The sequence below is a fragment of the Myiozetetes cayanensis genome, unplaced genomic scaffold, assembly GCF_022539395.1.
Source record: "Myiozetetes cayanensis isolate MyiCay16 unplaced genomic scaffold, myiCay2020 scf53, whole genome shotgun sequence".
NCBI lineage: Eukaryota > Metazoa > Chordata > Aves > Passeriformes > Tyrannidae > Myiozetetes > Myiozetetes cayanensis.
The window spans coordinates 1-121,808 of record NW_026087776.1 but is presented as its reverse complement, the minus strand read 5'-3'; the positions used below and the strand labels follow the sequence as shown (position 1 = coordinate 121,808).

The following is a 121,808-nucleotide window of genomic DNA, read 5'->3' as shown; positions in this document are numbered from 1 at the left end:
GGAATCAAACCCCAGGCCAGGCAGAATAACCCCAGATCCCACCTGGCCCCTGGTCCCAGATCATCCCTGCCCCAGGCACAGCCAGGATTCTCCCAGGCCATGAGCTGTGCCAGTCCCTGGCACTTGGGTGACCTTCAGGACTGATTTTTGCAAACACACCTGTGGCAATGAGGAGTGGGGACCACGCTCCAGGGCTGCCCACAGACCTACTGCCACCACCTCCAGAGCAATGTCAGAGGGCAGGCTTTCCAGGGTCCCTGTTCTCGTGGATTCATGGAATTGTTTGGGTTGGAAGGGACCTTAAAGATCATCTTGTTCCAGGCCCCCTGCCATGGGCAGGGACACTTTGCCTTGGCCACCACAGCACGGGGCACACAGCCTGAGCATCCCCCAGCACACTTGGCTGGGCAAAATCCAGCTCTGGAGGGTATGGAAAATTCCTGGAACACGGGCCATTTGAGTTATAAATCTTCCTTATCCCAGTTGAATCAATATGTCCTGGAATATGGGGGGAGGGGGGAATCCAAAGTACAATAAATGCACACTCCAAAATAACATCTTACCACTCTGGAGCTGCCCCAGGAGCTGGGCTGGGCTGGGCAGTTGTGCCCCAGATCAAGGGCACAGGAGGAATTTAAAATTTGTGCAGACAAAGCTGGTCCTTTCTCAGAGGGCAGGGAAATATCAACGCCAGCAGCGCTGCAGAGGGAAATCTGCTGAAGGCAGGGGATGAGTTTGCTGCCTGACCCCTGTCCCAGCTCCCAGGGGACACTGAGAGGGAACCTTCCCAGTTCATTGGGCCAGGCTGTGCAGGGGGGATGAGAGAGGGTGGGCTTAGATGAGATATTGGGAAGGAATTCCTCCCTGTGAGGGTGGGCAGGCCCTGGCACAGGTTGCCCAGAGAAGCTGTGGCTGCCCCTGGATCCCTGGAAGTGTCCAAGGCCAGGTTGGACGGGGCTTGGAGCAACCTGGGCTGGTGGAAGGTGTCCCTGCCCATGGCAGGAGGTGGCACTGGATGAGTTTTAAGGTCCCTCCCAAATCCAACCATTCCATTTTGCTATGAATGTAACCCAGGGCAGTCCATCCCACTTGGACACCGCTCCACATCAGCCTGGAACAGCCTCACTTTTCCTGCCACCTGAGCAGGGGTGGGACTGCCCTTTGCCAGGACCCCACTTTAGGGTAAGAAAGAGCCTCTGGGAGTTTGTCCTCTCCTGCTTGCACCGTTTTCCAACCTCACACACAGGTCTGAATAAAGCAGCAGAACCACACTCCATGTGCACTCATGGAAGTTGATGATCCTGGGGTGTTTTCCAAGTCCAGCCCTCGTGTCCCTGTGGCACAGGACACTCCCTGGCACCGCGGGCTGAGCCCAGCCTGAATCAGCTCCTCTGATGGAAAGGCACTACAGAAACCAACACAGAACAACCCTGTTTGCAGGCTGCACCAGCCTGAGTTTGACTGGCCAAGCAAAGCTGGGAAAAACCACAAAACTGAAGCACCCAGAGTGTCCAAAGGCTGATCCAGTCCCTGCTGCTCCTGCACAGCATCACCAGCAGCTCCACTCGTGCTGCAAACCGGTGCAGTTCCACAAGAAACTGCTAATTGAGACAACATCCCCCTTTTTCCATGGGCTGAAAATCCTCTGAACTCCCTCCAGCAGCCTCCTCCATCTTCCCTGGAGCAAGGCAAGCATTTCTGAGATCCATCAGTATTTCTGCATTACAAACTGCAGCTCTTTGGACTCAGCACACAGAACATTTCCCCCACCCCCAGCTCCAAACCCTTCCGAGGGCCAGTGTGGGAATGGCTTCGGGCTCAGCTCATCCCTTCCACGGCTTTTCTGCTGCTGAGAGGGGGGGGAAGGGAAAAAACCCAACCCCAACCCAACATCCTGAGGCTCCAGTGCAGTGATTTATCCTCGAGCTGGCTGCAGACACACAGACAGACACACAGACAGACACACAGACAGACACACAGACAGACACACAGACAGACATCCCCAGTGCTCGGGATCTCCTGCCTCGCTGTCTCCCCACGGAGATTAAATCATATCCCAGCAACGGCAGGGAGGGAGGAAAAAAGCAGTCAGGAATTTTTGGAGAGGAAATAGATGAGAAGAGGAGGGGAAAGGATTGAACAGGAGTGGCACATGGGTGGAGTGTGAGGGACCCCTTTGCTGCCCTGGGGCACAGCTCCTGTCCTCCTGCAGGGCAGGGGCTCGTTCCCATCAGAGCTGGGCATCCCATTCCAGACTCCCCTCTCGGGGTCTGTGCAAGCTGAGCTGAGCTGAGCTAAGCCCAGAAGGAGGTGGCACCAATTGAATCCAAAGGCTCGTCCCCCAGAGCAAGGCAGGAGCTCAGGACAAAGGAGCATCCTCACAGAATTCCCTGCAGCCTTCCCCTGGCAGGCACACGGACACACCACCCTCCTGCACCAGCCCAAATGAACCTAAACCCATTCTCTGCTGGTTTCATTTTTTTTTTTTTTTTTAAGCTCAGAATTACTTAAAAGAGAATTGCACTGAAATTTATTTAGCTCCTGAAGGGGTTTATCTGCAGCAGGGATGGACCAAGGGCCAGGACCGCTCGTGGAGGGGGCAGGAGGAGCCCAGCACTGCAGGACACGCAATTGTCCCCAGCTGCCACTGGCAGGAATGGGGAGGAACCACTCAGAGGAACCCTCCCACAGCCCCCAGCCACCAGCAGCCAGCAGATGAGGCTTCCAGAGAAGGGCTCCATCAGGCTGTGTGTGTGTCAGCTGGGCTCTGCCAAGCCTGGCACCTTCCAGACGTCTGCATTAGAGCAGAAGGTAACCTAAGGAATAGGTGAAACCTTGAGTCAGCCTCCAGATAAAAGAAGGGGAAAAAAAGGGAGAAAAAAAATATTATGGTTTATTTTTCAGCCTTGGCCACACCACAGTTTTTAAGATAAATAATTTGCTGTTGCTGTTTTCACACAAATACAACAAATTAAGCTCCCCTGTTAAAGCCCAAATCTGAATTAGTTTTTAGGGAAAGCATTTCCCCCCCTTCCTCCAAATACTGCAGCAAGCACGGGGAGGTGAAGGTGTCCAAGGAGAAGCTCCTGTCTGTGTGCAGGGAGCTCTGCCCTGCACAGCACCAGAGGTTCTGCAGCCCCTCCTCGAGCAGGGTCCCAGCTCCCCACCCATCTTCAGAGCCCCAGGGCAGGTTTGCTTCCCCCTTGCCAGTCCCACGCAGTGATTCCTGTGATCTCCCCTGTTCCAAACTGAGCTGGGGGAGCTCAGAGGTGTTGGAATTGCAATGCTCTGGTTCCTCCCCTAACTCCAGCTTTAGGTTTATTATGATCTGTTTATTGTGTTCCGTGACCTTTGCCTGCTAAAATCAAAGATTCCATAAGCTGACACGATCCCTCACTACCCTGCCAGTCAAGACCTGTGTCTATCCCACAAATCAATGGATTCTCTGGCTGCTTTCCAGCAGTTTGTGCCTTCTTTTTTCTTTTTTTTTTTTTTTTTTTTTTTTTTTTTTTTTTTTTTTTTTTTTATTGCTCCCATTCGGGTCTGTTTCTTGTCGATTTAATTCTGTGTGGTGGGAATGTCACAGTGTGCCACAGTGGATGAGGCCGCTGGCCTGGGTGGTCCCACACTTGGCCTCAGCTGCTGCCTGAGGCAGCCAAGCCCTGTCAGTGAGAAATGCTTTGGAAGGGGTGTGAAGTGAAGGCCAAGTGCTCAGCCCCCCTTCCAGCACACATCCTGCAGCCAGGGAGGGGCAGGACCCCCCAGCACCTCCAGCCCCCTCCACACACAGCCCCTGCTGTCCCTCAGCTCCCTGCAGGGTGCACTGTCAGCCTGCATCCATGAACTGCATCCATGAACTGCATCCATGAACTGCATCCATGAACTGGATCCATGACCCTGAATCTATGACACTGGATCCATGAAGTGGATCTATGACACTGGATCCATGGCCCTGGATCCATGGCACTGGATCTATGGCACTGGATCTATGACATTGGATCCACAGCACTGGATCCATGAACTGGATCCATGGCACTGGATCTATGGCACTGGATCTGTGACCCTGGATCCATGGCACTGGATCCATGGCACTGGATCTATGACATTGGATCCATGAACTGGATCCATGAACTGGATCCATGGCTCTAGATCTATGACACTGGATCTATGACACTGGATCCATGGCACTGGATCCATGAAACTGGATCTGTGACCCTGGATCCATGGCACTGGATCTATGACACTGGATCCATGGCACTGGATCCATGGCACTGGATCTATGACACTGGATCTATGGCACTGGATCCATGACACTGGATCCATGACACTGGATCCATGGCACTGGATCTATGACACTGGATCCATGGCACTGGATCCATGGCACTGGATCCATGGCACTGGATCCATGACACTGGATCTATGAACTGGATCCATGGCACTGGATCTGTGACCCTGGATCCATGGCACTGGATCCATGCCTGAGTTCACACCATGGCCCAGGCTCTTTGTGGGTCACAGAGGACCCTCAGATCACAGGATCCAGTTACTGTTCCCTTTCCCAAGATGCTTCCCAGGAATGCCTGAAAAGCTTTTGGCTTGGGGAGGAAAAGCCAAGCCCTCACTCCCCTCTAACATTTGCCTTTCGCTCTTCCCCAGGTCAGACAGAGCAGCCCTTTGTGTGAGGGCCCCTGTGTGGGAGCAGGGTGGGCTGGGGTGCTGGTGGGATCCAGGCAGGATCCCCATCTGATGGCTCCCATTTCCAAAGGGCACTCAAACCTTTGCCAGTTTGGCCTCAGAGGAGCAGACAGAGTTACCCCCACACTTGCAGCATTACCTAAACTTTCCCCTGCTGCTGTAGGGAACGTTTGGGTGCTCAGGGAACCAGAAATCTGTTTAAAGGAACTAATCCTGGGTTTCCTTGTCAAAAAGCCCCAGCCCTTTGCAGTCGTGCAGGCCCAGAGAGAACAGCAAGGGAAACGAGATGGAGCTCCAGGGGATGGCACGAGCCAGGATCAGGGGCAAAGGCAGTGCCAGAGCTGGGGACAGAAGCACAGACCCTTTTCAGGAGGACATGGTTCCAGTCATCATCCATAAATCCCAAAGGAAGGTGTGTTCCAGCTGGGAACACCTGCTGAGGCAGCACTTGGCCAGGTTTTAACTGTTAAGAAGACAAAACTTCCATAAAATGTGGTGTTCCAGTACCTGAGCTCCAGTTTTGCTTCTGAAGCAAGAAGTGCCACCAACAACTCTGCTGCAGGAGCTTCCTCCTTTTCTCCTCCAAACCTGGCTGTTCCCGAGCCCAGGGATGCTCCAATCCACGTGGGATTGCTGCTGTCTGGGAAATGGGTCCAGTCAATGGATATGAAGAGTTTCTGCTGCTGTGGAGGCACCTCCAGACTGGTTTGCACTCTCAGGAGCAGCAGCCTCATTTCATCCTCTTGCTGAGCTCAGCCAGGGAACCCCACAGCTCTGGAAAACCAGAGGAACCAGGGATGGAGTCAGCAAGGACTTTTCCTGGGTTTGTTGAGACTGACTGTGCCCTGTGTGAAGCCAGAGGGACTGGGGACAAAATCACCGAGGACTTTGCCTGGGTTTTTCTGCCTCTGAAGGTGGGTGGTGCCAAGTGCACCCTCAGTTCACCCACTGTCACAGCCAGGAATCAGCACTGCATTTCTCTGCCTTATTTGGGTCAATGCAAATTACTCAGTCTCCTAAAAAAAGCAACTTATAAGATTCTCCTACAGCTGCAAAGGAGACAACAATGGTTTGCTGTCACGCCTGGAGGACAGGCTGTTGTCACAGGAGTGCCTGGCATGCAAATAACAGCTCTACCAACAACTCCCTCTTTCACCCTTCACAGGTTATTTGCCTCCACATCCTTCTCTAACAGAACAAAAAAATAACAAAAAACCCCAAAAAACAAACCTGCAACTTCCTTTATTTTGCAAGGAAATTATTTTCACCAGATTGCCTCAGGCTGGGGGAGCAGCCTGGCCTGTCCCCTTCCCTGCCCAGACAGGAACAGGCAGAGGCAGACAAGTGAGAATGACTTCAGAATTTGACCTTCTGAGCTGGACTGTTTGAAAAAACAAACAGAAACCCGTCTGATGCTGCTGCCGTTGTTTCAATACATTTTTAACCACTGGAAATCTCTGCAGTTTCCATGACAGGCCGTGGAGCAGGAGGCTGTGATCACTGTCACATCATCACACACCGACCTTACCCCAGGAAAGTGAACGGCTGTCAAACAACTCCCATCAAAACAGAAATCCCCGACTTCTGCCCCGTGGGATCCCTTCTGGCAGTCCATGGAATGCTGCCCACCTTGGCTCCCTTGCATCAGACACAGCTAAAAATACCTCCCATTCATTCCCAGTGGTTTTTTTTTTTTCCACATCTGCCGTTGCCGTGGTTACGGGGTCCGTGCCATTGGAGCAGGAGGGGGAGGGCATTTCAAGGCATTTCGTCCTGGCATCCTTTCACTGAAGGTATTTAAGGGCTCACCAGCACCCCAATACCTTCAATAAAATAGCATTTATTTATTTATTTATTTATTTACTTATATATTTATTTATTTATTTATTTAATCACAAGCTCACAAGTGCCCTCATACCTTAAATAAAATAACAAAAAAATTATATTTATATATAAACATTTATCTATTTATATATAATATCTATTTTTATATAATATCTATTTATATAAAATAGGTATTTATATTTATATTTATATATGGAATTAATATAAATATCTACAAATAGATATTAAATAAACCTTGGGAACCAATCCCAGCCTTCTCCTCAGCCACTTCAGTCCAGCCGGGCAGTGTACAGAAGTTTTCATTGTGTCTGAGCTCAGGCACTGCAGAGCCAAGATCAGGGGGAAAAAAATATTAAAATCTCACTTTCCCAGAGGATTTTTTTTCCCAGCTTGTCTCTAAAGCAGCTCCAGGTTTGCCCCACGGGTCACAACATGGGCAGGATGGGATGTTATATGGGAACAAACCTTCCCGAGGCCAAAGGGGCTCCCGTTTCTCATGTCCCCCGTGCCCAGGAACAGACTGAAGGAATGCAGACATCCCCTGCTCCTGCCTGCCTTTGACTTTCCCAGAGAATTTCCAGTCCCTGGGAACACCCTCGAGGAAGGATCCTGGCACCCCAGTGTCCCCAGTGAGCCCTGGGCTGCAAACAGGCGAGGAGAGGGGAGCACAGAGCATCTTGTGGAGGCAGCTGCAGACACAACCCCCAAGGAGGTGCCAGGAAGGATTTGAACCGGGAATGGAACGTGGAATCTCGAAATCCCGGCTCTCTGGCGAGCTCCAGTGACCTCACTGCTCAGCTCGGTTTTCCACTCTGTGGTATTTTTGCACGCTGTGGTTTCTCCATCCCCATCAACCCCTCCAGCTCTGGAAAAGGCCCCACAGTTCAATGTGTGGAGAGCCAGAAAAATCCCTGTTCGGGCTGCACAGCCACCGTGAGGGGAGAGGGGACAGTCCTTCAGCACCGGGGACACCCCTCCTTGGGGACATCTGCACCCACCTTGGGGCACAGCAAAACACCTTCCCTGGTGCTCTGGGCCTTTCCAAGGGATTTTTCCCTTCCCCCATTAGCAGGAGGGACCCTTCCAAGCATTCAATTATTAAAAAATATTTAAATAATCCCAAGTTTGCTCTGGCAGCGTGCTGCGGACTGTCACTGTCTGTGTCACACGGGACACACTGTCTGCCTCCAGCATCGTTTATTTTGTAGTTTGTGCTATTTTTACAAGTTGTTTTATAGCTGTTTCTTCAAAAAAGAGCACACAGACACAGAGCCCCCCATTCCCCCCACGAGTCCAGATTGGGAGCCCAGACTGGGAGCCTGGCCCTGCTCCCAGGAGGGCTCATTGTGGGGCAGGTCATGAGAGAGAGCCCAGACTGGGGTGAATGAGCCCAAAGTGGGGTGAGTGAGCCCAAATTGGTGTGCATGAGCTCAAACTGGTATGAATGAGCCCAGACTGGTATGAATGAGCCACAGACTGGTGTGAATGACCCAGGCTGGGAGGTGTTCAGGGCTACAGCCCAGCCATGTCCCCCTTTGCTCTGGGACAACTCCACCCCAGAACAATGTTCTGTCTGGGGAAATTTGCCCAGGTTTTTGCCCAGTGATGCAGCCTGGGCTGGGGGCAGCTCAGAGGGGCTCCCTGGGATGGGCCCAGGGTGTTGTGGGGCAGTTGATGGAGAGGCAAACCAGCCTCCCTGGGTCCCCCTGCCCTCCTGCTTGTTTGTCCTCCACGCAGTGATGGCATTTTATTCAGCCAGTTTTGTGGGATTACACGCCCTGACGCACCCAGGGCTGCCATCGAGGTGGGTTTTTTTGCAGTCTCTTCTGAGCTCAGGCTTAACTTTCCCTGTGGTTTTCTTCACCTGTCCCCTCTAAGCAAAGCAACTGATTTTGTTTGAGTCTCGGCCTAAAAAGCACCTTTTGTCCGAGTGAGAGCAGGACCTGCTGAGCACTGGGACTTCCCTCTCTGCATTTTCAAGTTTGGCTTAAATAAAGCACAGCGAGAAAAACGCAGGCTGAGCCCGGACTTTGCCAGGTTGGACGTGCTGAGGGAAGGGCCAGCTCACCTTTCCAGAGGAAGGTAAAAAGCCTGGGCTTGTGTGCTTGGCTGAAAGGGGGCAGGTGCTGAGGCTGAACTTCTTCACGCTCAGTTCATCTCCTTTGTGGAATAAACTCTTCCAACCGCAGCAAAATCCAGATGAGTTGGTAGGAGCTAAGGTTGGTTATTTCTGGTGGCTGTGCTCTGTTCAAGGTGCCTCTGGTTAGGGCTCATGTGTGCAATGGGAGTTTGGGAGGCTCTGGGGACCAGGGGAGGAGGAGGTGACAGTTTGGGCAGCGTCACATCCCAGGGAAAACAGCCTTTGTGTCAGGCAGAAGTGCTCTGGGAAGAAAATCACCAAGCTTGAGCTCCCCAGGATAACAAACAGCCAGTTTTTGAGAAAACCTGCTGCCCAGGATTCTCCTGCTTCGTTTGCTTTCCCTCGGCAAGGAACTGCACAGAGCCCAGCACAGATTGTGTAGTTCTTTAATAGTAACATCAAGGTCAGCAAGAGTAATGACTGGATTTAACACATGACACATGCAACAAACAGAGGGAGTAAAACATCACTGGCTGAACTGACAACATGAAATTCAACAGCACAACAGGGGCCGGTTCTGCTTCTTCCCTGCATCAGCACCACACACAAGGCAACATCCCCTGACTGCTTACCCCAAATCTTGCCAGAGCCCTCAGAAGCCAGCCATCCCCCCTTCCCCAAAATAAACAGTGCCAGAAGATGCCTTCGCACACCAAGGAGCGGGGAGGGAATTGGGGCGACCGCAAAGTCCACGTGGGCGAGCACTTCAAAGCACAGCAACAATCTGCAACACTCTGGCAATCAAAACAAAACACGACCTGCCTCTTTGCCCAACACAGCTGCTCAGCCCTTTGAGGCTGCGAGACTCTGACAGAAAGTTTTGAAATAATGAGAAACACTGACCTGTTTAGAGCAAACGAAACCACCGGTGGGTTGGTTGGTTTGTGCCACCAGACATCTGCTTGCTGCTGCTCAGACCAGCCCAGACTGGGGCAACCGGCAACCAGTGGGACCTGCTGGGGTCTCTGAGCTGGCAGAGCGGCTGTGGGGTCACTGCTCTGGCTCTGGGGAGATGGCTGGTGTGGGCTGAGCACCTGCACAGCGTGTTCCAGGGGAGGTCGATAGACACAGAGTACACAGGGCACCACCCAGCAGGGCACGGTGCTCCAGCTCATCCACCCTCATTTACACAGCATTAATTGCCAGGGGGAGATGAGTTCGTTTTGGGGCCAAGTTTTCCCTCTTGATGGCCTTTAACATTAAGTTCCCAAGTCAGTCTTTAGGGTCTGGCACAAAGGGAGTGCGGAGTTTAAAGGCACCTGCAGAGCTTTTGGGAGCCATTTCTGCAGCCAGATGTAGGGTGATCCTAAATCACAGAATCACAGGATGCTTTGGGTTGGAAGGACTGTAAAGCCTGTCCAGTGCCACCCCTGCCAGGGGCAGGGACACCTCCCACTCTCCCAGGTTGCTCCAACCTGGCCTTGGACACTTCCAGGGATGGGGCAGCCCCAGCTGCTCTGGGAATTCCATCCCAACCCCTCCCCACCCTCACAGGGTGAGTTCTTTCCTAAATACAAACCAGGTACAAAATCCACCAGCAAACATGCTCTCATTTTTTTCTGGGAACGTTGGGAAGTGCCACCAAAGCCGATTCCACTGCAGGTTGGCAGTGCTTGGCTTTGTCCCTCCACCCGTTCTGGAGCTCCCACCGTGCTCCAGTGGGATCCCCCCCTGGATCAACCCCTTTACCAACAGGTCAAGGAGCTGCAGTGCCTCAATTAATGCCATGTAAAACAGGTGTTCGTCACTACAGGAAATATTTGTACATTTATAACAAAAAAAAAAAAAAAGCAATACAACCGTACAGGAAAATAAAAATACAACAAGCACAGCTTGATACGATAACATGCCATGAAATGTCATTGGCTTTAGAATAATTTACTACAACTTGAAAAATGTTCTTTTATCCACAAAGGATAGGAAATGCTTCCATCTAACATATGGTAAGCATGCAGCAACAATATGTACAACAAAAAATTTGGAGCTTGCTTTTTACTCACGAACTGGATGATTGCACGGGGGGGATGTGAAAATCAGGGTTTTTCTAGCCTAGGCTTCATCTAGGCTTTGTTTTGCTTCTTTAAATCTGCAGGGTTTTTTTTTCCCTTAGTTTGGGGAGAATGAATATTTCTATATACATCTGCAAGATTTCGTGGAGAATACACTGCTTTTATTTTTCCCCCAGCTGTAGGTTTATTGGTTAATTAACCAATTAACTAATTTATTGGTTAATGGACACTTAGAAACCAAAATTCCCAATGCCATATTGAAAATCCATTTCCTTTCCACACTTTTTGAAACACTGAGGATCTGTTAGGGCCGTATCTACTGATCCTGTGTTACACAGTTCCCAGTTTTTACACCTTCCATCAGGAAACCAACCCAAACTTTTCCTAACCAGATCCCTTCCATCCCACGAGGGAGTCCAACCAAACTCGTGTCAGGGGTGTTAAAGCTTCTCCCTCCCACCTGCCAACCACAAAGTCGTCCTGTGGAGCCAACCATGGCCTGTAGCTGATACATCTGAAGGGGTGAGCAGCAAAACGGGTGGTTCTGCTGCCAGCTGGGCACTGCTCCGTGCTGCCTGCAGCCAGAACAGCGTGGGGGAGGCAAAGAGCCTTTGGGCAGGACAGCCAGCCCTGCCTGGGGACTGAATCCTTGCATCCATCGTGACAGGTGTGTTTGTCTCACCCAAGACCTGGCCCTGACCCAGGGGAGGGTACAGCTGGTGTGTGACAGCGACCCAGAGCTGAGCGCTCCCTCTGTCCCCACCCAAAGGGGCCCAGGGCAAGTCTCCACTGAGTCTCTTCCCTCTCTTCCCTTTTCCTCCTTGAGCAATTTTTTTTTCTTTTTTTCCTTTTTTTTTTTTTCCCTTGTTTTGCTAGAAAAAGCTAGAATTAATATTTCCAGCAGCACTGAAGGAAGGACTTGGCAAAGCATTTCTTTCTCCGGTAAAAAAACCCAAAAACGAGGTGACAACCCTTTGCTGTCGATAGAACTGCAGCTACAAAGCTGCTCCATCTCTTGGGGCTTTGCCATTTGCAGAGGCAGAGCCTTGTGAGAACTGATCCCACCAGGGAGCCAGAGCTGTGGCTGCAACGCTGAGGGCTCTCCCTTGTCCCTGGCTCTGGCTTGCAAAGGCAGGTGCTCAGGTTTGCTGCAGGACACAGGAGTGCATGAGTGATGTGGAGGGATGTGGTGGGGGGTCCCGTGGAGGGGAGGAGAAAGCAGGAGAAATGCAGCCAGTGCATTCCTTGGCAGACTGATTCCCATCTGGGGAGTCCCGTGGGCTGAGTTTTGCCTCAGTCAACAACTGCTAGTGGGAGTGATGCTGTGGAGAGCTGACACGAGTGAGTAAGCAACACTGGCTCTTCTGCACTCCGAGTTTGGGAGGCATCTGCTACTTATTTAGGAAAGGAAAGGAAAACAAAACATAAAAATCCACATGAAAAACATTTCCAGGGCACAAGAACGGGATTTACAGAAACAGGAAGGCATCAGCGGTGACCATTTCAAACTGTCGGGAACAAGGAGCCCAAGCAGACTGGATTTGGAGACCTCCATCCACCAAACCTCTGGTTTGGACTCAGAATCTTCCCCTTTGAAGTGGAAACACTAAATTACACCTCAGAACTGCGGGGTGATCGACGGGATGCACGTAATTGTCCACACTGAAAGCAAAGTTTTTCCTGCCAACCTTACCTTTCCCAGATTCCTCAATGCTCACCACCTCCTCTGTCCCACTGGCAGCACTGAAGGCTGACCTGCCCCCAGCTATTCCATGTCCTCAGGGATGGGGTCACGGCTTTGTGACACCCTGACCGCTTTATTTTCCCCGCGTAATTCATTTCTCCTTGTTCCGCTCCATTTCCATCCACCTGCACTTCCACATACCAACATCCTCGGATCCACACCCCAGAGACCTACCCCTTCTCCTCTCCAGACCCTCTGAGATGGCAATACTTTCCCGTCTCCTCCAGTCCATGGAACAGCTGCCTGCCAGTGATCCCCCCACTCTGGGAGGGTTCCTGTGCTCAGAGCTGCTGCTGTCACCACTCCCTTGGCAGCTGGCACAGGAGCAGGAGGTGGTGGTTGGTGTCCTGCCACACATCCAGCCTTGTCCCAGGACGTTTGTGCAGCTGTCTCCAGGTCGCTGGCTGGGATGTCTGCACTTGGAGGAGTCTTTTGCAGTCCTCCCCCGGGGACAATCTCCTCTCTAAAGAGTTCACTCCTGGTTATCCACTCCTTTTTTTCCAGAATGTGTCCTGGAATCACCATGGTAAAGGCCCAGGGGGGACCAAGAGCGGGGAGAGGCTCGCTGGGATGGAGCTCAGGGCTGTTTGTCCCCCCTCCTGCAGTCTCTCGGCCCGTCTTGCTGCGATAGTTTGGTGGCACCGATGCACAGGGGAGTCACAAAACAAAAGAAAACGAAAGGACAAAGACGACTACGAAGTGGTTGGTTCTGCTGTCACCCATTCCAAGGACGCTCCGGCTTCCTCTGCCCCCTTCCCCCCAGGGTGGATGTGATACAGTACTGCTGAAAGAGCCTCTGGGACACTCGTGGAAGAGAGGGGAGCAAGGCAGACCCCCCCCCTTAGACTGTGGGGCGAGGGGGGCCGGGAGGAGGGGGGCCCGGTTTGGGGGCCTGGGGCGGGGGGCAGCGGGGGAGCGTGGAGGATGGGGAGGGGGTGGGGGTGGGGAGCTGGGAGGAGGGGGGTGTAGATGGGGGCTGGGGGCGGGGGTGTAGATGGGGGCTGGGGGAGCTGAGGGGGGTACGAGTTGTTGAGGGGGTACTTGGGGGGAGACTCGGTGTTCTTCACTCTGGTGAAGTTGATGCAGCGGCCCTGAAACGAAAGGACAGGGGAAGCAGAGTTACCAACCCAGGGGACACAGCCCAGCTCAGCCACCTCCAGGCTGTGCCCAAACCTGCCCCCAGAGCTCCGGGCACAGCCCCTGCCCCTCAGTCCCTCACAGGGGGAGGATGAAACCTCCCCCGCTGCTCTGCAGCTCCAGGACCTTCCCAGCAGAGCACTGGGCACTCCAGGTCCTGCTGACGCTGCAAGAGCCTTTACCACAGAATCAGGGAATGGTCTGAATTGGAAGGACCTTAAACCCCACCCTGTCCCACCCTCTGCCATGGGCAGGGACACCTTCCACTGTCCCAGGTTGCTCCAACCTGGCCTTGGACACTTCCAGGGCTGGGGCAGCCACAGCTTCTCTGGGCAAGCTGTGCCAGGGCCTGCCCATCCACTGAGTAAAGAAGTTTGCCTTAATATCCTGTATAAACCTGCCCTCCACCAGCTTAAGGCCATCCCCCCTCGTCCTTGTCCCCACTCCTGTGTTTCAGAGCTGGCACTGGAGCCTGCACAGCCCATGGTCTGTCCCTGCATCCACAGATGCCTCTTCCAACAGAACAAAATCTGGGCTTTGCCCCTTTGGAGCCTCTCTCTCCTCCAGACACTTGGCTTTGGTGTCCCTTTCTACCATTTACCAGCCAGAAAAAAGGGAAGGTTCATTTAACAAAGACAGTTTCTTGCTCAGAATTTTTCCTGAAATGCATCCATCCCTCCTCGGGATGTCTTGATACTCAAGTGCTTGTGAGAAGCCAATAAACTGCTTTTCTCACTCTTCGCTGCTAAGCTACAGTTTGTTGTACATTTTTAAACAAAACCTTTGCCCTCTGAGCTGTTCTTTTTTTTTTCTTTTTTCCTTTTTTTTTTTTTCCCTCCAAAGTTCCACCTGCAAAAGATCCAACTGTAAATACTCGAATGTCAGAATCAGCACTATTGTATTATGGATTCATTCCTTTAGATATGAAATCATCCTAAAAGGCACCAGAGGATTTCTGAGTCCATTCTTTATTTTTTGGACTTGCGAACACGGGCTTATTTTCTCTGTTTTCCTCTTTCCTCTCCCAAAGTAAATGTTTTTGCTGGTGGAAAAAATGCCAAATGGAGCACTGAGCCCCTGCAGGCTGCAGTAGATTTGTTGGGGTAACGACATCAATCATTTAAATCCTCTCCAGCCCTTGCACAGGACAAAATGCCAACGCCAAACGAAGTGACAGAGGGAGCAGGAACCCTCCACACCCCCTCCATCTGCAGTGCTGCCCAAGGCAGGGCAGGGCACAGCCTGCAATGAGCACTCCCTGCCCCATCCCAGAGCACCCCCGGCCCCATCTGCTCTCTCCCTGGGCTCCTGTCTCTGCTTTAACATTTGTTTTAATGCACTTTGCTGAGATTTTAAGTAAATACTGTGGGACAGGCCTGCTGAGTGAGGCAAACTCTGAACCCGACATTAACCAGTTCTACTCAGAAAAAAACCCCAAAAATCATGAGAATGTTTTCCTTGTTCCAGTGCCACATCTCCTGCCACGCAACTTTAGTCGTTTCAGAACATTTTTTGCACTAGTTTTGTTTTCTTTATTTATGATGAGACTAAAATAAACCCGAACAAAAAGCAGCACAAGTCAGAAACTGTGGCCAGAGAGCAAAAAGCTGCAGTTGTTTTTTGTGTGGAGAGATGCTCTGTCTGCATGGTCTGGCAGTGAGGTTATGGAGCTGCAGGTCCAAGTGGGACTGAGCACCGCCCTGAGAGCATTCAGGAGGATGATGAGAGGCTCAGAAACCTTTGGGTTTGGGGTTGGGGCAGGGCCTGAGGACTACAAGCCATCTTGTGCTCAGGGCACGGTTCAGAAGGGTAAAGGAGCATCCTGGGCACTGGCAAAGATTTGACTTGTTACTGGTTGCAGTCAGCTATGACCCAGTGAGCCCCTGTTCCCCAGCTGCTCTGATATCCACGACCAGAGATGACCCTTTCTGCAGGAACAGGGTTGCTTTGCAGTGACAGAGTTCTCTTTTCAAATGGGATTGATTCTCCCCTGTCCTTGCCAACCTCTCAAACAGGGGCCTGTGCACGTGCTGGGCTGGGCGAGCAGCTGGGCTGGAGTCTGAGCACAGGCTGCTCACATGCACAGCAGAGACAGCACAGGGCTACAGACAGCAGAGCCAGACCTGACCCACTTGTCTCAGGTCCAGATTTGCCTCACCCAGCAGGCCTGTCCCAAAGCATTTACTGATAATCTCAGCACGGAGCATCACCTCCTTGTGCCCCACTGCCCCGTGCTTGATGCTGGTCTCACTCCAGAGTTCAAACCATTCCCTAACACAGGATGGATGTGCTTTTCCCCTCAGCTCCCACGTGCCAATCCCTGTCTCCTCCCATTTCCTTTGCTCCCAGCTCAGCTGTGCTGCCCTGAACTGACAGTGACCTGTCTGGTTCTCCTCCTGTGCAGTGGGATCTGCAGGGCACCCAGCACGTGTGGGGGGCAGGGACACAGTGCAGGCTCCCCCCTCCCTTCACGAGATCTGCCAGACCCAGGGAGCTCTGGGCTTTCATCTCTTGACTTTCCTCTCACCCAGATGGGGAGAAGCCAGAGAGAGCTCCTCAGCCCAGATGGACTGAGATGGACTCTGGCAGCTCCGCTGCCTCAGAGGAGATGGGGAGGCCAAGAGCTCCTCTGGGAGAGCTGTCAGACTGAATGACAAGGGGATGTCCAGGAAACAAATCACTGTGCCCTTGCATGGGGGGCAGGAAAAGTTTTGCTGGTGCCCTGGGTACAAATGCAAAGCAGATCCCGGAGGGAGAGAGCTCCTTTCACCAAGGAGGTGGATGTTAACCCCCTTGTATGTAGCAATATGATAACAGAGGTCGTGCCAGCAGAGTGTGAGACAAACAGTTTAACCCTCAAGCTCTCAAGGACTGAAACGTGTGTCAGACATGTCTTCCCACCTGCACTCACCCAAAGGGGGGCCTGACTCACAGCTGGGCTTTGTACGTGAATTGCAGGAGGAAAATAAACCATCAGCACCCCTGACCTGCTCCAGCCAGAGCTGTTTGATCTGGAGAATGGTCTGGATGAAGAGCAGGTTGGGTGGCTCATCACCCACCCACCCAAGGTTTTCCAGGGCTCCCCATTGCCAGCACAGTTCTGTCCATCCCACAGATAGTAGAATTTGATGTGGCACTGACAGATCCTCTAAATAAAGGGGCCCAAATGCCTTGGTCAGCCTTGTGGTCTGGATGCAAAACCAGTGGGAGTGTCTGAGGCACTACAGGAAGAGAATCTCTCTACAATCAGTGGGACAGGGACCACAGGGATCACAGGGACCTTCCCAGAGCTGGGATTTTATGAGGGTCTCAATGACCACCAGTCAGCAGCCCCTCTTGGCTCCCCACCAAGGCTCATCACCTCCTTTAGGTGTCCAAATTTAGATGGGGTGGATGTGGAAGACGGTGTCAGAATACCCAGGAGGCAGGAAATGAACCCATTTCCACTCAGTGCTACCTTGCATCCTTCAACAGAAAGTCACCTTTAATCCCAGGAGAAAAAACTCCTTAACCAGGTTGTACCAGAGCTTTGAGAATGAGGAGCCAGTTCTGAATCTTTCTAGCAGGGAGACAGAAGCTGGAGATCCAGGATGTACGAACGTAGGGACAGGCTGGATATTAAAAGGCTGCTGTGTCCAATGCCCTGGCCGAGCTTTATTTCCCTCTGAGCAGCCACAACCCTTCAGGGGGATGGAGAGTCCCAGCTGTGCCTCAGAAGAGACAACTGAAGCAACATGGAGACGCTATTCGATCCGAAATTTAGTGGGATCAGCAAAATCAGCACGGGCAGCTCACGCCTCACATTTTTGGTTGTTTTTTCTGGAGAGCAGCTGTGTGTGCCCATGGACACTGCTGTGTGTGCCCATGGACACAGGACCATGGGGGCTGTTTCTCCTCTGTCTCCTGTGTCCCGTCCCTCTGCCCGTGGTGTCTCCTCTGACCACGGCCCCTGTCCTGTGATGCTCTAGGGTTGCACACTTGGTCCAGGCTTTTCCTTCTGTCCTTCCCATCTGGCTGACTGAGGAGCCCTGCCAGGGCTGGGAGGGCAGGCTGGGATGTGGGGGTTTGGGACATGAGCCTGCAGAAGCTGTGGCTCAGGGTGGGGGCTGCTGTCCAGGAGTGTTTGTGCCTGACAGGGATGTGGGGGCAGAGGTGCTGGGAGCAGCAGATGCCTCAGCCAAGCTGTGGCATTTCCTAGGGGCTCCACAGCCTCGTCCAAGCCACTTCCCACCCCCTCCTGCCTCTCCTTCTGCCTTGGACTGAGTCTGCAAACTATCAGGGGGATGGACTGTCACTTAGAGCACCACACTGGGACCTGCACAGACACTGCCTGGGATCCAGGGTGCCCCACCCAGCCTCGGGAAGGATGGACCCTCCCCCTGGGATGCTGCAGGATTTCTTCTCTCCCTGACCAGCCAGCCCTCTGGCCCCCATCCCAGCAGGGCTCAAACCAGGGCAAAGCTTTTTCCTTTGTTCCATCCCAGCCCTGCTCTCCGTGGTTCCAGCTGGTGAGGAACAGGCTCACACATGGCACAGCAAAGAGGGGATTTAGCAAAGGGCAGTGGGTCCCAGAGCAGGGATGTGCCCTCCACGGGACTCAGGAGATCTCTCTTTAGCAAAGACATTTTTTCTGAAGCAAAGATGAAAAATGTTTCTGGTTGGTTTTTTTTTTTTTTGGTTTTTTTTTTGTTTGTTTGTTTTTTTGTTTTTGTTTGTTTTTTTTTCTGGTTTCCTATCAAGCTGGAATTAATACCTGGAAAAATATCATTTAAATATCATTTAAAGACCATAAAACACTGGGACTGGCTTCTTTTGCCTGGTTTAAAGAGAGGCCCTGGAAAAGATATGATCCTTAATGTTGTTTTGTATGGGTCATTGGTAATTCAGGCTTTCCATAAACAATATCCTGGTTTACCCTGTTGTTATGAAAAAGAGGAGAGAGAAATAAAAAGAAATACAGCAAAAAAAGAGAAGAGAAAGAGAAGAAGGAAAAGAGAGAGAAATGAAATTTAATAATTAGCCTGTGATTTGAAACCTGATTCTGACTCGAGCATGCACGAAAACTTGAGGACATACTGGGCAATTAAGTAACAGGCAACCATTAAATATATTAAATAAATATGAGAGTTACACTGGTGCCTGCAAAGACAGGATCTGCCAAACTGCAGCTACTACAAGGGCAAAGCACATCCATGAGGTGAGAAACCAACACAGTTTTTGGAGGCAGATCCCCCTCCCAGGGATCCCAGGGATGGTTTGAACCCGGTCCAGGCATGAAACTCCCCCAGATGCGTGAGGTGATGAGTGGGGAGAGGAGGAGGAACGGAGTGGGGAGTCACAGAGGGTCTGAGAGCAGCTCTGAGCCCACGGGGAGGGGAGGCAGGGACTGTCTGTCTGTCTGTCTGTCTGCAGAGCCAACCAGCACAGGTAGCTCTCGCTCCTCTCCTGTGGCTCCAGGTGAAAAGACTGCCCAGAGCCAACGTGGAGTGGATCCTCTCCTGGGAAAGCAGTCCTTGCACAGGGCACTTTGCAAACCTCTCGCCCAAGATGCGTCCCTTTGTGCCCGGACAAAGGTGCTACAAGACCGGGGTGAGAATGGCCCTGAATTTAATCCCCATCTGCCTCCCCCCGGCGTTCTGCCCCTCGGGATCAGCACTGCGGGGGCAGCTCGGGGGTCTCCAGGTGGTTTTGCTGCTCCAAAGCCCTGCCAAGCTCACCCCAGGTTCCCAGGCAGCTTCTATGACACGGTAGGATTGTGTGAGCTCGAAAGAAACCCGAGCTGGCAGCCTGCTGCCTTTTAAATCACTCGAGGCGGGGCTGGAAGACAGTTTTAGGAAACTGTTAACTCGCTCCTGGGCTTTGTCAGGCAGCCCCGTGTGAGCTCAGCCTGTGTGGAGTGTGCCTGGCACTGCCAGCAATTGCTGCCTCCCGCAGCAAGAGGCTCATTCCCCGGCTACCTTCGGGTCTCTGAGTCACCAACCAACCATTCGAACTGCCTCATTCCGTGATAAAACATCACTGCAACCAACCCAGGCCCATCTGCAGCTCGTTACTAAAGCCAGAGCTCAGAGCTCAGCCTTGCTCGTAAACCTGCCTTCCCAAGGTACTCCTGCCACCTCGGCCACTCCATAAACAATAAACTGCAGACTTGAGCTCTTGTCTCCCAGATTAAGAGGAAGATTTATAGGTCATCACCCCAGAGGGGTTCTAATAACCTGGTCTCTTATTGCAGAGGCAGCACTGAAAGCTGTGGGTGTTCTGGTTTATCTTAAAAGAGCCAGTGAAAAGGACTGCAGTGTGAGAACATTTGGAGCAGGATCCCCAGTTTTCTCTTGGGTCCCAGTACCAGAAAAGCAGAGTTTTCTGTTGGGTGTAGCCATGCTGGATTTGAATTTTTACACCCAGCAATAGAGAGGTACAAAGTGGTGTTTTGTGCTGAAGCCAGTGAGGAGGTTTGGGGATTTACCCCAAATGAGAAAGATAAACTTACCAAAAGTAGTGGCAAGTAACTAATTACACATGGCCACTGAACTCCAGTTGTACCAGAGGCACTTTCCCACACTGCAGACAAGCACCCTGCCTGAATTCAGCAGGGGAAACCCACTTTCCTTGATGCCTTGTTATGGTTTGATCTATCCAGATGTTAAAGCAACATTTGTGTTTGTATGATCCTGTTCTGTTCAAGCAACCCAAAAGCTGCACTTGTTGAAGAACACAGGAACCCATTAAAGAATTAGAAATAATGAAGAGCTTATTTAGGGCACCAGTTCAGTCACACTGGCTTGTGACCAAAGCCCCCCATGTCCACACCTGTGGACATCCCCTGTGCATCTGAGGGCCCACAGAGGTTCTGCCACTTCAACCTCCCATTCAAACCCTGCTCCTGAGCTGACTCATCACTTCCCATCTGTGCCCAGCCCTCCAGACCTGCCACAGCCCTGAAAACACCCACTGCTCTGCCAGCTGGGGCTGGAGATCTCTGACCACACTGTGCAGGACTGGAGCAGCTGGGGAACCAAGTGGAAAGGGAACAATCAGAGCAAACTCCTCCAAAAAAAAAGTGAAACAAGACGATGCAGCCAAATCCGAGCGTGGGAATGAGCTGAATAGTCTCCATCTCTGGCCCCTGCCAGAGTTCAGGAGGAGTGGGCATGTGCATATCAGCAACAGGCCTGATTGCTTCTGCAGGAGCTGGGTTTGGCTCATCTGTGCTGTGGGATGGGTGTCATTTCCAGGAAGATCTGCTCATTCTTCCCGCTGTCTTTCTGGAAGGAGGGAGCTGGTGTTGGACAGAGCCTGGGTGACACATCAAAGGCACACCTCACACCAGGCTCTGACCTTTCTGCTGGGGGTTGAATAACAAAACCTACTGGGTATGAGGAAAAGAGAGAAAAACTCAAATGAAAAAGGAAACACAGTCTTTTGGCAGCAATAACTGGAACAACTCATCGAGGGCAGTGGTAAACATCCCTCTGGAGAGGCAGAGAGAGCCTTGCAGCCTCCAGAAATCAGTGATCTGAGGAGGATCCTTCTGGCTGCAATTTATCTTTGGGCAAAGAAGGCAGGGCATGACTCAGGACAGGATCTTCCACGATGTGAACGTGAGATGAACACAACTTGATGGCTGTTTTCACATTACATGACTCAGGACAATGACCCTGTGCAGTGCTAATGAAAATGGGAATTAATTGTCCACTGAACATTGTCCTGCCAGGGCTTAGTGAGAAATAATTCCCATCTCTGCAACCCCTGTTTGCTGGATTTGCCTTGGATCCTGACATCAGTCCTAAAGGCACAACTTTGTGATTCTGTCTGGGATGAGTTTTGCCCCGGATCAAGGTTTGACTGGGATTCTCTCCCTTTAGGATCTGGGTTCTCCCTGTCTCACCAAGAGGCTGCCCAGCTCAAGGGCCAGCTTGGCTTTGTTCTCCCAGCCCCGAGCAGCCTGGTGAGCAGATCTCCAGGCTTTTGGCTTTGGAGCTGCCAGTTCCAGGAAAAAGAGCTGATGTTTAGGTTAACTTTTCCATGGCTGCTAGTGGAAAACCACGCTGCAGCAGTGTGTGTGTGGAAAGGGTTCCCAGGCTCCTCCTCACCACAAAGCCCGAGCTGGGGCTCAACGATGGGTTAAACAGCAGCTCCCTGTCGGTGCCTGTGTGGCTTCCAGTCTGCAGGGGGAGAGGAACCCTCAGGCAAGCAGTGACATGGGGTGTGGGGTGACTCGGGGGTCTGCACGGCTGGTTTTGCTCTCAGTCTGGTGTTCAAGGGAGGGGGGTTTGAAACTGGATCTCCTGTGGTTTCTGTGCTTTGTTTCAGGGGGAGGTTTCTATTCCTGACACTGAAATCAGACAATTACTTTCTATCTGAATTTCCTCACCTCGAAAAGGGGCTCCTAACTGAAAACAAGGGAGGACCCAGGGGAGTTTCCAGGATGGCAGATTTTGCTGGGGTGCCCTGTGATGTTCCCTGTTAATCAATAATACCTGTGGCCATCCCCACATCACCCCTCAGCGGGGCTACTCTCTAATAAAACACATTCCATGCCTTTCACTGAACTCACTGGAGGTTTGTGGGGCAGAATTTGCTCCTCAGTATCCAGTTATGAACAAACAGCCACAGCTGTTTTCACACTTGGTGCAGGGTATTTGCCCAGGGTCCTGCAGGTACTTCTTGCTTTCACACCCAGGTTGGGGGTCTGACTGGAGAAATCCATGGATTGAACTGGGCTCTAGTTTAAGTCTTGGATTACAGGTAAAGCATCTGCTGGTCTGGTACCTTGCTTTGGGGGTGGGTTTGTGTGCCTGGCAAGCCCTTGGTTGCTGATGTAAGACCCAGGGTTCCCCTCACAACTTCTCAGAGCAGATGGACCCAGGCACAGTCCAAGTTTTTTCAGCTGGGGCTGCTGCTTATTTTCAGGAATTCATTGCAATCCCACAGGAAACAATGACCTGGCTTTCCCATAAGGATCAGGAGAGCAAGTCCAGCCCACTGCTGGAAGCTGCAGGAGGGAAGCACAACACAAATGCAAGCATCAACATTCCCTCAGCAACAAACAGGCATGGGAGGGATGGGTTTCCTGGACATTCTCTCTGCAACTCTCTGAATTCTAAGAGAACCAAACCACCTACTGCAGTGTTTTCTGTGAGAATTCACACACCTGGACACTCTTCTGCATCTGGTCTCCTGGGTCCTGCAATTCCACCCCCACAGCACAGAACTACCTCCAGGAAGGGTTTAACTCCAACACTTATTTCATTTACCCACAGCTGCAGAACTACTCACTCCACGCAGAGGAAAGTCTGAACTGGGGTGTTCCACTGGCTTGTTTTGCTCTTTAAAACAAAGGAGGAACCCCTCTCCTTTCTCAGCTCGTTACACCAAAGGCTGCCCTTTCCATGAGCCCCACACAGGAACATCCCCTGAGCAGAGCCTGCCCAGCCCTCACTGCTCTGGAAACCTCAAGTCAACATTACCCAGGCTGAGTTCTTGTCTCGGTCCAAATCATCCTTTGCAGTAAAAGCTCAGCTTGTAAAACCCCTTGTGATGGCTTCAGTGCTGCACTAAAACCTGGACAAACCCTGTTTTATGCAGATTCTCAGAGGAGCAAAGAGCCTGGGGCTAAGGAGGGTGGGAGGGGAAGAGGAACCAGAGTGGAAACACAAGCACCTGCCTTTGTATGAGGAGGGGAGGTGGCACTGAGTCAGCTGGAGAAACACCCCCTAATCTGTGTGCTTGCACCAAGACACCTGTCCTGTGGCAAACAGAAATATATCCTGCAAGTTTTGCCCAGTTAGATGGTCCTGAAGGTCCCCTGGTCCAGGGGAGCACTGCTCTGACCCTGCAAGGCTTTGGCACTCCCCCTCCTGCAGCCCAACCTCCAGAGGCAGTGCCTGCTGGGGGCTCTAACTCACATAAACACACACACAGTGCAGTTTTGGCTGGAATTCCACGCTGCTGCTTCTTGGAGCCATGGAATGGGCTGGCTTGGAAGGAACTTTAAAGCCCAGCCAGTGCCAGCCCCTGCCATGGCAGGGACACCTTCCACCAGCCCAGGTTGCTCCAACCTGGTCTTGGACACTCCCAGGGATCCAGGGGCAGCCACAGCTTCTCTGGGAATTCCATCCCAGCCCCTCCCCACCCTCACAGGGAGGAAATTCTTCCTAATTTCTTCTTTGGAAGGCGCATGGAAACTGTGCTGAGGGAGAATGAACCAGCAAGAAAAGCTGTTCCTTGTGGTTAAAGGAGGATTTGAACTACATTAACAGAACATTCCAGCTGGTCTGGTAGATCCCCTGTTTAGTGCTCATGAGAATCAGCACCAGCACATTGTCCCAGTGTTTCTCACTGCAATTCCCTGTATTTGCTCCTGCCCCTTTCCTCGGACGAGGCCAAGGTTTTAGTTTGATTTTACACCCTGGCTCGCTGGATTTGGTGGAAGCTGAGGCCTGGAGCACAAGATCACACCACTACAACCACCAAGAGAGGCCCCAGGCTATGTGGCAGCACTGTCCCACTCCTCTCAGCCTGGATTTCACCTCCTTCCATTTCAGCACCGTGTGGGAAGTGAGAGACAGCGAGTTATTCCCAGTGAGTTATTCCCCAGTGAGTTATTCCCCAGTGAGTTATTCCCCAGTGAGTTATTCCCAGTGAGTTATTCCCCAGCTCGGTCTCTGCAAGCACACAGCACTCTGCACCAGACAGGGAAAGGAGATTTGGGTTTCTGGGAGTTTGAACTTTGCCAGAAATAAAGAATCATTCCCATTCCTCAGATGGTGCAGCAGCCAGTGCTGATCTCCCCTGTGAAACTCCCAGTTGAAGCAGATTGAAGGTTATTAAAAGACGTAAGAAGGGACAGAGAAGAAGGGAATTTTACTGTCACGTGGCAATGATTCAGGCTGGGTTTTACTGCCCTCTGAGTATTTTAGGCACAATAGTGGTCACCCACTCAGCTGGGGAAAGGACAGGAAAGCCTCTGGGAAATGGAAGGTGATTTAAGTGGCTTGGTCAAGGTCACCCTGTGTGACAGTGGCAGAGACATCTCCAGGCTTTGACTCCCAGTTTAGCACCCAAAGCTGCCCACAAACCTGCAGCTCTTTTGGGCATCTCAGATCTGGAATTACAATAGCAGGATGCAATTAACAGGGCTATCCATCTCCACAGTGCTCTTCTGCAGTGAAGGGTCACACAGTTTAGCTGTAAATGGGTCTTATTTCATACTCTGACCGTTCTGTTTATATTAAGACCAATTTTTATGTCAGCACATGCACACACATATTCTTCCTTTCCCAGTAAAAGAGCAACTGTGATTACTTTAATGGGCACATTTTCATGTGTTTTGTGGCCTTGCCCTCTCACCACAATTCACCCCAATCTGTACCAGAGACCTGTCACTGAGATCCAACACAGTATCAGTTTTATGTGATTCCAACCATGCTGGTTCTGGAAAAAGCCCCTCTCCCTGCACCTTCATTAATTTAGGTAGGATACATCTTTGCACATAATTACACATGGGCTTGTTGTACTTTTTCTCCACCTTTATGCCCTTCTGTATCTATATTTATCTATACAGACACAAAACAAAAATGCAATTAATGCAATAATAAATAAAATACAATTTGCTCCCTGATTGAGGGGTTCCTGGCCAAGTCTGAGCTTGAAACACATTTCAACAATCCCATAAATTCCTGACAGAACAATGTTTAAGAAGGAAATGCAACTGATACACCAAAGAGACAAGAGTTGTCTGGGTCCTGTGAGCAATTTGCACAAATAAGCGTTCCTGTGCTCCACTGTAAAAATGCTAAATTCTCTAAAAAATGTATATATATTTTTACATCACCCCATCCGATGATGTTTCCAACACAAAAATAACCTCATTAATGCCGACAAGAACGCAAACCTCGTCTCTCGAAAATGTGAGAAGCCCACAGGAATCCCGTGTGACTCTCACTGCCTCGCCTTATTGGAACCATCTGTGTCTGTTGGTAACCCCAGACCATCTGCCCCCAGGTCTGTCTCCAAAAAACCCACAATGTCACCACCTTTTCGTGCACCTCAGCGCTTCTGGGATCGAAGGTGCCTTGTTAAAACCCTTCTGCAGGGCAGACCAAGGGTTGCTCCACATCTGCTCCTGCCAGGCACCCCCAGGGGTTGCTGTGTGATGATGGGCTCTCCAGCTGCTGGAGCTTTCCAGGAGCTGTGGCTCAGGCTGCTGCCATGCTCTGGACAGGGATCCCTTCCCTTCTGGCAGTTTTTGGAGAGGTCTCAGCTCTGTCTCCACCACCATCCAGCCCTGCTCCACCACTCCCTGCTCAGTGATCCCATAACTGAGGGATCCTTCTCCTGTTGCAGTGAGGGAACAGCCCCACAGTGCCTCCACCTTCATTCACAGGTTCAGGGCACAAACAGCCAAGAGGCAAAGACAAGGGACTGTCTGAGGCCACAGGGAGGAGGAGGAGGACTGGAATCTTCAGCCCCCCCACTATCCACTGCAATGAATATAAACTGCAAATGTTTAGTCCCTGCCCTTGCAGCACTGCCTGGTTACAGACTGATGGGACCCCCAGGGCAGGGGACACCTTTCCTGGCAAATCAATGGATCCCTGGAAGTCGTGTGGGCTGCAGCAGATAAGCAGCAACAATTACTCAGTGTGGGGTTTGAGGTGGAATCCGTGTGTCATTCTGTGCAAGGAATCTTCGGAGCAGCTCAGCTCATGTGCTGGCAGGGGACACAGCCACTGATTATAGCAAGGGATTGCTTATATATGAAAATGATGTAACCCTGGGATTCAGTCCAGCTCCTTTCCAGGCTCCAAAGCAAACAGAGATGCCTTTCAGTTATTTTTTCATCTGGCTTCACTTTTTTTATCTTGATCGGTGGGTGAATTAAGGAGCCCATTCGACAACACTAAGTCTGAAATCTGCTTCCCTTTGTTCAGGAAAGAGAAGAGAAGGAAGGAGGTACAAACTGCCATCAAAACAGTTCCTCCTTGTAGCTTTTAGGAATATCACATGGTCAAAGGCCCCTGTCTGCAAATTTCAAGCTCCTCTTCACTAGCCATAAAGTTTGCCTGCGAGGGTTTGGATATTTATCCAACCTGAGGATGCTCCGTGTGGTGGGCGTTCGATCCGGTGGCTCTGTTTGAGGCTGCTGGTTCCTGGGGGATGCTTCCCTAATCCCTGTCTCTCTCATTCCCAGGGCATGCCCACAGCTGGCAGTGTGGGCTGCTGGTTTGAGCTGAGTGAGTCTGAGGTGTTTGCTCAGCTTGTGCCGTGGATTCCCCTGGAGCGGCCGCACGGTCTGACCGAGACGGGGCTGGTTAGTCTGGAACTGCCCTGGGACACAAACCAGAGCATTGCTGAGGGGAGCTGGGATGGCAGTGATGGGGGACCTGGGCCCTGCAGCACCCTGAGAGAGGAGAGGAGAGCAGACAGAAAAAGCTGGAAAACTGGAGCTGCCCTGCCCAGTGCAGCAAGTCCTGCAGCTTTGTACCCTCTGAGACCAGCAGGGCTGGGTCTGCTCTGGGCACCAGGGCTGGAGTTCCAAACCATCTGTGCCTCCACTTTAAAACACACCACTGGCTGGGAGTTCACAACCAGCTTTGGGGGCCCCTTTGCTGCCAGGCTGGGGAGAGCATTCCTTTAGCTGTGCTTCCCAGCAGAACAGGATCAAATCCAAACCTGCCAGTGGGCACCTCTGAGAGCCCACAGACACTGCTGAAGGTTTGGCAGCCTGGGGAGGGCCAAGCCTGTCCTTGTTGTGCCCCTGATCCAACAGAGCTGCATGGAATCTCATGGACAGGACAGAGGAATTTCTGTCTGGGCTCACCACTTCCAAAATGGCTTTTACAGCTCTACCCCTGCACCAGGAGCAGCAGGATGAGCATCCAGGAGCCTGTGTGTGCATGTGCAGGGCTGCCTGGGTGTGACTGTCCTCCACACGCTGTCCCTCAGCATCCCCTGCACCAGGAACATCTGAACCTGTTGGAAACATCCTGTCTGCAGGTCAGGCCAGGCAGGTGTCGTGCCCGACCTCAGAGCCCTGTGCCAGAACACACCTCCCCCAGTTCCTGTCAGCCATCCCACACACCACCATTGGCTGCATCCCTGGGACCTGACCAGCCCTGTAAATAGATGTTCCTGCCAAGGAACCCAGTGCCTAGGCCATACAACCACCACAAAAGTGGTCCTGACTTTGGAGAGCGAAGCAAAGCTGTTCCCAGCCGGAGAGGTTCCCAGAACCATGTCCTGGGTTGGAGGAAGGAAATGATGGACACAGCACTAAACTTACATTATCAGACATCCACTGTGTGTTTATGTGCAATCCAGAGACCCTCTCACTGTGATTCTGGTGGAAGTCTCCCAGCTGATGGCAGGGATTGGATCCAAGCCCACCCACCCCAGCCCTGACTTCCCGGGCAGGGAATTCTGGCCACGTTTGCACGGGTGGAAATTTCCCATCATTTCAGTGCAACATTTGCTCCTTTTCTTTCTCAGCACTGTCCTACAGACACAGGTTTCATTTCAGGAAGGATTTTCTGTGGAATTGCTCCTTTCCCATGGTATCTTTGCCTTGCTAGGAAGGCAGACTGCTCTTTCTGCCCCAGGACTCTGCTCTGAGGGCACTGGCAGTCACTGGCAGATGTTTCCACGCTGCCATTCCCATCAGTCCAACACTGCCCTTCCCCCTGGATTTCCAGTCACACCAGAGCAGTGATGTGTTTTATGAGATAATATTTGATGTTTGCTGACCTGGGAGAAGCCACAAGCCTTGGAGCAGCCTGAATCCTGCAGCTTTTGTATCCTAAGATTGGACAGGCATTTCAATTTCTCTTAGAAGAGCAGTGGCACAGAGGAGAACAGAAGGGTTTTGGCAGGGATCCAGTAGGGCTGAGAGTGTCCTCATTCTGCAAGCTGCAGATTTTGCAACTATTTTTGCAGCCTTTTGCTTTTCTTTTTTTTTTTGACTAATTTGGCTCCCAAAGCACAGCTGAGTTTCTGGCAGTTGAGTTTACAGCAGTATTGCCTCATCCATTCCTGGTCCCTGGCACAGGAGCCTCTAAATGTTCTAAAGCCAACCTTCCTGATGCCCAGTGAAATCACTTTCTGTGGCTACAAATGGAGGCAGGACAGACTAAACCAGCATCCAAGTGATGGGAATGTCTGCAGAAAGATGGGAGATGAGTCAGAAATCGCACAGCTGAACCCAGTGCTTGAAAGCTGGATGCTTCTCCTTAGTCTAAATCTGAAAGAGGGAAACAAAACCCACACATTTTTGCTGAATAAGAAAGCGGAAAACCCGACCTAATTCTGCCATTTCAGCTGTGTAAACTGATGCAAGTCCCTGCAGTGCCTTACAGCGAGTTCTCATACTGGTTTTGCCTGTGCTGTTGGGGGTGACATCACCTGGGAGTTATGTCACTGCTGCAGAGGGATAAACACAGAGTGCTCACTGCAATCTGAAAGTGATTAACAGCCAGGGGGCTGATGTTCTGTAACACATGCTTGTTCAAAGCAGCCAAACACTCAGGCTCATAGAAGGAAAACAAATGTTCCAAGAGCAACTCTACCCTTACAGGAGGGTCTGGAAGTGCTTCACATCTGCACAGGGAAGTGCCCAAACGCAGCAGTGAGCTGGAGAGAAACAGGTATTTCAGCAGCTCCAAGCCTGGGTCCATTTTCAGCCAGCTCCTCTTGCACACTAAATGATGTTGTACCAGGTCAGAGATCCTTTCTAGCACAACTCAGCCATAAAGGGCTTAATTTACTCTGAGGGTGGGTCATATAATACCTGTATGGGCTGACCCTGCTGGTGCTTGTTTTGGCAGGACACAGAGTGGTGTGTCCAAGGGATATGTCACTGGTAACTGATTCTCCCCAGCATAAATGGAAGTGGCATCTGCCATACAAATAATTTTAGCTCGTTGAGTCAAAAAAATGATTCACAGGATAGGCTTTCTTCAGACCCTGATTTCTGAGGGACAGTTGCCAGGCACCAGCAATCTGCAAGTTTGTTACCAGCTTTTCTCTCAGAATTCAGGATCAGTGAAAGCATTTTAGCAAATCTTCCCCTAGGAGGAATAAAATATTAAACCTTCTAATTCACAGTGGGTCACTGGGCCCGTATTCAGTAAAACTCCTTACAGGGAGCCAAATGTTACAGACCTGTGATTCTCCACCCAAAAACTGTTTCCTGTGCAGTTGAATTTCTTGAAGCCTTCACAATGCTGCAGTTACTTACACTTGGAGAGGAATATATTCCTGAAGCTACTCCAAGCTCTGTCGTTGATTTGTGTCAGAGATGCGGAACCGACTGCACAAGACATTCATACAACTGGCCCTGCACAGACACCCAACAATCCCACCCTCCCCTTGAGAGCATTGTCCAAACCCTCCTGGAGCTCTGGCAGCCTTGGGGCTGTGACCAAACCCTGGGGAGCCTGTTCAGTGCCCACCACCCTCTGGGGGAAGAACCTTTGCCTGAGATCCAACCTGAGCCTGCCTTGACAGCTTCATGCTGTTTCCTTGAGTCCTATCAAAATATGCAGGAATATCTCGTACTATCCATCCTTCTTCCTTCTGTAACTGCCTGAGAGCAGCTCTGTGCCCCAGGAGCAGGACTGTGCTGGGCCCTTGGATGGGTATTTCTGTCCCAGCTCATACTTGCACTTGCATCATCCAAACCACACGACCTGCAGTGACACACAGCGCTGACAGAGGTGACTTTCTGAGCTGTGCTGAGTGTCTGCCCTCAGCCCCACATGCCAAGGCAGTCGGGAACTTCAGAGGGATGCTCCTTCTCCCTGCAGTGAGGGGATGCTCTGAGCACAGTACCTTGTCTCCTGGCTGAGGGCGCATCACGGACACGCGGTCGTATCCTTTCCGCAGCAAGACCCAGAGAGCGTCCAGCTTGCCCTGGAACCAAAAGAAAACAGGCTGTTGGTTGTGCTCTGGGCAAAGTGCAGGGCAGGGACAGCACAGCTCCCCAGTGCCAGGGCAGCTGAGCCCAGCGTGGAGCCGTGTGATGGCCACTCAGTCCCTCCTGCCAGCCAGGGGGTCACATCACCAACCCTCACACCAAGCCCCCCATCCCAGCCCAGGTGCCAGCTCAGAGCTGCATCATTTCCAGGCAATAACACCCATCTTTCAGAGCCCTCCAGCCCCACAGCAGTTCTGAGGAGCTGCTCCCTCCTGGGTGGTCTCACAGCCAGCAGCCCCTCCCTGAGCGCGTGCACAGGCACAGACCCACAGCACAGAGCTGTGCTGAAGCCCCAGAGTGATGAAATGTCTCCCTGACAGCCAGTTGGGTTGATTTGTGTGGTCCCTGCCATTGCTGTGCTGCCTCCCTGCACTGCAGGCCGAGGGTTCAGCCCTGACAGCAACTCCCCAGCCACGCCACACGGCAAGCAAAGGAGCTGAACATCAGAAATATCCACCCAATCATCTGCTCTGAAGGATTCCTGCTATATCCCCCCTCCAGCAGGCCAGGCTTTCATTGTCACAGTGGATCCAGCTCCTGAAAGACCTGCAGGAGGGTTTACATGAGTGCAGCACTTTGGCTGGCTCAGTGGAAGCTCAAGGTTGATTGATCAAACTCTACTGCCATTAACTTTGCCATTTGACCCTCTGTCTGTTAAGGGCACAATACCCAAAGATTTGTAAAAATTTCTGCAGAGGGTGAGGAACAAACAGCATTTATCAATGTTTCCATAAGTATTGTTCCAGATGCTCCACGTGCTGTGATATCAAACCATGAGCAAACCCCCCAGCAGTAACATTCAGTGCACTTTACTGTGCCTGCAGAGACACAAACAGGATATTTTGAGAGTGTGCAAAGTTGTCCCTTGGTACAAAACTACTTTCTGTGGATGAGCAGATCAGACCTGAAGAATGACCCCTGACTGGACCCAGAATCTCCTGTCTGATCACTCCCTGTTTCCTTGGAATAAAGTCTAAAGCACTTCTGTGAGAGCAGAACTGCCTCGTGGAACTATTGTGGGACAGGATTAACAAATGGAAACGTGAGCTGGATATGCCAGAGGTGGTGGGGAAAGAGTGAGTGGCTTCATGAGGAGCAAGGCAGGTTGTTTTCTGGAGGGCCTGGGTCGGGGTAGTGAACTGCAGTGCCTGTGAAGGCAAGGGCTGGGTGTTTGGAAGGTCCTCAGTGACCCTGGTTCCCTGGTATCCAAACGCTACATGTGTGCTCTCCCTTTCATGGGAGAATCTTTCTCTTCCCTTTTCCAGGAACCATCAGGGCCATAATCCTCTCTGAGGCCTCTATTCCTCAACCAGTGCATGGAGCCAGTGGTTCAAAGCTTATTTGGGAGCTGGAGACATGGGTGGAGACCGACAGACACACAGAATGACTGCACAGAACTTGTTTCCATAGGATACTGGGAAAAGACTTCCCAAGGTGAGAGCCAGGAAAGTCTGTTATTCTCAGAGGAAGAAGCAAGAAACTTCTCTGTCAGATTCTTCTGCATTTGGACTGCAGAACCCCTCAGACCTGAGGGAAGCCATCCCTTCTATCCCAATCCATCTTTTCCCCTGCAGCAGAGCTGGTGGAAGCTCTTGATCTCCTGTCCACTCTGACAACTTCAGAATTAAGTACCTTTTTCTTCCATTTCTCCTTTAGGAAACCAGAGGCAAATTGACAACTTTCCATGGAACAAAAAAAGTCCTTTTTGCTCTGCAGTCCTAATTTCCAAGAACCTACCAGGATTTCTTGGGAAAAGCCAAGAGCTCCATCTTTGGGAGCGTGAATGGGGCCTCAGGGTCTGCCTGAGACATCTGGGTGGAAGGGAGGGAGTGTGCACATGGAAAGGATGATGTTGGTTGAAGAAGTGAGATGGCAATGCATCCATTTGGAAATATAAACCCCTCTGTGCTCTCCAGTGGATGGGCTGTGCCTGTGTCTGGGAACTCCTCTGCAGCTGAAGCACAAGGTCACTTGGAGAAAAAAGAAAGGCCTGGAGGCAAATAAAGCCTTGAGTCCTACTAGATCTGAAGCCCAGAAAAAAGAAGCAGTCAGGGCAGATGACAAATGAAGGAGGGCACAGTTCCAGGCTTTGCTTTGACATGAACCCGTTTTCTTCTGAATTCATGGTTAATTCAGCACCATATCAGACCCTGGTACCTCATCAGTGCTCTGAGACCTGGTGCTGTCAGTCAGAGGCAGTTTTGTAACCTGCCTGTAAATCCCAGCTGCACTTGGGCCTCTTCCAGCAAGGCCATGTCAGCTTTGTGGATAGGGACAGGAGGGACAGGGACTGGAGAACGTTCCAGGGTGGGTCAGCAAGGGCTGGAGTGGCCTCCACAGAGCATTCACTGGGGTTTCTTTTTGTCAGCAACCCTTGTTGCTTCAAATTTAGGTTGTAGTGAGGTGGGGGTCAGCCTCTTGTTCCAGGTACCAAGTGACAGGATGGGAGGAAATGGCCTCAAGTTGTGCCAGGGGAAGTTTTAGATTGGACACTGGGAAAAACTTCTTCACAAGAAGGAGTTGTTTAGCCTTGGCACAGTGGTAGAGTTACCATGCCTGGAAGTGTTCAAAAAACATGTGGATGTTTTGGGGACATGGTTTAGAGGTGAACATGGTGGTGGTGCTGCACTGGGGTTGGACTTGATGATCTTAGAGGTCTCTTCCAACCTTAGCAATTCTCTGATTCCCTTCCATCCACGTTTTGTGCTGTCCCTCCCTGTCAGATGAGCTGAGGATTTGCTGAGTTGGCTTAAGAAGTTTTTAGGTTTGTCATTCTGCTTGGATTATCTGCACTGACTTTTCAAGCAGCTGAAATGGCATTTTAAAAGCGGGATAATCCGGTTGGCACCACGCTAAGGAGTCACAGCAGCAAACTGGGATAACAGTAACAATAACCACAGTCTGTTAAGTATCAGTAGCCACATTTGGTAGCAAATAAATCTCTGGAGCATTTCAAAAAGGAATCTAATCCACTCTCAGCTGTCTACCTGCCTATAGACATCACTCTGGGAAGATTAAAAAAATAGAGGGAAGAAGAACTCCATCATATAAACTCCAAAGGGCTGAACACTCCAAGCAAAGGCTGGTACTTGTGTGCAGCATGGAGAAGAGGAGGCCTGTAGATGACTGGCCCTAAAATGTGAATTTCCTGGCTCTGTGTCAGATTCAAGCTACCTTGTTTTGCTGTTCCTGAGCTTTAATTCATCGCCCTTCTCCTCTACCAAGGATTTTTTAAAGCAGCTTGTTAGATGCATATTTATCTCACTCCCAAAGAGGTTGTTCCACCAGCCTGGTGGAGGGGGTGGAAATTCAACATCTCCCTTAAGCAGAGGAGCCAAGTGCACTTGAACTGTGGGGATGAGGGAACATTCAAGCTGAGTACCAGGAACTGCTTCCTGTGGGTGAGACCTTCCCTGAGCGATGCCCTGTAAATTCATCTCCAGGTGCTCACAGGACAGGAGCTTCTGCCAGCAGTGCTGAGGAACTTGGGCAGTTCTGCCAGCTCCCTGTAGCACAGGGAGCACAACAGCAGGATCCTGCTCCATAGGAATTCCTGGTTCTTCCTGGTTTTGATGTGTGCTCCTGACTGTAGGTGGAGAAAGTGCTGGATGCAGTTATCCTGTCTCCATACACTGTCCCGTTGGGTGCAGCTCCATCAGGGGTGTGGTGCCAATTAATTAGTAGGTAAATTCTTGTCCAGGCTAAATGCTAATACTAAATGCTATCCAGATGTGCAACACCCTAAAGTTTGGGAGTGTTTGGATATGGGGCCTTGGGTTGGAACAGTCCTTTTCCTGTATACACTTGGAATGATAAAGAAAGGAGATATTTCTAAAGGAATTAAGAACATATATCACCCATGAGATACTCTTAATATTTGTAGGCCCCTTTATAAATGAATCCTTGTTGTTATGAAGCAGAAGCTGTTCCAGAGTCAGAACTGAACCTGAGCCCTACATGCATTGAATCTTTCCTCCAAGACTCTCTTGAACTTTGGAGAACTTCCAGCTGGGACACAGACCTGCAACAAATCTGACTCCTCTGTTCAGAACTGATTTCCCATCATGCAGAATAAACCCTGAAAAATCACTGAAGGTCTCCTGTAATCCAACAGCTCGAACTGGGAGCGGGGAGAAGCTCAGCAGCACCTTCTGTGGGAAAGGCCCCAGCTCTCAGTGAAGGAGTTCAGGGAGTTGTACCCATGTGGGTTCCAGCTGCCTGAGCAGGTATTCAGGGCTCTTGGAGATCAAATCAGTGCTTCTGTCAGCTCAGTTCCAAACCCAGCCCCACTGTGTCTCTCTGCTGAATGAGGTCACTTCCAGGAGCACACGGGGGAAACCTCCCAGATGGGCTGGTGTGTTTTACAAATGCACTGATGCAAAAGCACAAAGCAGTGCACTGAGGAACCAAAGAGCAGCTCTGTGGGACTGTGTGTGCTCCACTCCCCACCCTGGGCTCACAGGACTGACTCCAACCTGTCCCAGTGTGGGATGAACAACCTTCGTGGACACACACTGAAGTCATGACAAGACCATTGCAAGGCTCTGCTTATCAGATGACTGCCCTGTGCATCCTGGCCATTGCCAGCACTGGATCTGAACCAGCTGCAAGATCAATGACTGAGGAAGGCCAAGATATTGCCCAAATTCCTGTGGGCACTGCCTGGAGCTGAGCAGGGACAGGATCCAAAGCATGGAACCCTGGGTGTACTGCAGGGTAGGACATCCCACTGCCTTAAGTTTTTTAATCAAGCTTAAGGTGAGCTCTATGCACTGAAAGGTTCCTTGTGTGTGTTACACACCCCCCCTTGGCAGGCCAATTGCCCATGAAGGGTTTCTAAGACCCTAAACCAGCAGCTCAGCTCTTCAAACCCGAGTGATTGTGGTGCAAGGTTTGCCCGTGGGTATGAATTGGGTGTTTTCAGTCTTTTCTCAGCCTGATAACTACAGTGCTGCTCCAAAAACCCCAGACTGAAGAGACGAGAAGGCCACCAGCATTTCCTAAGAGAGTATTTTCCCCTTTCCATTAGAGCAGTCATACAGTTGGTGAGGACAGCTGAATTAGTCCTGGCAGCAAGAGATCAGCTCTTTGAGGTTGCAGTGCCCTCACACAGCTCCTGGATGCTGCAGTTTGTACCTATTTGTGTGGTTTGTTCCCCACAAGCAGCATGGGAAGAGCTCAGCTCTCAGTTGCTGTGATGTGTTCACTGCCAACCGTTTGTGTCAGTGCAGACAAGCTGGGGAACAGCTGCCTGCCCTGGGGACAGATGGCAGGGAAGGAGAGTCCTCCCATTCCTGGGGTCACTGCTGTGCAGTTTTGCACTGATGGGACCTGGCACTGGTGTGAATTTGACCTTCCACACCCGAGGCTCTGATTCAGCCCAGTTCTTGTCCTGAGCCTGTGCTGCCCCAAGCAAGCCCAGCCCTGTGACCCCTGTCTGCTGGCACACATCCCTCTGCTGTGCTGCAGCCCTTGATCTGTCCAGGACAACCCTCCCTGGGGACATTCAGCAGCAATTTGCTTCCTATTTCCCTCCCCTCTTTCGAAGGAAAGCATTACAGAACCATGGAATTGTTGGGGTTGGAAGAGACCTCTGGAGATCATCCAGTCCAACTCCCCTGCCCTGCCTGGGAGGGGATTGGGATAGAAGGGATGGCTTCCCTCAGGTCTGAGGGGTTCTGCTGTCCAAATGCCCTGCAGCAGGTGACACAGGAACACATCCAGGTGGGTTTGGGATGTCTCCAGTGAGGAGACTCCACGCCCTCCCTGGGCAGCTGTTCCAGGGCTCTGCCACCTCTGTGGAAAGAAGTTCTTCCTCATGTTGGGGTGGAACTACTTGTTGTTTAGTTCATGGCCATTGCTCCTTGTCCTGTCACTGGGCACCACTGAAAAGTCTGACACCATCCTCTTGACACCCTTTTGAGACATTTATATGCACTAATGAGATCCCCCTCACTCTTCTCTTCTCCAGACTAGCCAGGCCCAGCTCCTGCAGTCTGTCCTCATCAGAGAGATGCTCCAGTTCCTTGATCACCTCTGAAGAAGATGCTATTGATTCCCTGCATCTCAGGGAATGTGCAGTGTGGGAGTGCAGTCAAGCCTGAAGTCACTTCACAGCAGCTGCTACAACACCAGACCAGGATCCTGCTCTGGCCTAAGGAAGCAAAGCACCCCTCAAAACCCGGTGGGTTTTGAGGGGTGCTTTGCTTCCTTAGGCCAGAGGAACCCCTCAAAACCCCGATCACCCCGGTGGGAAACCCCCACTTGGCTCCTTTCCACGGCACCTCAGGCGACTCCCTCCGGAGTCACCGCTCCTCCAGCAGCACCAGGTTTGTGATCCGAGCCCTCGGGTGCGAGCACCCTCAGCGCAGATCTCCTGGAAAAAAACCCCCATCCCCACCCCTGGGGCAGCCCAGCCCTGGCCCCACGCACCTTGATGGGCGAGTACCACTTGCGGGGCGAGGAGGGTCTGCGCATGCTGCTGGCCAGGCTGCGCGGCTCGGGGAACTCGTACTCCTGCTCCGGCATCTTCACCCGCGCGTTCTTGGCTTTCTCCAGCTTGGCCCCCTCCTCCGTGGAGCCCTTCTCTCCCCAGCGCACCTGGAAGGGGGTGCCAGGACAGGTTGCAGCGGGACCAGCTGGGCACGCTCTCATCCAGCTCCTCGTCTGCGTTTCCCCCCGCGGGCACAGCCGGGGTGGACGGCAGTGCTCGGGCTCTGAAGCTTCTTTCTAGACTATCCCCCCCAAAAAAACTGTGAGCTTCCCCTGTGCTGTGGTTTGTCAGAGATGTGAGAGTGGGGAAGATTTCCAGAGAAACCAAACCCATCTCCCTGTACTTTGTATGGCAATGCTGCCCCTGTGTCCCAGGCATAGAGCAGGATCTTGCTTTAGTACAGGAAAAGATGACCCCATAGCTCAGATATCTATGTTTGGCTCTCAAACATTCCCATTTAAAAACCAACTTGGGCTCAGAGGTACCAAAAGATTAAAGAAGTTTGTGCTGATCTCCTGAGTTTCTTCCTGGGTAAACTGCAGGGGGAATCACAGCTCAACCCTCACATCAGTTCTGATCCATGCCCCTGGGATTTTATTACCTCCATCCGTTTGATGCCTCCAACTCCTCGTCCTCCATAGTAAGAGGCATCTACTGTTGGCCATTTCTTCTTTGGAAGGCCATCATCATCTTCTTCCTGCAAAACAGAGGGAAGGGGTGGCGTTGTGAGGAAGGATGGCCATGGATGGAAAGGAATAAACAGTCCCAGGCTGTGCTGAGCCTGCTGGAGCCAGGGCAGGCAAGGTCCTGCTCTGTCCCTCCTAATTTTCCAGAGGATGTACACTCATGAAAAGAAAATGTTTCATGGTATAAACACCACCACCACTTGAAAGGTGCAGGCCAGCTCCAGCACGAACAAGATTTTTGTCTTTTTGTGGTTTTTTTTTAGTTTTTTTTTTTCAGGAGACTGACTTTCATCATGTGTAAGTTCACGGAAGTAAATTGTTTCCAAGTTGCAAAATCATTGAAAAAGCCACCAAATTATCAGTCAGCAGAGCTCAGGAGCTGGGGTGTTGTGGCTGCAGGGCTGGGTGATGTGCAGGGACTCACTTCTGCCATCATTTCTACCTGTGAGTGGGGAGGCCCAGCTGCTGCTGCTCGTGTGCTGCAGGAACCCTGCAGAGAAATCATCATGTTGGAGTTCAGAGCTGACAGAGTGGGGGGAAAGAGCAAGACAGCAAGGACATTGGCTCCTGAGTGATGGCAAACTTTGGGAACAACCCCAGCAGGAATGCCCAGCATGGAGATGAGGTTTATTGGGATGAGCTGGCCTGAAGTAACGGGATGGAAAAGTCACAAGAATGGAATTAGCTCCTTTAATGAACTTGTGCCCCAGCTGGGGAGGCTGCCCATGGAAGCCCGTGTGGCCTCAGGGAGTCCTGTGGATTATGCCAAAAGAAAGTCAGGCCCTGTGTGACAAAATGAGGCTGAAATCCTTTGTTCTGCCCTCACACACTGCAGGCACCTCCCAGCCTATGGCTCAGCACCTGCTCAGCACCCTGGTCTGCCTGAGGACATTCAGGTATGGGCCAATTAACAGCTCCAGAAAATCTCCTCAAGTTTATTTAAAATGAGTCTGCTGAAGCTTCAGTGAGGGTTCTTCATGCTCTTTATTCTCTGCTGCACCATGTATAGGGCAGGGCTTATGTGGAGCTCTTATAGTGCCTTTCCCTTTAATTTCTACAGCTCAGGCTGTGAACTGGCAAAGCAGAAAAGCAGAGTTCATCAAAAACGTGAAGTATTTCCTGAGAAAAATGTGGAGAGAAAAGAAAAATGGTCCCTCTCTCTTTTTTCTTCTTGATTTTTTTTTCCTTTGATTTTTCACAGGGATTTGGCAAAACTCCAAAACTTAGGAGCTTTCCAAGACGGGAAAAGCCAAAAATACTTTGAAGTTGAAACTCCCCAGTAGGAAACCTGAAAAAGTGTGGAGGGGGGAGAGGGGGAATCCAAGACAAGCCACGCTTTTCATGGTAAGCAGAAACATTTCTGTTTAACAAAGTCCACGTAAATTGGGCTGCAAAATTTGTCCTGATCTAAAGGAAGAGTGAAGCTCTTCACTCTGTGGAGCTGACCTCCTTCTCTCACTCTGGGCAGAGCTGCCGAGGCTCTTTGCTGCAACCCAAGAACTTAATATCTCTGCATGAAGTTTTCCATGAGGGCTTTTTTTTTTTAAAAAAAAAAAAAAAAATTGGAAGCAAAGCCATCTAAATATTTTCCTTCAGCAATTCTCTTTCTCTCTCTTCAGTTCAGCACAGACTGGACTTCTCACAACAGGAAATACCAAGGTTTAGGAAATCTTCCCCACAAGCCCTTAAAAGCCCTGCGAGTCCCTTCGGTGCGAGAGGGGAGCCAGAACAACAGAGCAGCGCTCGGAGAGGCATCAGCGGCCACTTGAAAAACAAAGGAGTCACAAGTTTTCTGCAGAATGAGTCTGTTTACATGTTTTCCAGGGCATGGGAGGTTTTGCAATACAAGCAAAAAAACAAAACAAAACAAAACAAAACAAAGCAAGTGATGTCCTGCACACTGCAATGTGCTCACCACACACGTGAGGAGCTGAGGGGAAGCAACTGGAAATTGGGGGTCAGGAGAGGGGGATGAGCAGAGAAATGTGGAGGGAGAGGGAGATGATCCCCTTGTCCAGCACTCCAGCCCAGTGTTCCCAAGGTCTGAGCCAGGGCTGAATTCTCCCACCCTGGCTCTGTTTCACCTGCATTTTTCTACCTGTGGTTGCACGGGGTTTGCACCTGAGGCAGAACTGCACCAGCAGCTCCAGCTCTGACCCAGCTGCAGCCTCAAAAACAGCCCTGGAAAATCCAAGTGCATTTAAGGATGCTGGAAACTGACTGTGCAGAGCTTGGCAACTTTCCACCCCCGAAATCTGCTTTAGATGGAGCTAGAGTTTCTCTTACAAAATAAGAGGGAACAGGACAGAGCTGCATTTCACAGTCAGAGCTCCAGATTCATCACTGCTGGATTGCAGAAAACAAAGATCTGTGTTTATCTCAGAGGCCAGGCCAGGCTCTGGATACTCTGACCCTGACCTGAGGGAACCTCATCTGTGGGTAACACAAGGATAATTCAGGCTCCACAAGGGACATCTGAACCACTCAGGGTAAGAATTCAAACTAAATTTGGCTAGATATAAAAAAAAACCCCGCTTGGACAACTTACCCCTCTCCCCACCCTTATAATTATTTTCCCAGTTGCCTCTGCAGTGCCTGAATTTTGTCAGAATTCGGCATTTAGAGCGAGCTCTGCCTGCATCAAGGGCTGAGGCACGACAGGACAATCATTCCTCTGAATAAGAGATGCTAGCATTGAATTTTACAGCTGAGAGAACATGGAGGTGAATCCATTGTCCTCAAGGCTCCTTCTTCTCCCAGTGCTGGACTCAATTCCAAATCCCATGGCCACCTCTCAGCTGCAGAGGCTTTGAGGACACCTTGCTCTGTTCCCAGGGAACCTTTCCTCCTGCCCTGGAAGCTTTTACTTGGCACATTGTCCCCTGCCAGGCATCTGAACTCATCACTTTGGGTTTTCTTGTGTCTGTGCCTGTCACTGGCCCAAACCTGCAAACCACTGGCAGGAAGAGCTCACAGGTCACTGATTATCTCCTTCTCCTGGTGCTCTGCTAAGGAGCAGCTGAAGAAAGAGCAAAACACTCACACACACGGGATCCCAGAATGGTTTGGGTTGGGTCAGGTGAAGGGAATTACCACCAGTGCTCCCACTGCACTCTGATGAGATTTATCCCAACTTCCACAGCCTCTGTGCTGTGCTGGGCCTGCCTGGATATTTCACGTGGAATTTGGCCATAAAACTCCACACCTTCATGGGGCAATACCTGCATGTCATCTGTTGCCAAGAGCACCCCCATTATTTTTCTTTTCAATGCCTGTCTCTTGAAAGGTCCTTTTTCTCCTCCTCCCATATTTCCACAATTCACTGTAAAAGGGGAGTAGAGGGAAGGAAAAGCACTGGCACACCACTGGGGCCTGGCTTTATTTCAGGAACAGCAGAATAAATTTCCTGCCTTGGTGTCTACAAAAAATTCCTAGCAGATCCTTCCTCTGGAGCTTGCTTTGGTACCCCCCCAGCAAGGCTTTCCAGGAAAAGAGAGGAAAACAGTTTAGAAAGGAATAATGAACAGCAATAATGGAGCAATCTGGTTTAGTGGAAGGTGCTCCTGCCCATGGGCAGAGGGGTGGAGTGAGATGGTCTTTTAGGTCCCTTCCAACCCAACCATTCCATGATTCCATGATAATAAGTGAGGGTTCAAGCAGCTCCCCAGGCAGATCAATCTCTTTGAGTCATTCTCTGGCCTCATGAATGTTGTGGGAGAAATTAGTTCACAGCAACCAAAGGGGATGGAGCTGAACAGGGGGTTTCATCCCTTGGCTGAACAACAGTGAGTCAAATCCCTCCTTCCCCCCAGCACAGGGACAACTGAGCGGCCCCTTCTCTCCAGGACTCTCTGGTGTGTGTTTGCCTTGCTGTATGTGGGTAAGAGGACAGCAGACATAAGAATTATCCAATTACAGGCTGGTTGGTGGCTTGGCTCTGGTGCCACGCTCCGGGGCACAGAAAAAACGGGGCTGAGAGGTGAGGAAAGGGAAGTTCTGCCCGCCCTGCCTGGCTTTGCCAGGGAGCTCTGTGTCCCTGCTCCCTGCTGTGGGGACAAGTGCTGCCAGGACAGTGCCCAGCAGTGTGGTTGAGCCTCTGTTTGCAGGGCAGGGCAGCAGTGAGGGCAGTGTGTGGTTCTTGGGGATGCTTGGGAGGGCTGCAGTTTATGCACCCTCTGACTGCAGTCAGTCTGCCCTTCTGCAGGCCAGGTAGTGAACAGGGAATTGCCTGAAGCTGCAGAGCTCTGCAGGGTGGGATTTTTTTTGATGCAGAGGATGGGTTGCTGTAGTAGGAACAGCTTCAGCCTTGTGGTAAACTGGGCTGAGCTGGGTAAGAGCTGTTACCAACAAGCTCAGCCTAAAGGGGATGGGACACGTGAATAAAAGCGGCTGTGTCTTCCTCCAGCAGGGCTAGAAAAAGCCTTCCTATTCTCTGGAAGTAGAAGAATGTGGTTTTGATCCACCTTCAGTGACTAATCCCAGACCAGAAAGGTGCTCTCTGGCTCCTCAGCCCATTCCCCTCTTCCGCTTGGCATTAACTCAGTCCTTCCTGGCTGTGAGTGAAACCATCTGTCCTGCTCTGGGCCCACCTCCCCAGCACCCCGTGCTGCCTGAGCAGCTCAGGGGGGAGCTGATGACATCATTGACGATTTCTGAATGAATTAATTGGAAGTTTGTAGCCAGTAATGATTTCCTTCACCAACAGTGACTGTGTCTCCAACGTGTCTCAAAGGGCCTTTAAAGGGGAGTTCAATCAAACCTTGGCTGGTCTGACAGCAGCACTGCTTTCCCCTCACTGTCACAGTATAATGCATTCTCCTTGCCTCCTGTGGGCCTCAGCTAACAAATCTGCTGATGCAAGAATTCCTCTTGCCTTTTTTTTTTTTTTTTTTTTTTGGCCAAGGCTTTTGGGAGAAGAAAAGAAATGGAACTGTGACCCTGCTGCTGAAGGGATGAGCCCTCTGTCATGCTGGAGATGAGCAGTTGCTGGTTCTCTGCAAGGGGGAGGCACATCTGCATCACCTGAGGAAAACTGGACTGTAGAAAATCAGCTCCATCTTCCATTTGTTTCGAGCAAAGTAGAAAATCTGGAGTCTCCAACCTTCTGTGAAAACATCACACGACTGCCAGTCCCATTCTGTGGACCAGCACCTCTAAGAGGACCAACAAAATGCATCTTTTCAGAGTTTCTGCTGTTTTTCCACTCATGGGAAGCTCTTCTCTCTGGTAAGATCACACAGTACAAGTCCCAGTTTCAAGCCCTACTGATTTCTGAGCACTGCTCTGGTGCTGAACAGCTTCTAAAATGGGATGAACTACATTTTCCTTTTGAAGAATCCTTTGGCTGCTAAATGTGTGAGATGGGCTTGGGGATAACTGAGCACTGAGCTTAGGGGATGGTGGGAGGTACAGGTGAAATTCCACCATCAGAGCAGCCCCTCCAATGCAGGCACATTGTATGGATGGATGGCCCATCCCTGGAAGTGTCCAAGGCCAGGTGGGACAGGCTTGGAGCAACCTGAGCTGGTGGAAGGTGTCCCTGCCCATGGCAGGTTGGAATGAGATGATCTTTAGGGTCCCTTCCAACCCAAATTTTCCAGGATTGTTGTAACCAAAGCCTGCCATCCCAAGGAGCCCAAACAGGGAGAAGAACAGCCAAAAGAATGTACAGATCCCCTCTTGGATTAAAGAGGCAGCAGGCAAAGTTACAGGGACGAGTTAATGCCATTTTTCAAGTACTGGGCACTGCTCTCTCTGGGCACAACCAAAGCCTGGACAAGCTGCATTTCAAGCTCTCTGCTGCAACGAGTTTATTCTGCAGCAACTGCTCTGCATTTGCAGCACTCACTGCTTGGACAAAAGGTGATGCACAACTTCCCTCTGAGCACAGGGATGCAATTTCCCCTTCCACTCCTTGGCCAGGGAGCCAGCATTCCTGAATGATGTATTTTAATTAATTTCAGCAACTGAATCCCTTGGCTTGGAGGCATGTGTGATGCAGGACAAAGCCATGTGCAGTTTTAGGTTAATGTTTCCCTGCTCATTCAGAGGACAGAAGCTGACAAAGCTGGTGGATTTTCAGACAGCCCAAACAAATGTCTGCTCAGGAGAACAGGACAGATGCCTGCAGAGGGAGGCATGGGGAGCACTGGGGCCCAGTGCAAATCCCCCCTGGCTTCACAAATGGTCTGATTTAAAATTTGACTTCAGGCCTGTTTTGAAGGGGACAAGTGCCACCAAGGTGGAGGCTCCAGTGCTGCCCTGAAGGATTACCCTGTGCCCAGTGCAGGGAGAAGGATTCCAGCTCCACAGGCTTGCAGAGGACTGAGCTCTCAGGGTGTCTGTGTGCCTTAGCTCAGACCACACTCCCTTGGGCCAGACTTCATGGAGAGCAGAGAGCACCATTTCGGGAGCTTTTCCGCTCACAAGCTGAAGCAGGCAATGGATTTGCCTCCAGATGCAGAGAACAAGGCAAACCAACCAACCAAGTCCAGCTTTACTTGCACAGTTAAGAGGAACTGATCCAAACCCCAGTGAAGTCAATGGAAAAACTCCCATGGCCACCAGTGCTCCCTGCACAGGGACTGCAGGGAAATCCCACGTGGAGAACAGCAGGAGCAGAGCAGGGACTCACTGCCTGCTGGAAGCAGGAGCACAGAGAAAGAGCAGATGGAAAACTGGGCATGTTTCTGAGTGCAGTCTGCTGATTAAATAATGGTGACACAGCTTTAACCATTTGTGCCTGGATTCATCTAGAAATTATAGGCAGAATTAAGATGGATTTTTTAATGTTGATTTATAATTTGTTGATTATTCTCCATTAAAACTTCCCTGGCTGGTGCAGCTCTCCTGGGTTTTACACCAGCTCAGAATCTGCTCCATTGTCTCCAGACACATTGCAAGGACCACACTCACAGCAACTGTGGCCCAAGGGATCAGCTGCCAGCAGTGGTTATATATCCTAAACCACCAAAATCATTACTGTGCCATTCCAGGAAGGCACTTAAGCACATGTTTAGGTTCCATTAACTTCAAAGTTAAACACAGGCCTAAGGGTTGTCCCTTTTGTGAGTCACAGCCTGACTTTAGTGCTGTTCCAGTGAGGTATTGTCTGCCCCTGTCCTCCTCCACTGCACACACAGATCTACCTTTTGTGGGGACACTGAACAAACCCTTGTCCCACACACTGAGCAGTCAGGTGGCACAGTTACTCACCTCACTGTCTTCTGCCGGGGGTGGGGGAGGCTCTTTGATGATCTGCAGAGATCAAAGAGAAACAGAACAGTGAATTTATGCTTTGTTTCCTTAGCACAGTCCAAATGTCCCCCCAGAAATGCAAAGGAGAAAACCACAGGATGTGCTGCTGGGAACATCTGTGATCACAGGGTGGGTGAGGGAGCTCCTGGAGCCCCTGTCACTGAGAGCAGGAGGGGAGGCAGGAGGTGTCCCAAAGCCCTGCCATGGAGACATTCCTGATTCCAGCTCCAGCTCACACTGCTCATTCGGTGACCCCTGTGAGGGAACAGCAAAGTCAAAGCCTCACAGCCTCGATTCTCCAGACCTCCTCATCCCAGTAGCTGCCACAGTCAGTGGTGGCTCTAAGCAACACACAACAGTTGATGTTTTCACCTGAATAACCACACTAAAATCAGCATCTCCTTCCACTGGATGCTGCACGTGTGCACAAACCCTGCCTCAAATAACTTACAGTCTGAACAAAGGCTGGAAAGCAACACCAAGATGAAGTAAAACGCCCTGGAGACATTGCAAAGCAGCGAAAAACCCCAGCCTGCCTCCCAGGCCGTTCTTTCTTCTTCATCCCAGAAGGCTGTGCCACCTCATGCTCTTCCCATTCATGCTTTTCACATTATCAGGTTAATATAGCTGGCTGTCGTAAGCTTTATAAAATATAAATATATATATATATTTGAGGCTCTCCAAGGGTTTCTATTAAAGAAGCAGGGTGAGGCTGTGGACTGGTCCAGGATATTCTCCATAGAAACCATTTCAGTTGATGTGGGTGTGAGGTTATTATTTCATGCAGAAGGTTTGCATCCAGGGCTCTGCAGGCGCTTGGCTGTTCCCAGAGCCCTCCATCCAAGAGCAACAGAGGCCCTTCCAGCGGGAACAGTCGCACACAGGCACGTCAGGCCCTGCTCCCTCACAGGACACCCCGAGGCACAGCCCCTGCCCAGCCCCAGCCCAGCCAGGCACCTCAGTGCCCCAGGGCTGGATCTTCTCCAGCAGTTTTAGGCCCATCTGGATGAGGCAGCTCCTCCTTCACACACCACCAGCCCATGAGTCAGATGCTGTCAGGGTGCTCTGGAGGTGCCAGAGTGTCCCCAGCTCCAGGATGGGGTGTTGGGGGCAGAGGCTGCCCAGGCTTCAAAATCCCCTCTCAGAAAAAAGACACAGCCCCAAACAACAACAGCAGCAGTTTGGCTGTTTAAATGCAGAAAGGGAAAATGACAATCACATTAAAGGTCCTGAAGATATAAATATTTACAGCAATTCCTCTCACTCGTGTTTTTCCTGCTCTGATGAGCTCACTGGTTTTATTTTCCTCTGCAAAACTCGAGTCATGCAATGTGGCCATTAATGAAGAGCATGTGCCTCTGGCAGGGGAGGAGATGGGGCTGGAGCAGTTTGTGTCCCAGCCCAGAGCAGTGGTGGGTGTAGAGCTCAGCCTCTGCCTCCTCCTGGGCCACAGAGCTTTTCTTTTTGGTGGCCTACAACACCCTGGGGGGACTCTTGCCGAAGAGTCTTGGTGCTTTAGGAATCAGCTTTGTGTGCACAGAGGCACAGAGCACGTGTGGGAGCGTGAAACGACACGTGAGGAGTCAGGACAGCAGGACTGGGGGCAGATGTGGCTGTGCCCCCAAGGCCTCCTTAGGGAGGTGGAAGGGGATGGCTCTGAGCAGCAGAGCTGGGGAGTGTCTGTAGAGCACCCACCTCTCTGCCCATCCTGAAATCCCTGTTCTTGGGCAGGATAGAAATGATGGAAGCGATGAAAATGACGGAAAATGATGAAAAGTGGATGGCAAGTGGATGCCCTTCGGTGTGCTCCACATCTCAGGAGGGACATGGAGGGGCTGGAGCGTGTGCAGGGAAGGGAACGGAGCTGGGGAAGGGACTGGAGCACCAGGAACAGCTGAGGGAGCTGGGGGAGCTCAGCCTGGAGAAAAGGAGGCTCAGGGGGGACCTTCTCACACTCTACAAGTACCCTGAAGGAGGTTATAGCCTGGTGGGGGTTGACCTCTTCTCCCAGCCAACCAATGACAGGATGAGAGGACATGGTCTGAAGATGCACCAGAGTAGGTTTAGGTTGGACATCAGGAAGAATTTCTTCAGAAAAAGGGTGTTCAGGCATTGGAAGAGGCTGCCCAGGGAGGTGGTGGAGTCCCCATCCCAGGAGACATTCAGGGACAGACTGGACATGGCACTCAGTGCTCTGGTCTGGCTGACAAGGTAGTGTTTGGTCAAAGGTTGGACTGGATCTCAAGAAGTCTTCTCCAACCTAATTGATCCTGTGATTCTGTGAAAACTGGATGAAAACTCGTCAGCACCACAGTAGTACTCTGTGGAAAGGAAATCTTGGGTACCAGCGTGGTTTACTCAGAGTGCTGCTCCTTGGAGGAAGGTGGAGACAACAATTTCTTACACATCTCTTGACACACTAAACACTGACACAGAGTGTGCAGTGCACCAAAACACACAGGGCACTCAGTGTGAGGGCTGGCACTTGTCAAGAGACCTCCTTTTGAACCAATCCCCTGAATCCAAACCCACTGGATGCCGAGAAACTTCAGATATCCCACCCAAAATGTACCTGCTGGAAGTGGCCTCGTTCCCTCCTAGAGCATTCCCTGCTCTGGTGGAACATCGTGGGTTCCAGGGGAGTTTCTCTCATTTGCATTGGCACGAAACATCAGGATAATCCATCCAACACATTTGGTCCAGCTAAGCATCCAAACACAACTTCCCAGCCAGTATCACTGGAAACTCTGGAGATTATGGGCTTGGAAACGAGGGGCTGGCTGTTTTCCACACCTCTGCATTCCTTCTCACAACGTATGCGAACACGTACACGCAAACTGACTGCTGTAAACACATCAAGTGTTCTCTACCACAGGCCAGGAGGGGAAAAATAAAAAGAAATTACTTCAATTTTTCAGTGCTTTGCACCTCTAGGAGTAACCGAACACCCCGTAAGTTGGCAGCGTGGATTGGTTGGTTTGGACATGTCTGGACACGAGGAGAGTTCAGTCTTGTGTGCCTCTGAGCCTGCACAGCCTCTCAAAGTTTAAGCCTCCCAAAGAAATTTAATTTCTGTCTCCCTGCCCAGGTCAAGAGAGGGTTTTGTTCTCCAAGCAGCACAAAACTTCTCCTTCTCCCTTTTGGATTCTTACAGTTACAGCTGAATGTGCATGAGACCCTTATCCTGGGATACTGAGACCCTTATCCTGGGATACTGAGACCCTCATCCTGGGATACTGAGACCCTTATCCTGGGATACTGAGACCCTTATCCTGGGATACTGAGACCCTCATCCTGGGATACTGAGACCCTCATCCTGGGATACTGAGACCCTCGTCCTGGGGCACTGAAGACAGCGAAGCAGATGGGCTGTTGGTGCCATCCCACACAAGTGGGCAAAGCAAGAGCCAGGGGGGAATAACGAGGTCCCAGAGCTGAAAGGCAGCACCAAACCCCTGCTCCTTTGGCACAACCAGAGCCAACAGCTCAAGGACAAGAGAGAAAAGGCCACGGCAGGGCCCCTGTGAGGACACAGCCTGCACAGCCACCACGCTCTGCTCTGGCCTCCCAGCTGACACCCAGGGCCCTGCTGAGGGCATTCAGCTGGGAGAGGGCCTGGCCAAGCACAGCTCTGGTGAGTTTGGCTTGGCAAGGCTGGAGTGTTTGTTCATGTGTTCCTCAGTTGTTTGGATGGCCCCGAGCCATCCCTGTGATTGCTGTGCAACTGCACCTCCTGCCCCTGGGTTTGGAAGGAGGGAAATGTGACTGCCCAGCCCCAGGTCAGGAACACCTGAGAGGGGTTCCCCATCATCCCCACGCTGGAAAAACCTTGCAGTGGGGCCTTTCCTTTCCAGGTGGAAAAGGCCTGTGGGATAGGGAGGTGGCCTTTGGCTTTTCTGGGCAGAGGAAGGAACTTCAAGAGCAGTTGCAGCACTTCTACACACCGAGCTGGGAGAGCTCAGGACAGGGAAGGAATTCTTTGCCTTTCCTCGCAGATCCCACAGGTCTCTGTTAGCTGAGCCACCCCATGCCTCAGATCCATGGAGAAGCAGCTGTTTGTGATGGATAACCCAGTGTCCAAGCTATCGGCCACCTCCTGGAAGGTTCAAAACATTGGAGAGGACGAATTTTCTGTTGCCCTGAAATTTCTGTAGCCATTCAGGCATAAGGAATCACATGCTGAATCCAAAGTTTGCATATTCCAGGAATGTGTCTAGGATGTTTTCCATCTTGGGAGCCCAGAAATCTCCACCAGCTCACATTGTCCAGCAATCACACACGCAGTTACTGTCCCTGGAGCTTCAGATGATAAATAGGGGCAATATGTTTCTTGTCAGTGAAGCTTTAGGATGGAACAGATCATCATTTAAAATGAAGCAAACAGTACAAAATAAGAAATAAAGGACTTTCCCTCTAATTAGGACTAAAATTTGGGAAGGGAGTATACAGTTTAACTGAGCAGATCATTTTGTCCTTATTTACCTTCGCTCTTCTGCAAACCACAGAATGTGTATTTTTGCTGTCCTAATAAACAGGGATTTTTAATAGCATTAACTCTGAGCCATCTGACTCATCTTTATTTTTTCTCCTTTCATATTTATAGTTTTGACCTCTCAGTCCTGTGACAGTTTCATAGTTGAGGTATGAGCTGGGTAAAGGAACATTTCCTTTTTCTTTCTGCCATATCTGCTGTGTCTTCTGAGTGTCCATTAAATCCTTGGAGATTTGGTCCTCACTTCCAAGCTCATGCAAGCAGGAGCCTGTCCTAGTTTCTTCATCTGCAATATAATGCAATCTTCTTTCTAGACATACAAGAGATAAAAGAAGTCCAATGGAAAGCCAACTCATCCTTTTAAGATCACCTCTCTTGTCAGCCTGGGAGCAGAGCCAGAAATCCCAATTTTAACTCATTAAATCTGGAAGAAAAGGCTGTTTCACCCTGAAGATTTGGAGGTGAAGTGCACAAACCGAGCTCAGTACAGGACACCAAACATGTCACAATCATCCACTGATGAAAGACACGACACCATGGAGGGGAAAAGCCTCCATTTAATTAACCCTGGGACAGTTTGCAGCTGCACTGGGGCTGACTTGGAGTTGTCCAGGGAATGCATGTTAAAAAACGCAGTGCCTGCAAAGGTTGTTCCTTTTCCTGGGCTATTCCACTCACAGATAAACCAGGCCAGAATCACTGGGGTGTACTCCAAGTGTCTGACCCACTTTCTTGGGAAGACCAAATAAATGAAATTCATTTTCTGGGCTAAGGAAACCCCCCATGGCCTCTTCCAGCCCTGCCCAGTGTTCCACCAGCCCACATCTCCACATGGGCTGCTGCAGAGCTGGTGGCATCAGCCCGGGCACTGGGCCTTGGCTGGGCTGTTCTGGGGATCAGTGCCAGCCTGTTTAAACACAGCCACTTATTGAGTGTTATATCCATATGCCAACCACTCTGATCTGACTGACAGGAGCCTGAGAGCAGCGCTGAACTGCCCTGGATACTCTGTGTGGTCGATAAGAACCATCCTCATCCTCATCCTCATCCTCATCCTCATCCTCATCCTCATCCTCATCTTCCTGCTGCCCTTTGTGCCCAGGATGTTTTTTACACTGCCTTCAACCTGCAGCAGCAGCAGCGCTGCCTCCAAGGGCTTGGGGTTGACTGTGCAGTAAATGCAGACACTCATTCCTGGCAGAGTGTGTGGATCCAGAGCTTGAATGTTCCCCACCACAGTTATCTCCAGTAAAATCCAGTAAATCCAGTGATTCCAGGTGTGTAACATGGGACACTCCCTGCTCAGGTGGGTGCTACCCGGACAGCCCAGAGCCATCCCTGCAGAGCCTGCAGGGCTCACAAACAGTCTCTGCCTTCACTCTTCTGCTTTCTCTTCTGCTTGGTTTGCCTCAACACCGTTCCAGATGATTCATGATCCTGTGCTCTCTCCTCCCCAGCTCATCCCAACTGCAGCAGAGCTGTGCCCTGCGTGCACATGGGAGCGGGTGGGACCGGACCCTTGCAGGGAATCTCCATCCAGCCAGCAAGGACCGTGTCATTTTGTGGCTCTTTAGGGTTGCTGTAGAGCCTATGCATTTCCTCCCCTCCTCTTCCTCCAGTTTAGCCACGATTTTCATGTGGTTTCAATCTATATTTTCTGTATTTTCTCCATCCAGCTCCTTGCTTCCAAAACTTCTGGTCAGCTGCAGTGCAGACTGAGAGCCAAACAGATTGCTGGGTTCTTCCATGCTTCCTTCCAGAAAACAGCTTTAAAGTTAAAACTGGTGTTAGATGCTTAAATACCAACACCTCATTTATCTGCCAGCCACACCCCTGCGTTTAAAATGGCTGCAGTGGGAAAGGGAGGGACATGGGGCAGATTTTCTGCAGGGGCAACTAACACAGCCCAGCCTCGTGTCCTCCCACTCAGGCCACCCTAAGTGGCTGCAGAAGGGAGGCAAAGACTCATGTTTACTTCATCAACCTGTGAGGAGATGTGATGTCCAACCACGTGGGAAGATGCAAAATCCTCCCTAAGGTAGTTCTGGAGGCTTATTATCCCTTTGGCTTACATCTACATTAAAATCTACTTGATTTAGAACAGCAACATTAAACCTGAGGCTTATGTTGGCCTCCTCCCCAGAACAATTTCCCCCTTGGGCACCTGAACAGCCTCTTGCCCACACAGTGACTGCTGGGGGTGCTTGGGCTCTTCTAGGTCGAGCTGTGCTCAGGAAAAAGGAGGAATGGGAAGACAAACCCTAACTCAGGGAGGCCAGGATCTGGCATCTGCTGTTCCCCAGAACTGCTCAGCTCAGGAAGAGTGGGGTCACCCCGTGACAGCTGTCTGTGTTCTTGCCACCATTGCTGTACTGGGTGCAGTGGTGGGGATGTCAGTGCAGCAGAATTATTTCTTTGTTTCCTGTTGTTGAATAAACCTCCTACAACCTCTGGAAAGGTTAGTGCCTGCCTCCCATGCTTTTGTAATGTCCCCCACAGGTATCCAGGGTAATTTTGCCCGTGCTGGTATCAGGCACAGCAAAGAGTTATTGTTGTTCTGAGCCACTAAGCAACAATTGCCTCTACTGTAAACCAAGTGGTAAATTCCAGACTTCATCCCAGAATCCTTCTGAGACCAATAAACTTGGATACATTTGGAAACAGCATTCCTTTGTGGGCGAGTGCCAAGGAGATACTGGGTTCCAGATAAACCTCCCGAGCGAGTCTATTGACTTCAGTCCATTTACTCCAGGGATAAAGCTGGCTCGGTGTCTTTCCTGAAGAACTGCCGGATAATAATGACTCCTATTTAATTAAAAAGCACGCCAAGAGGAATTTCAGGGTTTAGAAATGTGCTTGTCACTCAGAAACAAATTTATACTTGGTAAGAGAAGCGTTTTGTTGTTTTTTTTCCCCTCTTCCCCTGGCCACATCCACAGTTATCTCCGACACGTCCCTGGGCTGGAATCCGCGGCGATGGCTCCGGCTCTGCGGTTTGGTGCTTCGAGGTTAGTGCTGATGCCTCTGGTCTCTTGTGCAAGCCAGTTCCTCTGCCCTTAATTCACTCCTGACAACTGCATTCCTTCCTGTGCCACTTCCAAACCAGGCAGAAGCTCTGCTGGGCTCCCTCTCTCCAGGCCCCAGGCAGGCTGGGCTCTCCTCCGTGGGCTTATCTTTAACTTCACCGGAGTTTTTGGGTGAGCAACACACACACTGAGGTATCTCAGCTGCTGATCTGCTGCCAAACACACCGGGCTGCCCCCCTGGAGAGGTGGAAGAGATTTCATCCAGGCTCTTGGAGGAAAACCTTTCCAATAACTACAGGGATGTGTTTGACTTACACTTGGAAACCATCAGTGAGACAGTCCCCACTTGCAGACCTTGCTGAGAGGGAGTGTGGGAGGTAAAGGAGGAGAGTGAGGAAAAGCTTTTATCTACAACAAATTTTCTAAGTACAGGATTTAAATCTGGAAAACATTAAGTCTGTAAAGTTTCATGGGGACAGAGACTGCCTCTCTCTGCTGGCCCACCTGGCTTATCTGGACTGCACTTTTCACACTTCACAGCCACTGTCCTCACACCATTCCACCCAGCAGACCCACAGTGCCCCCCCAGTGCACAGCTCCATGTCCCCTGCACTGCTGCTTTTAGTGATGCCTTCTTCTCATCAGCTTCACCTTTGTCCTGCAACAGAACCTTAACCCAGCAGCATCACCGAGAGCCTTTCCTCTCTACCCCCTCAGTTCTGCTCCAGTGCAAACATCTGTACAGGGCACATCTCCACTGACTTCCATGCAGATGTGCCAACAAAGGAATTGGCCCAGTTCCTCTGGGAATGTGCCATCTAGTTTAGACAAATAACTCTGAGCAACCTACCACGCTGTTAATGCTTTGGCCAATTTTAGAACTGATTTTTTTTTATTGTCCTGAAAGTCCAAATAAATATTTTTTTTTCCATTCTGGTTTTCTTTTCAGGACAGAGGTGCCAAACTACTGTGAAAAGAAGCATTTAATCCCCAGCATTTCCAGCCAGGAACAGAAATAGACAACTTTTCCCTGTGAGATTTCCATCCTTGCTCTGGGTAAATTCATCTCAACACAGAGACTGGTCCTTCACTTTGCCTGCTCCTGCAGTGTGAGGCTCCAAAGCTCTCAGGACTGAACTGGCAGGTTTGGTACAACATGGTACAAATTTACAACTCTGGGTGTGTCATTTGAAATCAGGAATAATGATGGGGACCCAGCAACCTGAGCCAGTTTAGGCAGCCTTAAAGGCAGCATCTGAATATCTGAATTGTTCCAGGCAGCCACTCACCAAAACAGGACTCCAATCCTGCTGACATCTGTACATCCCTAATTCTTGTTCTATGTTTGCAGCACAAACAAGACCCAGAGCAGCAGCAGAGCTTCCCTGTATTGTGTGTCCCCCAAAAACCAGCCCTTGCCCTGATCCTCAGAGCAAAAGTCAGTGCCAGGGGATGATCAGCAGGGATGGACAGGGAGGGCTGGGACCTCCTCATTTCTTACTTTCAGGCAACACTGAATTGCTGTTTTCTGCTGATGATTTCTGTCACTTACCACAGTGCAGCAGAGAGGCCAGAACCACCAGAGCAGAGCCAAGGCCAGCAGGAGGAAGAGGATCAACAAGGCGATGGCCAGGATGGTCCCATCTGACTGGAAGAGAAACACCAGAGTGGTGTGAGCAGCACTGACACAGAACTGCCTCTCCAAGGTGCATCCTGATTCCAGGCCCATCCCAGAGGCCACTCTTCATTTATTGCCACTTTAATGACAATAATTATCAATGCCACACTCCATTTGTTTTTCAGACAAAATGCAGTTTTCCCCTCTCCTCACACATCAAATGTGGCACCTGTCCCTGCCCCCACCCCACTGCAATGAGGCTGAGAGTTCTTCACTTCATAGATTTTGCCTTTATTTTCTGAACCCCCCAGTAACATAAAACACTTATTTCAGTTCAGAATAAAACTAATGTAACATTCATCAAAGCGTTGTGAAGACTGAAAAAAAGATTTAAAAAGGAGCTCAGAACACAATCATGGAATCATGGAGTGCTTTGGGTTGGGAGGAACCTTAAAGCTCATCTCATTCCACCCCCTGCCACGGGCAGGGACACCTTCCAAAAGCCCAGGTTGCTCCAAGCCCCGTCCAACCTGGCAATGGACACGTGCAGGGATGGGACATCCATCCATCCAACCTCTCTGGGCAATGTTTCACTGCAGTTTAAACATTCTCCTTCTTTGCAGTTCTTTCCCCCTCTTGCAGTACAAACCCTAAAGTGATGTTGGCACTACAGTTGACTCCAAACAGAAAGAAAACTTGCAGCGAGGTCTCCCTGGGCCCCTGACTCGGGTCACGCTGCTCCTCTCAGCAGGGCTGAGTCACAGAGGTTCTGCCACGAGCTTTCCAAGGAGATCTGAACACACCCCCCATCCCAACAACACACGGGGAGTTTCCTCATCAGAAGCCATAAACTCCAGAAGATCCTCTCCTCTCCTTTCCTCTCCAACTGGGATGCTCCCCCAGTTAAAATACATTTGCAACTCCCTGATATCCATCAGCACTGCAAACTGCTGCACAGGCCAGCCCACCTCCTGTCCCCCTGAGGTGTGCCAGCCTCCCACACCCTCCCTCCCCAGGGTCATCATCCTGCTCCCAGCCCAGCAGGCAGGCCTGACTTCAGCCTCTCCGAGATGTTCCTGGTGGAAGAGCCAGGCATTCCAACCCCCACCCTGCTGTCAGGATCCCAGTGCCAGACTGAGGACACGTCCAGGAGCAGACTGACCTGTCAGGGGGAAATCTGGGTGCCTGCTTAGCTCACTGTAACTCAGGGGCCAGATGACCTCCCAGCATACCAGAGTGGGAGAGTAATGGAAAAGCAACCTGGTTGAGAGCGTTTTCCAAGCTCTCTGCTGGTGCAGAAAGAATTTCTGGAGAGCTTGGATCAAGACAACCTGATCTTTGACACTTGGAAGCTAAAGAGAGGTAGTCCACACAGGAGAAGAATTCACCCAAGGCCTGTCTGGAAATGGAACTTGGACCCCACCACAAAATAAAAGCTCATTTGAGGAGACAGAGCTGTACATTTGGGGCTGTTCCTCCAGACAAGGAGCATAAAGGCACATCCATCATCTACAAAATGAAACCTGCTGGTGTTCAACGCTTTAGAAAATGTGATCTCAACTCTTTGCTGCCATGAAATCGTTGGAGAAATAAGGCTTTTTATGTCTAATCATTATCTGCCCCTTTAGACCCATCTTGAAACGAATATTTTGCCATTGAGATATTCTAAAATCAATTTGAGAATATACAAAACAACGTGGCCTTGTAACTGTTTTCTGGGGATTTTTGTTTGTTTGTTTGTTTTTAAAAATAGAATTTATTTTTACTTTTCTTCCCCCCCCCAAGACAATCTGTAAACACTGTCTTATGATGTAAAGCTTATGATAACCCAACGCTTGTGTTTCTCTGCACTGCAGCTGGTGTGGCCAGCTGGTGATCTTTCTGTGCACCACAGCAGCAAACCAGTGCAGAGGAAGGGTTGGTTTATCTTCATTTTGCCAGTTTTTGCCAGAATGTAGCTGTCCCCCTGTGCAATACCTATGGGTTAATAACTTAACTGTGCCTAGCTAGAAACTGCCACTTAGGCAGGCTGAGGGATGAACAAGAGGGAAACTCTGCCTGCTAAAAGAGTCTGCAAGAGTTCCTCTGACATTTTGAAATCTCTCTCCCAATCTTATATGGCTGGTGAAAGGGCTGAAGCATTTCAAATGTCTGCTTTCATTCCTTTTTTTAATGAATGTTTGGAAGAACAATGCAAAGGCTCATGGAAACACTGACCCGTGGAATAATGCAATGAGCTGTGTGTGACACTCAGTGAAAACAGGCAATTCAGACCAAGAAAACAACTTTCATTTTAAAAAGAGAATTTTTACAGTAGACTAGAGAACTTTCCATTTAAAAAAAAAATCTATGGAGACAAAGCCTGGATAGTCCCTAAATACACAGCTATCTGTGATCAGTGCTATTGTCCCAGAGGGATTCATCCTGACATGTTAGACAGAGATAAAACTGGTGCTGGTGCCCCCAGTGAGATGAAGAAGCCAAAACTCCAGCACACCTGATGACTGACAAAAGCCAGGCAGCAAAGGGACCCTCAGAGCTCGTTCCAAATTAACTGCCAGGTGCCTTTTTTAAAGCTGCTTGATGAGAATGAGTCGTGGTGGGTTCTCCTGTTTGAGACACATCTTGGCCAGGGTTTCATTGGATCATGGAATGGTTTGGGCTGGAAGGGACCTTAAAGACCATCTGGTTGCACCCCTGCCACAGGCAGGAACACCTTCCACTAGCCCAGGTTGCTCCAAGGCCCCTCCAGGCTGGTCCTTCCCTGGGCAGTTCCTGTGGAACTTTAGGGGCTGTGAGAAGCCAGGCTGGGATGGGGGAAATCCCCTGGCCCCGAGACAGAACCCTGGCCCAACTCCTGAACTCCAGGTTTTCTAGAGACAGAGGAGGGGAGGGATGGCAAACCCTGATCCAGCAGCTGCCATGGGCTGTTTGCTGAGCTCTCCCCACAAACACTGGGATGTGTTCCCCCTGCAAGGGGACAGCTCCCTCCAGGCACACACACACAGCCCCTGGGAAGATCCCAGCACAAAGCTCAGCTTAAGGGTGGGAGCACATTCCTTGAGCAGCCAGGACAGAGGGATGGATGGCCACTCCTGGTCCTGCCACAGAGGAAATGACTCACCCCCCCAGCCTTCCTTTGCTCTTCCCTGCCCAGACACTGCCCAAGCCCAAGCTCCTGAAATTTTGCCCCGGGAGGTTTGGATGCAATCCTGAGGTGAGACAAAGCCAGGATTGGGATCTGTGGTATTAAGCCCCTATTTCATCTTAGACTTCCTAAATTCTTCTGACGTAGAAACAGCCACAAAGCAGTCCATAAACAAATATAAAATGTCAATGGAATTATGGCTTATTTTTGAGGGTTTTCCAAAAGGTGTTGCTACACACCAGGTGAGTATTTTTTGTTTCAGATTTTATTTCCTGGTTTCCCACCTTACTGCATACATTGGCTGTTCCAGAGAGGTAAGGTGGAGTAACATCCCCAAACACACAGAGCCTCAGAAGCTCTGAGTACTGAATTCAGGAGTGGTGGATGAAGTACTGGGGTGTACCCAATAAATGTGCTCGTGCCCTGGCTGACAAACGAGTGTCCTGGTGATTTACAGGGACAGGGAGGAGGGCAGTGCCTGTTCCACACCATGGCAGTAACTGGATTGAGCTCTAAGGGTGTGTTTAAATGTGCTGGCTTCACACTGAGCCCAGTAATGATGGGCTCCAGTGAAATATGTAAAATAATGGAATATGCTGAATTGGAAGGGACCCATCAGGGTCAGTGAGTCCAACCCTGCACAATCCCACCCTGTCCCTGAGGGCGTTGTCCAAACCCTCCTGGAGCTCTGGCAGCCTTGGGGCTGTGACCAAGCCCTGGGGAGCCTGTTCAGTGCCCACCACCCTCTGGGGTGCATCAAGCACCGGTGTCAGGGGTCCCAGCCCTGGCATGTCTCCTCCAGGGCGGGCTGGGGACCCTTCCTGCTGTGGCAGGGCAAGGGCAGGACCATCTGCACTGGTACCAAGGCCTGGGCACAGCAGGGCTGTAACAGCCACACCAACACATCTCACTGCAGTGACCCTGCAGCAGAAACAGCTTAAATAACACTCAGCACTGAACCTGCTCCTAGCACTGAACCTGCTCCTAGCACTGAACCTGCTCCTAGCACTGAACCTGCTCCTAGCACTGAACCTGAGGTGCTGTACAGAGAGCAGAAACAAGGCTGATGTCATTCCACAGACAGGGAAGACATGAATGGCTCCTGTATCCCATTTTCCAAGCAGGAAGATGGAAGAACAAGAACAGCCATCAGAGGTGTCAGTAAGAAAAGGATGAAGGGCTTTTAAAGAGCTTTACTACAATCTTGACTACAGGTTTGAGTGAGCATTCAAAATCAGACAGAGGTTTTCCCCCTGGAGAGAAAGGAGGAACAGTTTTAATGTCCTGTAGTCAAACAGAGGCAGGGAGAAGGCTGACCCTGTCTCTCTCCATCAGAGAGACTCAGGAAGCTTTTATGGGGAAGGAAACTATTTCTACTGGGCTCTCCTGGGGACTTGTCCCATCACAGCAACAGAAACCAATGTCTATCACTTACTTTATCACACACAGGAATGTTTTTAATATAACAGAAACAATGTGGCCTAATTTCCAAAAGGAAATGAAAACTCCCTGAATTCATTGCTCTGCATTGGATCAGCATCCGTGTGGAGCTGCTTGAGCAGGAGCCAAGCTCAGCAGGGGATGTGAGCAAGAAACACCTGCTTGAGGTCACCCAACAAAGGTGCTCTCAGCTGCTTTTCCCCATGTTTACTGTGCTTGACAAGAGATGCCCCTCTGGCAATGATCTGTCCTCCCTCCTGTCCTTCCAGAGCTGAAAGGAGACGAGAGAATCCCATGTTATTTGCTTTACAGCCCAATGCAAACACCAGCACAGCCTCCCTGCAGCACAGCCTGGACAAACCCAGAGCAGGGGACAGCCTTTGTCCTGAGGAGTTCACACTCCAACCAGAGCAGGCAAACACATGGTGGGAAGGAGGAGTGATCATTACACCCTCTGTTACACAGGAAAGTCTCTGGTCAGGGCAAACAATTCCCTAACCCTTGGTTGCTGTGTTTACCCTTATGGAACACACAGAAAGAACATTTCAAAATTTCCAGCTAAACAGAAGGTCACAAGACTTCTGGTTTGGGTTGGAAGGGACTTTTTAAAGACCACCCAGTTCCATCCCCCTGCCATGGGCAGGGACACCTTCCCCTATCCCAGGTTGCTCCAACCTGGCCTTGGGCACTTCCAGGGATGGGGCAGCCACAGCTTCTCTGGCCAACCTGTGCCAGGGCCTGCCCACCCTTGTGTTGAAGAACTTGTCACCAATATCTACTCCAAACCTTCCTTTTTTCTACTTAAGGCCAATCTCCCTTGTCCTGTCACTACCTGGCCTTTTGAAAAGTCCCTCTCCAAGTCACACCACGGGCCTGGTATCGCCTGTCACAAAGGCAGAGGCCACCTGAGTGCTGGTTTTGGGTCCCATCTGCACACCCAACGTGCCCTGCAAGAGCAGCAGCAGCAGCTGAGCCCTCCCTGACAGGGCAGGTTGGGCTGTAGGTGTTTCTGCTTCACTGAGCTCCTCCTCTGCCCCAGCCACCTCCTGTCCCCCAGCACTTGGAACTAAACAACACAACCTTTGAGGTGAAACCCCAGCAGTTACTGTGGTTCCCTTTGTGCTTGAGGACAGTGGTTAACAAGCAGCAGGTTAAACCCATTCCAGGGGAGAATTACAACTGGAATAGGAGCTGACAAAATCCTGGGGAATTGGTCTTTGTCAGAATATTTATGGCTTGAGTTGGGTTTATTCCTCAGCGAGGCAGGAAAGGGAACAGCAAGTTACAGCTCTGGAATGTCTTCCCTCCTGCATGGCTGTGAGATTTGTGTCCTTCAAGCAGCACTTTCAAACAATCAATCTCAGGAGCACCTTCCTTGTGCTAATGACACTCCTGTACCCCTGAGCTGAGCAGGGGCTCCTCACAGGCAGCTCTCCACGAGTCTGACAAGGTTCAGAACGTGCCAGCATGACCTGAACACACACACATAGCACCTCCTGCCCCCACTGCTCTCCTGTGTGAATCCCTCCCTGCCAGCCCAGTTGTTTTCAATGTGCCAGCCCCACTCAGGGTGTTCCAAACCAGCCCACTTAGCAATATTAGAGTGAAATAATCTCTGCACGTGGAACTCTTGGGGTGACCTGTGGTGGGATAAACACTCCCTGCCCATCATACCTGCAGCATAAAGCCTTTAAGAGAAACGTCTTCTAGAAAACAAACCCAAAATCTCCTACCCTGGAGCTCCCACCAAGCAGTGCCTCAGCTAATGACACACAGGTCAAGGGCCCAGGAAAGTGCTCATGAAATGGGCTCTGCAGCTTCATAAAGCTTCATAAAGCCTCCATTGATCCCCTCTGACTGCCTGCAGCCCCAGGAGCACTGGCCACTGTCTTAATTGTGCAGTCCAGAACAAAGTCACGATTGAAAAAGCCCCACGTTACCACTGGATTACATTTCTTTTGAATTTAAAAAAAAAACCCAAACCAAACACAAAACCAAGCCTTCAGTGGAGGGTTGTTAGGTTTTTGCTACAAGGCTGCAGTCAGTTCTTGCTTGATTTTCGACCTTTCTCCTTATTTAAAGGTCAAATCCATCCACTATTGTTCATCTCAAAGGTGCAAATTCCTTCAGTCTTTCAGACTGCCACAGGAAGAAATCCAGGATACCAGGCTGTAGTGAGGCTGTGCCAGCTCCCACCTCCTTCTGCCAACTGCAAAACCCCTCGAGGTGAAAAGACCAAGCTCTCCTTTTCAGGTGACTTTGGTGGCTCCTGCACCCTTGGAACTGGAATTGTGAGACCAGAGGGGCTCTTTCTATGCAGAAGGGTCAGGGCTGCTCCCCACTTGACACCTCACCCAATATCCCAAGCCATTTATTAAGGGCTGCCACCAAGATAATTGGTTCATTTTAAGATAACAGCTTCATTATAAGATAATTTCTTCATTAAAAGATAAGCAGCTCTCTGATCTGCCTGTGCAGGACCTCCTCTTGCCCCAGGTTGCTGTCAGGGGCATTAAGGCACTGCATCCATTCACTTCCACGTGTTGTTTCAAGAATCCCCTTTCCCACAGTCCCAAGGACTGTCCAGGGCTTCCCCTCTGGCTTCCAAAATCTGAACTCCTCTGTGGGACCGTGGAAGGGCTGCCTGGCATTGGCTTCACCACCTGGAGAGCTTTCCCTCCAAGAGGGGATTTGGAGCTGCAGCCCCTCGGGTGACAGAGGTGCAAGAGGTCAGCAGTGGTTTCTCCTCTTCTGGGAGCACTTCAGGAAATGAACAAAGGCTTATTTCAATTCCCACCCTGGCTTCTCTCCGAGATGCTCCTTCTGCACTGCAGAACTTGGCCACAGCCCTCCAGGCAGCAGAGCAGGACTGACTTCCCTGCCCCTAAACATGGCCTTGAAAATTATTTCCTCTCTTGAATGTTCCTCCTCCTGACAACCAGCTCATACTTTCTCTCTCTTCCAGTTCTTCAAACTCCTAACCCAGGAACAGGAATAAATCCCTTTCTAAGAGCTTCCCAGCCTCACCAGGCATTACTTGCTGATTCTTCCAGCAGTGGGAAAGCCCTGCAGCAAGCACTGCCCAGGCACTGGTGGATGCACAGTGTTCACACCAACACCTCACACCTGAAATCTGTGGGGTGGGGAGATTATTAGCTGAGGAAGAAGTACTAATTTATATATTTAGTCCTAGCACTAGTGGAAGTTGAGGGTGCTCAGTTCCCATTGCATTTGTGGTCCTGTGCCTTAAATTACTGCTGTTACAAGAGGTGTTTTTATGTTTAGCAGAGCAAACTACAGTTCTTAGAGCCTTTGACTATCAAAGGTCCACTGACACCAACCACAGAGTGAAACTACTTTTTAAACTCTCATCATTAATAATCTGGAGCAAGTCAGATGTGTCAGTGTGACTGCAGGACAAAGGCCAAGTAAGAAGGAATATCATCAGGAGGAAGGGGGTGTTTCCCTCCAGAAGGAACATCTGTCTCATTTGAGTCCAGCAAGAGTGATGGATAGTGGCAAGTTCTGTTAACTAAACATTATTTATAACAAATGGAAGGAGCCAGTTGCTAAACAGATGCCCAGGATACATCCACGAGCCTCCTAAAGAATGTTTCCAGGGGTAGTGTCCTCCTCAAAGCTCAGTCCAAGCAGTCCCAGCTGAATCCAAGGGTTGGAGAGAGCGTTTAAATCCACATTGGATTGCACAAGGAGAGGCTGCCCTGCCCAAAGGAGCACAGGGAGCAACCCCAGCTTCCCTCTGGGCCCCTGGAATGGCACAGCCCTTAGGACATTCCTTCAGCAGCAGTGCCTGCCCCACCACGTGCCAGCTCTGTGCAGGCCCTGGGGCTGCCACTGAGCACCTCCTGCCAGCCCAGAGCTCACCTGGGCGTCCCCAAAGCAGGGCTTTGCTCTCTTGTTTAGGTAACAGTGCAGCCTCCCTGCCCTCCCTGGGGAAGGAGGGATTCCTTCCCCCCAGGGAGCTTCCAAATGAAAGACAAACATCACTTCAAAAGGTGCAGATACTACAAAACCACTTTTGGAGGAATAAATCAGTAGAGGGTAGAGTTAATTTCCTCCTCAGAGCTGGTGTGGGGCTGAGTTTGGGATTTGTGCTGATCACAAGGGGGGTTTCACTGTTGCTGAGCACAGTCAAGGCTTTTCCTGCTGCTCACAGCACCCACCCAGGAAGTGCACTGGAGCTGGGAGGGGACACAGCCAGGGCAGCTGAGCCCCACTGATATTCCAGACCCTATGGAATTGTGCTCAGCACGTCAGGCTGGTGGAAGAAGGAAGGGGGGACCCTCGGAGTGATGGCATTGCCTTCCCAAGCCACCATCACCTGTGATGGAGCCCTGCTCTCCTGGAGGTGGCTGAACACCTGCCTGCCCTTGGGAAGTGGGAATAAATTCCTTGCTTTGCTTTGCCTGTGTGTGTGTGTGGCTTTTGCTTGCCCTATTCAATTTATTAAATTTATCGAAATTATTCGACCCACAAATTTCTTTGCTTCTACTCTTCTGATTGTCTCCCCATCCCACTGAGGGAGAAAGAGTGAGAGGCTGCCTGGGGCTGAGTTGCCATCTGGGGTGAGACCATGACACTGTCCCAGACCAGCAAAGCCAAGAGACAAATCCATCAAGCCCTTGAATCCAGCTGAGCTCTGTCAGCCCAGAGATGTTGGCATCTCATCCCCAGCCCAGCACACAAACAGCTCGCTGTCTCCAAGCCTTAAGAGCTCTCATTCCAGCCATTCCCCTGCTCTGTTGGAGTAGCTGCCAGTGGTCACACAGACCAGGCCAAATAACACCCTAAATTACGCTCAGGACAGCCCTGTCTTAGTTTAAATGGGGAATACGTGAGTTAGTGGGGAGCAGGATTAAACTTCTGTCTGCAGCCCCTGATTCACACAGCGTTCCCCTTTTGCCTCTGATGCAAACCCAGGCCCTGTGTTAGCAGCTCCAGCAGGAGCCAGGCAGTGACCCTTGGGCTGGGGGGTGCAGGGAGCAAAACCTCTGAATGAAAAATAACCTTGGCCCTGCACAGAGGGCCCAACCCTCACACGCAGCATCAGCCAGAGCCTGCATCTGCATTCCACAGCTTAGTAAGACAAATGCTCTGCCCAACCACAACAGCTCCTGTGTCTGGCCCATTCTTGACAGATAAATGGAAATCAGTGCATTCTTCCAAGCAGCAAAGGCCCTTTCTGTCACAGAGCTGCTCCCAGCACAGAGCTCGGTGTTCCAGGAGGCTGCAGCACCCAAGAGGACACAGCCCCTGGATCTCTGCCCCTCTCAAAGCACATGGCTCTTCTATCCTGCACCACCTGGGCACCTGGGAGGGGCTGCAGCCCCTGAACCCCCGTGGGGACAAGATTGACTGGGGCAGGTTTGCTTTGTCACCTCAAAGCAGTGGGTGCAACACCCCGGTCTCTCTATTTTCCCCTCCTGACAGACAGGACAGATTCATCCTCCGGCACTTCACCGTCCTGAGGGTACCTGGCATTGCCCAGCCAGGGTTCCTGTTTGACCTCAGAGCCACCAAAACCAGCAGCAAAGCCAAGATGGTAACAAGCACACACCAAAAGCTCCTGAGGAACTCACACAGCACTCATGGAGTCGCATTAAGCAGGACAAAAAATGCCCCTCTACTAACCTGGACTTATCTTTTTTCTCTCTTTTCCTCTCCTTTGACTGCTCTCTGGGAACTGAGCAGTCCCATGCAGTTCCTGTCAATGCCTTTTACCATCTCCAGGAGATGACAACTCCACCTTTGACCCCAGCACTGCCTGAGGTCAGGCAGTCCCACTTTGCTCTGGTGCTGAGTTGGGGTCTCATTTGTTGACCAGGTGAATTCCAGACTGAGACTCATCACAAGGGATTTGGAAGGGCCTCCCATGTGTAATCAGCTCATGCCTCTAAAACCTCATACTGAAAAATAAAACAAAATAAAATCCCCAAGGCCTCCTATGGACTGTTCCACCCCTCAGGCTTGAAAAGAACTGGGCCAACTGCGAAGAATTTTGATTCTTTCTTTAAGTGGAGATTATGCTCCACCTGAGGCAGCTCAGACCACTTGGACGTGGCTGCAAGTCTCCCCAAAATGTACTTTAAAATTAAAATGCTGAAAGGTTCTCTCCAGAAAAGCATCTTTACAAGTCTTTCCCACACCTTTTTTTTTTTTTTTTAGTTAAATGAGAAACCAATTACTTTTTAACAGCAAGAACTGTAGTGAGGTAACAGGAAAGCCTTGGAGACTCACTTTAAAAAACCAAGATTTAAGCACTTTTTCCAGTTTTATATTGGGAATCTAAACCAGCAATTCCTTGAGTCCCACAGAAAAGGAGGTATAAAGCACATACAGTCATGCCTGTCCTCTGAGATTGGTAAGCACAAGCAGTTAACAAAAGGCAGAACCCAACAGAACCAACACAGTTTAACTTCTGAACTGTGTTTTTTCTTCTAGAGTTTTCACTGCTCAATAAGTCTGACATTTATTTTGCTGCTTGTTCCAAGGAGTTTTTAGGTATTAACTGAAGGGCAGGAGCTATGCTGGCATAAAATAGCTTTATCCTATTTAACCCATGAGAAACTGTCCAAATTTACCTACCATGAAAACCTACACTAAAACTTCTGCCAGCTAGGGTGATAAAAATGCCTATTAGACAGCTCAGTGTCTAGGCTCTCTCTGTCCTGATCTTCAGGTACCGACATCCACAACTTAGGAGTCAAAGTCAACTAAACAAGTAATTTGGTGACATTTTATCCAGGGGCATTTCCAGGTCTGGAGCCCTTGTAACCCTAATTAAAGAGAGCACTGCAGCCTCAGCAAACAGCTTCGTGTTTAAAGAGAATTTGAAACACAAAACACTACTACAAAGACAAAACACGTGTTTACCCAGGAGAAACTTCCTCCATTAGTGAAGCCTGTGCTATAACTTTCAAAGCAGCCACTGAATTTAGGTTTGGATGTAGGATCTGGGTTTGAGTTCTGGCTGCTCAGTCTGGAGGCATCAGAGTGGAAGAAAGCATACAAGGAAGGAATCATTTTTCCCTGAGAATTCTTTCCCAGGTCTTGCCTCATACGAGTAAAACACAGGAAAACATTCCTTGAATTTGCTGACAACACGCAAATACGTTTTTGCCAGTGAGCAGTGAACTAGAACTGAAAATTAACTAATCAAATAAACTCCCTTCTTTTGAGGCATAAGGAAATCTTTGTCAGTTTTGGAATACAACCCCTCCTGTAAGCTCTGAAAACCGTCTCTCCGTTCAGTCTCGGCCTTGTTGAACAAGGATCAAGTTCGGGGGACACAAAAGACTTTTCTCAGCTGTTGGCTCAGCCTTTGTGGGCACAGAACACTTCTGGTGCCCCCGTGTCACACAGCTTGGCCTCGCCCTGGTTCTGCTCAGAAACACAGCAGGCCTTTACTGGACAGGGACAAAGGCAGGCTGGGCACAGATTTCCAAGTCCTTCTGGCAAGACTGCTCTGGCTTCCCAAAAACTGGATGAAGTCAGTTCACAGGAGAAGTACAGCACTGCCTCACCCATGGCCTGTGCAATGACAGCTCTTCCCACAGATGGATAAAGCTGAGGCAGAAAGGGTTGCTCTGAGCTCCAAGGGGATTCCTCCTCTACCTCCTCCAGCACGAGGCGTTCCATGCCCTGTTCCCAACAGCCATGACTCAGCAGAAGCAGCATCTCCAGCAGCATTGTGAGTTATAAATGGTTTCATCATCCTCATTCCAGCAGAGCCTGAGTGCAGCAATTCCCCACTGGCAAGCAAGGATGCAGCCACAAGTCAGCTGCTTCAGGGGAGAATCCACCACATTTTTGGCCACCACGCTGGTGGTTTACAGACAAGGGGTCTGATCCCAACCTCCACACTTCTTCCACAAGGAGCAGCACCATTGCTGCAGAGCAAACACAGCAGGCACAGACCCCTGCAGAGCTCTGCCAGTGCCACAGATGAGGAGCCTGAGGCATTTACTGAAGGCTCGAGGGCTCAGAAGATACACAAAATGTCGTATTACCACGCACCCAAACCCACCTTGAAGGGGAAAGCAGCTCCTTCCCAGCAGCCTTACCCAACTTGGCAGCCCTGCCACCGGTGTAACAAACACCTGCTGCTGAGTTCCACCCCCTAAGGAATCGTTTCAGGCACAGACTTACACAGTGTGTGCTGGAGATGATGACGGAGCTGGAGATGAAGCTCAGGCCATCGTTCATGCTGACTTGCAGAGCTGCTTCCCTGGAAGGGAACCACAAGAAACAAGTCAGGCCAGCTGGTCCCCAACCCTCTGCTTGATCCCATCCTGTGGAACCCGGGCTGCTGATGCTCAGGAGAGCCTTTTGAACAGGTTATAATTCCCGCTGGTGGTGCACTTGCCCCTGTGCTCCGGTGCATAATTAATGCCAATTAACACAATGAGCACGAGACAATGCCAGCATCAGACCTGTACAAGAGCAGCAGAACGTAATAAAGCCACCCACACTCATCTTCCCCCAGGCAGAGTAAATATTTGAGTGGCAAAAAAACATACATGCCAACTTCCCGCAGCACGGGTGCCGGGCACAGCAGGTAGGTGTCTTCCACCACAAAGGGCTTCTCATCTGGAAAAGAGAAACACTGGGATTTATTACCTGATCAGCAAAGAGCAGGTTTAAACAACGGTTTTCCCTCACTCCTGGTACACAGAGAGGATCAAACAGCGTGGGGGATGAAGGGCTGTGGCACTTATCTGAGCCACAGCACGGCTGAAGGCACGGAGCTTTTGGAAAGGGCAGAGCACAGGGTCACAGCCACTCTGTGTGCAGGAGCCCACGGGGACTCGCAGCAGGTTACACATAATTGCAAATATCAAAGCAGAGAAAATTGTATATTATATGGGAAAATTTGCACTTTCAGGCAGACGCATCTGAACTCAAATTGAACCTGTCAGCCCCAATTACACTGTGGGTTTAGAGGTGGAGTGAGGAAAATTAACAACGGGCAATTGCCTGGGAAACAGGAACATGAACTGATAGTCTTCTTCTGTAGACCAAAGTCAGACAGATGGGGATCCCAAGGAACTTCCCAGCCCATTTGCCAGCTGACTGGAGATGGGGCAGATGGACAGAAAACCAGGCAGACAGGCTGGCTGGTGGTTGTTTTCTGGACTGGAAACCAAAACATTCCACAGGAGGGATTGATTTGCTGGATCAGCACTTCCAGAAGCACGTCCCTGCATCAGAAATCTTTCCACCAGCTGTACCCACGACCACCTCGAGGGCCTTCACAAGGGATGCTTATAGACCTGAAATGAGCTGTTACCAAATACTACCAGCTTCCTAACATTTTGCAGTTGAACATTTTATTCTGTTTGAAATCCCCTCTGCTCCTGACAGATTCCTTCCCCTTGGCCTCTCAAACTTGCAGGTTTCAAACCTCACCTTCCATCTTTTCTCTGTACCCTGAGGGTGGATGGGACGTTCATTCTACGGGGCCACCATGGAACAGGAGCACCATTCACCACCCCCTTGCTGAGCTGTTTGACATCCCAGACACAAACTTGGGCTCTCAGACCATCTAAAGTCTCTTCACAACTGCATCTTGCACTGAATTAATGCCCAGGGTGCTCAGAACACACAGGGGAGCGAGGTCAGTGTCCAGTGCCCCACTGGCAGCACCAGGAAAGGAGAGGAGCGAGGATGGAAGTTTAACCAAGTCATTTAGCCATTCCATTAGTCATTCCATTAGTCATGGAATGAAGAGCTGAACTGTTCTGGCCAACTGGTCCTTTGCTTTTGAGGAAACCTGTGCAAGTTACGACTCCATTTCAGGTGCCAGTGGAAAGAGGAAAAGCCACGAGGAGGCACAAGCCAAAGAGAACATGGCAAACTTCTCCAAAGCACTTTCTGCATCAGCTGGGAGCCTTTTCCTCCTCCCCTTGGCTGCTGAGGTGAGTTTGTCCATGTGGATGGTGTCTAATGATGACCAGGGCACCAGCAGCAGAGCACTCCTGACCCTGGCCCTGACCTCAGGGTCAGCTCAGGGGGGTTCCCTCAGGATCAGGGTCATGCAGCCCATTTTAGTGCAGTGAATGAGGCACAAAGAGGTACTGACTGCAGAAGTCTGCCCCCTCACGCAGAAGCAGGACTCACCAAGCCAAGCATTCCTTCCCAGACATTCCTAGAAGAGGTTTCCACCAAACACAGAGTTTTAGAGAGCAGGAGTATTGCTCTGGTAATTCCTGTCACACATTAGAATCCCTGTTTCATACTGGTGCATTTCTTTGCTTTGGCAGCAATGCAAAAGGAGATTTCCTCAGGCAGGTTAGGAACTGTTTATTTTTTACACTCCATTAAAAAAAAAAAAAAAAAAAGAAAAGAAATGGTAATGAAAAGTTGTAACCTTCCCTGATGTTCTCCAGCTTCCAGCAAATCCCATGCCTACACATACACACTTGAATTTCTGGGTTACCCACAGCAGTTGTTTTGTCAAGGACTCTTTGACCCAGGCCAACAGCTGAACGTGAAACATTTTGGGCAGACACACGGTTTCCACAGCCTGGCTTTGGTTCCACCCCATGGCTCGGAGCTCCTGGGATCCCTCTAGATCCCTGCTCCAGCTCTTGGCCTGCAAAGTGCCAGATTAGTGCTGTCTTCCCACAGCCTCAGTGCAGGAACATGCAGGAACGTTTCCAGTAGGCTGAACATCAGGAGCAGCTGATTTCAGCACAGGGTGGGTGTTCCTTTGCCAGCCCCACGCTCCAGGAGATGCTTCCTGTCAAAGGGCATCTCAGGCAGAACACGGGCACTTGAAGGGTGCAGGGCAGTAATCCCACACCCCTCCACACTTCCCATCTCCTCCAGCCCAGCTCTGGGCTCGTGGGGACCTTGCAGCACAGGCAGGTTTTGCAATGGAGCTACCAAGCCAAGCCAGCAGCATTTCCCACTCAGGGCAGATGTGCAGTGGTGGCGCATCTGGCCCCACAGTGCTGTTCTCACCCTGATTTATGAAGATATCATTAACCCTCATAAATTTATGACATTGTCTCAGCGCACACATGCCAAGAAAATGAAGACCAATGGCTTGTTTTCTCCTTTGCTAACTCTGGCAGCCAAGGCCCAAGACATCCCTGTGCCAGCATTCACTGGAACAAAAGCTGCTTCGTCTTGCAGGGCCTTTTACTTAGATCTCATCAGGTTTTTGTTTCTCTTTCTCTCCCTTCCCACCCCCAACTTCCATCAGTCCTTCCCTTTCCAGAAAGTTTATCAGCCCTGTGGTCCCAGGGGGGAGCTCAAGGCTGGCCAGGCTGGCTACAGGGAGAGATCACTTTGTTTGGAGAACATTTGTGTTTTCGCAAAAAAAAAAGAAAAAAAAAAAGGCAAAAAAAAAAAGGCAACTATTTTCCTTTGCTCCAAACAAAAGGAGATCCATTTGGTTTGCATAACCCCAGCCATCTGACTCCTTCCTGGAGAGACTCACGGAGGGAGAACCAAACAAAGCAACGCTTCTCGCCTGCCCCTCGCGTGGGATGCGCGGGGGGCGTTCGGGGGACGTTTTGTGTCTGCTGAGGGACGGACTCGCCGTGTCCCAGAGAGCTGAGGGACAGGGTTGAGAGTTCCCAAACGCCACAGCTCGTGCCAGACCGTGGATTTTGTGGTTTGGACTGCTCTCAGCTGACAGTGCTGGTGGCAGGGAGGGCGGAGCGCTCGACTCGGTGTCGCTGAGTTTCCTGCCCGGGACGTAATTTCGGTTCTTGGCTCGGGACTGCTCAGGGAACAGTGCAGGAATCACTCTGTTTTATGGAAGGGATGCCCAGGCCTTGATCACCTCTCAGACACTGCAGGCAGAGCTTGGACATCTTCAGGAAACACTGCAGCGCTGCACTTTTGAGAAGGGCTGCCCTTGGTAATGGCACAACCTGCTCCCTACCCGTGGCCCTCTAATCCCTCCTTCAGGCAAAATGAAGTTCTCACTGTATAAAACAGGGCACAAAAACCACACAGGCAACTCAAACCAGCCAGCCCTGAGGCCTGAGCCATTCACAGGAGTTTGCACAAATGAAGGGTCAAACCTCTCATAAAACACATCCATTTTCTGTGCATGGCCTTTCAACAAGATGCCTGATGCTGCTCAGATTCCTGTAACTCCCTACCCAGCACTCCTACACCTTTAACAGCTATCTGTAGCCTGTAAAATCTATTATTCCCAGCAACAATGAATAGTTTCTTATGCCATTAGCAGGGTGTAACCTTTTGGCAAGCCAGGACTTGGAATACTTCCCAACCATAATGATAAAAGCCTCAATATATGCATGATGCTCTAATACAAAAGAGAAACCTCAATGCAAGACAGCTACAAGAACCCAAAGGAGGTGACCAAACAGAGAGTAGCATTTTCTTTTAGCCATAAAACCAGGCCAAAATTAAGAGCCTTCTCCTTGGTTAATGGTTCACCCAAGAACCAACGGGTGCCCTGAAATCTGGCTGCAAGGATCCCTCACAGAGGGGTTTGGGAAAGCCCAGCATTTCCAAACTGTCACTGCAGTATTGCAAGTGCTGATTGCTGGACTCGCAGCATCAGCAATATTTTAGTCCAGAAAGGGCTGCAGAAGCTGTTTGCCCAAGTTCCCCTGTACCACAGACTCACAATTTCCTTCTGCTATCCCTGTATTTAGGATTTGCATTCAACTAAAGCACATCTCAGAAGATGCTTTGCCCCAGTCTCCTGTTTCTGCAGCCTCGAGTCACCCTGAGCACTTCTATTGTCCCTTTGTCCTCTCAGATGAGCCAAAATACCTCCCTAACTCTCTGCCCTGCTTACAGTCTCTTTCCCTCTTGGCTGCCTCCTCCTCTCATGCCACTCTTTGTGACAACTCTGCAAGTAAAGTTTGCATTTCAAACCCATTTTGTGGGGAGCTGGGAATGCAGGAAGACACTGGAACACTCTCCGAGCTGGAGAAGCTGCCTACAAGAGAGGCCCATAAATAAGAAATGTTTTGTTAATGCTGTAATGAAAACCACATTGAGATCAGGCTGTGATTGCTCTGCTTTATGTAGGGATACATGAGCTGTGGATGCCAAAGCCATTGAGAGCAGAGTGAGGGGATGGGGAACAGACAGATAAGCACACAGCAGTGATATCACATCCAGAACAGCCTCGAGACGGAGAGAAGGGATTTGGAAGCACTCACTTTTCCTCTGGTGGGTTCATGTGCTGAGCAAACAACTGTTGGAGGAGCAGTCACAGCTTCGAGGCTACAAACAGAACCTGGCACAGCAGCCCAGGATTCATCTGCTCCTGCTCACAGCTGGCAGCTCGGGAGCAGCACGAGCTGCCCCACAACAGGTCCCTCCCAGGGGGACTCCTGGCCTTCCTGCAGCAGCTCCAACCCCAGAGCTGCCCCCATGAGCAGCTGGTGCCACAGTGAGACACCCCCTGGTCTCCCAGAAGCAATCAGGGTGAGTCTGGCAAAGCCCTCTCATCGCCCAGAGATTCTCCTCCTCGCTCAGCCCAAGTGTCCCAACTACCCTGGGCTTGTTCCTCCACACTCAGCCTGGGCAGCTGCAGAGAATTCTGCTGGAGAAAAGCTACTACTAGTAAAAAAAAGGAAAGATTCAGTGGATGGTTAAAGTGACATGGTCAAGTGGGGAAATCGGGGATTAGAAAGTTGAACGGCAAAGCAAAACATTCCTGTGCTAAGAGGGGCCAGGCTTCAAGAAAGTAAAGAAGATATCATGAGAAAGAAAGATGGGGAAATGGAGCAATCTGATAGGCTTTAAAAACAGAAGACAGTTTTTAGAAGACATTTGTTGGGCAGTTTGGAGATGCAGTTCCCCATATACTCTGTAGATACCTGGCACAGTCCTGCTCCCAGTGTCTGAAAAACCAGAAAAATCAGGCCAGTTTGTGCAAAGGCTGGGGCTTGGCCAAGCATCCAGAGCATCCAGCAGAATGCAGCACTTCTGCTGTGGTGCCTGCTGGTTCTTCACCAACCTTTCATCTCTCTATTCAGTTTTAAATTGCCCAGGACAGGGCTCACCTCCCTGCCCAGAACTGTCTTGGCTGGATCCTGCACAGTCTGGGCAGACACAGACATTTTAGCACCACAGAGCAGTCATAAGTCACTGCACTGGATAATCACTTTTAACTCTGTGCAGGCTGAAACCAATTCTCCCAGGTCCTGCTGCTGGCAGGAACACCCTGCTGCTGAACATGCATCTGATTACAGTTCTGCTCAGCCAAATATTCCTCATGGCTTCTACAGATGTTCCTTTCTTTTTTTTTTTTTTATCCCATAACTATGAACATTATGAGTCGTTGCTCTCTTCACCTGCCACTTTTCTCTGCCAGCAATCCCAATAAAACCCCATTAGCTCATGCCTTTAACCTCGGCACGTCCTTGCTGTGCTCACTGCATCTCATCTGGGATAATTTAAGGTTTCAGGAACTGTTGGCTTAGTGTTATCTGTAAAAATACCTCCCTTCCTGATACCATCAGAGGCTGAGAGGCTTCAAGCAAACAAAGGCAGCTGAGCTATCCAAGCTCCCCGAGGTTTCCATGCAGACCTTGTTCAGACTCTCCTGGTGGGCTGGTTGCAGTTGGATGCCCCAAGGAGCAGCAGGTTGGGGGCTGCAGGTTTTGGGACTTCTCTCACAGAGCAACTTAAACCCAACAGAGCTGTGCCAGTCCCACCTGGAGAGACCTGGGTCTGGGAGCACTGATGAGCAACTACTGAGTTCCCTCAGTCAGGGGTGGGTTTGGGGCCACGTCACTGCTCCAAACAATCTGGGGCTGTGCAGGACACGCAGAGAGGTCTTGGTGCAGTGCCAAGGACAGTGAGCTCACTTTTCACCTCTGCAGCAATTCAGGACACCAGGAATGCATCAGGGCACAGGGCAGGAAACATATCTGGCCTTTATCCTCATTTTCCACATCATTTTGTGGACACAGGAAGGCAGCTTCAAATAAAAAAAGCCCAGGGGCCGCATTAAGATAAGCTGATCTTTCCTGAAAGCTACTATGAAATGATGACAGATACCACAAAGCATGACTCGTCCAGACAAGCAGTCAGCACACAGAGAGAGAGGAAGGAGTCTCCCTCCTCACCCCCTCCCCAGCAGGTCACAATGTTGGGGGGTGAGGTAACCCTTACTCACAGTTCCTCCCATTGCAGCACTGGATGTGTCTGTGTCTCCACACACAGGACACTGAACAGTGGGAAGCTGATGGATGACATTCCTAGTGAAGGCTTTAGGATGTTTAAAGGAATGAATGCCTTGCTCCAGAGCCCTCCAGCTTCTGCTCTTCTCATGCTCAACACTCACCATGCCTGACTCAAGCAAACGTGACCCACAGCCAGGCAAACTTTCTGCCTGGTGGCACAAGGGTGGGCAAGTCCAGAACCTGCCTGCTGAGAGGACTAAATGTAACAGCACAAAAGCTTTCCAGGACCAGCTACAAACACCCACTGCCCTACACCTGCCCTGAATGCTCCCTGGCATCCCAAACAGGGCGAGCAGCCCTGGCCAACTTGCCCTGCTCCAATCACACCGATGTCGGAGCACGAGCCAGTCCAGCACGAGCCATTGGACTTCCATATATGAGGAACTAATTAACACATTGTGCTGAGAAGGGTCAGGACTGCCTCCAAAACAATCAGCTCTGAGCAGGTTCCACTCCAGGGAAGTTGAGTTTGAGTTCTGCTGTCAGTGGTGCTGTCAGCTCTGAGTTCTCTGGTTTCCCACGTGGGTCCAGAAACACCGGTCAAGAGCAGTGGGGTCCTTAGATCTGCCAGCTCAGTGCTCCCACTCCACCTCACAGAGAGACACTCAGGGGCTAATTTGCTTCTCTTGCTTCAGTTCTTCCTCTGGGGGAACTGTAGAGGGAACATCCTTCTGAGCTCCCCCAGCAGCCCAGCAATGCCTGAGCCTCTGCTCCAACACAGTTCCAACAGCAGCGTGCAGTTGAGCTGCAGGAGGACCACAAAACACCCAAACACCCCTGATCTCCCTGCACACTCAGCCCAGCAAGACACTCTTGATGCTCTTTACAGACAAGATTCTTATCTGCTACATTTTCATCCCCCTCAAGCCTCACATCCCTGCTGTCAGAGCTGCAGCGCACGAATTGCCACCGGCGATTTTCCTCTTAAAAAAATAATCCCTTCTAATTAAAAGCTCTGCGTCCCATAATTACTGCTTTCACCATCAGCACAGGTGAAGGTCCAAAATGTGCTCTGCCAGGGCAGAGCAGGGGAATAAAAGAAGTGAAAGCAGCTTACTGAGAGTGACGGTGTCGTTGATCCTGAAGCTGCAGAGCACTCGGTCAACGTTGCGGGCGTGTCGGAATCCATTCCCTCTCACCACCACCTGGAAGGACTCTGCAGGGAAACAGGCACTGGGTTATTGATACAGAGCAAGGCAAGGAAACGTCATTTACACAAGGTACATCTCCAAAGTTTTCACTTGTTATCCCTAGAGCTTGCAGTTTACCAACTTTTCAGTTTGAAAATGGTTAAAAATTGAGCTTCCCACTCTCTCCCTACCCAATTTCAACTTGAATTTTTAGAAACAGGAAACAATTCACTACAGAAACCTTTTAACAGATCTGCAGTGAAAACAGGAAGCTTCAGGGACACTGAGCTTTGGCCTCCCCAGGTGGCCACTTCAAACGGCAGAAAGTTTGGGGTGAAGAAAGGCAGAAGTATCTTTCCATGGAAAGGAAAAAAAAAAAAATCTTCTGGTGACAGATAACTCGGAGAAGTTTAAGTGTTACTCTCCCAAAATTGTGTCAGCTGCCCTGAGCTGTGTCACGTCCTGCCCCATTGCTGTACAACAGCCAGGAGGCCTTGACTGGACTCATTTCCACAGTGACAGGGGTTTATCAGCGGATCAGTGTTTCAGTCTCTGGACAAAGACTGATCTCAGAGTCTGTGGGCATTTCCCCGAGTCTTCCTCTTTGCTGTTCTCCCAGACCGACTCCAGGGGTCCAACAGGGACCCAACAGGGTTGCCACGGGCTGTGGGTGCCAGCAGGGAGCACCAAGGACAGTCCTGAGCCCTGAGCTGAGCGGTGCCTGTCGGAACAAGCAGGGCTGAGCGATGAGCTCACACCCTTCCCGGCCTTTGAGACCACTCCCTACCACCCCTTGATATCCCAGTTGGTTCAGCCCAGCACTGGGAAAGGTTTATGGACTCCCTGCAGCCCCCAGCATGAAGAATGCCTTGCAAGGAAAGCACCACTTCAGACTCTCAGCTTTTGAGTGGGGGCCACGGTCCCAGAGCAGCGCTGGCAGCAGATGCAGGGACTGGGCTCTGCTGTTCCCCATGGAGAGGAAACAGCCCCCACAATTCCTGTGGCTATCTGGGAGAGGCACTCAGCTAATCCCCACTGAACCTTGGCTGGGGAACGTGATTTGAACACAAAACCTTTCACTGCCCAAGACAGGGCAGGAGTAACCTCAGTGCTCCAGGGACAGCACCCTGGTTTAGAGCCCCCCCAGGAGCACCAAGGAACCGAGTTTTTGCAGGCTCAGATTTTTCCCCTTTGCCTTTTGCAGTCCCCATCTCCTTTCATCTCCCCCAAGGACCCGTGCACTGTACTTGTCAGAAAAAGCAGCTTTGCTCTGGAATCTGGGCTCTCTTCCAGGTCCCACTCGTTTACAGCCAAGCTGCAAATCATCCCAGCACATCCAGCCAGGGAAGCTGCTCACAGGCCCATTGTGTGTTGTCTGAGAGCATTTGGGAAGAACAGGGAGGGGGGACAAGAGCTCTGTTCTGCAGTGTGGGGGCTGGTGAATCCTTAAGAGAAATCACAGAAGTCTCAACTGCTGGGGAATGAGAGTTCAAGTACAGTCAAAGAACTGTATCAGTGATGTCAGCTGGGCCATGGGGACCCTGGCTCTGCTTGAGGCTGAAATGAACTGTACAGTTCACCCTGCAAAGCCAAATCATCCAGAAACTGCCATTCCAGAATGATGAAATTCATTCCTGCAGTGTCTGGGACTGGTCAGCAGCACAAGAGTGGCCTCAGGTAACACAGAGCCCACATTTCCTCCTTGCAAACGAAAAAAAAACAGGAGGAAAAAACTGCCACCACTCTCCAAGGACGTGCACAGAAACACAAAAACACGAGGTGTCACAGCTACACCTGCAAACATTTATTTTAGAGACACTAATGCACATAATTTTCATAGTCAATGGCACTTTCATTACTCTCAGAGCCCTGAGAGATTAAACTCCCTGCAGTCTGAGAGCAATGCACTATTTGCCCAAACTTGGAGACCAGGCCTTGACTGGAGGATCAAAGTAACTGCTGACATTTTTCAAGGATAACATTGCTCCTCTTGTGAAGTACTGAACAATTTCTGATGTGAATTGTTTATGTTAAACCTCTCTGCATTTCCTCTCCGCTGACTCTGCTGGGTGCAGCTGTACCCACTCTGCCTTCCCTAAGGCACAAAGAATGGGAGCCATAAATCAACTGACAAAGCATTAAAGATGGTTATAAATGATGATTCTAAGTCATCTTCTGGCTCAGGACATCATATAAGCAGCAGTGTTTATCACTTGAATAAGTATGTAAATATATGCTTAAAACAATCTCCGAGAGTGTAAAGTGGATGTGAATGTTCCTGAAATTTCATTTCCCTTCCCAAGCATTTATGGGACATCCCTGCACTACCCAGAGACCGTCACAGCAATCATCCACCATGCCAAGCTAGACAGGGCCCTGCCTTGGAGCCTATTTTAACAGAGAAACCGGTTATTTGAACAGCCAAAACGATGCTAAAGTACCATAATCCATGGCAATTATGCCAGCCTGGCTTCAGAAACCCAAAACTATGAGGCACATATGGAACATAAACCTGGTGCCAGGTACTCATTGGGCACTTAGCCTGGTGTGCATCTGCTGGGAAAATGTGGCCACTTATGGATGTTCAGGTGTGCAGGCAGTTCCTCCAGGAACAGGAGGGGCAGGATCATCAAAGCAGCTGCTTTGGAAGTGAAGACAAACAAGCAACAACTGTGTTTACTTACTGGGACTGTCAATACAAGGTAAAGAAAGATGCAGAACTTGTCAGGGACTTGTCCTTCTCTACAAACCTCAGCTGGGCTCCCAACCTCTCTGCTCAGTGAGTGCTACACATTCAACAGACAGCTGGGAGGCACTTCATAAACTGTGAAGAATTCACAGAGGCTGATGGAAGAGGCCAAAATGATTCTCCAGCTTGGTTGGGAAAGGCTTTAGAGCCACAGTCAGGTCAGAGCAAGGACAAAGAGAGGACAGGTCTGACACAGTCTGAGCAGGACAGACTGCTTTGACAGAAGAACATTTAGGGAAAAGTAGGGAATTCTGGTCTTTTCTGTAAGAAAATCCCACTTGACATCATTTGGTAGAAGGGGGAGCTGTGCAAACTGAGCTGAAAAAGAAATGCATCAAAAAAAAAAAATCAAAATATTTAGCCCCAGGTGATCAGTGACTTTTGCACTTTCCAGCAATTAGGGATGGACTAAAAATTGTATTTTAGGCAACACGAACGACCGTGGCCTCGGCTGTACTTACCCCCTGCACAGATACTGGAAGGCTCTGCTGCCAGGATCTCTATGCAGGATTTCTTCAGAATCTGAAAGACAGACAAAATGTCATGAAGTACCTCAGACATGTTGCTACAGAAACACAGATCTGAAAGTGTGAGCGGGTGAGTGAGTGCTCTCATTCTCACACCAACGCTTAACCCAACCTTGCAGTCACACCTCCCTCTCCAAAGCTGTTCTGGAGCCCAACACTCCCAGTGAAACACCCCAGGTTTAGGCTAAGCTGTTCAGCTCTGCATTAAAACATCCCAGCAATACCTGCAGAGCCACTTCTCGGGTCTCAGCCACAGCTTCTTCTGCTTTCAACCTGATTTATGAGAGCACACTTGGGAGTGTCCTCAGAGCTGCTTGTGGTTTCAAATCAAATGCACAGGCAGTTGTTGTTTACTTAACCCAAACTCAAATGAAGCAGCATGGCTGTGGAAGGGTCCTCTCTGCCTCTGACCACTGTACGTGTAGACAGGGATTTACACTTTGGTCCAGGCTCGGCCAAGCGCTCGAAGGCAGGAGGAGCCGGCTGGGTTGGGCACTGTTTATTCCCACACGGTGCTGAAACTGCCCCAGCTGTTATCTGAGGCCTTTGCCCTGCTCTGAAAACCAATTCCAACTCTTCAGTGCCCAGCAAACCCATGCTCTGTGCAAGAGAGCAGGACCAAGACCTGGGGGGGTCCGGCTGAGCAGCCCCTGACTGAGGCAACGCCGATCAAAATTCAGGTCAGCTCCAAGAGGCAAGGAAATGTCAGCCAAGCATCATGACTCAAATCCAACATGAAAACTATTTTCCCAACTTTAAATTGAAACATCTGTAAGGAAAGAACAGCAACCAATACAATAAATTCTGTAAGAAAAAGATAACTTTTTTTTTCCCCCTCCACAATCACGGCTCGCTGCCTCAAATACCTGATTGCAAAAGGTGCACAGAGAGCCACCATCTGTTTTTTAGAAGTTTTAAGGAGAAGATTGAATTATTCAGAAGCAGAGCTGGTAGAGATTGAGAGCACCAAGGGACCGAAGGAGGCAGGACTGTCTGAGCTGGTGGTAGGTGAGGAGAGAGAAGATTTGCAGGAACAAGGTTATACAGGAACTGTCAAGTGGAAAAACAGAGAAAGTCAACAGTTGAGAACAGAACTGAGAAGCATTAGAAGAATCTGAAAGGCAGAATAAGGAGAAACATGAAGAATGTAAAATTCAGTACGTTTCTTTTTTTTAATCAAGTCAAACCTCACAGGATTAAGTTTGAGATTCAGGAATTCTGCTCAGCAAATATTTTGCAAACATTCCTGCTGTTGCCCGGCTTGGATGAGGGGTGGAATAGCAGGTGTCTCAATTAGATGATGCAGATCTCCCAGTCCAGTCCAATCCTTTTACACAACCATAAAAAACTGGCCTTAATGGCTTTTTCCAGTGCCAACTGCAATATTTATTTTGATTTAGATTAAGTTTCCAATGCTCCAAGCACCCACCCTAACTTAAAGTGAAAATCAGGCAGCAATGACTATTGCAAAAGAATTCCTTTATGTCTCTTCCTCATTAAAAAATACATTCAGAAAGGATTTGAGTGCCTAGACTGTAGAAGATTTCATCAGGTCTCTTATTTCCTGAGGGGTGCACAGCCCTGGGGGCTGGAGGTGCAGCTCATCCCCCGGGAATTTGCATTCCCAGGGAAGCAAATCTCACGGAAGAGCGGTGATGGGATCTCCCAGGGCCCATAAACCACCCTGACAGCAGACTGGGGGACCTGACTCCACATCCCCATCTTCACAGGAACACCCACCAGAGCTCTGGGGGACTTGGGAAGTCCCTGCAGGGCTCAGGCAGCTTTGCCCTGGCACCCACACGGGGAATTTGGGGCAGGGCTTTGTGTGCCACGGGGAGCTCTGCCAGGGTAGAACTGATTTTAGCACTACCTGTGACTGATTTACCTCTCTGCCAGGGGAGGCCCAGCAGGTCACCTGGGCCCCCTGGAGACAAAGGGAAGAAGGGGAGGGAGATTCTGCAGCTGCTGGAAGCTTTCCCCTGCTGTTCTGCTCCACAAACACACAGACAGATTATTTCACCACAGCAGCTGCATATTTCTTAGACAGTTTTTTTCACCAAGTTTGGGAATTCTCATTAGCAAACAGGATGCTGAAGTGTAATAGAAGGTTACTGCCTAATTAGCATTAGTGGGAATGACCTGCAGTCTGAGGCCAGGTACTCATTAGCAGGCTCTGTTCAATTACTGAATACCAAAGTCTGTTGCCAATTATAAAACAGCCATTTATTTATGAAGTGTTTCCTGTCCAATAACATCTACATGAGCTAAGCAAAATAAATACATTTAAGTCCTTTTATTTAAAGATGCTTTTGGGGGAAGAAAGAAGTAGAAAGCATGATTATATACCATTAAAACTAATGAGAAGGACTGTGCAGTGGAGACTGGGGGTTCACATCCTCTCCCTGGGATGGGTAAGCCAAGAGGCTCCAGTTGTCAACTTGCTCTTTGGCCTGTGCAGAAGGTCTGGCTGTGACAGAAGACAGATTCAGAGCATCTTGCAAAGGAATTAACTTTTTCTCATCTCTCTCCCCCATTCTGGGGGTCTCAGCCCTCTCCCTGCACCAGGGAATCTACAGTTCATCCCTCTGCCAGTGCAGTTCGAGCAGCCAGCTCAGGATGGGCACACAAAACCATCACCACGTCTCTCACCCTTTGCCTGTGAGATGCTCACACTGAGCTGTCACCCAAGCTCCCCCACTGCACATATCCAGCACTGCAGGGTGTCCCAGGAAACCTTTGTGTGACACCAGTGTTCAGGGCCAGGGTATTTGCAAGCTCTGATTTCCTGGGGTGAAGGAGCACATTGACCTGTCTCATCAGTTCTGAACTGCCACAGCAGTTCCAAGTCCTGAAAAATACCAGGGGTAGGTGGTATATCCTCTGCAAGAGGGTCCTAAAGGAGCACACAGGGAGTTAAACTTAAAAGAGTGAATCATTTGTACAGTTTATACAGGCAGGGGACAGTCCCACCAAGTGGTTCATTCTTCTTCCTTCCTCATCCATCACAACTGGTCCAGGAGAATTCCTGCAGCTCCCTCGGGCTCCTTGCTGAGGCACCCAGGATTCCACCTGTGAGGTGAGCTCCAGGCTGGTGCCAGGGTTTAACATATGCCAAGGATTTGAGTTTTCCTGAGTGCTCCTCAGTCAGCTCCTGCTCCAGGCTCCAAGCAAAGCCCCGGCAGGATCCCATCCTGACTTTCATGTTGCTTCAAGCTCAGTGCCTCCAGCACTCCTGCCAAGCACACACTGAGCAGTAACTGAAGCTGAGTTTCAGGCTTTCCTGCAAAGATTTGCTCCACTTGCTTTAAATTGACAGGTTATGATCTGCACGAATTTTTCACAGCAAAGGAAAATTTAATAAATTACTTCAGCTCCTTCCCTGAGTTCCCCAGCCTGCAGCAATCAGTCAACCTGCTCCTCCACCGGATTGTTCTCCCCTGACACACTCAAAATCCCCCATTAAAAAGGCTCCAGGGTGGTGCCTGGAGGAGACAGGACCACACTGAGCAACATCTCCCTGCAGCTGCTCCCTCCAAACTGCCTGGCTCCCACAAAAAAAAAAGGAAGGGCAGGTGCATGGAAACATCTGCAGCCCCCCCACCCCGAACAGCTTTGCTCAGCAGATTGAGAGGCCCAGCTGAGGCCAGGCTGGAGCTCCACCACTCCCAGCTCCCACCCTCTGCCTCATCCTGGGGGGACTTCAAATTCCCAGAATCACTGAATATTCTGAGTGGGAAGGCAGCCCACGAGGATCATCAAGCCCAGCTCTAAGTGAGGGGCTGTACAGGGGCTGAGCCCACAACCCTGGAGTTTTTAGCACCAGGTATCAGCACCAGACTCTGACCAGCTGAGCTGGTCTCCACCACCTCTGCACGTGCAGAGAGGGTTGAAAAATACTTATTCCTGAGGACAAGGGAGGAGGGAGCAGCCAGGGCAGTTCACACCAAAGCCCTGCAGTGTAAAACCAACCCAGGTCTTCACACCTTTAGAGTTAATTCAAGCACTAATCCCCACAGGCTCCTCATTTGATCTTTGCCCACCCTGTGATAACCAGCAGGTTGTAGCCCAGTCAATTCCCTCTACAGTGGCTGAGCATCCTGGCTGGGCCAACTCTTACACAGGAACTGAAAGAAGCTTCCAAACCCCAGGGCCCTTTCGCTACTGACATCATTCCTGTGACCACAGATGCTTTGTTTGCTCCAACACAGGGATGCTTTTGGCAAGGACGAGAAAAGAAGGAGTGAAGGACCTTATTTTCCAGCTAGAACAGGAATCTACAGATTGTTTGTTATTCCACAGAGTGATTAATGTCCTCCCTGTCATTCCTTTTACACACAAAACCACTTCCCTTCTCCCCAGCCTAATGCAGGGGCTCCACTCAAATCCAAGTGATCAGGTCATGGATCCATCACTGTACAATTGCACTTCCCTGTGACCCTCCTTCCCAGGGCTGGGAAATCTTGCACCAGTCAGCTCAGCTGAGGCAGTTCCTGACTGGGTTCCTGGAGGCTGAAGTCTTGCCTTTCTGTTCTGTGTAATTGGGAAGGGAGTCAGAACTGCTGCTGGAACTCATTAAAAACAGCTGCAGAGGGAATGCAGGGCTGGGGAGCAAAGTGGTTCTTGTTTTGTTGCTTTCTGAAGTGACATGCAACACCTGACTGTCCAAGAGAGCTGGGGCAGTAGATCCACGCTCAGACAGTGCCAGGAAAACCAATAAGCAAGGGATTGTATTCCATGTCCATGTGAGAGCACCAGGGAGAACTGAGCCTGTGCTGAGGGAATGGTTTTGCTTGGTACTGCCCTGTCAAAATAGTGTGTAACCACTGTAAACAGAGAAATGTGAGCCCCCCTCCCCAGCTCCACACCGAGCCTTTCAGCTGGGTTTGATCAGCTCTTCCAAAGGGAAGGACACATGTGTCCTTAAACGGATTTCCCGTCCCTCGTAGCCATGGGAAGCACCCTGATCAGCCCAGCCACCCAAAATGGGCCAGCTCTTCCACGCCCCACCCAATCCCTGCAGGGAATGCCAGGAATTGGGAATAGGGAAGCCTCGATCTGGGGAGGAGAAAACCAGCCCTTCTGCCAGGAGGCTGAATGTAGAAAGCAGAGGCTTGGGGATTTTGGCCTGCACAGCAGGATCCCTTCCCCCAATCCAGCAGGGAGATGGGGCAGGATGGAGATCCAAGAGTACCCTGGGACAGGGTGAGCTCCTAACACAGCCCTGCTGTCCCTGCCTGTGGCAGCCACCTCACCAACTGTCACCACGTGCCCCTTCATTCACTCAGTTCCCTCCCACCAAGGAGGGAGACAGACAAGGATCATATTTGGGCATATTTGAGTTGATAAACTCGACCTCCAAGTAGAGATTTTAGTACAAACAAAGCTCAGCTCTTTGGACCAAATGGTGAAGTGATTTTTCAAGCAGGTCTCCTTGTGAACACAGGAAAACCAAACTGCAAACATGTGATTAAAAGTACTTACAGAGTCTATGATCCCCTGAAGGGCTTCAAACCCATCGTTCACTGGGAAGACGTGATCTTTGCTGTCGGCAATCCGAGCCAGCTGACAGAGCAGGGAAAGGAAAGAAAACAGAGATGCAAAGAATGACATAAATTAGCCAGCAGGCAGCAAATTAAGACTTCTCCAGACTCATCCACTTGCAAATAAAAGCCTCAAATGCTCAAGTACTCCGTGTGGATTGCCAGTGTATTACGGTTTATTAAGCAGTGAAAAGTTAATCTCTTTAGCCTGATTGATTTTAGAAAGGCTCAGGAAAGGGCTTTTAACTTTGAAGGCAAGACTTCACGTGGCTTTCAGTGGTGCCCAGAGCCTTGAGTGCAAAAGCTGTCTCCCACATGATGTTAAACCACCCCACTCAGTAACTCCCCAGCCAAACCAGGCCATCAACAGAGGCAGCAAAACACTGGGACACGTTTAAACCAGGGAAGTAACCAAAATGATTCAGTATTTTCACATGTAGAGAAGGTTAATAAAAATGTGTTCTGTCAGAGGTTGGACTCGATCTTGGAGGACTTTTGCAACCTTCAAGATGCTATCTATGATTTTATGAAATGATACCCCAGCTGGAGATACAGCCCTGACTCACCTTCCCTGTCAGGACAGAGGTTTGACTGTTGGTCCTACACTCAAACATTAGAGAGCCAAAAAGAAGAAAACAGGGACCTCTCAGGAGATATTTTCCAAGTGGAAATTAAAAGGTATCAGGGGAACATCCAGAAACCTCCATGACGAGGAAGAGGGGCCTTCATGAGGTGGTGGCAAGGTGAGGGGAGCCAGGACAACACCTTCAAAGAGCTTCATGCAGGTCCAGTTGCCAACGGCAGACTAAGGGTTAAGCCCCAAATCTCAGCCCAGCTCAGCAGTAATGAGCTCTCCATGCATCTGCTGGAGCAGACTCAAGTTTTACTGCTGCAAGGCCAACGTTTGTTCCAGTAATTCTCTCCCCTGGCAGAGGGAACACCAGCCCAGAAGGCCTCTCTGGAGTTTCCTGTAGCACTGCAAGCTGGAGGCAGCGGAGCAGCCACACATTCCTCCCTAAACCCCACGGGCTCCACCTTTCCAGCTCCTGTCACTCACAGCTCCCACTTCCCCAGCTGCCAGCCTCCTGGTTTGCATCCAGAGAAAGACTCCAGGCAACTTTCCCCTGCCTGCTCCAAGAAGGGCAGTAAAGCAGCTCATTCCTTGTTGGCTGAGCTGCACAAGCCTCTGTAAACCAGGATGTTTACAGTTTCCTCAACTCGCCTCCCGTGGTCATCCTCCTCGTCCATTCTGGGACTTCAGGCACAGTCATCTAATTCCAGTTAATTTCTTCAGCATTTAAATGCCTTCAAGTAGCAGCTGTCTGGGGCCTGTTGCTTTAGATCTGGTCTCTTTGCCATTTTTATTCCCTCTCTGCTTTTTCTGTGACTTACTCTGGGCTGCACCAGTCTCTGGGTTTGGTTTGAAGGAGGTTGTTCTAAACCAAGTTTGGTTTGACTCCTTTTCTGAAAGATGGAAACCTGGGAAAACCCTTTCAGCCTCCACTTCGGGGCTGTGCAAGTGTTTCACTCATGTCAGAAGAGTGTCAGCTGTTGGTGTGTGAAATACAATTCACGGGCACACCAACATTCATAGGACAAACCTAGAAGTCAGACTATCAAATGGGAAAACAGTGTGAAATATTACTATTAATTTCACTAATTAAGGTGTTTGCTTTTTACAGCACAGTTTCCCCCTGGAATAAAACCCGGACTGGAGGTGAAGAGTTCTATGGCAACAGCTGTGTGGGGACAAGGTGTCCCCACAGCCGGCTCCTCACGCCAGACAATTTGCTCTCCTTCAGGTGTCTTTTCCTCTGCTTTTCTCCACCGTTTCCAAGAGGATCTGGGGCAGGCAGAGGGACAGCTCTCCACACCTGGAGACTTAGAAAAGGACCTAAACCCAACACCAGACCCACCACTGCAGGTGGGCACTTCAGATGGTTGAACCATCAACAGAAGGAGAGGAAAAGCCCTTGGGAACCTTGAGAGGGGGATTCAGGAGCATTGTGAGCGTGTTCAAGCTGCACCTCTGCAGAGCCCCTCAGACAGCACCAGGGCCTCCTTTACCTGGGTCTCGTTGAAGTCCTTCACTCCCACACAGTACACCGTCGCTCCCAGGTCCCGCGACCGATTAGCCTGGAACGAGGAAAGGCAGGAGGACATGGATGAGATGGGATGGGGTGCAGGTGGCTGAAAGGTCTTAATCATAAATTTAGTCTTTCTCTGTATAATGAGCAGCTTGTCAATGAAGAGTTTTAGAAGCTTTCCTCCCTGAATCTGTGAATTCGGGTTTTATCTGTTTCTAGAGTAGCTACTGTTCAGTAAAGCAAACCCCAAGGTATCTGTTAGTTTTCTTTAAACCTAGTTAGTTCACCTCTTGAGCAACTTCAACTTCCCAAAAGATGTCAGACAGACTAAATCAATTTTCTTTTCATCATTTAGGGCACGTCCCAGTACAACAGTAACCTTAAAATGCTTTGGTGTTTTCTGTTTCAGATGTGTGTGCCTGGACTTATGATATTTATAGGTGAGAGACATTTCATTCCATCTGCTACAAAACTGTGTCACTCCCACTGCTTCCACAGCATCCTAAACTAAAGGGGGGACATGCACAGGTTTGATTTTTCCAGGCTATTTTATTGAACTTGCACTTAATATTCAAAAAGCAAATGCTCTGAATGCTTAAGTACAATTTAAGTCATTAGAAGAATAAGAACATCTGACCTGACCAAAACCCCTTCCCAGAACAGATGGCAGCAAGTCAGACTGTATCAGAAGACTGCAGCAATTCCAGTTGCTCAACAGCAAAGTGCTTTAGCAGAAAAGCCTCATTCCAGTTTCACACTGGGAGGCTTCAACCCAAACAACTGCAGCAACTCCCAGTGTAAGAGCCAAGTTCAGGATCTCCTTCCACCAGCTCTTGACTGCTCCTCCCCAAACCAAAACAAACTGAACACTTCTGACCTCTCAACTTGTTCATTCACCTCTAAAAGCAAACTTGCTTTTCTTGTGGGTATTTTGTTTCAGAAGGGGAGAGAAGGAGATGAAGAGCAAGGAGGGGAACTGCAGACCCAGGGCACTTGTTTGTGCTGTAGCAGTGTTGGTTTTACTCTACAAAACCCTTACTTTTGTTGTTGTTGGATTTAAAGCTGCACTTTGGACAGACTGGGAGGAAAAAATCTGTCCATAACAAACTCATGCAAAAATACCATCTTCCAAGTTTAGGTCATCCTAATTTGCTTGAGTGACAAGTGCAAATTGGTTCATCTCTTCAGAGAGGACTGTCCAAAGGACAGCAAGGCTTTCAGTGCTCACCCTCCTGTTTAGCTAACATCTTGCACAGTTCACTGATTTAATGAGGATGTTGAGAATATGTGCTTGAACCTCGGAAATGTTTGTGGAAATTTTGGATTTGATCATCTGAGAGGTTTTCTGATGTCACAGAAGTTCACAAGAACAACAGCCATCCTCCTTCCACAGCCTTTTACTTCTTGTGAGAGAAGAAAAGCGAAAGTGAGAAGATCCAGGTATTTCCCAGAGCAATCCAGTCAATCCTGAAGCTTCTCAGCTGTGAACTGTCCCTTCCTCCAGTGTTTATTTTTAACTGGAAGTTCAAACCCCTGCTCTTTCCCATGAAGAGTCTCAGCTGTGATGAGTCAGAAGCGTTGCTGCTGTTAATGGTTGTCCTTCAGACTCATGTCTGAAGAGCACCAAAGTGGAGGTTTTTCCACCAGGGAAAAAGCTTTTCCTTATCTTTTGCCTTCGAAGCAGCAAGCCCAGACATCTCCCTGTCTCCCTGACTGCAGATGGGTGAGACACTCACCTCCCTCTCGGAGTAGAAAAACAGGTCTTCGTGGAGCTCTCCGTCTGTCAGCGCGATGATGACACTGGCGGTTCTGTAACCTGAACACACAAACTTCTTTAGGCCCTTGGGTTTGGCTGTGACTGTTAAACCACCCTGGAAAACAGCCTGAGAGAGGCCTGTTAGCACACCAGCAACTGCCAAGCTCGTGGCCTTTCCTCCCTCCAGCCAATCAGTTCTCAGAAGACACAAATTTCTCCAGTTTCTCACTCAATCACCTGCCTTCAATCCCAGTTTTATATCCCACTCTTTTAATGTGCCAATGGTTTAAATTGACAGCCCCTCAATATTTCAGTTATTCAGACCTGCAGCCCTCAAAAAAACCAATGCAATTTGTTCCTAGCTAGTTCCTGATTTTATTAATGCAATATATATATATATATGGTATAAAATAATTTTATTAATTTTATCAATTCAAGAAATCCATGGGGGTTTTTTTCAGCTTGTGATGAAAAGCTCAGTTGGGATATAAACAGAGATGGTAGGAAATGGCCTAAAATCTTCAACATTTCAGCAATATCACTAAAACTTGCAGTCATCCCTGCCAAACAGGCAACTTCTTCAAGTGCTGCAGAACACAGATCTGATACCCACGATTTCTTAGTGCTATTTAGAGATCCCCAATTTTCAACAATGATGCAACAAGAAGGTCAAGCAATGAGCAGCATGTGGGGTTATTCCCCTTGCAGATAAACCCTCTTTGTAGAGGAGCAAGGAGAAACACAGAGCTGTTAAAACACAGCCCAACATTCAGGCTCCTTCGTGCACAGGGTGGGAACCAGTTCCTATGGGATACATTCACCAGCATCACCAAAACATCACCAATACATCACCAATCCCAAACTGAGCTGTTCCAGCTATTCCATTTTCCTGCAGGGATATTTTACAGGTGAGTCCCAAAGCTGTGTGGATTTAACCACGACTTCCTCTTGAGTAGCCCTGGGAGACCATTAGGCCTGGCTTTGTTCTCAAACATCTGGGTTGTCTGTCTTTTGGTTTCTGAAGCAATATTTATATTCACACTTCAGGCTTTGCAGTGCAGAAAGGTTTTACATTAATTACAGGGAAGGACAAACATTTTTGCAATTGTCTGCAATTACTGCTGGTTTTAATGATTGCTTATAAAAAAAATCTTTTATTTAACAGCTTCTCCACATTTTTATGTTTGAGAAGGAAGAAGAAATGGCTGCCTGAGTCCTCAAGCAAAAGGAACAAAGGCAGTTTTGGTAAGAGTGGGCACTTCAGCCAGCCTGGCTTCTCACTTTTGGCCTGAAACACTTTCATTCCAGCTCTGGCTCCTTAGAGCTCCCCCAGTTCTTTGCTCCTTTCAGGAACACTACCCTGACCAGCACTGCATTCCTGTAAGAGCAGCAGCCACCCTCACCCTTCCCACATTTCAGATCTGTTGAAGTTATCAGTCAAAAAGAAAGAGAAAAAAAAAAACCAAAACATTTGATGGATCAAGAAAAGCCTCTCACCGTGAACATTCTCGTAGTAAATCTGTTCACTTGCCTGAAATTAAATGAGAAGATTATTAGTAATAAATCAATAATAACACTTTGTGGGCAGAAAGAAGGGGAAGATGGCAGTGGGGCCTTGCAGTTCACACATGAGCTCTGCTCTCAGACATCTGAACCCTTCCCAGAACAGGGCTCTTGCCTGTGGCTTTGACTGTGCTACTTCAAGGTCTTATCAAAGCACAACTCAGTCAAATCAGCCCTAAGGCCAGCACTAACCTTGTCTCCCACCATTCTGCTCTCTGAAAATCCCATTCACCTTCCTCCCTGAGAAACATCCCAGGCCCAATAATAAATATTCCCCAGCACCTCCAGATCAGCTACTCCAGTTGCAAACAAACCCAAGGCTCTGCCAGGTCTCCTGAATTTCTGTTGTGTGCTCACATTTCAATGTGAACAATGACAGTTCAGCATTTTCAACAGGCAGACTGTTCAAAGTCCTCCCAAATATATCTGTGGGTCAGAAGTGGAGGCAGTGCAGGAGTTCAGGTTTAGAAAGCTTGTAAAATATATTAAAAAATCTATCCAGAAGGAGGTCAGAGCAGGCAGTAATGTCTGCACAGCACTATTTGGCCACCAGTGAGAACAGGTTGGAGGCATGGCCTCAGCCCCATCCCCAACTCTAACAGGGCTATCACAGGCAGGATTGACAGCTTCCCACCCTTCAGGAACACGTGGGATTGCAATGCCAAAGCTTTCTGCCTTGTCCTAAGCTGCAAAGGCAGCTCCTCCATGAAAGCTGAAGGCAGGAATAAAGACAGCTGGTAGAGTTTGCATCTCCTGTGTCCCACTCCAGCACCAACCACTGTACCACCAAGTGTCCCACGCACCCACCAGCAAGTTCTTAGCCAGATTCCCCTGTTCCCATTTCCTGAGGGGCAGCAGACCCAGTTTGAGGCCCCCCAGCCTGCTCTCAGTTACCCTTTCGAATCCCTCGTGCATGTACGTGTCACCACCCGGCAGCACCTTCTGCAGCTCCTCCAGGCCCTGGCGAATCTGCTCCCTGGAAGGAAGGCAGACACTGTCAGAGCCAAGATCCAGTCCCTGGGGAGCTGATAGCCAGGTGAAGACATGCATGGCAGAGCCAAATACAGAGAGGGGGGAGGGAAGGAGTTAACCCAGTGTTTACATAGGACCAAGGCTGGGTAAATACCTCTCCAAGGATGTGGGAAACAGGGTAGTTGTGCTCCCAGTGTTCCCACAGCCTGGGGAAAGCATCACCAAAGCAGCATCTCCTCAATATCCATACATTTCATACATTCCTTCCTCAATAAATGCTCCCTGGTCAAACTCAGCAGCTGCCTCACCTGGCTCACCTTCCTCCCTGTGTTTGCTGACTTGACTAAACAAACAGAGTCAAACATTTGGTTTATTTGGACGTCACACCTTCAGCTGCTGTTCAAACTGACTTGAAGATTGAAGCCTTTCCCAAAGGCTCATTGTGATTCAGGGGATCTGTTTTAATTCCTTTCAGGAATCCCAGGCACAGTGAGATCATGTGCTGTTCCCCTGAGTGGCAGGCACCAAACTCTGGGAGCCAAGCACGGGCCAGAAGTCTTTAACACAGATAAAACCCTGCAGTGTGTGGGGTGTATCTGAGCAAACTCCACAGTCTTCATGGGAAAGGGGTGAAGTCACTGCAGGCAGGACCACAGGGACGTGCCAGAAGTCGGTTTTGTCCCTGCATCTTTTAACTGCTTCAGAAACCCCAGTTTGTGTGATCCCAGCTCCCTGGTGAGGCTGATTGCAGCAGGGCAGTAACACTGGTCAGTCAGCACAGCAGTGACTCCCTCAGGGAGAATAAAAAACACTGTCTGCTTTTGCAACAGAAGCTGAATTGTCAAACTGCCAAGAGCTCATCCTGTGCCTGTGATTCCCAAACCAGTTAGACACGAGTTGGACTCTGCCATAGGTGTCTAGTGGCAGATATTTCCTCCTCTCAGCTACCCATGCACACACCAAGCCAAAGCTGAATGTGAAAATGGAGCATTTCCTGTGATCACCGTTTTTCAAAGGTGAACACTGACATTTTAGAATACACACCACAGGTCAGTCCAGCCCCAGCAGAGGCACAGAGCTTTTCCAAAAAGGGATGCTCAGCACCCTCAGTCTTCACATTCAGAGGCTGATACACCACACAGAGGGGCAGACAAGGCAGGGGAGGTTTTCCCACTGCTCCACCTTCCCCATTTAGAAAGGCCAGTGGGAACTAAAGGACCAACACCTTGTTTGTCTGTCCCCCACTAAAAACCAGCAGCTCTGCTGTCAGCTGGCTTTCAGACTTATATACCATACCAATATCCTGTTCCCAGTCAACATTTCTAGGGCAGTTGGATAAATATGGAATACATTTCCACATGGGAAACACTTCAGTCTCCCAGTTCAGAGCCTTAGCAGATGAGGTGTGTCTGCAGTGGGGTGTGTTCTTGGGGTGGGACACAGCAAGGGGCAGGGAACAGGCTTTCCACTGGCACCCAGTTAAATCAGGTTTATTCTCTTTGTCCTTATTGCTGCAGTGAGTGGCAAGGAAGGGCTGCTTAGGCTGGCTGGGGTTAATGGCATTTTCAAGGCTGGAGTGTGTGTGGACTGCTCTGTAGGAAGGCAGCCAGTTTCCTCCCCGGTCCTCCACAGGAGCTGCTCTGGTATGTGATTCCAGACATCCAATATGTAAAACACATGCTGACTTATACAGCCTACACATGTGCTACATATATTTCTGCTCCACGTGGCAATGAAGTTAACAGAGGAAGCGAGAGCGATTTAAGGACCTCGTCCAACTCCCCTTGAAGTCAGAGCAAAATAAAAAAAAAAATCCATCCCACAGGTTTTACTGGGATTAACTTGGGGATCTACAAAGGGGTGACAGGAACACGCTTCAGAAACATGGCAATCAAACTGCCACTGCCAAGAAATGCAGCCCCTTGCAATCCATCCCAAACACTGTTTGTCTGTAATATCCCTTCAGGTCTCTGAGGAAATCGCATTCCCCTCCACCTCCAGAGTGTGGGAGTCACCTCTGGCTTTCAGGTCTGTTTTTATGGGAAGGGAGTTTCACCTATTTGTTTGCAGAAGAAACTCCCAAAGGATGTTTCAGGGGCAACAAGCCTCTTGTTCTCTGACAAAAGCCCGAATCTCTGTGGAATGCAGCTCCCTCAACGAAACCAATCTGAGCTAAAACCCCAATAGCTGACAGAAAAGACATTTAAAAGTTAAATTTAAGAAGCCAACCTCAGCCTTGAGAGCCCTCAATGCATTCTAGGATATGAAAATGGGCAGGTGGTTCAAACAATCAAATTGAGAAGCACAAAGGTCTCACAGCTCCGCTCACAGTGGACTGGGAATCGCTGAGCAAGGAAGGTGAAGGGACACAAAAGGTGCACCTTTAAACTTCTTCTTACCTGTCTTCTGTTAACCTCATTAGAATCGTCCCTCTGGTTGAAAAAACAATGAAGGACATCCTCAGCTGAGGGCTGGGGGAGAGAAGAGAAGTCCAATTATTTGTGGGTCCAGAGGTTCCTGTGGGTGCAACCCCAAGCACACAGGACACCCTGCTCTCCCAGTTCTAACTCAACAGGGGCACAGATAGGAGGAGGCAGCACAAGGTGTTTTTCCTGGGCCTTCCCAGTCAAGGGGAATCCCTGTGAAGAGCCCTTGCATCACAGCCTTGGGATTGCTGGAGCAAGAAAGGCTTAAAACACATCCTGGAATCCTCACGGAGACCAGGGAAGGCTCAGTGTGTTGATCACAACACATCCTGTGTCCTGAGGGACTCATCCTGCAGTCTCAAGTCATCCAGAGCCTGAAAGCTCCAGCCACAGCCCCCTCCCTGCATGTCCCACGGGAGGATTCCTTCCCCACAGGAATAAGATTCGATCCAGGCAGGCAGGGCTAAAGGGAACAATCAGCTTACCTCCTCCTATTTCGCCAGAAATCTGGGGAGAAGCAGCCACTGGGATGATCTGAGGAAAGCATTAAAGACCCCCCCGCTCCTCCACCACAGCCCCCAGTGGAGAGCAGCTGAGCTGAACTGGGAGCCACCACTGGTCCCCTCTCCCCATCCCAGCCCTGCAGCAATTCTCACCTGATGAACTTGCGGGCCAAGTGCTCCACGAAGTGATAGATCTCGTTCCAGTGGTGCAGGACACTGCCTGACCTGGGGAAACAATGATTGCAGGTCAGGTTAGTTGGATTGCTGCTATTGCAGCTTTCCCAGCCCAGTGTCCTGTCACACCTTGCTGGGCCAAGCATTTACCTTTATTTTGTTTACCACTCACTGCCCATATTCTTCCTGTAAGGGGGAGATTAAACTGTAAATGACATTTCCTACTTGACTTTGAAAAGCAAGAATAATTCCCATTCCATACAAGTGTTTGAGGCCACCCCTGGCAATAACACATGGCAGTTAGGCTGGGCCTTAACACAGCCTTAACCAAACCAACCCTGTGTGAGTGAAGAGCTTCTCTCTGAAGTGTTTTAGATGAATTCCACCCACTCACTTCCAATCCACTACACAGAGCTTTCAGCTCAAGTGTATTCTGAGAATAACACAAAGTTGGAGGAACAGATTATTGAACTTCTCTTGTGCTTCCACTGTGCCAGAGACTATGAAAAGTAAAACACCTTAGTCCACGTCTCAGCTGTGCTGGTTAATTCTTTCACACCTCAGTTAAAGACAAAACAAACTAATTTTGCTCCTCAGGAGGATAAACCAGGATCTATAATGGGATTGGATTATTCTTCTTTATGTTGTAAGAACCAGGAAAAATTAGGTTAATCAGAATCTTTCAGCACTAAATGCCCCTTCTGGCATAAACACTTCCATGAACACTGGAATATTAATATTGGAAAAAAAAAATTCCTTCCTAGAGTTGGAAAATAAAAGTGTCATCACTTACTTAATTCATTGACTACAATTAGAAATATTTATAGGGGAAATAACCATTCCAGCCTTAACAGAAACCTCATTGATCTGCAGCCTGAGGAAGAAAAGATGATGGTTTTTCACTTCACAGGAAGAAAAGGCACCTGCCCTGCCCTGTCCTACCTCAGACCTGAGAGAGCAGATGCAGAGCCAGGAATGGGTTCATCAAAGAGGACTAAAATAGCAAAGGTCTTGATAAACTAATTAAACCACAGACAGTGGGAAAATTGCTGTCATAACAGATGAAGGGTGAGGTACATCAGGAGATGCTCTCAAACAAGGAACTTCCACTGCATCCAAACCACAAACTGATAGAGCAGAGAGAGACAAACAAATCCCAACCCCAGGAGCAAATTGCCCTGGGATCTATGGAATAACTCTGGGACCTTGAATACAACAGACACTCCAGTCCCAGCAGTGTCAAATAGCACAAATAATTTCCTGGAGCTGGCCTGGAAAATCAAGATTTATTGTCTTTATATGCTGAGGCATAAAAGAAAGACTTGTCTTCAAAGCAGTGGTCACATCAGTCCACAGGAGGCATGTGAAGCCAAGGCTTTGTTAACCACAAACACAGTCCTTATCTCAGTGAATTGTATCTTGTCTAGGCCAGGTAAAACAAAAAACAAGAAACAACCCTCAGTGAAGTTTCCTGAACGTCTCCTGAACCACCAGACATCTGAAGCTGGGACCCTTCCACAGGCAGCCCCTCCCCAACCTTCTCCATCCATCAGGTGAGACAGCTGTCTCATATGAAGGGAAAACACTGGAAGCTTCAAAGGCTGGGTTGTTTCCTCCTCTCTGAACAGAAGCTGATCATCCCCATTGCAGCCAGGCAGCTGGGAAGAGGATGCAGCCACAGAGCATCCAGGTCATCACAGCAACCCCTGACACTTCCCATGGCTCTGGAGTCGTGCATTTTGGAGAAGAGCCTTTGCCAGAATAAAGCTTCAAACCCAGACCTGAACCTCAGCTCAGTGATGTGCCAGTCAGGAAGGGGACAGCACGTCCTGGTGGAGTCTTTGCCTTTGCAGCTCCTGCTCTGCTGGTCTTGTTCCCTGGGCAGTTTTTGCAGGTGAGCAGTGCTTTTTAATTCTTCACACAAGTACAGCTTGAGCTGCTGCTGCACCTCCTTCCCTTCACCATCCTCACTCTGCTGCCCCACCAGCAGTCCCATCTTTATACCCTCTGAAACACAACTTTATTATTATTATTATTATTATTTTAATTAATTTTTTTTTCCATGAAACCTCCTCTGTGAGCACATGCAAGGAACAACCTGGACCTCAGGAGCAGCAGAATGTTAAACACCCACTTTAAGAAAACTTCTTACCACTGCAACAATCATAAACCCAAACCCTCCCAAGGCACTGAACTGGGGCAGCTGGAAGAGTCTGCAATCCCATTTATTCCTCAGCTCCACCAGAGCAAGCAGTAACAGGGTCCCAAAAGGAAGGCTCACCCTTCTGCTGATCACCCAGCAAAAGACACTTGTCACCTGTAAAGCCTCTCATGAGGGAGGTCAAGTAGGGAGGTCACTTGCCAAGGGTAGGACAAGTATTTCCAAAGCCAACTGGAAGATAAGAAATGCCAAATTTAAAATAGTTGTCTCTTCACACTCCCAAAAGAAACAAGGTGGTCAGTGAGCCAACATTTTACATGATTGATGCTATAAACTTGCAGCTTAGGAAAAGGCTCGTGCTGAGGAGGCCAAATTCTCTCCTGGAGAAGAGCCCAATAAATGGAAGTTAAGCCTAAGTAAACCATTCTCTTTAACAGGAGAGTGATACATTCTGTGGTCAACTGTGCTGGCATTTCATACATCTAAGCTGAACTCAAGTGTTGAGAGAGACTCTCCACAGGGCTCCATGGTCCCAGCCAGCAGAGCCACGCTCTGGTCAAAGCCTTGCCCTCCAGCAGGTGCTTTCCTCCTGCTCCCTGGGACCAGATGCACCAGAGCCCAAAGCTGCAGCAGCTCAAACCTCTTTGCAGTTTGTCTTTCATGCACTTTTTAGAATCCTTTTCTCCATCTCTGCCACTGCACCTCCTCAGAATTCCCCCGTGGGTTTGTTCAGTTCCCAAACCAGAAGAATCACAGAAACCACACACAAGCCAAGACCTCGCATGAGTTACGTGCTCTGCAGTTGACAATAGGACAGAAAGACACCTGGTTCAGAGGCTGATGTTGCCCAAGATCTCCTTAAACTTCTTTGGTTTTGGACCAACTCCAAGAAGTCTCGTGGCTCTCAGAGGTGGCAGGAGTTGTGCAGCATCCGCCCACTGAGCTCTTTAAAAACAACACAAGCGAGCCAAAAAGTGTCCTTTGTCTTCCCAAATAATTCAGGAGGAATTTTGAAAACCCTGCACAGCACAGAGACCTCGGAGAGGTGATGCAATTCTTTGAGGAAACACTGTTATCTTGTGCCACGCTTCACACGAGACAGCTCACCAGAGACACTGCCAAACTCTGGAGCTCACGGGGTCTTTAGAGATCCAGTTCAGAGCAGGACAAGCCTCTAAACCCAGTCACAGGCCAAGAACATTCTTCTCCTCCTGGCTGGTAGGGGATATACAAAAACCCAACTGATAAACAAGTAACCATGGACTTAATTTACATCAAGCAGCAGATGAAGTGCAGAGTGTGCAGGCACACACTTAATCCTGGCTGTCAGGGCACTCTTACTCATCCCTTTTACCAAGGAATTGTTACCTCAGATGCTCCACTGGGTAAAAAGCACATCCACAGGTCCTGACTGGCAAGGATTTCACACATGAACTCTGTTCATTCATCTGCCAGCCCTCAGCAGACTTAGGAGTTAATGACATTCCTTCAGGCAACAAGTAAAAAGGCACAAGAATGCACAGATTCCTCCACCCTGCCTTGCTGGCTCCCTCAGCCCTCATGGTAACACAGGGGAGAACCATCCTTCCACATTCTTGAGCCCTGCCATCCAAAAAACATGCATCCATGGCTCTGGATTCAGGGCTGGGATCCTGGTAAAACAACAAGGGAATCACTGACCGGGTCAGCGAAGATCAGAGATGGTTTTCAATCTACTGCTCAGACAGGCTGTGGACTCCCCATCCCTGGAAGTGTCCAAGGCCAGGTTGGACAGGGCTTGGAGCAACCTGGGCTGGTGGAAGGTGTCCCTGCCCACGGCAGGGGGTGGAATGAGATGAGCTTTAAAGTCCCTCCCAATTAAACCATTCCAAGATTCCATTCCTGCTCAATTCCACCATTCCCTCCTAAATGGAACATGTTTGCTCCAGGTGAGCAAGCACAACGTGCAGCAGCTCTGGGAGGTCCTGTGGTGGCTCTGCTGGAGGGTTCACATTTCCCAGGGCAAGGAGCAGCTCCTGGAGGTTGGGATCCCTGCCTGGTGTCTGCCTGCTTCCACCCCACCATGGCCCCTTTATCTTCCACTCTGAGTGCAAACCTGGACCTGGTGCCACTGAGATCGTGGTAACTGCAGCTGCTTGAGCTTCATTCAAAGAAACAACCACCAGCCTCTCTAGAGCAGCAGTTTCACTGCAATTCAACCCGTTAACAAATGGATCCCCTGCCTGGCTGGACAACCAAGGGATCACAGGGAACAGCTTGGATCACCTGCTCCATTTTGCCAGGGATCTCTTGGAGCCAAGCTTTCCTTCGCACTCTTACAGTTCCCTGTGGGGGTAAATTCCCCATTATTTGCACACCACAGGCAAGAGGACAGGAAATAATCCCTGTGACACACAGAGGTGACAGCAAAGGGTTACTGAGAAGAGACTCAGTTGTCATTCCTTCCTCCCTGCCTGCAAGTGAATTAATCTGGGAGCTGCCTCTACAGGTCCCAGCTGTGCTTGTGCAGGGTTTCCACACAACAGCACTGGGTACCACGTCAATCAGGGGGTGGACACGCTCACCGTTAATTAGTCACATGCAGGGTATTTTTAGAATAACTGGACAACATCAGCAAAAACAAATGTTTGTTCTTTTAGCAGCATCTCACTGCTTCCTCATTCCTCCTCCTTAATGAAGGGCCTGTGTCTTAGCTCACATCTGGCTGTAAATTCTTTGGCACCAACTCCTGCCCAGTCAATCCCTGAACCCCCTCAGCACCACAGTCACACAGCAGGACAGCCCTTCTTGGGCCAGCTCTCTCAGCATAACCCAGGTCCACCTTCCACAACACCGGGCTCATCTTGGCACCACCTGCACTTTGAGGTGTGACTTGATCCTGCATGGAACCTAAAGAGCAAATAGCACCCAACTGTACTCTAAATATCAAAGAGCACACAACTGTACTCTAAAGAGCAAACAGCTTGAGATTAAACTGAGAAAATAGCCACAGTTTGAGATTTTTGCAATCAAAGGACAAGAGAAATGGATTAATCCAGCCTTAGTTCATGTGATACAGTTCCTCCAGCTCAGAATTCTGAGTTAGGTGTTGGTGTGTGTAACAGGATTTTTGACCTGTGGAGTTTGTTGCATGTCAGGCAGTGGTTCTGGGGAGAGCTGGCAAACTGTGCTTTCCTGCAGAGCTGGAGCACTGCACCCACAGCAGCGTGACAGTTTCAGTTTTACTTGGCAAGGTGCTGGCCCAACCCAAACTGCCATTCTCAGGGGAGCCTGCATCACTCCTGGAACATGGAATCATGGAATCACAGACCGGTTTGGGTTGGAAGGACCTTAAAGCCCATCCAGTCCCACCCCCTGCCTTGGGCAGGGACACCTCCCACTTGACCCACCTCCAAGCCCTGTCCAACCTGGCCTTGGACACTTCCAGGGATGGGGCAGCCACAGCTTCTTTGGCCAACCTGTGCCAGGGCCTCCCCACCCTCACAGGGAAGAATTTCTTTCTAACATTTAATCTAAACCTGCCCTCTGACAGTTCAAAACCATTCCCTCTTGTCCTCTCACTCTCTGCCTGCATAGAAAGTCCCTCTCCCTCCTATTTACAAGCCCCCTTAGGCCCTGCAAGGGGCTCTCAGTTCTTCCTGGAGCCTCCTCTGCTCCAGGTGAGCCCCCCAGCTCTCCCAGCCTGGCTCCAGAGCAGAGGGGCTCCAGCCCTGGGAGCAGCTCCGTGGCCTCCTCTGAAGTTGCTCCAGCAGGTCCAAGTCTTCAGCACAGCTCTGGCAGCCTGAGGTCCAGAGCCACAGCACGAGAGGCCTCTGCTGCTGCCTCAGGCGTGTGAGAGCCCTGGGAGCCATCAAAGCACGCACAGAGATGAGGGTGTTGGACCCAGCCGGTGCCAGTGAGGGTTTTGTTCTGGTACTGGGCACGTTGAGGCTGTGCCCATCAGTTCTGGGTGGCTGAGTCCTAATTTTCTTCCCCTTCCCGGGGCAGCTCTGCTGCAGGTCCTGTCAGAGTGCCACGTGCAGGGGGTTGTGTCTCCAGCTGCCTGCAGGCACCTGGAGGAGAACAGGTTTGCCTTCAGGAGCTCACTCAGCAGCTTTGCAGGAGTCTGCTGAGGAGAACCTTGCAGGCAGCTGGTTCATCACTCCAGGAGAGCAGCCTGGGTTATGTGGTCACTCTTGAAGGGGCTTCACTAGGATTGAGAGCCAGTTGTGACCAGGGTTGGGTCCAGTGCAGAGCCTGGCACGTGTCCCACCAGCTGCTCCCACACAGGGCACTGGAGGGACTCGAGGAGTCACTAAATCCACCCAGGCACAGGGTCAGCACGGGGCTCCTGCACCAGTGGCTTCCAGCCTGTGTTTGTTGTTTTTGTGTCACTCCTTTGATCCCAGAAAGGAGGTTGTTTAATATTTTCATGGCTTACTTCCACCAGGGAAATTACATTTCAGGCTTAAGGGTCTAAATGTCTTCTGCTTCAGAGTCCTTTATCACTTTCAATAGTGTGTGATCATTTCTAGACCTATTTCAGAGAAAACCAGTGAGTCCTGAATCCTTTCTTATCACTTCATACTTTGCCTGAAGGCCTCTATAGGCATCACCTCTCCCTGCATTCAGCACTTCAGCAGAGTTTTGGAAAACATTCTCTAGATAAGCAGAAGGTAGAAAATCCAGGCTAAATAACACTCAGCTCTTTTGGAAATTCAGCTTGGCCTCTGAGAAATGAACTGTCTGTGGAAGGTGGAACCAGATGATCTTTGAGGACCCTTCCAACTCAAACCATTCCAGGAGTCTGTGCAAGTTCTGAAGACAAAGGATGTGGAATAACTGACCTCTCATGGGAGGTTGAACAACCAGGACTGTACTCCCCAACAGCTAAAACACCACAGCACTCCTCCAAATCCCACTGCACACCAAGGGAATTTTTACAGCAGATCTGGTGCATTTCTGCACCAGAAAAATCCAAGCAAACAGGAATCCTGCAGCTGTCAAAGCAGGGTTTCTGCTGGATACCTTGTGCCAAGGCTTGGATTTCCACCCAAGTCCATAATCCCTCGAGAGAGGCTACAAAGTCGTGATTTTAGTAAGGGGACAGCACAGGACTTGAATTAAGTGCCTGCTAAAGTTCCATTAGCTCAGAAGAATAACACAGCACATCCATCAGATTCCACAAAACCTTCAATACTGCTTCAACTCCCAAGGAAATGGAGTTTGCAAAAGCTCCCTGCAGTTCAAGTCATGCTCTGGGTTTGTTTGGGGTTTTTTTTCCATACAATAGAGATACTTGAACTAATAACTGAGCAGCCAGGGCACCAAAATGCATGACCCAGGCAGATCTTTCCAGTGAATTAAAGAAATAAATTAAAAAAATCGATCCCCTGGAGCATTGGGACAACTGGCACAGTGAAACAGCCAGTGTCTCTCAACCTTACATTTTACCCAGTATTTTGTAATAAAAGGTTATGTAATTCCAAGTCATTTATACTAAAGGAATGTGGGAGCTACTGCAGAGCACTCCAGAGGATCAGGCAGAAAGCTTCATCTGCGCTTTTGGCAACTTGCAGATACTTTCCTGTCTCTGAAATTTATGGTTAATAATGTCAATGCCATGGCTCTGGCAGGCAGTATTTCCAAACTTTTGGTTCAAGCTGACTATTCTTAATCCAGAAAATTAGGACAATCATTTTAGCTAGTTTGGTTTTTTTTATATTTTCTCTTCTTTTCTTTCTCTTTCTTTTTTTTTTTTTTTTTTGAATGAAGCTTTCCAAAGCTCAGCACAATTTCACATCGCTCTGTTCCCCGTCGGAAAAAAAAAAGAGGCGCACTTGGAGTGCCAAGGAGATGACACCGCCACAATTAGTGATGGAAAAGCGAGGCAGGAAGTTATCTCCAGCAGTTTACAGTCAAAATAGGCAGTTGGTTAACAGGAAACAAAGAAAGTGTGACTCAGCTGAGGAAATAAAGAAATTACATGAGGCACTGGAGCTGTTTTGTATCCCAACAGCCGAATTGAGCCCCTCTGGGGCAGTGACCCCTCTCAGAGCTGGTTTTTACCCCGATGCTGCTCTGGAAGGTACCTGGGGAACAGGAGCAGAGCTCCAGGTGCTTCCTCCACGTTCTCAGCCGTGGAGTTAATTCATGTCTGCAAGAATGACCCTGCAACCCCTGCTGTGGTGAGAGCTCGACCCTCACAGCTCACAGCTCACAGAGGGGACCAGGGCACTGCCCTCCTCCCAGCCACTGCTTTGGGACAGGACACAGCCAAGCCCCCCCATCAGCAGAACTGATGCTGGTGTGATTTACAGAGCACAGCGGGATTCACGCCCTGGACCTACCAAAGAAGTCACCACAACACAAACAAAGCGAGCAGTCGGGAGTCTCGCGGGTCCCCTGGGGACACGGTGACTTCTGCCGAGCCAAAACCCAAGGAAAACCTCCTCGGTATCAGTACAGGCTGTCCCAGCTCATGCCTGCAGAGAGATCTCTTTCTGAGCAAGAACAAAGCAGAGCTGACTTACTTGTCCAGGATGAAATACAAATCAAAGCCCCCGTAGCAGGCAGGACCCCCGTTCTCTCTCTTCCCGCCGTGTCCATCACAGGTGAGCGCAAAAATTGCCAGGAAGAGACACTTGAAGCCAAATCTCAAGATGCTTTGCTTTGCAATGGCCATTATATCCAGAGAGGAGGAGAAAAAGAAATCTCTTCTTCCGAGGCTCCCTTTATTTCCCAGGTTTCTCCACAAAAGCCATTCAACGACCCTTAAATGTATATCTGTAGGTTGTATTCCTTAAGGCTCCGCTTGCAACAGTTGTCCTCAGGAACTGCAAGGCTTTCCCCCTTGTTTCCCTTGCACTTCTGTTTCTTGGTTTCAGATTTCAAGATGCACAATACTGTATTTCACTTTTTTTTTTTTTTTTTTTTTTTCTTTTAAAGGGACTTGACCCTCAGTCTCCCTTGCAGCTCTCGGAAAGCAGCACCATTGTTTGGCAAGAGCAGGAGCAGCCTCCTCACAAATCCTGCTTTGTCACAGACTTCAGAAAATCCAGGGAGGGTTTGAGGCTTTCTTCCCCCCCCCCTCCCTCCTTAATTATCATTGTTATTATTACAGATGGTAAGTTCTACTTCTCAGCAAATAAAGCTCAGAGAATGCCACCTCGTGGTCAAAGCTCGGGCTGAGTGAGTCTGGTTTCCACCACAGCAGCTTCAGGTACGGACACAGACGTGGCTTGCTCACAGCAGGCACAGCCCTGTGCACGGAACCCCAGACTGGGTTGGGTTGGGAGAGACCTTAAAGGTCATCTTGTTCCACCCCCCTGCCATGGACACCTTCCCAGGTTGCTCCAAGCCCCATCCATCCTGGCCCTGGACACTTCCAGGGATCCAGGGGCAGCCACAGCTTCCCCTTTGTCCTACCATGCCCTTAGAGACATCTCTGTTTCCCCACAAAGGAAACATCTGAGTTTAGAAACCTTTAAAAACCTGGAGTAGCTTCACAGAAGTTAAAGCAACAAGCCATGCCAGGCTTCACCCCTTGTATTTTCTCAGTCCTGAGAAACACTCAGTAATGTCTGTGCTCATCATGGAATCATGGAATCATGGAATATCCTGAGTTACAAGGGACCCACGAGGATCACTGAGTCCAACTCCTGACCCTGCACAGACACCCCAACAACCCCACCCTGTCCCTGAGGGCATTGTCTGAACAACCCCTGAGCTCTGGCAGCCTTGGGGCTGTGACCAAACCTTGGGGAGCCTTTTCAGTGCCAACCACCCTCTGGGGGAAGAACCTTTCCCTGAGGTCCAACCTGAGCCTGCCCTGACACTGCTTGAGTGGTGGGGAGGTTTGGATGAAAAAGCCTCACAAGGACCAATTAATTCGATGCACTGAAGTTTTGCAGATGAATTTTCACCCTTGGACATCCTCACTTGTCAAGCCTTAAATGATGCTGTCACAGAAAGGCCCAGACTGGGATGTCTGATCTGCAGATTGTTTTCATCCTTCCTTGGTTGTTCTGGGTGCCCTGGTATGGGAGGTTCCTCCATCACTGTCCATCACAGTGATCTCTAGAAGCCCACTGATGTAAACCAAAACAACAGTTCCCCCCACCAGGAGCAGACCCCTGGCACTGGAGACTCCTATACAGTCGTGTCCCATCCCTGCCCATCCCAGGTACCACCTGGGCTATCCCAGTTACCCCCTGTCCCATTTCTCTCCCCCTCTACCAAATCCCTACCTCATCCCTGGTACCATCTCTCATATCCCAAACACCCTTTGCCCCCTCCCTGGTACCCCCTGCTCCATCTCTGCCTCATAACTGTGCCATCCCAGGTGCCCTCTGCCCCATTCAAGATGCCCCCTGCCCGGGTTCCATCCCTGCCCCATCCCTGCCCTGTTCCTGCCTTATTCCTGCCCCATCCCAGCTTCTTCCTGCCCCATCCCTTCCCATCCCTCTCTCCCACAGATGAGCCCCAGGATGGCCCAGGTGAGTCCCTGGGATGGCACCCCCCACCCTGGCACTGCTGGGCCCTGTGCCTCAGTTTCTCCACGTGCCCTTTGCTCCTGCAGATCCTGCTCAGCTGCCTTGGGAAAAAGGAAGGGAGCTACCAGGGGGCTCAGGGCTTTCCTTCCTGGGTGGAATGGCAGTTGTTCACTTTTGGAGGGCTGGGCTGAATCTGCCTCACTTTAATGAGACACAAGAGTTTTGCTGAGGATGAGTTACGAGGAAGACCCAAACTCCTCGCTCTAAGCAATTGTAAATCCCAAATTAAGAGGCTCCAATTGAGAAAGCGTGGAAAAAAAAAAAAAAAAAAAAAAGGAAAAATAACTGCCCTTTACTAAAAGATACATGTGTATTGGCAGAACAACGAAAGGACACAAATAAAACAACCAAACAACAATCCTATACCCCAAAATAATCCCTTTCAAAACAACAAAAAAAAAAGGTAAAGAGTTGAGTTTTCGCCCTTTGGCGCAATTCTAACCACAGTCAGCAGGAGGCACTGTTGGATCACGGGTGGTGCCACTGGGGGTGCCCCCGGGGGTGATGGAGGAGACGGGAGAGGGGAAAAAAAGAGAATAAAAAAGGTTATTCCCAACGGGAACTCACTGTCTGCAGCTGGACCGTGGGGCTTCCCCTCTCCTGTGATGTGCAAAAGAATCCCCGGCAAGAAAAAACCACGGGAACAGAGGAGGGAAAGGAGGTGACCTCCTTCCCGAATAGTCCATGGACCATGAAAATCCAAGCAGATCCCGGGCTGGGGCAGAAAACGGGGAGCAGCCAAACCGGAGCCAGGAGAAAACAAAACCTGCCAAGCAGCCAGGCTGAGGAAAAAGCAACCTCGGAGCTCCTGCCACCCAGACCTTGTCCCAGCTCAGGCAACGACGAAGACTCCCAGGGCCATCGATCTGGAATGTGGTCAATACTTTTCTGTTGATCAATCACCCAAGGCAGAACCAACGCACCCATTCAACCTCCCTCTTTCACAGCGGGCAGGGGGGAAGGGAAAATCCCTGCTTAGTTTGGCAGAACAAGCAAAACCACGACACCCTCGGGCATCCCAAATTCTGTAGGGAGGGAGACGCCTCCCAGAGCAAAGGTGCCCGCACAGAAAGCTCTTGCTCTTTGTGTAGTGCCGGGAGTGGCTCTCACTCACCTACGAGTAACACACAGATAATATAGAAATGCCAAAAATTATGTGTTGCCATCTTTCTGCCTGTCCAAAACTTCCTTCCAAAAATTCCTGCCAGAGGTTCTCACCAGGGCTTTCCACGGGACTCCTCCCGCCAGAAGATCCTGCCGTTGTTTAAGGTTATCAAATCTCTTTGGACACCTGAACTGGCTTTGAACAGCATAAAACTCGAGGACAAATGTTGGAAAAGCAGGGAAGAGGAAAGGGAGAGAGAACTGGTTGCCCCAAGTCTCTCCTCACCTCCCCTCACCTTCTCTCCTGCCTGCCAAGGGAAACTCTGCCAGCCTGGAGAGAGCTGAGACCACCGTGCCACCTGTGTGAGTTATACTTTATCCTTCCAGCCTCACTGTACTCTGCAATATTTCAGCAGATTGTAACAGGAGGCAAGTGCACTTGAGTCAGGCTTTCCAGCTGTTCTTCATCGCCTAAAGAGTTAAATTCATCTTCAAAAAATTCTTAGTGAAAGCAAACCAATGTGAGGGAAGACCAGGACAAGCAGCAGGGGAAGGGGCAAGGGGAAAAAGCAAACTGTGGCAACTGATAGCTCCAGACTTCTGACTGGAGTGAAAATACCTGCATGACAGACTAGCCAGACACCTTGGTGCATTGCTGATTGAGACTTTGGGAGTGCTCTCCCTCCCAGCCTGGCCGTGCTCAGCAATTGGAGTGGCTCCATCACCTCCAGGGTGGATAACAGGGACCCAGGCAAATGGTGCCTCCTCGGTCCTGCTGCAAAATCTTCATCCCAGATGAGCAAAGTGCAGATCCTGTGGAGCCAAAGCTTCTCTAGGGCTAGACAGGAGCAGAAACAGGTGCTTTATAGGCAAATATCTTGGCCTTCCACATCTAAACTCCAGGGGAGCTGGGAGTGCAGGATGAGTCTTTCAATTGACCTCTGAGTCTGAGAGGAGAGCAGTGACACAGCTCATCAGGGCACAGGGAGAGGATCTGTGCCAGGGTATCAGCTTCCTGCAATCCATGGAAATACAGCACAGAGCCAGAAAAAGGAACAAGAGCCCTTTGCACAGGTAGCTGGCCCTGCTGCCCAAACTGAGGGCTGGCCCCTGCCCCAGCCCTGGCTGGGCAGGATGTGAGGGCAGGTGCTCCCTTTTGGGCAGCTGTGGAAAAGATGGGGCATCACCTGCTGGTTTGCATGTCCAGGTGATTTGGGTGATTTTGAATCCTCCCAGATGAGACTGCTGGAGACACCACAGTGCCAGAGCTGTAGCTCCTGTAGCCAGCAAAGATACAGGGTTTGGGGATGATGAAGTTTTATACAACTGTTCTGAACCATTTCTGTTTGTAGTTATGGAGCTGGAGTTAGAAAATCTTGGGATCAGGCATGGAGAGTTTTGTGTATGGATTTGTGCTGCCCTAAGGAAGGGGATGGGACTGGTCTATGGATTCTTTGTTTGGTATTTTAGAAGAAAGTGAGCTGAATGCAGGATGTAAAACTAGGAAGGGTAGAAGAAAAGCTTGCTCTCTTGGGACTGATGTGCTGGCTTGGAGACTTTTTGGAAAAGTACTTAGGGCCAGCTTCAGATCTGAGATACAGTTAGGGCTCCTGTCATGGCCAGATTTGTCTTACTGTCAGTGCTCTATGATCTGTGTCTGCTTCAAGATTAAAAGCAGTGATAATCTCTTCCATTTGTTTCTCACTGTCCCTGAGATGAACAAACACTTAGAGTGGGGAAAAACCCAAAACAAAGACAAAGCTGTACCTCAGGAAAATAACTTTGTCATGGAGTAAGCGGAGGGAAAGGAGGGGGAATGGAGGGGAGATCAGAATCTGTGTAGCTGTGGATTGAGGCTGACAGAAGGCCCAGGAAAGCTTGGGGAAAGCCAAGGAATGAGGCAGCAGGTCGAGCTGTGAGCCCTCTGACATGGAGGGAGCTGCTGTCAGGGAGGAACACTGAGCTTTGTGCTGCAGCTCTGACTTTGTGGAGGATTAATCCTCTTCGTATGCAGGTCTTAAGAATGTGTATTTTTGTCTATGACCTGGTAAGAGCAGCATCAACACACTGAGGAATTCAGCTCCATAACAGGAAGCTCATGTGGGACACAGGAAGGGTGATGGAATTTCGCTCCCTCCCTTGCTAAAAAAGTGTTCAACCCAAAAAATATTATGCAGATTCCAGCTTTTGTGTGAGAGACCTAGCAGTGCTTGGGAAGATGGGCTGTGTTCTAGTCTTTGTGTAAGAGAAAATAGTAAGGTGTTTTAATTGCACTCAGCAGTGCAATGGGTAATTAAGCTCCAATTGATGCACTTGTCGAGTGCATATGTAAATGAGGGGGGAAGTGGTATCAGCAGGTTTGGTTTTATCAACTGCTCCCTTATATGTGTCTGAAACTCCCAGCTCAGAGGAAGCTGTTTCTGTCAGCCTGTGGGAGCAGTGGTGCTGCTGAGGGGTGAGCACAGCCTTGGGTGGGTTTTGGGGGTGGTTCCCTTTGGCTCCCAAATGTCTGACCTGCGTGGTGGGTAATGGCTTTTGGCAACATCTGAAAACCCTGTTCCCTGGATTTCCTGGCACTTCAGGAATCTGTTGCAGCTCCGTGTGGATGATCCAGATGTGGCAAGTTCCCTACACCACCCAATTACCACAATTGCATCATCTCTGCACAGGACTGGCTCCCTGCTGGCGGTGGAGACAGCTCCCCCAGGCCCCTGGCTGTGTCCCCGAGGGGTGTCCCTCAGCACAGCTGTGGGAAGGTTGCAGAGCTGCTCTGCCCTGGAGATGCAGGACAACAGACTCCTCTGGACGTTCCCATCCCAGCTCACAGCTCCATCTACAACCTCTCAGCTCGAGGTTGACGCTCAGTGGCCAACAGGGGTTTTTCTTCCCGGCACTGCTCTAACTTTTCCAGGGATCAAGAGCTCCCTTGGCTCTTGCTTTTAGCCGACTTTGCCCTGCTGTGATTTTATCTGCCTCTGCTGCAGCGTGTAAAGGCTGCAATGCATAATTCCCTCGGTGATTGGAGTTTGTTCCACTAGCTCTCCTGACAGGGGCTGCTCACTCTGTGTGTCTGTGGGGCCTTTTTCTGCAGGGGAGTGTTAGACTCAGTGTATGGATGGAAATACATTGCTTGTAGTGTATTAAACAAAATAGAAGAAAATGTGGCACAGGGAACAATGCCACCAAAACCTAAGGGGGTGTCCTGGTTCCAGCAGAGGCAAAAGCCCCCCATGGTGACTGGCCTGCAGGGTCCCTGCCATGGGCTACCTCAGGCTATTTCAAGCACCTAAAAGGGTGGGTTTTTGGCAAGGCTGCCCTGGAGATGGAGGAAATGAAACAGCTCTGCCCTGCCTGGTCTCTTGGGGGACCCTTCTGCTGTTCAGGGTCGAAGAACAGCTGGTGCTGATTGGTACCACAACGGTGCACTGTTGGCAGTCAAGCCCCTGATCACATCCCCCAGATGATCCATGGACTGGAGAGCCCAGGAGGGATCAGCAAGACCTGCTCACCCTCCAACAGTCCCACAGTCTAATGGAGAACAGGGACTAACAGCAGGTTACTGTGACACGAATGAAGTCACACTGAGTGCCCTGTACTGGGCATGCTGAACTTCCCCAGCAGCTGCAGCCAGAGCAGCCCTGTGCTGTGCCACAGCTGATGGGGCTGATGCATTTTCCTCAGTCCCTCTGGTGGCAGAGTGCAGGCCACACTTGGCTTTCACTTGGAGGGCTGTCAGTCCACCTGGATGTGACTGCCCCGGGGCTGGAAACAGCTCTGCCCTCTACCATGGCCTGAGCCAGACCCCAGTGGAACAAAGTGAAGCTCTGCAGCACCCCCAGTGCACTGGTGAGATCGTGGTGTGGGGCAGCACAGCAGAAGCTGGGCTGGGGACACTCTGAGGGTTCAGCTGCTGCTCAGTCGTGGTCACTCCAAACCAGGGACTTCTCAGGGTTTCGTGCTCTGCCACTGAGGAGCTGCCCAAGGAGCTGGCAGGGAGCAGAGCTGGCACAGCTGACCTGAGCTGGACACAGGGATGTTCCACACCACAGGATGTCGTGCCCAGTATGTAAACTGGGGTTGTTGGCTGGGAGCTGCTGATCCCCACTGGGGGACAGGCTGGGAATCAATCAGCTGCTGGTGAGTGTTTGTACTGGGCATCACTTGTTTCTCTTGGGTCTCCTGTCTCTCTGTCCCTCTCTCCCTCCTTTTCATTAATATTGTCATTGCTGTTTTTATCATTAGCATTATTATCGGTGTTATATTTTATTTTCTTTCAGTTATGAAATTCTTATCTCAACCCACGAGTTTTATAGTGTTTTTCCCCAATTTTTCTCCTCACAGGAGAGTGGGAGTGATGGAGGGGCTGTGTGTGCTCAGCTGGGAGCAGGGGTGGGTGATGGAGGGGGATATTTTAAGCCTAAAGCTTCCCAGGAGCAGGGGGTGCACCCAACAGTCCCCTTGGGCTGGTGCTGTGGGAAATAGGGCTGTGTAATAAGGCTGTGAATGTCTCTGCTCAGCATTTCATGCATGTTGCTCTTGTTTGCCTTCAACCACTTCCAAGCACTTTGCCGTGTTCCAGCATCCTTGCAGCACCTCTGCAAGTGTGGGATTTTCTTTCTGCTTCATTCCCTTACAGCCAGCCAAAATTCAGCCCAGCCTACCCCAAGGGCATCTGGAATTACTGGTGTCTTTCTCTCCAGTTGAACCAGATCAGCCTGGTTCCCACTGATCCTGAGTTTGGAGCAAAAGGCTGAGGAAATCATTAGGGGCTTGAGATTTTCTGAACATGGTGTGGCTGAGCCTGACCTCCCTGCTTAAATTAAAGAACACAATTAAAAGTGTTTTCTGAGAACCTGAACTTAAAACTCTGCGTGATCTAATGACCAAAGCACAGCCTGGGTGTCTGTTCTCAGTCCCCTGTGACTCACAGGAATGCAAACCCAGCATTCTCCTTAGGAGGCTGATTGATTTGCTCAGGTATTTGGCCAGTGGTAATTAAAGGGACAAGCACTGGTGCCCAGCAGGAGGGAGCAGAGCTGCACAGAAGGCAAGATTTGGGTTTGCTGCCTCCATTTCACATAATCCTACAGGATTTAAAGATAAATCCTACTGTGTTGAACTGCAGTGTCTGACTTGCCCCTATCAAAGTGCTGTGAACATGAAGAATGTGACCATTTATCCATGAGGCAAAGCCTCCATCACTGATCCTGGTCCTCCTTGGAGGCTTTCCTTGGAAGAGGTTTAATTCCACTGACGTGTGCTCCAGACTGGAGTGATAACTGGTAAACTTTCCCTCTCCAGCCAGTGATTTGTTGTCCAACAATCCTCCTAATTGTGTTTACAGCTCTCCTTTGACTGTGTTGTTTGCTGCCTTTAGTTCCACACTTTGGATTCTACAGGACAAAAGGCAGGAGGTGCAGCTGTGGCTTTCTGAAATCCCAAACCATTGCCCATCAGGAGATGGGAGATGGCTCTGTGGACATCTGCCATGCACTGCTCTCTGCCACTGAGTGTCACCTGCTGCACTACAGCAATTTTCTGCACTGCTGAGGCTGTTCTGGCTGATTTTGTTGTTCAGGATTGCCTCCCCAGTCCTGTGGAGTGGATCTGTCCATAGTGGGGTGAGCTGGCAGGCCCCAGCTCTGGGCTGGGCTAACAAGGCAGAAACAGCTCCACTTGATAACAGGCAATAAGACCTGAAGCATCATGTTTATCTGAAGCCTTGTCTTGACTCTTTCTTCAGATGGATTCTGTTCCAGTTTTGCAGTAAACACCACAGGTGTAGTTTTGATGCTGCTGTGAAGTTGCTTTGGTTCAGGGGATGGCTCAAGGTCCCTTTTCCTTCACTCAGTGTTTGGCATTAAATGAACATACAACTACTAAGAGGTTTCTTTCCAGTCCCTCCTGGAAAGGGAGTTTGAGCAATGCCAAGGAGAAGGCAAAGTAGGGCATGACAAGAGCTGAGAGATGTTGTTATGGCACTGTACAGTGAATAAAAAGAAATTAAAGTCCCTCCTAAACTTGATTCTCTCCATTTTTGCCTCAGATTGCACAAAATGAGAACTTATGGTCTGTGAGGGAATTAAAACAACTTGAGTCACACCAAGAAAGGGGAAGATTGGCAGCAACAAACTCCTGCCTGTGTCTCTCCTCTACTGGGACTGCTGTGTGCTCATCCAGGTAATTCAGATGCTTTTCCCCAAGAGGTGCCTCAGGGAACTCTGCATCCTTTCAAGCCCCTACAGAATGAAGCCTGTGGGGCCAGTGAGAAGGGTGCCAAAAGCTGAGGGACTTCCTATGACTGGTGTTTGTGCTAGATAGATTGGTATTCACCTGGATAAGCCAGAGCATCCTGCCCTTTTTGGTAGAAGAGGAAATAATCTGGATTTTAACATCCTGAGCAGCAGGGACCCCGCCTTGCTGTACTTTAGGAACAGAACAGCTCTGTAACTCCCAGAAAGGGAAAGCTCCAGGAAAGGAGACTCCTCTTGGCCTATAAAGGCAAATTCATTGCTTTGTCCTTATTTCTTTCTGCCTTTTGATTTTTGATGTGAGGCATCTTTCCCTGCACAAGGAAAGGAAGGTGGTAGCTCTGCAAGCCTTGTTTGTAACGTACACACCCCAGGGCTTGCCCAGCACTCTGGGTGTGCCCTGTGTTGAGAACCCTGAAAAGAGCATTTGAAGGGCTCAAAAGGTGCGAAAGAGAGACAATCAAAATGTATTTCTGGAGGTGTTCATGAAAAACAAAGGGTGGAGAAAGGACAAACAAGTTAGAGTCAATCTGTGATTTAATTGAAAGGTCTGGTCACCAGCTGATCTGTTTTAGGATCTGATTCCTCAAGGAGGAATCTCTGGAAAGGGGAGATGCCAGGGAAGAAGGGCACTGAGGTTGGCTTTGGGCAGCAGCTCCAAAGCTGCAGCTGGAACATCCACACAAGGCTCAAGAACAGGATGATTTTCAGGCATAATTATTGTCGTGACAGTAGGTAAGGGCCAAGTACTGAAGGGCATCAAGCCTAATGCATGATCTGAGGCTGAGTGGTGGTCCTTGAAAAACAAGAAAATTAAAAAAAAAAAATTACCCTGAGATTCTGGCTTAGATGCTGTTGAGTGATCTGTGCATTTGTAGACAGCCCTTGGTACCTGGCAGATTGCACCTGCCTTTGGAGTCCCACTGAGCCCCCTCAGGTGCCAAAGCAATGCCCAGAGCAAAGCAAGCAGGGAGTAGAGGGAAATGCTGCCGTGCTGAGCCCCAGCTGTAAAGCAGCTTTCCATGACAGGGCTGGAGACAATCAGCTTGCAGGAAGGCTCAGAACACTTTGATGGAGCTTCAGGATTAGCTCCTCAGTTTTACACTCATTTCCCTTGGATATATTTAAAACAAATGTCCTTTTTCCCATCAATAGAAAATTCTATTGCAAGTGATCAAAACACAATTAAGGCACCCACAGCTGATTTCTACCAATCTCCACACCCACAGCTGCCCCTCCTGGTTTCTGTCCATCTCGAGTTGGAAGAGGAGCAATTTGTGCAGCAGTCACTGCCCAAGGGAAAACCCACCAGGTGAGTAACACTCAGAATTCACTCGTTGGTACTCACCATGAACTTCATAGGCCACGTAAGTTGTGAGTCCTCTGCACATGGAGAAGGTGTCTGGTCCATAAGACTCGAGGTCCCGGACATTCCTCTTGATGAGGGTGAATAGAATCTCCTTTGCAGGTGGTCTTGGACGGTTCTGTTTCTAAACACCAAATGACGGCACTCAGCAAGATCCGTGCTGTGATCGGCTCCATGCCAGGCATAACCCGAGTTTTAATTGTTATAAAAGTCATAAAAATAATCTAAGTGATCTACAACATCAGCAAAACATGAAAACCCTCCACTGGAAGCATCTGTAAAGGGTATTCTAATTGTTCAAAGGTTTCAAGGTAGAGATTGATGCAAAATGCCATTGAAATCAATAAAAGTGCCTAATCAGTGGTGTGATGAACACGGCTTTTGCAGTACCTGTTGGCTTGGAAGCTTTTGAAAATAGCCTAGGACATCAGTTTACTTTGCATTACCTACAACTTTTCAAGCAACTCCTCTTTTCAGTCTTACCCTGCTCTCTGCAGCCAGCTGGGGAAGTGCATCAAAGCTGGGCATCTCGGTCCTGTTCATGATGGAAATGTAGCAGGCTTTCTCTGGCAGCACCTTGGTTGCCATAAAGCCCTGTAAAACAAAGTTATTGACCACTCATCGAACTCATTCTGTCAATCATCAGTGTGGGAATCAAGTCCATATTAAAAAGGTAACACATCAGTTTTTACTCAGTGTACGAGCCAGTGGCCTCGTAGAGTCTCCAAAAGCACCTTCCCCACCACTCACCGTGTCGTAGTTCCAGAGGGTTTTCCATGACCCATGGTGGGTCCTTTGCTCAACACTTGCCACCAGCCAATATCTATTCATGGTCATAATTTGGTAGCCTCCAGCTGTGGATATTTTCTTGCTTACTTCCACCTTCTGAGCCTAGAAAACCAAATGAAAGTGCACTTGGACTGACTTTCGAGTGATTGAGTTGTCTCCCCAAAGCTTTAGGAAAATGAAAGAATGAAGGACATCTCCCAAAGCAGGGGATATGGAAACAGCAGCTGTGCCTGTGGGAATTGGTCACTGTACTCACATATTCACCAAGGGCTGGAGTCAGGACGAGTCCAAGAAGGACTGCAGTCAAAATCTGAAAGGAAAATCAAAAAAGTACAAAAGTGTAACTGCAGGTCTGGCTGATGAATCCAGTCATGAGAATCTCTGTGCCCTTTTCCTAATCTGCTGTTGAAGTGTCCTCCTTGGATCCTCTTTTGCTTCCATCCTGGCATTGCAACAGTGCCCTAAAGGAGTCACCGAGTGCTGCAAACTGGACAGGTTTCCCAGTCGCTGTTTCAAGAGCTGAACCTCAAGCTGCTTCTGAGACCTGTGCAGGCACACACAGGTATTTTACAAGAGTGAGGAGAAAGCTTTTCCATTTCTTGTGCTCTACCATTACAGGGGAGTGGTTGATCCATCAATGCAGTGCTCCAGCTTTGCAAAGGCATTGGTAAAAATGGCCATGGCTTAGGTTTTGTGTATTCTGCTTAATGGAGAGCCCAGCTGTGGGGAAAATCCTTGCCTCATCAGCTGGTTCAGCTAATGACAGCTGAGCTGCTCACTCTGGAGGAGCAAAATGTCCCCAGAGAAACCTCTGGGCAGGCAGCGGCACTTCGGAGAGAAAGGCAATGGGACTGAATCAAAGGTTTAGTTTATAAGGAAGAAAAGCTTGTGTACTCACAGGGAGCTTCATCCTGACTGCAGAGCTGATGCTCCCTCAGGTAGAGAGAGCGATGTGAACCTCCCACCTTATATATGTTTTCAGAATTAGGTGTGGAAGGGCTGAATGTGGCAATAAAATTATTTTGTCATTTGTTTCCCTGTTGCATGTCACTGAAAATTATTTCCTGCTGTAACTGCTTGATAAATACAGGGATTGTACTTCTACAAAATTTGACCTGCTGGAGTCTGATAATTATCAGATAAGAATCCATTTGTAGTCCAAAAATGAAAAACATTTTAAAATATTTTTCTGACATATACTAATTATTTCTAAAAATTCACATCAAATTTAAGACCAGAGATAGCCTAGAGTTTAAATAGAAAAAAAATTGAAATCTTCCATTAGGCAAAATAAATAAGAGCCTTATTAGTTTCCAAAAGGCACTGTATGTTCCTTGTAACCATAGCACCCACCTAAATATGCTCCCCAAATACAACACAGTCACTGAAAAGTGTTTTACAGGAAATAGGCATTTCAGGCTGGAATATTTCATATATATGTTCAAGTCTGTGCCGGTCTCTTAGTTATTTTAGGTGGCAACAGTATTTATTTTCAGCTTGCCTCAGATTATTTTCTGTGGTGATGTAAATATTGAGGGGGTGGTCACTCAGGGAGGGAGATTTGTGGATAAGTTGCTCAGTTGTGTTCTGTGAGCAGCCCCAGTCTGTGACAGGGAATCACTGTTAACGTTCCAAAATGGCTTTTCAACTGCAATCCAGCCACTTATTTAAAAAAAGGCTGGTTTTAATACATATACAGACAAATAACTTGTAAGCATTGCTGCATGTGCAGTATTAAACTAAATTCTGGCCTTGGTTTTACTGAGTAAAGTCTGCAAGTCCAAAGGGACATTTCTGGTCGGTGCCACTACACCAAAGGGAGGGGTCATTCCTGGTTCTTTGTGAGCAGCAGCATTTGTGTGGATTTCTCTGACAAAATGTGGGTTTCTGCATGGGCTCTGGGGTGGATTGTGCTCTCCCTCACCCACTGCTGGCCCTACTGGAGAGAGGAACTGGGCAGGACCTGTGGGAGCTGCGTGTTGTATATGCCTAAGGGTACCTAAAAAATGCAGACTTGTGTCAGCAGCCAGAGCCCAAACCTTCCTGAAAAAGCACTGACCAAAGTATGGAAAGTCATAGAAAACAACCTTCACCTGGAGGTGAGCAAGCAATTGGTAATCTGGCTAACCTGCCTTTGTTTTGGAACACAAAGGCTGTCAGGAGCAGACTCACCAGGAGCTGGGTGAGCCAGGTAAGAGGGGATTCCTCTGCACAGACCTTGGATGAGTTTTCCATGCCGGGTCAAGCTCTGGAGTGTGTTCCTCGAGATAATGAAGTGATTGTCTCTGGGTGGGATTTGATAAGACCCAGGTTCCCTGAGCATCAAAGGAACAAACCCAGAAAGCAGCATTTAGGAAAACCAAGAAGGAGCTCAGAGCCTCTACACACACCTTTGGTACCGGGGAAGGAGTTATTCATGGGCAGGGCAACTTCTTGAAAGACCTTTGAGAGCGACTCAGCCCTGCTGAGAGAATTCTCTTCAGTTCTTGGAGCCCTTTCTCAATCAAAGGCTTTTGTACCACTTTCCTCCCCCATCCTACCCTGTCTCCTTGAGGTGGTGCAGGGAACCATCTGTCAAGCCAAGCCCTCTAACACACTGTAACAATGATGCAGGTGCTCTAAAATCCACCTTGGTTGCAACGTAGACCTCGGAAAAAAAAAAAAAGGCAAACCAGTTTTTGATTGCAAACAATATTCAACAATATTCAACGAATGAAAGAGAACTGGATTGCCAAAGAGAAGCACTGGTTAAGAAAACAGGCTTTATGCAGAGCAAATAATCATGGACAAGGAAATACTGGTCCTTTCAGTTATGTTATTTAGGTAAATGTGTCATTGGGGCTCATGAGGGACTTTGGTGAAAGGTAAATTGCCTCCTCCAGTAATGCCACGTGTGTGATGTGTTCTCCTGCTCAAATTTTATGACCCCAGTGTCAGGGTGGTTTGAGGTTTCATTGTGGTGCTCCTTGAAGTTTTTTCAAGGTTCTGATTTTTGGAAACGATTAAAGGAGGTAAGGATGTGCCTTTGGGGATTCCCAGGAGTGTTTCACTCAATAAAGCAATAGCTCTAGTAGCCGTGTTTTGGGAAACTGTTGCTCTTGGAGACCAGCTTAAAGGGGAGAGAATTCCTGGCCTCAGAGGGAGGCTGGGAAGCTGTTAATGCTGTTGTGTCAGACCTTACAATCCTTCATCCCCACCTGGTTTTCATGACCTTGCCAAGAGCTCTTGCATGGCGAAGGTGGCAGTGACACTGATTGTATCAGGGACATCAGCAGCCTGACCAAGGCAGGGAACAAGGGATAATCACTTATCCCCTGACAGCCTTGGAACATGATTTGCTTGAATCGTAGCCCGAGTGGAACGGCACCATTGTAACCACCTTGGGCTGTGGCCAGGGTGGAAATCTACTGGTGGCTAAATCACAGTCATGACAATCACGTCTCAGCCCTATAAACTGCAGTCCTGAGGCAGGCCCTGGAGCTGTCCTGGACTGCAGTGGGGTCCACAAGCATCTCCCTCAGAGTGGGAGCCTCCTGGAGCCTCAAGTTTGCAATGTTCAGAGGACTGGGCTGACAATCCCCCACTCCTCGAGGCTCAACCCTCACCTGTGGAGAAATGCAAAGGCATTTGACCTGTTCCACTGAACCCCAGGGGAATTTTTAACAGGTGCTTTTGCACACACAGGTATTGATGTAGACAGCTCTGTGTGTGCATGTGCAGTGATCAGGGTATGAATGTTGCTATCTGGAATCTGTAATTCAGTCATTGTTGTAATTGTAATAAACCCTATCAAGTCACCTTGTAAATGATGAATTAGTCAATGATTAAATACTCTTAAACCCTTTGCACCCTCGCCCTCTGCACCCCTGGATTCTGTGTATGCCGTTCTAAAGAAGTTCTGATTTGATTTTCCTTTGCATGATTCATCTGTGCAGTGAGCAACAGATGGAACCTAGACAATGAACTCTGTTAACTTGCAATTCCACAAATTCATGTTAAAACCTGCTTTTGCCAGCACCTTCTATGGTGATTCTTTAAGCAACCAAAACCCCTCATTCGCAACCCTTGTCAGCAAGAGCTGGAGCCAGGAAAACTCCAAGGAGAGAAGCAATCACAATCTTAAATGAACATTTTGAAATTCACAGCATTTTAATATTGTGCTGTTTATCTTTCATCAAGTTACTTGCTGTCCTAAAATAGTTTTGACTTCCTGTTTAGCGTTGTGTAAAGGATCAGCACTTTACTGCAGTGGGGTCTGGCTGAAGAGCATTTAAATATGCAGGAGATTGTTATAATGATAAATTCTTTTGTGATAACTATTGTGAACAATTATTCTCTTGAAGAAAATCCCCTGAATATTGAATTGCTCCCAAATTTCATTTCCTTCACAGGAGGATTTTGACGAAAGAGATCTGAGTGTACGTGGGGTCTCTCATGCCTCATGGCCCTTCTCCTGCACTCTCAGCACAGCTGTGCCCTCACTTTCTGGACCTTGCTGAGACTGTTGACTTGCCTCTGATCTGTGAAGGAGAGAATATTGTCCTTTGGGAATCCCACGTGTGTGTGTCACCCCTGAGACAGAGCACTTCCCTCTTTCATTTTTAAGTAGGCAGATGGAGTGACATCCCTGCCAGAAGGGACATTTCACCCCTGCAGTCCCCACCCCTCTGGCATTTTCTCTCTGCACAAATCACTACAAGTTCACTTGGTGCCAAGAAAGACTCAAACCCATTTAAACTGTCCAGCCTTAAGAGTTCCATGAGAAAGTGATTCGTCTACTTACAGTGAACTTCATTTTGATGGTAGGCCAGGCAAGCTCTGCTGCTAATTGATGTGTACTCTTAGTTTTTATACATAATACCCCAAAGTTGAATGTGAAAATGGGTTTGCCTTACTGGCAGGTGCCCTGTGTTCACAGAATCATGACGGGTTTCCTGGGGAAGTGCTCTGATAAGAGGAGGCTTTGATAGCAGCCTGATTGAATTCATTGCGTACAGGGAGATGAAAGAAAACTGGTCCTGGTAAGTCCAAGGTATTTAACAGTGACTTTTAAATAATCATCAGCACCACAGAACAGATTCCCAGTGAACTTGTAATGACACTTTGTGCCTACATGGCAAAGGACTCGGCCTGACGTCGTACCTATAACCAAAACCACATTCAAATCACTGCAGGTGATCATTGAGCTGGTTCTAAATCACAGAAATTCCTGAGTTCTGTTGTTGACCTTCCTTTCTGAGCTCATTCAGTCAGGACAGGCCCCTGTATCTTCACAGAGCCTGATTATGGACCAAGGGCTGATTTGAGAAGGGGACCATATACTGGAGGTAACAAAGGTGTAAGGCAGGAGCAGTGACATCAGGCATTTTATGTCAACTGTTATTTGGGAAGTAGGTTTTAATCTTTCTCTGCATTTGATAATGCTGTACAGAGCCACGGCCCAGGAGCTTCTGGTAATTTGGGTTTGTTTCTTCACTGTGCCTGTTCCAGAGGCAGCACTGCCAGAGGAGCTCATTTCTTGACCCCCAGAGTGCTCTGTATTCGACTGTCAGTCCCTGTGTCACTCTAAACTGATGTCTCTGAGCACAGCTCTCCCCTGCCATCCATTCCTCAGGGTCATTGTTGCAGTTGTCACTGGAAAAGCCAGGGAATCTTACTTTCTTTGAGAAGAGAAGGCTCAACTCTCACTTCTGCTGGTGAGGGCCACCCTCTGTCCTTCTGCTCCTGCCTGATGCCTAGCTTGGACTCCCTGAGTGCCGAGGAGGTGCCAAAAGCTGAGGGACTTCCTATGACTGGTGTTTGTGCTAGATAGATTTGTATTCACCTGGATAAGCCAGAACGTCCTGCCCTTTTTGGTAGAAGAGGAAATAATCTGGATTTTAACATCCTGAGCAGCAGGGACCCCGCCTTGCTGTACCTTAGGAACAGAACAGCTCTGTAACTCCCAGAAAGGGAAAGCTCCAGGAAAGGAGACTCCTCTTGGCCTATAAAGGCAAATTCATTGCTTTGTCCTTATTTCTTTCTGCCTTTTGATTTTTGATGTGAGGCATCTTTCCCTGCATTAGGGAAAGGAAGGTGGTAGCTCTGCAAGCCTTGTTTGTAAGGTACACACCCCGGGGCTTGCCCAGCTCTCTGGGTGTGTGTCCCTGTGTTGAGAGCCCTGAAAAGAGCATTTGAAGGGCTCAAAAGGTGCGAAAGAGAGACAATCAAAATGTATTTCTGGGGGTGTTCATAAATAAAAAATGGCAAAGACAAACAAGTTGGAGTCAATATATAATGAAGGTCTTTAATTTAAAGTTCTGGTCAACCATTCATGTATTTCAGCATCTCCATCCTCAAGAAGGACTCTGGAAAGGGGAGATGTCAGGGAAGAAGGGCATGGGGGTTGGCTTTGGGCAGCAGCTCTGGAGCCCCCACACTCGGTTCAAGAAAGGTAAAGTTTTCAGGCCATTGCATTGCCATGACAATAATTCAGGTCCACAACTTTCAGGACGTCAAGTGTAGTACACGATCTGAGATTCAGTTGGGGTCCTTAACAAACAACAAAAGAAAAAACCAAAACCATGAGATGCTGGCTTAGATATTGTTGAGTGATCTGTGCATTTGTAGACAGCCTTTAATACCTGGCAGACTGCACTTGCCTTTTGAATCCCATTAAGCCCCTTCAGGTGCCAAAGCAATGCCCAAAGCAAAGCAAGCAGGGAGTAGAGGGAAATGCTGCCATGCTAGAGCTGAGCCTCAGCTGTAAAGCAGCTTTCCATGACAGGGTTGGAGACAATCAGCTTGCAAGAAGGCTCAGAATACTTTGATGGTGTTCAGGATTATCAGAGTAAAATTTAGTTCCCTTGGATACATTTAAAACAAATGGTTTTCCCCATTAATACAAAATTCTATTGCAAGTGATCAAAATGCAAGTAAGGCACCCACAGCAACTCAGCTTATTTATACCAGTCTAGAGCAGCTACAACAGTGGCTGCCATTCTACAGCGGTGTATTTTTGCTACTTGGTTTCTGTATGTGTCAAGTTGGAAGAGGACCCTTTGTGCAGTGGTCATAGGCCAAGGGAAAGAAAATGCTAGGCCAGTGGGAGAGAGAATTCATTTGCTTGCACTCACTCTGAACTTCATGGGTCATGTAGGTGGTGAGTCCGCTGCACATGGACACGATGTCTACTCCATAGGAGTTGAGGTTGTTGACCAATCCACTGGTGACAAAGGTGATCTTCTTTGTAGGTCTTCCAAGGCCGACCTGGTTCTGGACATCAAAGGACAGCATTCAGCAAGATGGGTGCCGGGACGCATTTCATGCCAGGCACGTGGCGAGTCGTGCAGTGACGAGCTGGTGCTTGGGGTGTGAGTGGCAGGTGCCTTTAGTGGTGCCTTTGCCACGGCACAGATCCCTCTCCCTCCCCAAAGGAAAAGGAACTGTGGACAATGGCAGGTGCAAGGCAAAGGTCTGAGCTGACAAAGGCGGGTTGGTATTGCAATGACTCTGAAGGCCTTGGAAGGACTGCCACGCCAAAAGCATTGGTGGCCTTGAAGGGCTGCTGAGAGAAAGGGTTTCTCAGCAAACCACAGAGCTCAGGTTGCTGAGAGAAAGCGCAGCTGACAGAGGGAAGGTGACCCCCCTCCTTCCTTGGGACAAAACATCCCTAGGGTAAATTCCCAAGCCGCACTGCAGTTGAGGGCAAGAGAGTCGTGCCACGAGTGGCAAGCTGGTCCTCTCCAACAGGAAAAAGCCCAGTTAAGAAATGTCCCCATGGACTGCAGCAAAAGACAGAGTTGGCAGGGATGGCTGGGATTGTTAAAGTGTTTCAAAATATGTGGAATATGATCGCAGTGCCCACTTCACTCTGCTTTCTTCTCACGGGCAAGCAAGGAGTTGAAAGCAGCTTCAGGGTACTCTGACATGAACCTTAAGACAAGCAAGCTTGGAATTACAGTTAAAGCTACATCTTTTTGCCTGTGCCTTTACTGTGGTCATTCTCCTGTTTTTCTTAGCCTCTCATGGTCTTCTTGTGCTTTAAAGCCTGGAATTTTTTAAGTACTCCCTTCTCAGTCTTCAAGGCAAGCCAGTGTCTACCAACAGTGAGTGTGCTAAACGCTGAGGTCATTTTTAAAATGCCAGTTCGGTGGGTTGAACTCATGCTAATATGGCATAAGGTTCTTTTGAAAAAGATTGAAAGCTTATTTAAACTTATTGAAACTCTCCATACTGCAAGATTTGTCATTCCTGAATTAGACGTGCAGGAAAAAA

At 49.7% G+C, this 121,808-nt stretch overlaps 2 protein-coding genes across 2 annotated transcripts; both read right to left on the bottom strand.

Annotated features, from left to right (window-relative positions):
- Positions 1–13,274: 13,274 nt before the first annotated feature.
- Positions 13,275–102,525, bottom strand: ANTXR1 (ANTXR cell adhesion molecule 1). Its single transcript, XM_050334419.1, is given in 19 exon segments — positions 13,275–13,368; positions 13,370–13,524; positions 30,401–30,481; positions 36,978–37,145; positions 37,640–37,735; positions 44,940–44,981; positions 54,052–54,147; positions 66,875–66,953; positions 67,246–67,315; positions 74,975–75,073; positions 78,258–78,318; positions 83,808–83,888; positions 85,934–86,002; positions 87,690–87,769; positions 89,207–89,240; positions 90,167–90,248; positions 92,644–92,715; positions 93,327–93,398; positions 102,021–102,525. Coding segments are annotated over 19 exon segments (1,683 nt in total). The 5' UTR covers positions 102,173–102,525.
- Positions 102,526–112,104: 9,579 nt separating this feature from the next.
- LOC126650002 (gastrokine-1-like) lies at positions 112,105–120,806 on the bottom strand (the record flags this gene model as incomplete). Its single annotated transcript, XM_050334441.1, has 7 exons — positions 112,105–112,193; positions 112,746–112,887; positions 113,247–113,357; positions 113,514–113,654; positions 113,809–113,862; positions 114,451–114,485; positions 120,668–120,806. Coding segments are annotated over 7 exons (711 nt in total), but the record flags the coding sequence as incomplete, so codon positions are not given.
- Positions 120,807–121,808: the final 1,002 nt, after the last annotated feature.